Source organism: Hyperoodon ampullatus, assembly GCF_949752795.1.
Source record: "Hyperoodon ampullatus genome assembly, chromosome: 4".
Lineage (NCBI taxonomy): Eukaryota > Metazoa > Chordata > Mammalia > Artiodactyla > Ziphiidae > Hyperoodon > Hyperoodon ampullatus.
The window spans coordinates 41,160,860-41,305,038 of record NC_136917.1 but is presented as its reverse complement, the minus strand read 5'-3'; the positions used below and the strand labels follow the sequence as shown (position 1 = coordinate 41,305,038).

Below are 144,179 nucleotides of genomic sequence, written 5' to 3'. Positions count from 1 at the left end.
CATCCAGCGCCTCCGCCGCCTCATGGTGGCCAAGGAGGAAGGGGACGGGGCCGCCGGGGCGCGGCGGCGGGGTCCGGGTCGGAGCAGGAAGGCGCCGCGCAACGTGCTCACGAGAATGCCCTGTGAGTCCGGCGGGCGGGGCTGGGGCCGGGGCCGGGCCAGCTGTCGAGAAGGCAGCGGCCCTGGAGGCGTTTGCGGGGTGATAGCGGCTTGGCGCGGGTCTACGTGTATGGGGGAGGGTCTTGGTGAAGGTTGAAGAGATAATCAGCGACCGTGGGGAGGATCAGCTTGAGGAGTGAAGAAGGGTTTGCCTGAGCTGCGGGGGAGGAGTGGTACGGCTGTAGAGGTAATAAATAGCCGTGGGGAGTGTCTGCTTGGATAACGTGCGTAAAGGTGATGGGGTCCACGGAACAGCCTACAGAGGTGATGAGGAGCCTGCAGAAAGGATCTGCAGGAGTGATGGGGGGTCTGGAGAGGTGGTGGGCCTGGAAACGGGACATCACAGGGAGGGTTTGCAGAGGTGTTGAGGTCTTGGGACCACGCACGGTGGGGTGGGGAGGGCACAGCCAGTATTAGGGGAGGGAGAGTGCTTGGTCATTGAGATTTGGGGATGTTGGGATGCAGTGTGAGGAGATCTGTTCAGGTAGCATAGGAGACATAATCCCACAACCCCTGCACATTAAGTGACAGCTCGTTCTCAGTGCTGTAAGCAGGAGAAGGGCTGCAGGGTGTTGATATACATATGTTCACATTAGCAAATCACAAGTCCTGGAATGCAGCAGGCACAAAATGCCAGTAAAGCACAGACACTATTTTACAGCCACTCTGCCAGGGTGAGTGCAGTGCAGGACTGTGTCTGTCAGGCTCATACTACCATATGCACAGGTTATTTTATGTTCTGAAGGTGTAAATGGCACAAGGGAATTTCTTGCAGCCTCCTAATAGATCCTTAGAGTAAAGCTGTAAACAGCGGAAGTTGCTAATGTGTGTTAGGTCTTGTATAAATGGAATAAAAACAGCCCAGGGTTATATCTTTGTCATCTGGCAAGCAGTTCTGACATCTGCCCCATGAACACAATGACCTACTTAGCCATTCAGAGCATCTGTATCCTGATAGCTTAATCTTGGCATTATTGAATCACTGCCTTTGGAATGGAGGGTTGTGCTAAGCAAAGGAATATTTTGTTTCATTTCTAGAAATGCGTTTGTTAAGAGAGAAACATCCTGAAAAGCTGAGTGCTGTTAGGGGTGCCTTTGTCGGATGATCTACTGTGCCGGAGCATCCCTGCATAAGCTAGGGTTTACTCCAGTTTGCTTGACCAGCAGTGGCACAAAGATAGATTATGCATGTTCCTAAATTAAGAGCAGTTTGGGGCACCTTATTTTGCCCATACTTTTTTACCACTATCAGATCTTTGAAATGCACTCCAAGTCTCAGATTGTAACATTTATTTCCATTTTGCCAATCATTGCTTTGCTTCCAAGATTTTTCAAGAGAAAAGAAATATTTCTATGTGGTGGGTGGTTTTGCCTTTATCTGTGGAGCACTTTGCTGTATTATTGGTATGCAAGTGTGTGAAAGCCAACTTTATTGACTTCCCATGATAAATATATGCCTGGAATCAAAGTCTCAGAATGTGTCCTCAGCACTGAAAATTTTAATCCCACCACTGGAAACACTTGGGTGTACGTGGTAAAGATGAGTAGATAGCACAAAGAGTTGATGACCTTCATTCAGAAAGCAAAAAGAGCACAGAAGCATGGGTGAGGATTAGATTTTTTTCAAGAAATAGTTCGTGTATGAGGTCAGCTTTAGGTCTTGAAGTTAAGGAAGGGCATGGTTGAAGATAACAGCAATTATTTAAAAATCAGACTATTGAGGTATAATTTACACATAGCAAAATTCACTCTTTTAAAGTGAGTTTTGACAAGTGTATGGTCGTGAAATCACCACCACAATCAAGATACAGAGCAAATCCGCACCAAAAAGTTTCCTCATGCCCCTTTGTAAGTCAGGTGATAACTTTATTGTTGTTAATTATAGCTACTGTTATTGAGCCAGTAGGTGCTATACACAGTGTTAAGCCCTTTAGATTCATTGCATCTCATTTTACCCTTGGATACACTTTTATAGATGAGGAAACTGACACTCATTGAGTTCAACTTCTTGCCCAGCATCACGAAACTAGTCAGTTTGCCACTCATCCTGGGTTGTCCCAGTCCAGGGGCTATATGCTTAACCATTATGCTAGTCTCAGGAGAGGAAGAGTACATTCTAATGTTTCCTTGCTTGCTTTTTTTTTTTTTTTTTTTGGTGGGTGGAAGGTGCTGCATATGTGGTTTGTGTCCAGATCAATGAGAACTGAATTTGTGTCCAGAAAGGGATTGGTAGCCAGAATGTTTTGAAGACCAGTCAAAGAGTTTTTCTTTGACTTTGTTATGAGAGAGAGTGGGAACCATGGTGTATATTCTTAAGCAAAAGGCTTTGTAGGGCAAATGTTTCTAATTGCTGAGTTTCTAGTAGTAAAATGTGTTTGGGGAGGTAGACTAGAGCACAGGCTCAGGGGCTTGACTGCCTAGGTTTGAATACTTGCTCCTCCACTTCCCAACTGTTTTACTTTAAGCAAGTTACTTAAACTCTTTGGGGCCTCAGTTTCCTCATAAGTGAAGTGAGGACCATAATAGAATCCAGTTGTGAAGTTTAAATTAGTTAACACATTTAAAGGTTTACAATTGTAATGTTGCCTAGCATGTAGGGGAATTCTCAGTGAGTATTAAATGTCACTGTTTTTCTTGTTGTAGATTGTTGTGGTGGTTATTATTAGTTTTAGACTGTCATAATTAAAAGCCCCAGGTCAGAATGCATATAGCCTGCCAGTATTGGCTGTTGGCTCAGCTGTTTACTAGGTAAGTAACTTTGAGCAAATTTAAACCTGTTTGAGTTGTGAGGATTAAATAATGTGTATAAAGTTAAACTTACCATAGGGTCTGGCCCATACTGAGGGCTCAGTCATTGGTGGTAATGTTGGTGACAGTGATGATGATGCTGTTGCTGATGTGAAGGAGGGGAGCTAGGAGACTCTTGAAGTGAACCAATCATGTGATGGGCTCTGGACTGTATTGTTGGTTGTGGAAAGAGAAAAGAAAGGGCAGGTCTTAGTTATTGAGAATCTATTGTTTGGACTTAGTATTGGCTACAAGCAGGAAAAAATAAGAGTGGGGTTAAAAATGACCTGGATTTGTAAGGATGTGGCCCAAGAGTAATGGCAATGGAGAGCGGGATTTGGAAGAATAACTTTTTCAAAGATAAGGCATATGTGTATGTGTATATATATGTGTGTGTGTGTCTGTGTGTGTATCTATCTATCTATATATCTAGAAGCCTGGCTCATATCCATTTGGAGTTTGTCACAAACACTGCTGCAAAGAGATTCAGACTGTGCCTTCTGATTCAGAATGTGAAGTTCATTTTTGTCTTGGTGTTTTGCTCTGATAGGTGGTGCTAGTGTTGTATTTTTGATCACATAAGGAGAGAAATACTCCCTGGAATTACACCTTATTAAATCTTTGGGAGAAAAAAAAATCAAAAGAAAAGTACAGATGTGAGGGTGGAAAACCTGAGTTTGCCATTTAATTAGAATAAGAGACAGTTGTTAAGATACATGCCTGTCCTTTCTCTCTGATTTGGGGGTGCATGGGGAGAAGTGATGCCCCTATTTTCTTTCAAGTTAGAAAAAGAGTGGTCTTTCCACCCTTTGTGGAACACATACGTGTATGGTGAGAAAGGGGAGTGACTGTGTATAGGTAAACGGAGTAATCCAGGCATTGTGATCAGTTTCTAAGAAATTGAGCTATAAAGGCTTATTCCTTACATGACTCTAGAAGTTAACTAGTCTAACCTCATTTTATGAATGAGGAAATTTGGGCTTATAGCGGAAAAGTTGTTCGCCAAGTTCACACAACTAGTTATAATGACCTAAAAGTTGTTTACAATGCTTGATTTGACACTGTCTATAACGCATATCCAGATATATGTACATACATCCTTATATGTCAAAGGTTCAAAGAATTTTAAAAGATGGCTAGAGGAGGGATAGGTGATGAAGACCAGACCAATGTTCTCACGTTCCTTTCCAAGGCCACTGTTTCTGTCACTCTGCCTCCAACTGTGCCTTCTTGCTGAACCCTCAATCTGAGGGTGCTAAGTCACTTAATCCAAGCATATCTTCTTGTGTTAACTTATCACTGCCATCATTTATAAGCCAATCCATGAGTGAGGGGTAAGGAGGTTAAGAGTAACCACCTTAGATATCCAAGTTGAAGTGCAAGACTTTTGTTCTCTTTTATGCCACTAGAAACAAAACAGAGATTTTTGGTTTGTTTACTGTCAATGACAATAACTTCCAAAGAATTGTGCCTTGCAAACTTGGGGGGAAGAATGAGACTGTGTATGTGTGAGTGTGAATGTGACTGTGAGAGAGAGAGAGTGTGTGTGTGCACGCGTGTGCTCGCGCAGTTTTCTTTAGGGAGGTTTTATGTAGTATAGCCAGCATATTTTGAAGGCTAAGTTAACATGAAATAATAAAAATAAAATTCAACCTTGCTCCCAAGCTCTGAAAAAAAGAGTCCATCATAGTAAAATCTGCAGTTTATAATCCCAGCATTCCTCCCATGAGTTGTCATACTGCTCTTTTTATATGATGCTTATCAGCAATGTCATAAGAGTCAGATGCTCAGCAGGTGCCTTTACACCAGCAAGGCTTGGAATACAACCAGGCCTCTTCCTCCTAATGTAAAGATGATATACACTGAAACACTAGTGACCCCAGAGAGCTCGTGCACGAAGTAGCTCAGACTGGGGAGGCCAAAAGGCCATTATTTCTTAGACGATTGCATGTGTTTCAGGGCAAATGAGTTACATGGTTCATTTCCTTTAAACCTATGACGAGGGTTTTTGTTCTTTGGAAGGCTCAAGCTGGATATGTGGTTCATGAGATTTATCCTGAAAAAGGTTGTCTTAACAGGGCATAGAACTGAGAAGAATCTAGCTGCTGATGAGCACATTTAATGTAGTATTTCTTTTTTGCCCAAAAAAGTTTTAAAATCATGGTGCCTCTTAGAATCAGTGACATCATAGAAATAGGGTAGAGAGGTAGTGAAACATTTGGATGGTAGCCATACAGCTTGTTTATCCACGTTCCAGGGAATCTTGTTTCGATTCAGTGTGTGTTGCCTACGCTAGCCATTTTGCCCACTGGGCCTTCCTGCTCCTGTGGTGTGGTTGACACTACACCGTGTTGCCTTGTGTTGCCGGAGATGGTTGGGTGGTCTTGGTTGTTAATTCTAGGAATGAGAGCAGGTGTTCATGCTGTGCTGACTTTTCTTCTTGTTTCAGTGCACGAAGGCAGCCCTCTGGGTGAACTCCATCGTTGTATCCGGGAGGGGGTGAAGGTGAATGTTCACATCCGCACTTTCAAGGGACTTCGGGGCGTCTGTACGGGCTTCCTTGTTGCATTTGACAAGTTCTGGAATATGGTAATTAAACCTTTCTCAAGGGGCTGGAGAACCTTCTAGGGATTAAATTTTTCATATATCTCAAGGACCTTATTCAGCAAAACCCCCAGAATAACTTCCCAGAGGAGCTAGAATCTTTGCACTCTCTTGGGCAACAACAAAAACGTTCTTTTTATTGCTTTTCCCAAAGACAGAGGCTTTCACTTGGGGTGATTTTGCCCATTCCTCCTTCCCAGAGACATTTGGCAATGTCATTTGTTTTGATTGTCACGACTGTGGGATGGGGTACTACTGGCATATAGTGGGTAGAGGCCAGGGCTGCTGCTGCTGCACATCCAACAGTACACAAAACACCGCCCCCCCCCAACAACAAAGAATTATCTGATCCAAAATGTTATTAGTGCCAGGGTTGAGAAATCTAGCCTTAAGGAATAATTACTTATTTCATCTTTTAGTAATTTTATGTTGATTTCCTACCAACTATTTTTCATTCATTTAAAAATATTTGCTGTCTTCCCACTTTGGCTGGGCACAGTGCTAGGTACAGAAATTTCAGAGAGGAACTTTTACTTTACAGCTTTCGGAAAGACAGATGTGGATAGAGGGGAAGCAGACATATTAATAAGCCAGACACTTTGCATAGTGTTTCCTTGTGAAGGAGTGTACCACGTGCCCTCAGTCTTCTAGAGGCTTACTCTCTATTTACTAAACATTTGTAGGAGAGAAGGGATATATTATAGCACAACCATAATATGAGGCAGTTAAAATAACTTTGATAATAATAATAGTTGCTAATACTTACTAAGCACTTGCTATGTGCCAGATACTGTACTAAGGGCTTTATATATAGTATCTCAATGAATGAGTTGTAGGTCTATCACTGTTTTATTTCACAAATGAAGAAATTGAGGCTAGTGATTTTAGAAGATTGGTCCCAGATCACACTGTTAGTAAGTGAAAGGACCATGACTTTATCCTTTCTGGCTTCGGAGACCATGTTTTAAGCTGTGTGGAATCAGAACACCTGGATTTGAATCCTAGCTTCACCATTTGGTAGCTGTGTGACTCTAGGCCAAGTAATTTCTCTGAGCCTCAGTTTTCTCATCTCTAAAGTGTAGGGAAAATATTTTATTATAATTTTACCTTTGAAGGAAAAGATTTAAAAGAATATATTTGATAACAGTGGTGGTAATCGTAATACTGTCAGCTTATATTTGTAGGGTGATTCACACTTTTCAAAGTAATTTCTCATACCTGATCTGATTTGATCCTAATAGCTGTCCTGTGAGGTTGATCTCTCCACAGCAAGAATTCACCAGCAATTCTATGTGTTACCCTGGTTAATCTCTATTAATTCCTGTCATAAGACATACAGACTGAAAAGGGAAAAGCAGCAGTAGTGTTTCTTAATGTGTGGTCTGAGGCTGTCCTGCATCAGAATCATGGGGTTTTTGGTTAAAATAGAAAGTTCCTAGGCTCTTCATCCCAGGATGAAGAATCTCTAGGAGGATAGCCTTAGATTTATATTTTAATAAACTTCCTAGATATTCATGCTCCCTGAAATTTATGAACCTCTACGCTGCGTTGGTAAAGGCACCTTACCATAGGGGAAACCCATCTTACATGGTCATAGCCGTTTGGAATTCCTATTCAGAGGGTGCTATGTATTACCATTTGTTTCTGCCCAAGAGCTGAGTCACCTGTTAAGGTTAGTTCTGCTATAATTAGATGTTATTCTGCCTTTTAAATTTTTTCCTGAAAGATATAAAAATAATATTTGAATGCTACCTTATTTTCCCCCCTTTGGTCTGTTTTTCTCTAGGCACTTACTGATGTGGATGAGACCTACCGAAAACCTGTTCTAGGCAAAGCATATGAACGGGATTCTTCATTGACTCTCACTAGGGTAGGCAGTTTCCCCTGACTTTCTGAGTACCCAACATGCTTTCAAGCTTAGGAATTAAGATCACTGAGCCCAGGGACCAGGGTTTCCAAGTGGAAAAGCCCTATTGCTATCAACCAGGTGTGCCTGGACCACGGTCTTCATTAGTCTCTTCCCATGCATCCAGCGAATCAAAAATGAGTCTCTGCTTCTTACTTGCATATTGTTTGAACAACAAGTTACCTCATAAGGTTTAAAAGTCTTTCAGTTTTATACCATAGAAAAAGCGGGTGCCTTTTCTCTTGACATATTTATTGATTTATCTGAATTATGGCTAGAAATAGAAAACTTGTTGCTAACTTTTTTTTTTTTTTTTTTTTTGCGGTACGCGGGCCTCTCACTGTTGTGGCCTCTCCCGTTGCGGAGCACAGGCTCTGGACGTGCAGGCTCAGCGGCCATGGCTCACGGGCCTAGCCGCTCCGCGGCATGTGAGATCCTCCCGGACCGGGGCACGAGCCCGTGTCCCCTGCATTGGCAGGCAGACTGTCAACCACTGCGCCACCAGGGAAGCCCACTAACTTTTTAAAAATTGCAAAGCAAGCAGTCCACAGAGCATGATAAAGGAATCTAGTCTGTCTTCTACATACTGAAAGAGGGATGTTGTAAGCTAAAGGGAAGGCTAATACTTGTCATTGCTTTCCTTATAGCTCTTTGATCGACTAAAACTGCAGGATTCCTCCAAGAAGGAAACAGATTCCAAGTCTGCAGTTGAAGACTCCACTCTGTCCAGATGCTCCCAGACATCCACCTGGAAGATGGCTTCAGTGTGGGGACGAGGAGACACTGACCGGGGTTCACGCAAGCGTTCCCGCTCCGTCCCTTCCTCCCTGCAGGCATCGGCAAGGGAGGAGTCCAGGTCAGAGCTGTCAGGGAGGACTACACAGACAGAAGGGTCGAGTGCGGGAGGTACCTTTTCCAGGGCCACCACCCTTTCCAGGGGCCAGCCCCGTAAGAAAAAGCGAAAGCCCAAAGTGGATTACCAGCAGGTATTCACTCGACACATAAATCAGATTTTCATTCGAGGCGAGAATGTCCTGCTGGTTCATCTTGCACAGTGACCAGCTCGGCCTCACTTGAGCTTTGGTTTTTAGAAATAAAATGCATGAATCGCTGCTATGCTATATCCTAGTATCCCAGTGAAGCTATGAGTTGGAATGATTCCCTCTGGTCTGGCATGTGCAGAGCATAGAGCCAGGCTCGGGCCCTCTGGGAGATGAGGTCCCTGAAGGGGAAACAGGCCTTGAGAGGGTGGGTGGGTGTTTGCATTAATATCAAGGCAAAAGCTGTACAGAGGTACATGCATCTTACTTGATATCGTGGTCTACTTCAGACACTCAAACCAAATACTAGATTTGAATTAGGGAGCATGGTATGAATTGAATTCACTCCACAGACACTGTAGCATGGTGAAGGAAAAAACCACCTCAAAAAGAATTATCTCATTTCTAAAAGCTAGTGCCCTGAGTACTCATAAATTTGTTTCTAAGAGTAGCAGTATAAATCACCCTGAGCCCTGAACCCACATCTTGTAACTGACCTTTGAATTTTGCTCTACACCATTCTCTCTTGATCAAGAAATGTAATTTGTTATCTTTTAATATCTATAAGATGTAAGAAGCCCACCAATTTATGTAAGAGTGAAATTTGGGTAGGTGGTATGCTCAAAGCATCAATCAATGAATGCTGTGTTTTTATCCCTCTCCACTTTATGGAAAGAAATATGGGACCTCGTTGTTGGTCTTCCTCTTGCCAGAGATAGCTTCTGCAGATGGTGTACCAGATGGGACTCTAAGACGCTGTTATCCTTCTCTTTCACTTCTGTGGCATGGTGCTAGTGCATGTACCCTGTGTATTGCCCCTCTGTATATAGTGTGACCTGTCCTGTGAGCTTTATGTCAGGAGACTGTGACCTTCATGTCTGGCTTTAAAGAGTTCTGCGTGGACTCAATAATACACACTCATCATGTGGCTGAGAGTACTCTTTCCAGGCAGGGCTGGCCCCTGTCTAGAGTATCTTTTCAGATGGTTTCCATGAAACAGGGGTGGAGTTTTATTCCCTTGTGTCAGGCCAAAGAGGTTCTCACAAAGTACAGCGGTGGTGTCTGTAAGGGACACTTTACTCAGCCCGGCTTGAGTAACAGGAACACTAGACCACCTGCTACTACTTCTACTTGAACCATATGCTTTTCCAATCACCAGTGCAAAATAGGCTATATCTTGACACAGACTGTTAGGCAATGTTGACCTTTTGTTTTGTTAGTTTATACATTATTTGGTTTTATTTTAGATAACTTAGGTTCAAAGTGAGAATGATAAATAACTAACTAGTTAAAACGTTTGAAAAGAAAAACTTCCTCTGCTGTATTTGTCGTGTTACTTAAATAAGCCTTCTGAGAAGCTGGTGAATCAAGTTCAAGGAGCTGGGACTCTGGCTCATCACGTAGTGAGAGGAGAGCAGACTAACCCCTCTGTGCCTCAGTTTTTTCCCACCAGACACCTACCTCACAGGGGCACTGAGTAAAAGAATTTGGGGAAGGCATTCTAAAGTCTTTTAACATGTGTAAGTGCCATGAGTGATTTTTACTCACCCTATTTCATTAGCTTGGTAAAAGTTCAGTGTTTCATGAGCAAGGTAGGTGCTATATAATATCAGAGAGTAACCTCCATAGGTGTCACAGTTACAATCTTGTTATCATCAAAAAGCAGTGATATCTTCAGGAACTGTTTTCCATGTTCCGTTCCTTCCTCCTAAGGGACAATGGAAGTGCTCAGAGGAGTATCTTCAGTAAAGGAAGAGGGGCATTTCCTTGCTGCCCCCCGCCACATCCCAGCCCCCACCCTCTTCTGGTCACAATGAGAGGGAATTCCACTGCACTTTCTGAGGGGTTTATATGACAGCACCGAAGGAAGGATGCGCACCTAAAAACAACGCATCCCCAAAGGGGCATCTGTGGAAGTTGTTTTGTTTTGTTTATTTGATTTTGTTTCAAAATGCATTTAAAATATACTCTTTAGAGCCAGATTAGGTGCACTAAACACTTAGAGAAGTTCTAGGTTACAAACGCTCGTGAACAATTATCTTTGGAATCTGCCAGTCTAAATCTCTTCTAAACCGTATGTCTAAAATCTCAGTTCCCCAATTAGTAGTTGTCTTGTTTAATCATCAGGCACCCCTGCCTCTACCTCTTTACCAGTCCTCCCTGTTTGGCAGTCGCCATCTGTCTGTCCTCTTGTCCCTCAGCTAGAAGCTGTAATGGTTACTAGATTTTCCCAATAAAGTGGAAATTTGGAATCAAAAGGAGTATAATCAATTTCCATTCATTGTAGTGCCTGATTAAATCTAACCTGATTTATTTTAAACACATGCTCGTTTCCTAGTTTGCATTTAATTTTCATGTATCCATATAAGGATTGATTTACTGCTTTTCTGCCCAACTTACCAATTCTGGATCTGAAAATTATTTTAAAACTATGTGTCATCTGTCTTATGTGCCCATATACCCCCATTTATTTGTTTGGTTTGGACAGTGACTCTGGAGTGAGTATTATCTAGTAAATATGCTGTTGTGTACAAAGCATGATAACCATATTTTTAGAGAAGTAAATGTTTTAAATCATTGCTTTTTCTTTATTATTGGAGAGATTGTTCAAAAGGAATGGAAAATATGTCCTGAAAATGTATATGCTGCTCAAAAATGTGATCATCTAGGACATTTAAATAAGTTGCTATGGAAATAGCTGAAGTCTTCCTCAGAAGGCAAGAAAAGAAAAGGGGAAAGTAACAGCCAGAATGGTAGATTTCTGGAGGCCCCCCATCAACTCGTCGAGGGGGTCCTAAGCAGCCAAAATACAGCAAAACTGGCTTCTGGTATTCTCTAGGGATTTGGGCTTGAGACACTAGTACTTATTTTTGAACATTCAACTTTGATTCTTCAAAGTAATCTCTAGACATGGCAGTGTGTTTTCAGGGCAGTTCACAGGGCAGACCTGTACACTTCGTTGAGGTCTTCTCAGGAGTATCCAGCTTTGTTAGGAAGTAACAAGGGATCGAGAAATGGAAGGTGTGGCTGCACCCCCAGAACGATTTCATGAGCCATTCTTTGTACACAGAGATGGTTCTACTGCTTCACCACTAGGAGAGACTGTACTTTAGGTTGTTTGTGCTAGTATTTGGGAAGTATTTCTGCTTCTTCTCAGAGACCATTTATGACAGGTGGGCCGTTTGTGCGATGGTTAGCTGGAGTTATCAGTGTCTAAGGCAGGTGGCCTTGGACTAGTTGGTTCCTTGCTCTCCGTGCATGGCGCATGTCAAGGCAGAAAGCCTAGAAACCATTAGCATTAAAGTCTAGGTGCATAGGAATCCTTGCTCGAGTCGTTAGCGAATGAAGAAGGGCTTTACCTATCCTCGTGGTGAGACAGTCCAGGAGTGCTTCTAGAGGTTGTCAGGCCATGAGCTATGAGCTGCCCCTCATCCTCAGAAGCCTTACAGAAACCTAGGTGTACTGCTTCTATCCCTTGAGAAAAAATGGAAACCGAACTTGATGTAGAGTGGACATTTGCATTTCTGTTTGTACTGTTTCCATAGCAGCTGACATGGGCAAAACCATGAAATAGAATCTGTTCTGTAAATTACGTCTTTAAATTTCCCTTAATTTTGCCTTTAGGAAAAAATTAAAATTATTCAAAGACAGCTAGCTGTCACTGGTGCTGCCCCAAAGCTTTCTAAGCCGTTGTGTACTTTTTCTGAATGAAATGGTTGCTGAGGGAAGGTAAAGATTCACCTAAGAGTATCATGGTATACATGTAACGGTTTCCAGATGTTTTCATTTTCCTTTTCCTGTGCCAGATATAGAATGCAGTCGACCCCTTTTCAGTAGCTTCTGTTCATCAGCCTGTGTTCTTGCGGGCAGTAACTCCCAGAAGGCTTTTCTTAGTGATTGTAAAGAAAGAAAATCCCATCTAGGCCTGTGTGGCAAAAGTGAGTGGTCTGTCATGACTTTCTGGCAAATTGAGTTGATGGATTTAAGATAAGCCTTTGGGGTTCCTGTCACAGTTTTCTGGGCTTTGAGGAAGGGTTGGGCCTCCTTTACTGTCAGTGTTTCGAGTATTTTTCAAATGTTTGTAAGTTCTCTTGCACTCCTCTAATAAAAATGAAAGGTCTCTGTAAAGAAATGGCTTTGGATGGTTTGGAGATCTGGCGGGGGTTGGGGGTGTGTGTGTGGAAGAGTACACCTGAGACCTTCAGTTGGTCTTATCTATTTAGAATAAAGAGTAGTTTGATAAGCTACCAGAGTTAGTGCTTCTTTAAAAACATTCTCTGAAGAGATAGGAACTGTCCCTCAGGAAAGCCGTAAAAGCTATTCCCAATACACTGCAATTGATTTTGATTTTTAGTCCTTCCAAGCAAATGTCTGATGTTATGTTTTTAGAGCTGTCGGTCGGGGGGCGGGGAAAGTGTTTTAAAAAAATTTAGGGGCGTATTGAAACAATGATTATCTGGCTGAATTATGTGTGAGCTAAGTTCTAGGGCAGCTGTCCAGTTCTTTTTCTGTTGTCCTGACAGCAAAGCAGATAGTAAGCGATGTCTTGAAAAGTGATTTGCTTATTTCATACTGACATCTAAAGGCATTAGCCTTCTGTTTGGCAACCCTGGGGATACCCCTCTGCACCGTGACTTATTAATGTTTTTTAGACAAGGCTAAACCTGGATGACTCTATGTATTTATAGTTTCACTGTTCATATACCAGCTGCTAAAAGAAAAAACATGACTTTTATTCTTGTCTTGAAATTACTCCTCATTGTTAAATTCACCTAAACCCTTCCTCCCAGGAAGGGTTTAGGTGGGTTGCTGCTAGTAACGTCAGCTTGCAGTGTTCTTCTGCTTTAGGTATTTGTCATATGGGAGTCTGGAAACTGTAATAAATATGATTAATACAATATACTGGCTGCTTTGTGTCTGCTGATTGGAGAGGGGTGGGTGCAGAGAAGGAGGCAGGGGAGTCTGTTACCAAGGGAAGACACTGATCTAGAAAGCTGAAACATCTCAGGCTTTCTGCAGTCTCGTTGTAACCTTGTGCCTTCTCTTTACCAGAGCTCACATACCTAGATCACTATCCTTGAGGTTGCTTCGTTGTTCCAAGTTTATTTGAAGTTCACGCTTAGAAAACGAAATTGGCCCACGTTGTGAATTACCTCCTCTAAGCCCCAAGCAGTGGTAATTGCTCTGTGAATTTATTCTACCTAATAGCTCACTGGCATTAATCCACTCTCCTCACAACCTGCTGAGATCACCATTGACTCTGCTCACCTCGGAGGATTTTATCACGTCTGACTCGTTGATCCTCATACGCTTCCAGGAATATCTGAATTTGCCACCAGCTCCTCTGTGCATGTACAGGAAGTTGATCTGCAGAGATTTGCCACATTGATTACTTGATCTCCTCTGTGTGCTTCTAGCGCTGAGTCACCTGAGTAAGGTGGAGAAACAAAAATGACGTTGATTCTTAGAGGGGGAAACCTCAAGTTAATTGTCAAGACCCAATTCCCTACTTTCAAAGAATACATTAAGTTGGGCGCAGCTGACATCAGGAAGTTTCTAACCACCACGGTGGATGAAAGGGAGGCAAGACCCACGTGCTCCAGTTCTGGCCCTTGCTTGTTTGTTTTATATCTCAAAGGCTTGTGATAAATGAAAATGTCCTCATCAGTCAAAATAAAGTCAGAAGAGTCTGCTAGCTTGACATATAAAATGTACAGTGATGGTTAAACATTGGCAGGGAGTGGAGGCCAGTGGAATGAGATTCATCTTCTGTCACTTCTTTCCCTACGCTTTCTGGGTAGGGTGGCAGGGAAAAAACAAGTTCGTTTTTGCCCATCCGCATTCTCTCCTTGGACATAAGTGAAGCGCATTTCAGTCTGCTCAGTTACCACTAGGTGGCAGTGGTTTAAAGAGAACTGTTTAACTACAGAGTCCCAGGGGGGCCTGAGTCTCCAGATCTCCAGGCACTGCTACAATTTATTGTTAAATGCTCACCAGTCTGGACTGAGATAATCAAGGAAAAACAAACTATAGTCAACCCAAGTAGCAATATAAACATCTCTTACCACTACTGAATTTACATAATGTGAAGTTAAGGAAGCCTGACCGATGGCAATCAGCCAGCCAACATGCTTACGGAAGAGTGATGAAGAGAGAGACGGCCACTGTCCACTATGTCAGGGAGTCTGTTGCTGTTCTCACACTGGGCTCCTCATTTCTTCTCAGAATACTGTCCACTCCGCCTGGCCTCTTCCCACTGGGTAGGAGATTACTCCAGGAAAACTGTCTTGATACCCTTATTTCTTAGCTGCTGTCTCGCTTTTGGAAACAATTCAGTTTCCTCCAGTGTTGATGCCTGAGAGCCCATTTATGAGAGAGGTTGCAGTTCTCTCACAATTCTATGACCAGAATTAAGCCTCCACTCCAAAGCTGCAAGCAAGAAAAATTTCTAATAGACACAGGAAAGTATGTTGTTTTAGGCTGGGCACTGGGGGCAGGAGGGGTGGGTGGGCAGTGCTGGTAAGTCTTCTAAGCGCTTCACATCAAGGCCTTCAAAAGACCTTCCCCTCTCTCTGTCAAGGAATAATTTCCCAGCAGCCTATGGTGAAGAGGAATACAGTATGTGAAATAACCTGACGCTGGTCTTCAAATGAACAACTAAAAATAAGATGATAATAAGGAGTTTTATTTCATGCCTTTTTGGACCATGACAACTTGCACCACATTTCACTCAGTTGCGCTCCGTGAGAGGGCAGAGGACAGAGCATGCAATAAGAAGTACTGTCATTCTTGAGCATTAGAGCCCTGTGTGCCAGGTGTATTACACACATTGCCTTCTTCAGATACATCCACTGTGAGGGGAAGATTTTATCCCCAGTATATATGTGAGGGAATTGAAACAGGTTAAATAACTTACCAACATCTCTCCTGCTAATAAATGTCAAATTTGGGACTCTGTCTCTATCTATCTGACTCTTAAGTTGATTGTTAGCCAGTTGCACCTTAAAAATATCAAATTTCTCAGGCATTGAGTAGGAAGCTTTGAGGACAAGCTGAGTCATCCCCTTAGACTAATCAGAAAACAGAGGGCTGAGTTAAACTAGGGCTTTTGTTTTGTGCCAAGTGTCTCTAGTTCCTTTTGCCCTGATCTTCGGCTGGAAGTGGACACTCACACAGGCCTTCATGGCTCCCAGAAAGGACCGTGGCAGTGGGCAGCCCCAGGGCAGTGGGCCAGCTGTGGCTCTGGCAAGAGTGGCTGCCAGGTGAGGGCCACTTGGTATTTCATTTCACCCACCAGTTAGTTTGGCCCTGGAAGGGCTATCGACCCAATAGTCTTGTTAAAAAAGCAGGTGGAGTGGCTAGTGGGCTTTCCCAGGTCTTCAGAATGCATGTAGAAAGCCTGCCATCCCTTTCTTTCCAGTGTTCTCCAACACCTGGGAAGAATGCTTTCCCTAGGCCTTGCTTTCTTAATCTTATTATTCATCTTATTAAAAAAAGCCTCTTCTCAAGGCTACACTACGGATGTGCTAAAGCAACAGGAAAATAAAGATTATCTGAAGGCCTACAGTTTTTCCCCTGAGACCTAAAAGGGGGCACAAGCAGAAAGGTTTGGCAAGCTGTCTGTCTGGTAATATTTCCCTTCTACTTGGTGATGTATTAATTTCCAGAATATGGCAATCCTAGGAGGAGCCCCTATCTTAGATGCTTACTAGTGACTTCTGAGCCTCAGTTTCCTGATCTCTAAAATAGGGATAATACCACCTGCCTTATAGGGTTGGTGACAGGAAGTGCTCAGCCCAGACAGCAAGCACTTACTGTCATTTATGCTATGATAAGCTTGCTGTGTGATGCTCAGCTGCTTTCTTCACTTCCCTGTGCTTACATTTCATGTCCTGAAGCCAGGCCTGACAAACAAATGGACACAGCAGAATCTTGTTGTCGTCGTTTTTTTCTAACACACAGATGTTTGAAAGATTGTTCCCAGGCTTCCTGAGTTCTCTGTGCCTCCTCAGTTGGTTCTCCCTAGGTTAAAACTTCAGCATGTCATCAACTTCTTCACTGCTGGGAGAGCTATGTGCTCCCCCAGGAACGACATTAGGCTCCACGGGACATTCATTAGTTGGGGTTACGAGAGGACCACAGGGCACTGGAATGGTAATTTCCTACATGGGACCCCAGTGACCCAGAGCGAGCTAGCTCAGCTGGTCTGAGCATGTGGCTAATGAGGGAAGGGTCATGGTTTCACTCCTGTGTGGGCCAATTAGTGTCACGTGGAAAAGCACGCTCCTGGGGCATCAGGCAGCAGCTTTACAAGTGTATGGCACTGGTCTCCAGGATGAATGTGTGGCCATCATTGCTATCAGAAACCCAACCCAAAGCCTACGTCTTCCTTCTTATTATTACCTAGCCCATGGTTTCCAAGACTTGGGTCATTTGCAGAGCATCTCCATGATTTTTGCCTTATCCCAAATAGACCACTGCATTTTTATTTATTTGATATGTTTTATACATTGACTCACTTTTTAGCTAACACTTAAAAAGAAGCTATGCATCACTACCATCAGTGCAAAATAGGGAAATTTGCCTTAAATTGAAAGTACACATGAAAATAAATAGGCAACTATTGAAATTAAAATGTTTATCTTCAGACTATAGGCAAAGACCTCCTGGGCCACAAGTGATCAGTGTCCTCCTGTGTATTATGAAATGCATGGATATAAGCTGCATGTGTTATGTAATACACACTATGTTCTGTAATAAAATGGTCACATCAGCAAAAACAATATTCTAAAGCAGTTGCTTCCATGGGAGAAGTTGGAATCAGTGACTAGGGAGTTTCACACTTGAAGTGATGAAATTATTCTTACAGGAATTTCAACACCAAAGGTCTTTCTAATAGCCATAAATGTGTAGCTATAAAACCTATAGTCTGAACAAATCTGGGGTTTAATTTACATCCAACTCTTTCTCAGAAGTCATGGCTTTTGTTCACACTCTCCATCGGCACTGTCATTAACACTGTGCTTCTTACACATCCTTATCATTATCGCCCATTTTATGATAAACAAAGCACAAACGTTCAAAGCAGATGTGTTGACCGCACATCTTTGTTCCCATCCAGTCATGAGCCAATGCACGCTAATCTCCCCAGTTGGCCAGTTCCTTATGGAGATCAAGATACAACCGTTAGTGGTGTTGGTAATAAAAATGTATTCCTTAATTAATTGAACATGTTACATCCAATCCACTTATGAAAATGTGCACTGGAGGACAAATACACATAAAAAGACACACACGGGCCTCTTCAGGGTAGAGAGGGAGCCTGGCCACTTCCATTATTTGAGGCTTGCAATACATGAAAATAGTGAAGAAATGTCAAAGAGTCATAAATGTGGTGTATTTGTAAAATTCAGGCTGAATCACGCACAGCTTCCAGTCCTCACTGTGCACCTGTGAGCGGGTGCATAGCCTCATTTGGAGGTAGAGCCACAGTCTGTATGTGAGGTCTTTGTGAATGTGAAGTCCAAAGAGTCCTCTCTCCCTGCTTCCAGGTCCAGAGATGAGCCCCGCCAGGAAAATTGTCTTAGGTAGGGATCTGGATTCAAATATACCATAAGGCAGAGTGTAACATTTTAGCAGTGTGGAAACACGAAGTTGTCAGGGCCGTAGAAGTGTCAGCAGGTGAATAACTTCTCCTTTTCTTTTCATGTCTCCCTTACCTTGTGGGTTCTTGCTGCACAAGAACAACCCACAAGAATAACTCCTGTTATTTCAGTGCTGCTTGGGTTATCCCACTTTCGTAGCTTTCTCATCCTTGGAAAGCCATGAATTAGTAACAAAAGGGCCAGACCACTTTATAAGTGCCAGAAGACTTACTCAGATTAGAAAATCAAAATGTTAAGAACTGGGAATGCAGTTGTATCAGCTTTCTTCCCTTGTGTGTGGACCTGATGACTACTTTAACTACAAGAACTACTTTGAACGACTGTGTGCGCGTGCACACACACACTTTAAATATGACTCAAAAGTTGTAAAAAATTTGGAAGGGTGTCAGAAATTTTTTTACTTTTATTTATATCACTTGTGTGAACAAAATTTATTGTTAGTGATGACTATCAAGAATTTGAAGAGACCATGATTAGTAAGTCTTGATTGGATTAAAAGTCTTCATCAGGAATTGCTATTTCAAGCATAAAATATGATATTAAAAAACTATATTCAGGGCTTCCCTGGTGGCGCAGTGGTTGAGAGTCTGCCTGCCGATGCAGGGGACACGGGTTCGTGCCCCGGTCCAGGAAGATCCCACAGGCCGCGGAGTGACTGGGCCCGTGAGCCATGGCCGCTGAGCCTGTGCATCCGGAGGCTGTGCTCTGCAACGGGAGAGGCCACAACAGTGAGAGGCCCGTGTACCACAAAAAAAAAAAAACAAAAAAAAAACTATATTCAGAGATTATTTTTTAGAAATTTTACACAAATTCAGTATTTAATATTCCCTAAATTTTGAATCTTATTTTCCTATAATTATATAATAAAGAGTAGTGAAGGCTTTTGCCAAGCCCCATATAGATGCCCGAGTCTCCTCGCATTTACCCCAGTGTGTGCTTTAATATTATCATTTTCTATGTGTGCTATGAAATGAAAAATGTTAGGAGCAGCAGTCTAGCCAGCAGCTTTCCCAAGGAGTCTGAAGCAAGTCATCTGCTTTTCCCCACTTGTGGCAATAGAGGATATTGGGATTTGACTTGATAAATCAAGGCATGACTGAAACAGGATTCAACCATGGTGACAGCTAATAGTACTTCATACAGTTGTTGAAAGGATTACATGAGATGCTGCATGTAAAGTGCTCAGAATAATGCCTGGAACATAGGAAATACTCAGTGAATGGCAGTTACCATTACCTGGTACCTTGGATAACTAGTAAGTTGACAAATTCTGTTGATTCTGTGTCCACAATGACTCAGCTCTGTTGTTGTTGGGTTTTTTTTTTTGATAAATTTATTTATTTATTTATTTATTTAGTTAGTTAGTTATTGGCTGCGTTGGGTCTTTGTTGCTGTGCGCGGGCTTTCTCTAGTTGCCGTGAGCGAGGGCTACTCTTTGTTGCGGTGCGCGGGCTTCTCATTGTAGTGGCTTCTCTTTGTTGCAGAGCACAGGCTCTAGGCACCCGGGCTGCAGTAGTGGTGGCACGTGGGCTCAGTAGTTGTGGCTCACGGGCTCTAGAGCGCAGGCTCAGTAGTTGTGGTGCATGGACTTAGTTGCTCCGCGGCATGTGGGATCTTCCCAGACCAGGGCTCGAACCCGTGTCCCCTGCATTGGCAGGTGGATTCTTAACCACTGCACCACCAGGGAAGTCCCTCAACTCTATTCTTGCCTTTACTTTCCATTCCTCTTGTTCCACCCTACCATGCTTAGCATTTTATCACTGCTCACCTGACAGTTATATTCGCCTCTTAATTTGTCTTTCAGCTTCCAGTATCTTCATTTTTGACTCCTCTGGTTCAGTTAAGATGCTTTAGGCAGCACGTAACAGAATATTCAACTTAAATTTATTCTTTCATGTTTTAAGACATCCAAAGTTTCTAGAGTTGGTTCAGCAATTCAACAATATTAGGCCTCAGGCTTAGGGAGTATGTTTGTGTATGTGTGTGTGTGGCTTTGTTTGTTCGTTTGTTTTGTCTTCCCCCTCATGGTGTCAATATGGCTGCTATAGCTCCAAGTAGCACCACCACTCTTGCTAACATCCAAAAGCATAGAGGAGAGGAGTGTTCTCCTTGTATATTTCCTTTTCCATTCTTCAGAAAGCCTCTTTGAGTTCCTCAGAACACATCTACCTTAAACCAATCATAGACAAAGGGCAATGGGATTACAACAATGGGTTTGGACTTCTCATCATTTATCCCTGGGCCTTGGCCTACTTTCTCTGAGCATAGTACTAGTTCTATACCCAAACAGAACTGGAATTCTGATAGCCAGGAAAGAGTGATGGCTGTTGGGTTAACAACAAGTATTTCCAGCCAGTCCTTCCTACACACCACTGGCAGGTTCTTCAGGGATTTCCTGCTTGAACAAGAGCTCACAGCCTGCTGGGTGAAGTCCCAGCCCCTTCACCTGGAATTAAGTGTTTGATCCCTAATCTAGCTGATGTGGTCAGATTTCACCAGCAAAATCCTATACTTTTCCTTCATAGCTCCTTATTACCTTTTGTAATTATACATGAATTTAAGGAAGTTTATGACTAGTATCTCTGCCCAACTAACTCCAGAATATAAACGCCATTAGGACCATGTCTGTTTTGCTCACCATTATACCCAACACCTAACAATTCTTGGACAATTCATTCTTGAGTGAATGAATGTCTATACCTGTCAAAAGGGAGCAAGCAGCAATTTCAACAGTTAGATATTTAATCTGGCAAAAACAGGTTTCTATGCAGCTATCAACAGAAGTTGAAAGAATTTGGTACCTCAGCATCACCAACATTTTGTTAAAGGACTAATTGCCAAGCCCCATGTGCACGTGGGACCATTAGTAATTCTGTAGCTATGCAAATTAAAACAGTGATGTATGATTTATAGCTTTAATAACATTCTGAAGGCTCTTAAATTTTAATCACCTGCAACATCCTTTTTAATATTCAATTACTTTATTAACTAATTAGGTCACTTGCTGAAAAAGCACATAAGGCTGGTGCTATTTTAATATCAGCTGAGCCTCACAAAATACCTTTGAAATGGTGCAAATGATTTATTTATTTTAAACAGATCATTCAGATGCTATAATTAATAAACCAATTACTAAAAAAAAGCCAGATAGTGATAGATGCACAAGTACAATAGCAGTGTCCAATGGATTAGTCATTTTTATACACATACATCAAGGGGCAAAACTTAAATGAAAACCCACTGTAAAAAGTGCTTTCCTAAATAATTAATTTGTGCAATGACTGATAACCCTATCACAGCAAACCTGACTTGAGGCTTGTTCATTACGAAAACCTGTACTGTGTACTTTCATTTCATCTAATGACACTCACGATGGAAAACCCACAGCACACTAAGCTTGGTGTTCCTTGATTACTTATGAGGGGCTTAATTTGCAGACCAAGCTGTGCACTTCATGACTTACCAGTGTGTCAGAGTGAGGCGAGCCTCCCGGAGGAGAATCAGAAGGAGACACACGCAGGGTTGGCAGCATCCCTGCTTATTGATTTCTCAGCACCATGTTAAGGTCTTCAAAGCAAACAGTGTGGACAAAGAAAGCTGAGGCCAAGCCTGTGGGGATTTTTCACCCAATATTCTCAAAGGAGACTGTGGATCATAGCACTAAGCCTGCTTTTTGAAGGCACAGAGATGTTGGGACTATGGCTGAGGATGGGTAGGATGCAGCTCTGAGGCTTGGGGACAAATTTTGTTTCTAGGATCAGGGTGAGGCAAGAGGAACCAGATTCTTTTGCTGGCCTGGGAAAGAACATGGTCAAATCCTAGAGGCCGGGTAATTTTTCTGGCTAACAGCAGTATAATAATAAAACCATAATAACCACCATGTATTGAGTCCTTACTACCTACTTCCTAGAAACTGTTGGTTGCCCATGTCATCTGTTGGATATTTCAGGGTATTTGTTGAGTCAACATTTATTAACTGAGCGCCTCCTGGGACCAGGCACTGTTCTGGGCACTGGAGATCTTGGAATGAACCCAACAGGCAAGTCCCCCGCTCTCATGGTGTTTACATTCTATTAAGGAAAAGAAATAAAAATCATACGTCACGAGAAAACAAAATATAAACAACCACTTTAGACAATGCAAAGTGCTAGGGAAAAAAGTCAATCAGGAGAATGGGTGAGTGTGATGACGGGTGACTGAGGCAGCTCTTTGTGACTGAGTCATCAGGGAAGGCCTCTCTGAGGAAAGTAACATGGCAAATGGACAGGGGAGTCTTGAATAACTCAGAGTTCCCCCCCACAACCACCCCATTTCACCAGTTGTTTGGTTCTTTTCTGCTTTGTGTCCTGTTCATGTTAGAGCAGGAGGATGGCGAAGGCAACCAGAGAGACAGACAGGGAGGCAGGGTGGGAGTGAGAGTGGCAGGTGAGAGAGACTGAAAGAAAATGGAGATGGCATCATTACGCTACCATCATTAGCATTACCGTTCTTTTGCAAGTGCGGGCTCTTTTTTTGCAATCAGACCCCAATATGAACTTGTGTGCATTTTGTTGTTAGTGTGTGTAGGTGAGAAACTGCAGAGAGAGCTATTTCTCTTATGTCTTCCTGCCACCGTCATCCTCTGCAAGTGGTTACAGCTATGTTTTATGTATTTCCAATCTGTTTTAGCGCCTTCATGATGTGTTAATGAAACTTTAAAATATTCATAAATTTCCACATTGTCCCATGGATCTAAGTTCTTTGGGAAGAGCGACCTAGCCCAAACAATAAATCTGATGTGTGTGCTCCTCAAATACGTGGAAAAAGTATCATCCTGCCTGGGTCCTTAAGAGAAAGCCTCAGAAAGGACCCCCATAATCTCTGTCAATTGTAAACTAAACAGTGTTCCAGCAAAGTGGAACCTTAGCTCGTGAACCACTGGGCCTTTTTTTTTTTTTTTACACCCATGAAGAGCAATATATACCCAACTCCCAGCACCAGCTGAATTATCTCTGAGAGGTGTGTTGAGAACATAATATTTTAATGAGACAAGAAAAGGTTAAATATAAGCAGACCCCTATATTAATGAATAATTACTTAGGTGGGTGAAGTTCTGTCGGAGTCAAATGAATCTTTGTTCTTTCCCTCTTTACCAACCCAAGATGGATGCTAATCATGAATGTAAGTGAAAGGAGTGTGCTAGTGATACTCTAGTATTAAGGAAGAGAAGCGCTGTGAGTTTTGCAGTGAACTTGGGCAAGAAAAAGCCAGTTCTGTGTATCTTCCATGTCCTCGAAGGAGACTAGAAGCCATTTTCCAAGTCTTCACGAAAGTCTCTATTTTTCATTCTCATGGTTTTCTCTACCTACAGCATGGTTCAAAATAAATTATTCAATTTTTGTTCCATTAATCACTAGTATTATAACAGCATTATAATCTGTAAATTGTCATTGCAAATGTCTATTTCTGCCATATTGAGTATTAAATAGATCTCTCCTAAGAAAATGAATTACTATAAGCCATTTTTATAGAAAAATTAATTCTAAGTTATAGATGAATACTAAGAAGATTTGGTAACCCAGTCCATTTGTGGCTTGGGTCTTCTTTCCTTTTTGAAATTTGGAACTGGAACAAGATGGTTGGGTTTTGAGATCTCCAAAGGACTGTAAAAAACAGCCTATGATCCTTCATATGTGAGGGTGACCTCTTGAACACACATCTTTTATTCAAGGGTGGCTTCTTCAGGGTCTTCTGCCCTCTCTCACTTCACCCTTCCTCAGGGATAGATACGGGTAGAGAGAACAAGCGTGCCTAGAGAAAATAGGTCACAAATACACCAGTAGTGCAAGTCCTAGATCTAATCAACCCCTTTCTCACATCTGGTAGTAATCATACCTTTTTGATTGAATGTCCTATTCATAAAATGGTGTTTAGTGTCCCACTTCCAAATGTGTACACTTATAAAATAGACATCTGCTCTATTGTCAGTCTGTGTATTAATCATTAGTAAATTTATTTTTCTGTATTTTAGATTACAAAAATACAAATAGATATTCCAGCCTTGTCATGCCTTGCAGATCCTCTGGCATTCACCCAGGGCCTGTGTGAACCTACCTTTGAAGATCACTGCACTGAACAATTGATGTAACTTGTGGTAAATAACCAAGGGTTCTTGAAGAAATATGCCTTATGTTGATGGGGAACAGATCTACTGCTAGGAGCACCTTAAGAAAATTCGGGGCATTTCTTGCATAAGAATCTGGATGGAAAGTGCATTAAACAGAACATTCTGGCCTTTGACCTTCCCTGGAGTTTCTTTTGGGATCACTGGTCAAAGCTTTCAGAGATGTGCAGTTATTTCATACGCCAGTGTTTCCCCAAGTTCTGCCCTGCTCATATTACCATCACAATTTTTACCTCGTCAAAGTACCATGGTATTATTATTTTAGAAATACTTGTCTTCAAATTTTCTCATTTTCACTTAATATATTCAAAAAGATTTTTTATATCACTGCCATAAATGGAATGCCAACCTTACTTGCCATAAATAGGACGGATTTTTTAAAAAAAACTAAGTATGTAATTATTAAATTTTTTAAAACCACAATGAGATGTCCCCTCACACCTATCAGAGTGGCTATTATCAAAAAGACATGAGATAACAAGTGTTGTCGAGGGTATGGAGGAAAGGGAACCCTCGTGCACTGTTGGCAGAAATATAAATTTGTGAAGCCACTGTAGAGAACAGTATGGAGGTTCCTCAGAAAATTAAGAATAGAACTACTGTATGATCCAGCAATTCTGCTTCTGGTATATATCCAAAGGAAATGAAAATAAGATATTAAAGAGAGAGCTGCACTCCCATGTTCACTGCAATATTATTCATAATAGCCAAGATATGAAAACAACCTAAGTGTCTATCAATGGATAAAGAAGATGTGGAATATATATACAATGGAATATTATTCAGCCACAAGAAAGAAGGAAATCCTGCCATTTTGAAAGCATGGATGGAGCTTGAGAGCATTATGCTAAGTGAAGTAAGTCAGACAGAGGAAGACAAAACTGCATGTTATCACTTATATGTGGAATAAAAAAAAAAGTCAAACTCATAAAACCAAAGACTAGAAAAGTGACTGACAGGTGCAAGAAACAGGGAGAGATTGGTAAAAGAGTATAAACTTTCGCCTGTATGGAGAATACGGTCTGAGGATCTGATGTAAAACATGGTGTCTGTAGTTGATAACATTGTATTGTAAAATTGAAGTTGCTAAGAGAGTAGAACTTAAATGGTCTCACCAAAAAAAAAAAAAGTTAAATATGTGAGGTGATGGATGTGTTAATGAACTAGATGGGGGAGAATCCTTTCACAATGTATATGTGTATCAAATCACTATAATGAACACTTTATATAACTTAAAATTTTGTCAGTTATACCTCAATAAAGCTGGGGGGGGGGAAAGACTTTAAAAATGCCCCCCCAAAAAATCTTCCGTGTGCTACCCCAAATCACCAAACCAACTCAAACAAGCAAAAAACCCAAAGCACCACATGTTGGGAAAGATTGCCTTAAGCTATTTAAAAACTAACAATGTATCTGCTAGACATTCTTTAAAGAGTTTTGCTGGCTATCTTGACACGTGTAATCAAGCAACAGATTATATCCGCAGCTCCATGACGTGCTTTCCTCTTGCATTTGGAGGCTGTAAAATTTAGTTCTCTGGCTCCTCCTAGCTTTGCCATTGATTGACATGCTGTGTGATGCAGGACCTCGCTTCCCCCAGCCATCCACTGATCTGAATCACTGAGAAGTCAATATTCTCAGCTCTGTCAATGCCGATGGTTCTCCTCCCATATCATAGATTTCTGTTTTTAAAAATGATCTCATTTGGTGTTAGCAGTGCTAACTAAGTATTTGAGAATTCACTTGTATATTCTCTGGAAATATTTAGTCCCAGGTTTTCTCTTAGCTCTATCAAGAACGTTATGGGACCTCAGTTTCTCCTTCTGGAAAAGGAACTTAACGCACTTACTAGTCAGCCTAGGGTAACTGAAGCATGATGGGCAGAAGAGTCCCTTTTTTAAAAAAAAATTATTTTATTTATTTTTGGCTGCATTGGGTCTTCGTTGCTGCGTGCACGCTTTCTCTAGTTGCGGCGAGCGGGGGCTACTCTTCGTTGCGGTGTGCAGGCTTCTTATTGCAGTGGCTTCTCTTGTTACAGAGCATGGGCTGTAGGTGCGCAGGCTTCAGTAGCTGTGGCACACAGGCTCAGAAGTTGTGGCGCACGTGCTTAGTTGCTCCGTGGCATGTGGGATCTTCCCGGACCAGGGCTCGAACCCGTGTACCCTGCATTGGCAGGTGGATTCTTAACCACTGAGCCACCAGGGAAGCCGCCTTTGTTTTTTTTTGAAAAGAAAAAAGTATGCTGCCTGGTGAAGGAAGAACCAATCTATGTAACACCCAAACACCCAGACAGGCATGAATTCTGGCAGCCCAGCCATCACGTTTCCTCAGGGCTGTGTCCCGAGTGCCGTGGCAGGCCGAGTCAACAGGGCCTGTACAGTCCACACATTCAGTATTGTGGAGGAAAGACGATGGATAGCCACAAGTCAAGGCAGCATGTGGGAAACATACTCAAGCGCAGCTAGAAGGGGCCACACTCCACACCTTCAGCAGCCTGGTTAGCAGCGTGAGCTTGGGAGTTAGATCTGGTGCAACTGCGGGGGCTGCCAGGACCATGAGCCATTTTCTCCAGCCCTGCTGAGCCCCAGTTTGCTCCTAATCTGGAAAATAAGGCCTACACTGTGGATTTGCATGTTACTTCAGTAGCACTTGAAAGAGTATAGGCTCTTTCGAGGCCCTTTCTTCTTTGTGCATGTTTGGCCTGGAAGGGATGATGGGAGACCTAAGTCTGCTGTTTTCTCTGCTGGGTTCAATTTCCACCTGACTCTCGTGTGAACTTCGAGTGTGTCCTAATGTTTAAAGACTCAGGGCTGGGAATTCCCTGATGGTCCAGTGGTTAGAACTCCACACTTTCGCTGCCAGGGCCTGGGTTCAATCCATGGTCAGGGAACTAAGATCCTGCAAGCTGCATGGTGCGGCCAAAAAAAGACTCAGGGCAATAGAATTATACTCCACTTACATATATTTATTATATGCTGTATATAACTCTATATGTTTATGCATATATAGTTATGTAGGTTTATGTACACAAAACCGTGTACAATTTAAGGGATTTTCAAGGGCAATTCTGACGCTACCCAACATTTACCATATTCCTGCTTCTACAGTAAGACCCCCACAGGAGCTGTAACTTCATTGTAAGACCAGCTGACAGGACATCATGAGAATTCAATAGGAGAATGTATATAAACTTTTTAGCATAGTGCCTGACACATAGCTAATACTAAAGGTTAATAGAACCATGGTTATAATGTTATTATTGTTTTCCATCCAGAGAGGGAACTATCAGCTGTAAGTGCCTACTGGTTATTATTAATAAAATTATCTAAGGAAAGAGAGACAGAAATCACTTCCCCTGGGGTTACTCAGTCTTCTCAGAGAAGTATGGGTATTTCAACTGATAGACACTGAGTCCAGGTGAAGGCCTCCAGGGTCCTGGTTCAGGAGTGGCCTGGAGCAGCAATGGGGAGGAGAACAGGCACTGAGTGTGCCAGGACTGGGGAGTAGTTTCCTTTGGTTGGCACATGTGAGCAGAGCCAGTGGATAAAATCTGGAAAAGTAACCTGGGGTTAGATGGCCTTGAATATCTAGACTTGATTCAGTTGGGAGTGGGGAGCCACTGATGATTTATGAGCAGGGAGAGATGCACAAGATATCTGAAGTGAAGGCAAGGTTAGAAACATGGAAACCAGTTAGGAAGCTGTTACAAGGTGTTTGTGAGAAGTCTTTCTGAGCTCAAACGAGAATGATGGCAGAAGGAATGGAAAAGATATTAGTTGATTCAGAGCGATTATAATCCTGTGTATTTCCTGAGCAGATCTTGGATTTTTTATTGTTCTTTTTTGCTACAAATAGTTATATATTCTCATATTTTCAACCAATAACAAATTTTTAAAAATCCTTTTAAAGTATAAATATGTAATTTTGAAAGCCACAACAGGACTTTAAATAATGACTTAACATTACTGAAGAATTTTACCAACTCCAGCACTGATGGCTGAATCCTGAGAATGCAAGTGGGAAGCCCATGGAAAAATCCCCAATGTGGGGACCATACTTGCCATATAACATTAAGAATATAACATATAACCTTGGCAGAGAAAAATACCATCATCTCAGATTACACTCCTAACTGAAACCAAATGAACTTTGGTTCTGCTCCCAAATAATTTTGTAACGTGGTGAGGTAAAGGAGGAATAAAAGAATAATAAAAGGAAATTGCCTTGCAAATATGTTACAAGGGGTGAATGAATATTATTATTTACATTGTCTAAGTCATTTATTTGTTAGTGTTTAAGATATGCAGGTGTACGTACAAGATGCAGCACAATTTTTTAAGAAATTTTTTTCTTTAAAAACAAAAATTTAATTTTTGTCATACTTGTATTGAAAATGCTACAGGTATGATTGCATCTGCCTAATAGTGTCAACCTGAGTATGGCCTTGGAATTCCTTCAAATAAATGTCTCCCCTCCCATTCAGAGTTAGAGAATATTATTGCATATCCAAATATATGATTTCCTACTAGTTTATGGTATAGAATATTGTCATAGTGACATGAACAGTACAACCTGTCCTTCTTTACAAAACTACTTCCATCTATCACTGAACCAGTCCATCATTTGAAATTTTTGGTGTTTGGCTTTCCAATTGTAATGTGAGCATATTAAATGGGGTGGTAGTTGTGGTGTCAATTTTTATAGAGTTTTGGGGCGGAAATAGATCTCACATTCCTACAAAAAATGTAATAATTTCTGTGTAGGAATTCAAGGTGATGTTTTATTTAACAAAGGAGTCACTCATACAACTGAGAGATTACAGACTTTTACCTTTGTATTTGATGTTATGGGTTCTTTCAAAGACCACAAAATTCTCAGCTTATAACAGAATACCACATTTGTAATAAATCATTTTCCTGTTGCGGGCAGTGTGTGGGGGGGTCTTAATTCCCATTTTTAAATTTATTCCCATGGTGTGCATTTTCATTTATTTTCCAGCCATGAAATGAGAAAAAAAAAATCAAAAAGAATAAAGCCTAAGGTTGTATTGGGCTTTTTCCTTGAAAAGACCAAGGAGAGAAAATGGAACCTGATTAAGGGCCCCATATCAAGGTAAGATGAACAGAAATCCAAAATAAGCCAAATGACACTTCATAAAAATTAAACATAGAATTATTACATGATCCAGCAATTTCATTTCTGAGTGTATACCTAAAAGAATTGAAAGCAGAGATTCAAACAGGTATTTGTGCACCCATGTTCATGTTCACAATAACCAGTAAGTGGAAACAGTGTACATTTAATTAACAGACTAATGGATAAACCAAATGTGGTATGTACACACTATAGAATATTATTCAGCCTTAAAAGAAATGGAATTCTGACATACTCTAAACCTTGGATGAGCTTTGAGACATGCTAAGTGAAATAAGCCAGACGCAAAAAGACAAATGGGATACGAATCCATTTATATCAGGTCTTTAGAGTGGTCAAATTCAGGCAGAAAGTAGAGTGGTGGTTTCCAGAGGCTGAGGGAGGGGCGAGTGGGGAGTTAGTGTTTAATGGGTACAGAGTTTTGGCTGGGGGAGATGAAAACGTTCTAGAGATGGGTGGTGGTAATGGTTGCATAACAATGTGAATGTACCTACCAGAACTGGACACTTTAAAACAGGGGTCTCCAACCCCCGGGCCGCAAACGGGTACCAATCCGCAGCCTGTTAGGAACTGGGCCGCACAGCAGGAGGTGAGCAGCGGGCGAGTGAGTGAAGCTTCATCTGCCGCTCCCCATCGCTCGCATTACCACCTGAACCATCCCCCCACCCCCATCCATGAAAAAATTGTCTTCCATGAAACCGGTCCCTGGTGAAAAAAAGGTTGGGGACCAATGCTTTAAAATGATGAAAATAGTAATTTTTATGTTATTTTACCACATTTATACACATAAATTCACCACATTATACACATAAAATATGTATCTTTTACCATAATTTAAAAAGAGAAGCCAAGTGAAATAGAGAAGGTAGTTGAATTGAATTTATGAGAATTAATGTCCAGTTTTCCTCATTGCCCTTAATGTTCTCCCAAAATATGTATGTAAGCAAGTACTTCAGTGAGAACAGGGAGATCGGTACACATTTAGTTGTGAAAGTGCAAGCTCTTTTAGGTATAATCTCCCCTCATCTAGGATATAATCTCAAACAAGTCTTCCATGAATATGTCCCTCAAGAAATCTCATCAATAAACTGAGGAAGTGTGGTCCTGATCACACAACTATTAATATTAGGTGGGTGTACCACTTACTTGAGGGTCTCATTTAGACAGGTTATCAATACCCGACTCACTGCCTGCACGGGGAGTGAAGGGTTCCCTTAGAGGGACCCAGCAGTACCCAGGTTACCTGCAGACACACAGAATTTTCATTCTAAATAGTTTCTAATTCACTGCAAGTCCATCTTGCACCAACTTGACCCTGATATTACCTGCCTTTCCCATCTGGAAAAGTCTCCTTTGTTTTAAAAGAGTCTTGGCAAACGTTGTTTAGTGGAATAAAACGGAAGACATTTTTGAAACACAGACATTTTAAGCCTCAAATCAGGTGCGCAGGAGAAAGAAGTGGTACATTGGAAACGTGGCCACCAGTTTGGAGAGAGTGTTAGCACGAGTGTAGAGCTACAAAGACCTGAGTAGCTAACGGTGGATTATTAACCTCCCAAACTCGATTCAATGTGACAGTGACACTTCACAGCACATTGCATCCAATCTCATTTGAAGCTGACAAAGATTGTTTCTGCTTTACATCTATTGGTTTATTAATGGTCTACAGCCTCTTAAGCAGATGCATATTCATTAGGTAGCCAGCTGTTAGGAGGTTCCCAGGTGTCGAATGTAACTCTGTCTTGGAACATTTTTTTTTCCTTATCATGAAACAAAGTAATTGAGGCCTTATTAAAGAGCCAGTTAATTACTAAAGCGATACCTTATGGCACCTTTTTATCATTCAAATTTGAGAGCTCTTGGGACATCTAAAAAATTTGGTAAAGAGACAATATTTAAGAGCCAACATTTATTATATAATTATAAATATATAGAGACTGATATTGTACATGTGGAGATATACATACACACCCTTCCATGTTGGGGAAATTAAAAGTAAGTGAAACGTTCCTAACAACTGAAAAATTTCAGCTACAATATCCTTTCCTTGGTTCATTATAGGAATTAGGTCCAAAGGACAACACTGATGAACCTAGTAAATTAATTAAATCTACTTTAATATTTCTTTAATCTTAATCACTTTCCTATAAAAGATGACTTTAAAAATGGGTTTTTGTGTAACTTATGCTTCAAACTTACTTTTTAAAATTTAATTAATTTATTTTTATACAGCAGGTTATTAGTTATCTATTTTATACATATTAGTTTATATGCATCAATCCCAATCTCTAATTCATCCTACCACCACCACCATCCCCCCACCCCCCCGCTTCCCCCCCTTTGCATCCATACGTTTGTTCTCTACATCTGTGTCTCTATTTCTGCCTTGCAAACTGGTTCATCTGTACCATTTTTCTAGATTCCACATATATGCATTAATGTACATTGTTTATTTTTCTCTTTCTGACTTACTTCACTCTGTATGACAGTTTCTATGTCCATCCACATTTCTACAAATAACCCAATTTCATTCCTTTTTTATGGCTGAGTAATATTCCATTGTATATATGTACCACATCTTCTTTATCCATTCATCTGTTGATGGGCATTTAGGTTGCTTCCATGACCTGGCTATTGTAAATAGTGCTGCAGTGAACGTTGGGGTACATGTGTCTTTTTGAATTATGGTTTTCTCTGGGTATATGCCCAGTAGTGGGATTGTTGGATCATATGGTAATTCTATTTTTAGTTTTTTAAGAAACCTCCATATTGTTCTCCATAATGACTGTATCAATTTACATTCCCACCAACAGTGCAAGAGGGTTCCCTTTCCTCCACACCCTCTCCAGCATTTGTTGTTTGTAGATTTTCTGATGATGACCATTCTGACCAGTGTGAGGTGATACCTCATTGTAGTTTTGATTTGCATTTCTCTAATAATTAGTGATGTTGAGCAGTTTTCATGTGCCTCTTGGCCATCTGTATGTCTTCTTTGGAGAAATGTCTATTTAGGTCTTCTCATTTTTGATTGGGTTGTTTGTTTTTTTTTAATATTGAGCTGCATGAGATGTTTATATATTTTGGAGATTAATCCTTTGTCTGTTGATTCATCTGCAAATATTTTCTCCCATTCTGAGGGTTGTCTTTTCATCTTGTTTATAGTTTCCTTTGCTGTGCAAAAGCTTTTAAGTTTCATTAGGTCCCATTTGTTTATTTTTGTTTTTATTGACATTTCTCTAAGAGGTGGGTCAAAAAGGATCTTGCTGTGATTTTTGTCAAAGAGTGTTCTCCCTATGTTTTCCTCTAAGAGTTTTATAGTGTCCAGTCTTGCATTTAGGTCTTTAATCCATTTTGAGTTTATTTTTGTGTATGGTGTTAAGAAGTCTTCTAATTTCATTGTTTTACATGTAGCTGTCTAATTTTCCCAGCACCACTTATTGAAGAGACTGTCTTTTCTCCATTGTATATCCTTGCCTCCTTTGTCATAGATTAGTTGACCATAGGTGCATAGGTTTATCTCTGGGCTTTCTATCCTGTTCCACTGATCTATATTTCTGTTTTTGTGCCAGTACCATATTGGCTTGATTACTGTAGCTTTGTAGTATAGTCTGAAGTCAGGGAGTCTGATTCCTCCAGCTCCGTTTTTTTCCTTCAAGATTGCTTTGGCTATTCAGGGTCTTTTGTGTTTCCATACAAATTTTAAGATTTTTTGTTCTAGTTCTGTAAAAAATGCTACTGGTAATTTGATAGGGATTGCATTGAATCTGTGGATTGCTTTGGGTAGTAGAGTCATTTCACAATGTTGATTCTTCCAATCCAAGAACATGGTATATCTCTCCATCTGTTTGTGTCATCTTTGATTTCTTTCACCAGTGTCTTATAGTTTTCTGAGTACAGGTCTTTTACCTCCTTAGGTAGGTTTATTCCTAGGTATTTTATTCTTTTTGTTGCAGTGGTGAATGAGATTGTTTCCTTAATATCTTTTTCTGATCTTTCATTGTTAGTGTATAGGAATGCAAGAGATTTCTGTGCCTTAATTTTGTATCCTGCTACTTTACCAAATTCATTGATTAGCTCTAGTAGTTTTCTGGTGGCATCTTTAGGATTCTCTATGTACAGTATCATGTCATCTGAAAATAGTGACAGTTTTCCTTCTTCTTTTCCAATTTGTATTCCTTTTATTTCTTTTTCTTCTCTGATTGCTGTGGCTAAGACTTCCAAAACTATGTTGAATAATAGTAGCGAGAGTGGACATCCTTGTCTTGTTCCTGATCTTAGAGGAAATGCTTTCAGTTTTTCACCACTGAGAATGATGTTTGCTGTGGGTTTGTCATATATGGCCTTTATTATGTTGAGGTAGGTTCCCTCTATGCCTACTTTCTGGAGAGCTTTTATCATAAATGGGTGTTGAATTTTGTCAAAAGCTTTTACTGCATCTATTGAGCTGATCATATGGTTTTTATTCTTCAATTTGTTAATATGGTGTATCACATTGATTGATTTGCATATATTGAAGAAACCTTGCATCCCTGGGATAAACCTCACTTGATCATGGTGTATGATCCTTTTAATGTGTTGTTAGATTCTGTTTGCTAGTATATTGTTGAGGATTTTTGCATCTATATTCATCAGTGATATTGATCTGTAATTTTCTTTTTTTGCTGTGACTCTGGTTTTGGTATCAAGGTGATGGTGGCCTCGTAGAATGAGTTTGGGAATGTTCCTTCCTCTGCAATTTTTGGAAGAGTTTGAGAAGGATGGGTGTTAGCTCTTCTCTAAATGTTTGATAGAATTCACCTGTGAAGCCATCTGGTCCTGGGCTTTTGTTTGTTGGAAGATTTTTAATCACAGTTTCAACTTCATTACTTGTGACTGGTCTGTTCATATTTTCTATTTCTTCCTGATTCAGTCTTCGAAGGTTATACCTTTCTAAGAATTTGTCCATTTCTTCCAGGTTGTCCATTTTATTGTCATAGTGTTCCTTGTAGTAGTCTCTTATGATGCTTTGTATTTCTGCAGTGTCCGTTGCAACTTCTCCTTTTTCATTTCTAATTTTACGATTTGAGTCCTCTCCCTCTTTTACTTGATGAGTCTGGCTAAAGGTTTATCAATTTTTTTTATCTTCTCAAAGAACCAGCTTTTAGTTTTATTGATCTTTGCTATTGTTTTCTTTGTTTCTCTTTCATCTATTTCTGCTCGATCTCTATAATTTCTTTCCTTCTACTAACTTTGGGTTTTGTTTGTTCTTCTTTCTCTAGTTCCTTTAGGTGTAAGGTTAGATTGTTTATTTGAGATTTTTCTTGTTTCTTGAGGTAGGATTGTATTGCTATAAACTTCCCTCTTAGAACTGCTTTTGCTGAATCCCATACATTGTGGATCGTCCTGTTTTCCTTATCATTTGTCTCTAGGTATTTTTTGATTTCCTCCTTGATCTCTTGGTTATTTAGTAGCATATTGTTTAGCCTCCATGTGTTTGTGTTTTTTACATTTTTTTCCCTGTAATTTATTTGTAATCTCATAATGTTGTGGTCAGAAAAGATGCTTGATATGATTTCAATTTTCTTAAATTTACTGAGGCTTGATTTGTGACCCAATATGTGATCTATCCTGGAGAATGTTCTGTGTGCATTTGAGAAGAAAGTGTAATCTGCTGTTTTTGGATGGAATATCCTATAAATATGAATTAAATCTATCTGGTCTATTGTGTCATTTAAAGCTAGTGTATCATTATTAATTTTCTCCCTGGATGATCTGTCCATTGGTGTAAGTCAGGTTTTAAAGTCCCCCACTATTATTGTGTTACTATTGATTTCCTCTTTTATAGCTGTTAGCGTCTGCCTTATGTATTGAGGTGCTCCTATGTTGGGTGCATAGATATTTATAATTGTTGTATCTTCTTCTTGGATTGATCCCTTGATCATTATGTAGTGTGCTTCCTTGTCTCTTGTAACATTCTTTATTTTAAAGTCTATTTTGTCTGATATGAGTATTGCTACTCCAGCTTTCTTTTGATTCCCATTTGCATGGAATATCTTTTTCCATCCCCTCACTTTCACTCTCTATGTGTCTCTACGTCTGAAGTGGGTCTCTTGTAGACAGCATATATATGGGTCTTGTTTTTGTATCCATTCAGCGAGCCTGTGTCTTTTGGTTGGAGCATTTAATCCATTCACATTTAAGGTAGTTATCAATATGTATGTTCCTATTACCATTTTCTTAATTGTTTTGGGTTTGTTTTTGTGGACCTTTTTCTTTTGTGTTTCATGCCTAGAGAAGTCTCTTTAGCATTTGTTGTAGAGCTGGTTTGGTTGTGTTGAATTCTCTTAGCTTTTGCTTGTCTGAAAAGCTTTTGATTCCAGTGTCTTCCTGTCAATGATTGTTCAGCAGTTAGTTGTGATTCCATTGCTCTTGCAAGAGGGAGCCCAAACTTACTTTTATATTTTCATTAAAACTAGTACTTTTTCCCTGTCAAAAATAAGATAGTTCAATTACTGGCAATCAAACTAGTGTTTTCAAATTGCCAAGTATTTCTAAATGCCCTTTATAGTAGTGTATATATATATATATATATAGTTTTAAGTTGATGATCTGTTGATTTCACATGCAGTTTACAAAATATTTTTATTTTATTTGTTTATTTTTGGCTGCATTGTGTCTTCATTGCTGCACACGGGCTTTCTCTAGTTTCTGCGAGTGAGGGCTACTCTTGCAGTGCACGGGCTTCTCATTGCGGTGGCTTCTCTTGTTGCAGAGCACAGGCTCTAGAGCACAGGCTCAGTAGTTGTGGTGCATGGGCTTAGTTGCTCTGCGGCATGTGGGATCTTCCCAGATCTGGGATCGAACCCATGTCCCCTGCATTGGCAGGTGGATTCTTAACCACTGCACCACCAGGGAAGTCCCTCAAATGCAATTTAAAAACCCTACATTTGTACTCTCCTCCCTTCATGTTTACTGTTTTTGATATCATATTTTACATCTAATTGTTTTGTGTATCCCTTAACTGCTTATCGTGGATACAGTAACTCTCCTACATACAAACATTCTGTTCTGAGAGTGCGTTCATAAGTTCAATTTGTTCATAAGTCCAACAAAGTTAGCCTAGGTCCCTAACTAACACAATCGGCTATATAGTACTGTACTGTAGTAGGTTTATAATACTTTTCACACAAATAATACATAAAAAACAAACACAGAAAATAAAGAAAACATTTTTAATCTTATGGTACAGTACCTTGAAAAGTACCGTAGTACAGTACAACAGCTGGCATACTGGGGCTGACATTGAGTGAACAGGCAAGAAGAGTTACTGACTGGAGGAGGGAGAGGAGGTGGGAGATGGTAGAGCTGAAGGATCGTCAGCAATAGGAGACGGAGGGCAAGCCGCAGTTTCACTCACACCTGACGTTGATGGCAGAGTTCTGGTTCCTTGCTGGATTCAATTCTATCTAACTTGAAAAAAAGTGATCCAGTGATGTCTGGGTAGCAGCTCTTTTATTCTCATCATAGATGACACAGTAACACTGGTTTGCATTCTGAACGGCTGCTGCAACCTTTGTGTACTGTTCTACGTTCAGGTCCTGTGCCTCAAAAACTAGCAGTGCCTCCTCAAATAAAGAAAATCCCCTTGCCATTTCCTGTGTCGTGAATCTCTTTGGTTCTTCAGTTACTTCTTCCTCTTGTCTCTCTTCGTCCTTTCTCTGGGCCTCCAGTTCCATCAGCTCTTCATTAGTAAGCTCCTCATGTTGCACAGCAAGTTCCATCATTATTGCTTGGCACTTCTCAGCAGTACCAGCTATATCACCGCTGCTTTTACGCTTGCTTCCGGACATCCTGGGCTTGAAATAAAGATACTGTATAGAGTACAGTACAGTAAAGTCCACAAAAGCACAACCACTTATAGTGGATGCATGCACGTGACAACGTACACCAAACAAGGGAAGTAACTTATGTGATTGGACATGCGAACACAGGTTCGCATCTTTGAAAGTTTGCAGCTTGAAGGTTTGTATGTAGGGGACTTGCTAGATAGATAGATAGATAATTTTACTATTTTTGGCTTTTAACCTCCCTACTAGCTTTATGTGTGGATGATTTCCTACCTTTCCTGTATGTTTGCCTTTACTGGTGAGCTTTTTAATTTTATAATTTTCTTGTTTCTAGTTTTGGCCTTTTTTTTTTTTGCCTAGAGAAGTTTCTTCAACATTTGTTGTAAAGCTGGTTTGGTGGTGTTGAACTCTTTTAGCTTTTGCTTGTCTGTAAATCTTTTGATCTCTCCATCAAATCTAAAAGAGAGCCTTGCTGGGTAGAGTATTCTTGGTTGTTGGCTTTTCCCCTTTCATCACCTTAAATATATCATACCACTCCCTTCTGGACTGCAGAGTTTCTGCTGAAAAATCAGCTGATAGCCTTATGGGAGTTCCCTTGTATGTTATTTGCTGCTTTTCCCTTGCTGCTTTTAATATTCTCTCTTTATCTAATTGTTGTCATTTTGTTTACAATGTATCTTGGTGTGTTCCTCTTTGGGTTAATCCGGTATGGGACTCTCTTTACTTCCTGGACTTCAGTGACTGTTTCCTGTCCCAGGTTAGGGACGTTTTCAGCTATTATGTCTTCAAATATTTTCTCAGGCCCTTTATCTCTCTCTTCTCCTTCTGGGACCTCTATAATGCAAATATTACTGTACTTGATGTTGTCCCAGAAGTCTCTTAAACTGTTCTCATTTCTTTTCATTCTTTTTACTTCTTTCTGTTCAGCAGCAGTGATTTCCACTACTCTGTCTTCCAGCTTGCTGATCCATTCCTTTGTATGATTTAGTCTACTGTTAAGTCTTTCTAGTATATTTTTCATTCAGTTATTGTATTCTTTATCTCTGTTTGATTGTTTTTTATATTTTCTAACTCTTTGTTAAAAACTTCTAACGTCTCTGTGTGTCCATTCTTCTTCCGAGTTATTTGATCATCTTTAGATCATTACTATGAACTCTTTTTCAAGTAGATTGCCTATCTCCACTTCACTTAGTTCTTCTTCTGGGGTTTTATCTTGTTCCTTCCTCTGGAACATGTTCCTCTGCTGCCTCATTTTGCCTAAGGTGCTATTTGTTTTTTTTATGTCTGTGGTTAGTTACATTTCTTGACCTTGGAGAAGTGGCCCTCTGTAGGAGATGTCCTATACATCCCAGCAGTACACTCCCCTCTGGACACCCAAGCAATATGCTCTATGGGGTCCCCCTAAGAGGGCTGTGTGTGTCCTTCTGTTGTGGCAAGCTAACTATGTGGGTGGTCTGGTAGGCTTTGTTGGCCCCTAGCCTGGTTGGTTGCCAGACCCTGCTTTGTGTGGATGCTGCTGGCTAGCAGGGCCTGGTCACTAGGCAGCTGACTGTTGAAACCTAGGAGGTCCTGGGGCTAGTGGTGGCTCACTGATCAGCAAAGTCAGGGTCCAGAAGACTCTGGGGCTGTTGCCCACCCACAGATGGGTGAAGCCAGGTCCTGGGGTTAGTGCTGGACTACTGGCAGGGCTACTGGCTGGACTACTGGCAGAGTTGGGTCCTTGAGTCTGGCTGGCTGCAAGGCTCAGGGATATCAGAGCCAGTGTCAGATCACTGCAGTAGGGTCTGGGGGAGAGGTCTGGTTCCTGGCACACAGTTGGGTATGGGGTCTGGGGTGTCCTGAAGCTTGCGTTGGCCTGCTAGTGGGCAGGGCCAGAACACAGCTGGTCTCACGGCAGGGTCTGGCCTGCTATGGGTGAGCTGGTTACACAGCCTGTGGGATTGTGGTTTTCTTCTGCCTGGTGCCTGCCCACTGCTGGGTGGAGCTGGGTCTTGGCCCTCTAGTGGGCAGGGGCATGTCTAGGGGTGGCTGCGTGCTCAGGAAGACTTTAGGCAGCCTCTCTGCTGATGGATGGGGCTGTGTCCCCACATTTTGTTGTTTTGCTTGAAACATCCCAGTACTAGTACCTACAGGCTGTTGGGTTGGGCCAGGTCTTGGTGCTAACGAGCTAGAGGTAGGATTCCAAGATAGTGGCCACCAGCAGGAGTGTCCATGCAGTAGATAGTTCCCAAATATGGCTGCCATCAGTGTCTATGTCCCCAGGGTGAGTTGCAACCAGCACCCTCCCCAACCTTGCCTCTCTGGGAGACTGTTCAAGACCAGCAGGTAGGTCTGGCCCAGGCTCCTATCAAATTACAGCATTTACCCTGGGTCCCAGTGCATGTGAGATTTTGAATGTGCCCTTTAAGAGTGAAGTCTCTATTTCCACCAGTCCTGTTGGACTCCCCAAATTAAGCCCCTCTGGCCTTCAAAGCCAAATGCTCTGGGCTCATCTTCTTGGTGCAGGACCTCCAGTCTGGGGAGCCCGACTTGGGGCTCAGAACTCTCACTCCTGTGGGAGAACCTCTGCAATTATAATTATTCTCCAGTTTGTGGGTTGCTTACATAGAGGAATGGGACTTGATTATATTGTGAGTCTGCCACTCCTACCCATCTCATTGTGGTTCCTTCTTTATGTCTTTAGTTGTAGAAGATCTTTTCTGGGAGGTTCCAGTCTTTTCTTATCGATGGTTGTTCTGCAGATAGTTGTGATATTGGTGTGCTCGTGAGAGGAGGTGAGCACACCAAGACTCAGGGTCTTTCTACTCTGCCATCTTAACCCCTGAATGTCTCTAAATGCCCTTTAAAAATCCTATTCTAAAGATGTCAATTCAAATATTCCCTTAAGAGCACCTTAAATCTAGAATTTCCACTTCTACTTTTATTTGGTGACTGGGCATCTCAATTCTATTTCTCTATTGCTCTATCACAGGAGCAAATTAAAAATAGCCTAGAGCACATAATATTTAGAAAACATTGCAGTACTCTTTTTGAAATGGATTTCCTAAACAAGTAATCCAAGACCATCCGTCTGTACTGTGGCTTGCTCTTAATACGTCTTCCCATCCCTTGAGGAGCCTTTGTGTTACACTACTCCAAATCTGCTGGAATTTTCTGCCTTTGAGATTTTTAAAAAATTATTTAATTAATTTATTTATTTTTGACTGTGTTTGGTCTTCATTGCTGCACACGGCTTTCTCTAGTTGTGGCAAGCGGGGGCTACTCTTTGTTGTGGTGCGCGGGCTTCTCATTGTGGTGGCTTCTCTTGTTGTAGAGCACGGGCTCTAGGTGCACAGGCTTCAGTAGTTGTGGCACGTGGACTCAGTAGTTGTGACTCACAGGCTCTAGAGCGCAGGCTCAGTAGTTGTGGTGCATGGGCTTAGCTGCTCCGCAACATGTGGAATCGTCCCAGACCAGGGATCAAACCCATGTCCCCTACATTGGCAGACAGATTCTTAACCACTGCACCTCCAGGGAAGTCCCTGACTTTGAGATTTGGTTAATGTCCTGTGCAAGTTATATCACCATTCCTGCAAAAGAAATCAAAGGGTTACTCTTCAGAATAGATCAGTTTTTATTTGCTCTGTGGCTCATCTCCAGCTGGTAACCTTTAGAAAATGTAAAAAGACTTCATAAACATTCAGTGCTTACTTAAAAACATAATAGTTAACCATTTACTAGCGGTCTACTATGTGTGGCATCTGGGACAATGTGGTCAGAGATCAGGGATGTGTAACAAAAAGCTGACAGTACATCTGTATGGCATGTACAGTCTTTAAATTGAAAGGTCTGAAATATTAATAGAGGAGTAATGAGGGATAGTGGAATAAAACTGGATTTGGATTCTAAAAACCTATCCTAGGAGACATGGCTTCACTGACAGCTTTTGCTCTCTTGGAGCCTGTTTCCTCATCTTTAAAAAGGGGATAATAACTGTTTTACCTTCTTAGCTTAGGGCTATTGTGAATATCAGGGAGCAAATGAGTGTGAATCCATTCTGTAAACTAATATGCAAAGACAAGTTATGACTATTTGAAATACTCAACTTGTCTTTATAAATGCCCCTTAGATACTAAAAATTCATATCTTTCACATATAAATTCACTATTAATGTATTTCAGGTTCAACAATAAATATCAAACTCTTGCCATACAATTTCCACTCAAGTTTTTAAAGTCCAAGTCAAGTTTTTAAACGGAGCCCTGTGATACTCTGTAATGACCTATATGGGAAAAGAATCTAAAAAAGAATAGATATATGTATATGTATAACTGATTCATTTTGCTGTACAGCAGAAACTAACACAACATTGTAATCAAATATACTCCAATAAAAATTTAAATATAAATAAATAAAGTGAGCCGTATGACAACCATGGCAATGAAAGCAAGCCATGCCTTTAGAATAAACCACCTCTGGTGGTCATAGTTTCCTCTGAGGAACTTTTGAGGACAGTGAAGTAATCACTTACCTCAGCCCCCAAAGCGATGATTATTTCTTTTAAGCTTTTAAACTCTAGTACAAATTATTGAGAGTATAGGAGACTTTCAAGATGGCAGAGGAGTAAGATGTGGAGATCACCTTCGTCCCCACGAATACATCAAAAATACATCTACACGTGGAACAACTCCTACAGAACACCTACTGAAGGCTGGCAGAAGACCTCAGACCTCCCAAAAGGCAAGAAACTCCCCACGTGCCTGGGTAGGGCAAAAGAAAAAAAAAATCAGAGACAAAAGAATAGGGATGGGACCTGCACCTCTGGGAGGGAGCTGTGAAGGAGGAAAAGTTTCCACACACTAGGAAGCCCCTTCACTGGCGGAGACTGCGGATGGCGGGGGGTGGAAGGTTTGGAGCCACGGAGGAGAGTGCAGCAACAGTGGTGCAGAGGGCAAAGTAGAGAGATTCCCGCACAGAGGATGGGTGCCGACCAGCACTCACCAGCCCAAGAGGCTAGTCTGCTCACCCGCCAGGGCAGGTGGGGGCTGGGAGCTGAGGCTCGGGCTTCGGTCCGATCCAAGGGAGAGGACTGGGGTTGGCTGCGTGAACACAGCCTGAAGGGGGCTAGTGCACTGCAGCTAGCCAGGAGGGTGTTCAGGAAAAAGTCTGGAGCTGCCTAAGAGGTAAGAGACCATTGTTTTGGGGTGCATGAGGAGAGGGGATTCAGAGCACCGCCTAAACGAGCTCCAGAGACCAGTATGAGCTGTGACTATCAGCGTGGACACCAGAGGCAGGCACGAGATGCTAAGGCTGCTGCTGCAGCCACCAAGAAGCCTGTGTGCAAGCACAGTTCACTATCCACACCTCCCCTCCCGGGAGCCTGTGCAGCCCGCCACTGCCAGGGTCCCGTTATCCAGGGACAACTTCCCAAGGAGAACACACGGTGCGCCTCAGGCTGTTGCAACATCACTCGGGCCTCTGCCGCTGCAGGCTCGCCCCACATTCCATACCCCTCCCTACCCGAGGCCTGAGTGAGCCAGAGCCCCTTAATCAGCTGCTACTTTAACCCCACCCTGTCTGAGCAAAGAACAGACACCCTCAGGCAACCTACATGCTGAGGCGGGGCCAAATCCAAAACTGAACCGCAGGAGCTGTGTGAACAAAGAAGAGAAAGGGAAATCTCTCCCAGCAGCATCAGGAGCAGTGGATTAAAGCTCCACAATCAACTTGATGTACCCTGCATCTCTGGAATACCTGAATAGACAACGAATCATCCCAAAATTGAGGCGGTGGACTTTGGGAGCAACTGTAGACTTGGGGTTTGCTTTCTGCATCTAATTTGTTTCTGTTTTTATGTTTATCATAGTTTAGTTTTTACAGTTTATTATCATTGGTAGATTTGTTTATTGGTTTGGTTGCTCTCTTCTTTCTTCTTTTTTTCTGTTTTTTATTACTTTTTAATTTTTATTTAATAAATTTATGTTGTTTTTTTCTTTCTTTTTTTCTCCCTTTTCTTCTGAGCCATGTGGCTGACAGGGTCTTGGTGCTCCAGCCAGTGTCAGGCCTGTGCCTCTGAGGCAAGCGAGCCAAGTTTAGGACATTGGTCCACCAGAGACCTCCCGGCTCCACGTAATATCAGGTGGCGAGAGCTCTCCCAGATATCTCCATCTAAACGCTAAGACCCAGCTCCACTCAACGACCAGCAAGCTACAGTGCTGGACACTCTGTGCCAAACAACTAGCGAGACAGGAACACAACCCCACCCATTAGCAGAGAGGCTGCCTAAAATCATAATAAGGTCACAGACACACCAAAACACACCACCGGACGTGGTCCTGTCCACCAGAAAGACAATATCCAGCCTCATCCACCAGAACACAGGCACTAGTCCCCTCCACCAGGAAGCCTATACAACCCACTGAACCAACCTTAGCTACTGGGGGCAGACACCAAAAACAACGGGAACTACGAATCTGCAGCCTGTGAAAAGGAGACCCCAAACACAGTAAGTTAAGCAAAATGAGAAGACAGAGAAACACACAGCAGATGAAGGAGCAAGGTAAAAACCCACCAGACTAAACAAATGAAGAGGAAATAGGCAGTCTACCTGAAAAAGAATTCAGAATAATGATAGCAAACATGATCCAAAATCTTGGAAATAGAATGGAGAAAATACAAGAAACGTTTAACAAGGACCTAGAAGAACTAAACAGCAAACAAACAATGATGAACACCACAATAAATGAAATTAAAAATTCTCTAGAAGGAATCAATAGAATAACTGAGGCAGAAGAACAGATAAGTGACCTGGAAGATAAAATAGTTGAAATAACTACTGCAGAGCAGAATAAAGAAAAAAGAATGAAAAGAATTGAAGACAGTCTCAGAGACCTCTGGGACAACATTAAATGCACCAACATTTGAATTATAGGGGTCCCAGAAGAAGAAGAGAAAAAGCAACTGAGGAAATATTTGAAGAGATTATAGTTGAAAACTTCCGTAATATGGGAAAGGAAATAGTCAATAAAGTCCAGGAAGGGCAGAGAGTCCCATACAGCATAAATCCAAGGAGAAACATGCCAAGGCACATATTAATCAAACTATCAAAAATTAAATACAAAGAAAAAATATTAAAAGCAGCAAGGGAAAAGCAACAAATAACATACAAAGGAATCCCCATAAGGTTAACAGCAGATCTTTCAGCAGAAACTCTGCAAGCCAGAAGGGACTGGCAGGACATATTTAAAGGGATGAAAGGGAAAAACCTACAACCACGATTACTCTACCCAGCAAGGATCTCATTCAGATTTGATGGAGAAATTAAAAGCTTTACAGACAAGCAAAAGCTAAGAGAATTCAGCACCAGCAAACCAGCTTTACAACAAATGCTAAAGGAACTTCTCTAGGCAGGAAACACAAGAGAAGGGAAAGACCTACAATAACAAACCCCAAACAATTAAGAAAATGGTAATAGAAACATACATATTGATAATCACCTTAAATGTAAATAGATTAAATCCCCCAAACAAAAGACATAGACTGGCTGAATGTATACAAAAACAAGACCCTGGGCTTCCCTGGTAGCACAGTGGTTGAGAGTCTGCCTGCCGATGCAGGGGACGCGGGTTCGTGCCCTGGTCCGGGAAGATCCCACATGCCATGGAGCAGCTGGGCCTGTGAGCCATGGACACTGAGCCTGCACGTCCAGAGCCTGTGCTCTGCAACGGGAGAGGCCACAAGAGTGAGAGGCCAGCATACAACAACAACAACAACAACACAAGACCCATATATAAGCTGTCTACAAGAGACCCACTTCAGACCTAGGGACACATAGAGACTGAAAGTGGGGATGGAAAAAGATATTCCATGCAAATGGAAATCAAAAGAAACCTGGACTAGCAATTCTCATATGAGACAAAATAGACTTTAAAATGAAGATTATTACATGAGACAGAGGACACTACATAATGATAAAGGGATCAATCCAAGAAGAAGATATAAAAATTGTAACTATTTATGCACCCAACATAGGAGCACCTCAATATATAAGGCAAATGCTAACAGCCATAAAAGGGGAAATCGACAGTAACACAATCATAGTAGGGGACTTTAACACCCCACTTTCACTAATTGACAGATCATCCAAAATGAAAATAAATAAGGAAACACACGCTTTAAATGATACATTAAACAAGATGGACTTAATTGGTATTTATAGGACATTCCATTCAAAAACAACAGAATAAACTTTCTTCTCAAGTGGTCGTGGAACATTCTCCAAGTTAGATCATATCTTGGGTCACAAATCAAGCCTTGGTAAATTTAAGAAAATTGAAATCGTATCAGTTATCTTTTCTGACCACAACGCTATGAGACTAGATATCAATTACAGGAAAAAATCTGTAAAAAATACAAACATATGGAGGCTAAACAATACACTATTTAATAACCAAGAGATCACTGAAGAAATCAAAGAGGAAATCAAAAAATACCTAGAAACAAATGACAATGAAAACATGACAACCCCAAACCTATGGGATGCAGCAAAAGCAGTTCTAAAAGGGAAGTTTTTAGCAATACAATCCTACCTCAAGAAACAAGAAGCATCTCAAATAAACAACCTAACCTTACACCTAAAGCACTTAGAGAAAGAAGAACAAAAAATATCGCCAAAGTTAGCAGAAGGAAAGAAATCATAAAGATCAGATCAGAAATAAATGAAAAACAAATGAAGGAAACAATAGCAAAGATCAATAAAACTAAAAGCTGCTTCTTTGAGAAAATAAACAAAATTGATAAACCATTAGCCAGACTCATCAAGAAAAAAGGGGAGAAGAATTCTATTCAAATCAATAGAATTAGAAATGGAAAAGGAGAAGTAAAAACTGACAGTGCAGAAATACCAAGGATCATGAGGGATTACTACAAGGAACGATATGCCAATAAAATATACAACCTGGAAGAAATGGACAAATTCTTAGAAAAGCACAACCTTCCAAGACTGAACCAGGAAGACATAGAAAATATAAACAGACCAATCACAATCACTGAAATTGAGACTGTGATTAAAAATCTTCCAACAAACAAAAGCCCAGGACCAGATGGCTTCACAGGCGAATTCTATAAAACGTTTAGAGAAGAGCTAACACCTATCCTTCTCAAACTCTTCCAAAATATAGCAGAGGGAGGAACACTCCCAAACTCATTCTACGAGGCCACCATCACCCTGATACCAAAACCAAAGATGTCACAAAAAAAGAAAACTATAGGCCAATATCACTGATGAACATAGATGCAAAAATCCTCAACAAAATACTAAGAGAATCCAGCAGCACATTAAAAGGATCATACACCATGATCAAGTGGCGTTTATCCCAGGAATGCAAGGATTCTTCAATATACGTAAATCAATCAATGTGATAAACCATAATAACAAATTGAAGGAGAAAAACCATATATGATCATCTCAATAGATGCAGAAAAAGCTTTTGACAAAATTCAACACCCATTTATGATAAAAACCCTGCAGAAAGTAGGCATAGAGGGAACTTACCTCAACATAATAAAGGCCAAATATGACAAACCCACAGCCACCATCGTTCTCAATGGTGAAAAACTGAAACCATTTCCACTAAAATCAGGAGCAAGGGCTCTCCTGGTGGCGCATTGGTTTAGAGTCCGCCTGCCGATGCAGGGGACATGGGTTCATGCCCCAGTCTGGGAGGATCCCACATGCTGCGGAGTGGCTGGGCCCATGAGCCATGGCCCTGAGCCTGTGTGTCCGGAGCCTGTGCTCCGCAATGGGAGAGGCCACAACAGTGAGAGGCCCGTGTACCGCAAAAAGAAAAAAAAAAAAGATCAGGAGCAAGACAAGGTTGTCCACTTTCACCACTCTTATTCAACATAGTTTTGGAAGTTTTAGCCACAGCAATCAGAGAAGAAAAAGAAATAAAAGGAATCCAAATTGGAAAAGAAGAAGTAATGCTGTCACTGTTTGCAGCTGACATGATACTATACATAGAGAATCCTAAAGATGCTACCAGAAAACTACTAGAGCTCATCAATTAATTTGGTAAAGTAGCAGGATACAAAATTAATGCACAGAAATCTCTTGCATTCCCATACACTGATGATGAAAAATCTGAAAGGGAAATTAAGGAAACACTGCCATTTACCATTGCAAACAAAAGAGTAAAATACCCAGGAATAAACCTATCTAAGGAGACAAAAGACCTGTATGCAGAAAACTGTAAGACACTGATGAAAGAAGTTAAAGATCATACAAACAGATGGAGAAATATACCATGTTCTTGGATTGGATGAATCAACATTGTGAAAATGACTATACTATCCAAAGCAATCTACTGATTCCATGCAATCCCTATCAAACTACCAATGGCATTTTTCAGAAAACTAGAACAAAAAATTTAACAATTTGTATGGAAACATAAAAACCCTGAATAGCCAAAGCAATCTTGAGAAAGAAAAACAGAGCTGGAGGAATCAGACTCCCTGTCTTAAGACTATACTACAAAGCTACAGTAATCAAGACAGTATGGTACTGGCACCAAAACAGAAATATAGATCAGTGGAACAGGATAGAAAGCCTAGAGATAAACCCACGCACCTATGGTCAGCTTATTTTTGATAAAGGAGGCAAGAATATACAGTGGAGAAAAGACAGCCTCTTCAATAAGTGGTGCTAGGAAAACTAGACAGCTACATGTAAAAGAATGAAATTAGAACACTCCCTAACACCATACAGAAAAATAAACTCAAAATGGACTAAAGATCTAAATGTAAGTCCAGACACTATAAAACTCCTTAGAGGCAAACATAGGCAGAACACTATGACATAAATCACAGCAAGATCCTTTTTGACCCACCTCCTAGAGAAATGGAAATAAAAACAAAAATAAACAAATGCCACCTAATGATACTTAAAAGCTTTTGCACAGCAAAGGTAACTATAAACAAGACGAAAAGACAACCCTCAGAGTGGAAGAAAATATTTGCAAATGAAGCAACTGACAAAGGATTAATCTCCAAAATTTACAAGGAGCTCATGCAGCTCAGTATCAAAAAAACAAACAACCCAATCCAAAAACGGGCAGAAGACCTAAATAGACATTTCTCCAAAGCAGATATACAGATTGCCAACAAACACATGAAAGGATGCTCAACATCACTAATCATTAGAGAAATGCAAATCAAAATTACAATGAGGTATCACCGCACACCAGTCAGAAGGGCCATCATCAAAAAATCTAGAAACAATAAATGCTGGAGAGGGTGTGGAGAAAAGGGAACCCTCTTGCACTGTTGGTGGGAATGTAAATTGATACAGCCACTATGGAAAACAGTATGGAGATTCCGTAAAAAACTAAAAATTAGAACTACCATATGACCCAGCAAACCCACTACTGGGCATATACCCTGAGAAAACCATAATTTAAAAAGAGTCCTGTACCACAATGTTCATTGCACCTCTGTTTACAATAGCCAGGACATGGAAGCAACCTAAGTGTCCATCGACAAATGAATGGATAAAGAAGATGTGGCACATATATACAATGGAATATTACTCAGCCATAAAACGAAAAGAAATTGAGTTATTTGTAGTGAGGTGGATCGACCTAACATCTGTCATACAGAGTGAAGTAAGTCAGAAAGAGAAAAACAAATACCATATGCTAACACATATATATGGAACCTACAAAAAAAAAAAATGTTTTGAAGAACCTAGGGACAGGACAGGAATAAAGACACAGATGTAGGGAATGGACTTGAGGATACGGGGAGGGGGAAGGGTAAGCTGAGACGAAATGAGAAAGTGACATTGACATATATGCACTACCAAATGTAAAATAGATAGCCAGTGAGAAGCAGCCGCATAGCATAGGGATATCAGCTCGGCGCTTTGTGACTGCCTAGAGGGGTGGGATAGGGAGGGTGCGAGGGAGATGCAAAAGGGAGGAGATATGGTGATATATGTATATGTACAGCTGATTCACTTTGTTATAAGGCAGTAACTAACACACCATTGTAAAACAATTATAATCCAATAAAGATGTTAAAAAAAAGTATAAAGTGTTTATGCATTTTTAAAGGGAGGGACTGTGACTCATTTTTTTAAAATTGAAGTATAGTTGATTTACAATGTTGTATTAATTACTGCTGTATAGCTAAGTGATTCTGTTATACACATATATACATTCCTTTTTTAAAATATGTATTTTTTTCATTATGTTTTATCGTGGGATATTGAATATAGTTCTCTGTGCTATACAGCAGGACCTTGTTGTTTATCCATTCTATATATAAAAGCTTACATCTGCTAACCCCAATCTCCTACTCCATCACTCCCCCGACCGCCTCCCCCTTGGCAACCACCAGTCTCTTCTCTATGTTAATGATTCTGTTTCTGTTTCATAGATAAGTTCATTTGTGTCATATTTTAGATTCCACATATAAGTGGTATTATATGGTATTTGCCTTTATCTTTCTGACTTACTTCACTTAGTATGATAATCTCTAGTTGCATCCATGTTGCTACAAATGACATTATTTTGTTCTTTTTTATGGGTGAATAGTATTCCATTGTATATAGGTACCACATCTTCTTTATCCATTCATCTGTTGATGGACATTTAGGTTATTTTCATGTCTTGGCTATTGTGAATAGTGCTGTTATGAACATAGGAGTGCATGTATCTTTTTGAATTATATATTTATCCAGATATATGCCCAGGAGTGGGATTGCTGGATTATATGGTAATTCTAATTTTAGGTTTCTGAGGAACGTCCATACTGTTTTCTACAGTGACTGCACCAACTTACATTCTCACCAATGGTGTAGGAAGTTTCCCTTTTCTCCACACCCTCTCCAGCATTTGTTATTTGTAGACTTTTTAATAATGGCCGTTATGACTGGTGTGAGGTGGTACCTCACTGTAGTTTTGATTTGCATTTCTCTAATAATTAGTGATGTTGAACATCTTTTCTTGTGCCTGCTGGCCATCTGTATATCTTCTTTGGAGAAATGTCTATTTACATCACCTGTCCATTTTTGGATTGGGTTGTTTGTTTTTTTGTTGTTGAGTTGTATGAGCTGTTTATATATTTTGGAAATTAAGCCCCTGTTGGTCGCATTGTTTGCAGATATTTTATCCCATTCTGTAGGTTGTCTTTTGGTTTTGTTTATGGTTTCCTTTGCTGTGCAAAAGCATGTAAATTTGATTAGGTCCCATTTGTTTATTTTTGTTTTATTTCTATTGCCTTGGGAGGCTGACCTAAGAAAACATTGGTACCATTTATGTCAGAGAATGTTTTGCCTATGTTCTCTTCTAGGAGTTTTATGATGTCATGTAATATGTTTAAGTCTTTAAACCATTTTGAGTTTATTTTTGTGTATGGTGAGAGAGTGTGCTCTCACTTCACTGATTTACAGGCAGCTGTCCAGGTTTCCCAACACCACTTGCTGAAGAGACTTTTTTCCCATTGACTCCTTTGTCGAAGATTAATTGACCATAGGTGTGTGGGTTTATCTCTGGGCTCTCTATTCTGTTCCATTGATCCATATGTCTGTTTTCATGCCAGTACCACACTGTTTTGATTACTGTAGCTTTGTAGTATTGTCCGAAGTCTGGGAGGGTTATGCTTCCTGCTTTGTTCTTTTTCTTCAGGAATGCTTTGGCATTTGTGGGTCTTTTATGGTTCCATATGAATTTTAGGACTATTTGTTCTAGTTCTGTGAAAAATGCCATGGGTAATTTGATAAGGATTGCATTAAATCTGTAGATTGCCCAAAGCACCTATTATTACCATGTCCTTGCTTATCTCCCCAGTCCCACTCCTTCTACATCAAGCTCTGGACACACCCTACTAAACTTCTGACGTTTCTTGTCTTGGGGTGTTCACATGTGTAGTTCACAGGGCTGGCTCCTTCTCATCATTCTTCAGATCTCTGCATGCACAAACACATGGAAGAACATGTGTGTGGTGGTCCTCTGGTTTAGTGGCTCATTACCACATTGTAGTCTTGTTCCCTAGCTGGGAGTGTTTGGACTTTCTACACTTTTATCATGACTGTTTTGTGATTGTTTTCCTAGATTTAAATTTTTGATGACTGAGAAGTGAAATATCATGAAAAAAAAATCTAGGAATACTGGAACTCAGTCTACTACCTAATATTTTAGCTACATTTTAGAAAATACAGTCCACTAAAACTGGTTTATAAATTACCAGACACAAAAGATCAAATCTTCAACACTTCACTCATTAACAAAAGCTGATTCTGTTACTACTATATGCATGTTACTAAAACAGAGCTCTTCTGATATGGGAGGGAATTCTGCCTAGGATTTCCTTCCTATTTCCATGATTAAAACTCTGCCAGGAATACTTACTGAAGGCTGACCATGGTGATCAGTTACTGGAAATCTGTTTTGGGGACCCTGCACAACAATCTTTGCAAAGCTACTTTTGGTTAATTTGTTTCTGACACGCCTGTTCTGTATTTATCAGAGGGAGGTCATTGTTCCATAGGTTATGACAATGAAGGGAGCTGATGTATATAATAAGGACAGAGCTAGCTACCGCCATTTCATGAAGAGGATGGAAATCTTGCTGGATTCCTCCTCTGTTAGGGATAAAATTTATCTAGGATTCATAAGGAACACTATGAATATGGATGCACTATTTCTATAGCCATATCCTTCTGTGAAGTATTTGACAGAGAACAGTGTACAAAATTGCCAGGCCCCCTTGCAAACAACTCAGACGCCTTCAGGTTTGACCCGTTTTACTCTCTCTTCTCAAAGGATAGAAAAGGGGGTTCAAAAGGTTTAAAATTCACCAAGCACTCAACACCCAGTCTCTCAATCTAAGCTTTCCTAAAAAAACCTAAAGTGGGTAAGAAACTTACTTCTTCATAATTATAAAAAGCTAGTAAATATGCACTATGTATCTGAAGAAATAATGTTGAAAACTGAGCAAGAGCTCTGGTGTCACCAATTTTTAATAATCAGGGTCCAGAGAACAAGTTCATGACAGGCATTTTGCTTGTGACTGAAGTGAAAGGCAAAACTAAATTTTTTGTACCTCAAGCAGCTCACCTTATAAACAGAATAAATCAAGTAAATGGATACATAGTTACTAAGAAATACTTATCTGTTAATTCTCAACAGACAGGAGCAGTTACCTGTGGCCTCAGGACAACTGGGGAGCCCTGAGACCCATTCAGGGGACCTGCGAGGTTCCACCTTTTCCAACCATATATTTCTGAGGCCGGACTTTTTTCATGTATTTCTACCAAAACAACATGGCACAGCAGATCGAATGCAGAAGCAGGTAAGAGAATCTTGCTGTATTCTATTAAGCCAGGTAATAAAGAGATTTTCAGAAATGTAAAACAATGCCACTCTTCTCACAGATTTTTATTTTGAAAAAGTTTTTAATAAAATTGTAATTTGGCAGGTGATGGGCTTGTTACTATAAAACCAATTAATATTTTTAAAGTTTCTCAGCTTTTATTTCAAATTTTCAAGTTTCTCACCTTTTATTTCAGTTAGTATTAACAGATAGGACCCACATAAACAAAAGCTCCTTGGGGTCCTCATTAGTTGTTAATGGCATTAAGGGCGTCCTGAGGTCAAACTGTTCCATATACCAACTCTAAGCACTCTTATCTCAAATGGAAGAAAGTGCTTGGAGCATTTAAAAAACACAGATGGACAGTTAAGAAAAATCAAATGGAAATGTAGGGTTCCATAGTCCAGGACTCAGTTATTTAAAGTAATGACATTTATGATTTTTATTTTTTTGGCTGCACCACGCAGCTTGCAGGATCTTAGTTCCCTGACCAGGGATTGAACCCCAGGCCATCGCAGTGAAAGTGCCGAGTCCTAACCACTGGACCTCCAAGGAATTCCTGACACTTGTTTTTTTTGTTGTTGTTGTTTTTTGCGGTACGCGGGCCTCTCACTGTTGTGGCCTCTCCCGTTTGCGGAGCATAGGCTCCGGACGCGCAGGCTCAGCGGCCATGGCCCACGGGCCCAGCCGCTCCGCGGCATGTGGGATCCTCCCGGACCGGGGCACGAACCCGTATCCCCTGCATCGGCAGGCGGACTCTCAACGACTGCGCCACCAGGGAAGCCCCCTGACACTTGTTTTAAAGGGTAACAAATGAAAATTATGTTTGCCCATCAGGACTTTCAAATCCATTCAAAATCCCTGGGAAACTAAGCATCTGAATTGGCTGCATGCTGATTCTTCCCCCACTGGGGTAATCCAGTGCAGTGTGAAGGGGTGCTAGGAGCTACTTATTATGTCTGTGAGAGCAGTGCATTAGCAAGGCTGCCATTTTCATAGAAGGAATACACATAAGAATTAAGGTCATAATGAGTTAAAAGTAAACATAAAATCTTCTTTTAGGGACTTCCCTGGTGGTCCAGTGGTTGGGACTCTGTGCTTCCACTGCAGGGGGTGTGGGGTTTGATCCCTGGTTGGGGAACTAAGATCCTGCAAGCAGCCAAAAAGAAAAAAAAGAAAGAAAGAAAAGAAAAGAAAAGGAGAGCAAATAATCCTCTTTTATGTTTTTGTTTTTTTAGTTTTTATATCAGATTGCTTCTCTGGATATTAGAATAACAAGATCTTAGTCAAGAAAATTGCAAGAAGTCAAGAGAAAAATTGAGATCTCTACTGCTTCTAAAAGCTGAGAACATTCTGAGGGTTATTTGTGTGGCAAGTCAAGAGCTCACTTTCATAGTTCTCTCCCTCACATCTGCACTAATGTGGTAAGTGTAAGTGAGTCAATACATTCACAAAGCAGCTCGTTTACAATTTGCTTGTTGGTTAAAAAAAGTAGAATTAAATACAGGCAGATAGGAAAATGCTCAATTAGAAATCAGCTTAGTAACAGTCTCTCAGGCTTTCTTTTATTTTTTAAACTTTTTTTTAAAATTTATTTTTGGCTGCATTGGGTCTTTGTTGCTGTGCACAGGCTTTCTCTAGTTGCGGCGAGCAGGGTCTACTCTTCATTGCAGTGTGGCGGCTTCTCGTTGCGGAGCATGGGCTCTAGGCGTGCAGACTTCAGTAGTTGTGGCATGCGGGCTCAGTATTTGTGGCTCGTGGGCTCTAGAGCACAGGCTCAGTAGTTGTGGCTCACGGGCTCTAGAGCGTAGGCTCAGTAGTTGTGGTTCACAGGCTTAGTTGCTGTACAGCACGTGGGATCTTCCTGGACCAGGGCTCGAACCTGTGTCCCCTGCATTGGCAGGTGGATTCTTAACCACTGTGCCACCAGGGATGTCCCGCAGGCTTTCTTTTTTTTTCTTCTTTTTCTGCGGTACGCGGGCCTCTCACTGTGGCGGCCTCTCCCGTTGCGGAGCACAGGCTCCGGACGCGCAGGCTCAGCGGCCATAGCTCACGGGCCTAGCCGCTCCGCGGCATGTGGGATCTTCCCGGACCGGGGCACGAACCCATGTCCCATGCATCGGCAGGCGGACTCTCAACCACTGCGCCACCAGGGAAGCCCCCTCTCAGGCTTTCTTAACTACACACTCCTTTTAGGAGTATGAGGTTTTGGGATTTGCTATGTGATTAAATGACGTGCATGTAAAACGGTTAGCACAGTGACTGGCACGTAGGAAGTTCCTGATATGTAAGCACATTTGCATAAATAATAAAAATGTGAGGCAGAGAAACATTTACAGCATATATATGTCAGTGCTGCTGATCTCACTTATTTTAATTATCCAACACTTCCAGATTTTAAGTTAATTTTAGAAAAAATGTATTAGGGCCCAGAAAAGTCAGATCAATTGATCAAGGTGTCACACAGACAATGAGGGCTTGAAATGGGATTAGATCTGTCTGCTTCCAAGTCCATGCTCTTTCCACAATGCAGTGCTGTCTCCCAGGAGAGCTGATACACAAAGCCAGTTTATTTCAGAAATCTATTTACCGTAAGGTGTGTTCTGTGCTTAGGACAGTTAGCTTTATTTTAGTGTTTCAAAAATATTTGAGAAGAAAAAGGTATTAACCCTTCCCTCCAAATATAAGTAACTATAGGCCTCAACTTATTAGTGACTAGCAACAACGGCATTATGGGTATCATTCAGGCAATTTATTTTAAACAAAGAAGTAGACATCCCAAGTACTGTATAAGAACACTATCTATTTATGGTTCCTGAAGATCATATCAGAGAAGTAAAAAACATCTTAAGAGGGAAAAAAATGAATCTGGAATGGCAGGGGAGATTCACACATTATATGTAAATTGCAGGAACAGTAACTAATTCCTTCTCTCCCCAAAATAATAGGCAAAATGAAAAACAGATACAACAGAGAAGCTATTGAAAAAGCAAAGAGGTACAGCATGGGCAAAAGGGAGCCCAACAGATTATTAAAGAAGAGTATTTTCTTGCCAGCTCCAAACTATTTTGGGGTATTCAGACCTTTCTTTAGGTATCACTTAATAACCCCTTCAGAGACAAGTCATTAAATTGAATGGAACCCCAATGAGGCAATTCTTGTTTTCTTCTTTCGTGGGCTCTGAAACAAAAAATACTGGTAAGACAGCAGACTGTACGTTGAGGTACAGTAATAACTAAGGTAGGGGTTCCCTTCTGTCTTCAGAACACAACATTGGAAGAAGGCATAGTAGTAAAGAAAATGCTTTAGAAATAAATCAGTTTTAATGGAAAGAAATTTTAAACACGAAAGTTTAGAAACAAAATATTTATTTCCTTTAAGAACCATACATATTTGAAAAGGTGATGCCATACCTCTCAATTTAAAGAAAAAATTCATTTAAGATTGCGGGTTTTAAATATCAGTGAAGATATTCTCCAAGCTGCCACCAGAGCCTGGCTTGATTGCTCTGAAGTAACAACACTTGAAAGCTCCTATTCTTTGAAACTAATTTAAACACATTGAATTGTTGAAAGATTAAAAACCACAGTCAGCTAATTACACTCTCTCTCATCTCTTATTCAGCAAATGAATCACTTTTCATTACCACTTAGCTGAAGTACATGAATTTCTGCCTAATTAGAAATGTTGTAGATGGAACATTAGCAAGAATGGAGCAGGTCAGGATATCTTTGCTGCTTCATTTTTAATTCCTAACAGCAGAGTCCGATAGGAAGGAATAGAGAAGTCATTAAATAATTTTAAATTATTTATAAAAATTACTTTGCCCAAATTATAATTATTTTTTCCCCAAACGGTCTCTAATGTCTAACATAATGAAAGAAAAAGCAGTTCAACATTGACTTTAATGAACATTTTAATGTTATGTATAACAGAACTATATTATGAATACAATGGAAACGAAGTTTTATCAATTTAATAAAAAAAATTTCAACACAAAGTAGGGAGGTAATAATTTGATGCCTATATTATAGTATTTATTTTAAAAAATATTCCCAGCTTGAGGGTGAAGCAATTTTGCATTCCAAACTCTAGAATAATGATTTTCATGTGACCTTAATGCAGAATTACAGCAGGAAAACAAAAACATTTTAATTTCCTTTATTTGCCATTAAATCAATAAAATCTTTGACTGCTACAGGTCTCCTTTAATAATATATATATTTAACTCCTCTCTATTGGAACCATATTGCTAATGCCATATTATATACACTCGAAACCAAAACAATACTGTATAAAATCTAAAAGCCAACATTGTTGAGTTCTAACATTTATATTTAAGGTCTTAATGGATTTTTACCCTTTTCAAAAATTTTTTGAAGACACCAAAAAAAAAATATAAATATTTTTCTTTTTGACTGTTCCTGACTATTACATGGTGGCTACAGGGATAAACACAGAAGGAAGCCTTGCCAAGTTATCACTGCAAAGTGTAAATAATGACTGCTAAGAACAAATAAAAATACTGGAGGTTTTTTTTTTCTTTTCTTTTAAAGGAAACCATAGAGCAGTCCTGAAAAAAATATTTTTCCGAGTTCTGCACAGGATAATTATAGCAGAAGAAATGGGAAAAGTTCCATAGCTATCACCAATTGCTTAAAGAGGTTTTGTTACAATAAAAATTTGGATAGTATAATAGCAGTATTGCTGGAACATTAGCAAAAGTATATACATTTCAGTTACCTTTGATTTAGCCATAATCACATATGTATACCTTTTTTGGACAAAAATATATATTTTTATAAAAAACTGATCATCCAACTTTAATGATTTCGTATATGGACTCAAGAGTGGTAGTAAAAGGAACAGACCCAATTGTGACAAGGCGATTCAGGGACAGAAAAATCAAGTTCTTCAGGAAAAGAAAAGTATAAAATTAGAGATTCAAACACATTTATTCAGCCCTATTCTAGTACTCCCACATATTATGATATTAAAATGGGCTCCTCAATTTATAAAGGCTTTCAGTGGTCTCACTACCCCATTTGTGGTCTAGTCTCATTGGGAAAAATGATTCTGACTGCCTCATCTGAAGCGCCCTTGCCTGGCCATCTGAAATACTAGATATTTCGCTTTTATAAAACAACCTTTTTGGTTCTTAATGTAGGTTTATTTTAATTAATTGATGAAAGAAAGGGGAGTTGACTTAGCATTTTCCATCCCAACATCACCTATCTGCACCACTAAAAATCCTTCATTCAATCTGCTCCTTTACAATCTCTTATTTGCTAAAGTTGGCGAAATTTGCAAAGGCATCTTGCTTGGGTTGCACAGTTCCAGAAGTCATGGCTAAGTTGGGCATGCCCATTCCCATTGTGCCTGTCAGGCCCATCCCAGCAGTTGACATCCCTATGTTCATGTTCATGCCCATCATGCTCTGGTTCATCATTGGACTATTTCCAAGAGGGGCCATTCCCATGGTGCCAGTCATCACACTGGGCATGCTCATAGGCATGGGTCCCCCCATCAGAGGGTTAGTTTGGGGCCGGACAGGAAGCATGTTCGATGGAGAACTGAGGTTTACAGCTCCGAAACTTTGGGTCATCACATTCATAGGCTGTTGCATATCTAACAGAAGAAAAGAGACAAAAGAACTTTATCACACTGAATTCTTAGATTCACAGAGCAGAAAAATAATACAACCTTCCTGACCATGAATACTTGTAAACTCCAATAAAATTACTTTATAGTGATTTTTTTAATAAAAGAAGTCAATTAACTTGTATTGTTTACTCTTGAGAAATACTCAGTGGCTGTTAGCTCTGATTTCCCCAAGATGTAGAAACAGTAAGAGTGGGCTGGCAGAAAACATCAGGCACTTTAAAACCATTCCTATAAAATCTATTACTGAATCTGACCTAACAAGTTGTCAAGAGCTACTGTGTATCAAAAACCTTAAAAAGTTTATATCCTTTGACTCGCTCTATTTTTAGAACATTATATTAAGGGAAAAAATCACAAGTAAAAAGATTTATACAAAATCATGGAGTTATTTATAATAGGAAAAAAGCTGGAAACAACTGAAATAACCAACAATAGAGGAAATGCACACTAATATGATGGATAACTATAAAGATCCAAAAATCACGCTTTCTTTCTTTCTTTTTTTTTTTTTTTGCGGTACGCGGGCCTCTCACTGTTGTGGCCTCTCCCGTTGCGGAGCACAGGCTCCGGACGCGCAGGCTCAGCGGCCATGGCTCACGGGCCTAGCTGCTCCATGGCATGTTGGATCTTCCCAGACCGGGGCACGAAGCCGTGTCCCCTGCATCGGCAGGCGGACGCTCAACCACTGTGCAACAAGGGAAGCCCCTTGCTTTCTTTCTTTAAGAATATTCAACACAGAAAAAACAATAATGTTGAATATGAACTGCAAGAAACAAAATATAGACAGAATGATCTCAAGTATTAAAAATGTGGTTAGAAAAGATGGATTATGAAGAAATATGAATTAATGGTGAGTATCCCTGGATTATGGAGTTCAGATGATTTTTGTTTACTGACATATCTGCCTATATTAAATATTCTTTCTCAACAAATACTTTTATTTTAGTGATCAGGCTCCCAAAACTCACCACCATACAATAAATGTTAACATGTCAAGAGCAGAATACAAAGCAATTCAATGTGCCAGGAGTGATACCAGGTATTGTGTGAAAAAAATCTTAAGTGAATACACAGTTGCTTTCAGTACAGTTTTATTTCATGGCTTGAAGTAGTCCTGGCATAAGGGCAAAGGATTACAAGTACACAAAGAAATGGGATGTCTTGCAGTAACTTACTCTGTTGTTGAATCATTGTATTGAGTGATGGCTGCTGGGGTTTGGAAGGCTGCATACCAGGTAGTAAGTTGTCTAGGCTGATGTTTACACTGGGGTCAGACCAAGTAGAGGGCAGGGTTTTGCTGACTGACTTCTGGACCATATCTGTATTCTGATTATAGAGAGGATTAGGCTTCTGCAGCACTGTGCTAACATTTTGCAAAGGCTGGAAAATAGGAAAATGCTCTAAAAATTAAGCATCTGCTCTATAAAAATTACCAGACGGCAATTTAATCATAGTAACTCCAAATATATACAAAAGTTTGTAATAAACTCTTGAAACCAATAAGAACAACAAATGTTCTACATTAAGGTCTTCAATATTCGGAATTACCAGCTTCCCATAATATTCCTCTGAAGTCCAAATCATGTTTGGGGTGGGGAAAATACTAACATATTTACACTAACAGTTATCCTCCCATCACCCCAAGTCTAGAAGCCACAAGCCTGGGGCAACTATTAACTTCGGGTTAGTGCAACTATAAAGAAATATACAAGTGGAAATTTATTCTTACAAAATGGAATTCGGGATATGATTTCTCATGTTAAAAAAACAAAACCATCAAAACAGCAAATTATATTCCACATAACCTGACTGACATATCCCTGCTCCAAGTATACTTCTATTGCCTAAAGCAAGCAACACTAGTGGAATTTGATACAGTATGGACCAATACAGAAGAAAGGAGAAATTCAGGAAGAAGCAGCAGAGGTGCCTGGTAGTTACTACCAGAATAATTGTAACAAGGACAGAAAAAGGGAAATAAATACAAATAGGAAGAATCATTAAAAATGGATTAATGCAGACTCACAACACAGTTGCAATTAAGATTGAAAATTAGCAGATTGGCTTTATGCTTAGACCATATGAAAGAAACAGAGTGAACTGGCTTGAGTTTGTTCAGTTCAATTTAATGGTACTGATATGGCTTTCATGTCCTTTTTCTTAATGTTAGGTCTAATATCTGTTATACAGATCAGTCACCTTTCTGCTTCTTTCTTCTCTTCCTTCATCCTAACACCCAAAACAGGAGATTCTACATATTAAAATGAATAATTAGCCTCATAAACAAATATTCCGAATAGCCTGAGTCAAAAATAGCAAGTTCCTGATACAACTCAGACACATATATTCTGCACTTGTTTGAATTCTAAGCTAGTATTAGGTAATTTAGATTTAATTTTAAAAAGTGAATTTAAAAGTTCCTGTTTAGTTATTTTCCTTTATGAAAATAAGAGTTGAAAGAAGAGCCTATATAAACATTATATAATGTAGAGCAGGTCCAGAAAAGGGAAGAACATTTAGAGAATAATTTTCTATATTAGCAATATATCTCTATTCCTTCTTCTTCTCTTTTTTTTAATGTCTTTAATTTTTTATTTTTAGGCCGTGCTGCACAGCACAAGGGATCTTGGTTCCCCAACCAGGGATCGAACCCACATGCCCTGCAGTGGAAACACAGAGTCTTAACCACTGGGCCACCAGGGAACTCCTTTATTCCTTCCTCTTAAAAACAATTTTTTAAACTATTAAATTCCAATTTGCTTATTAGTTCAATAAATTTTCAACAAATGCCTCCTCTGTGCAAGCCATCACACTTGGCTTTGCATGGACAGCAAGATGAGTGAGAAGGCCTTGCCCTGGAGAACCCAAATGACTATTCCAGGGGAAAGGACACAAGGTAAACGCAATGTACAAAAGTAATCTATGTGTCACCTGCTTATTTTTCTGTTTTATGCTAATCTGCCATTAGATTAGTTAGAGCATCTCAAAGATTATGAATCACAATTTCCAAGGGAGGCAGACAACTTACCTGTGATCTTGACATGGGCAAACCCAGACCTACAGTATTAGTGCTCATCATAGAGAAATTCATACTCTGGGAAGATGTCATTGTTGCCTGCGATGAGCCCATAAGATCAAATAAGTCTGAAGAATTTGAGGCAGCTGGAGGTGGGCCTGAAGCTGGTTGTGAGCTACTGACAAGCTCTACAGCTGGCTGTGAGGCACTGCTGAAGAGCTCACCACTGCCAGCAACAGGGCCTGACGGGGCTTGGTTGAAGGCACTCCAGTCACCAAAGTCTCCATTCCCACTTGCTGCTGTTACTGAGAAAGAAGGAAGGGTAAGAAAGTTTCTGAAATGCACAGAACACATATGACAATCTTCCAACTGAAACAAATTAGAGCTGATCTGTGTCCATCCAGATTAACATCTGCAGGTACCATCTCCATCTGGACATTATTCTTTCTCATGAATATTCCACCAGTGTTAACAAGGTGGCAAAGAAAAAAAACCTCCACATTTAAAGTAAAATCCATCTCTTGGCATTGGCAGGTCTGAGGTGACACAAAGAAATTACAGAAACTAAAACTTTCCTTCAACCTAAGTTTGCATATCAAATGTTTCTAGCTAAACAAATATGAACTAGCCTGAGATCCCCAAAAAACAAGAAAAAAACTCTAAACTGGTTAAACTCTTTGCTGGGAGATCCAGAATCCTCATGCAAGGAGTAACTCAGTAAAATCAGACAGTTCAACTCATTTTGTTCATTCATTATTTGGAAAGGTTCAAAGAGAAATCAGACTATGATTTATACCATCTCATGTAAATAAAACCCCAAATTCATTAAAAAGAAAAACCCAAAAACTCAATAAAATTAAGACTAGGATTACTAAATTTGTGTAAGAAGTTCTCACTCATTTGGCCATGCTTCCACTGACAACACAAAGGCTACAGAGAGCCATGATATATAACCTTAGTACATTGTTTACTTCAAATGGGACTGTTCAATCTATTTAAGTAAAAAGCGGGGTATAGTGTTAAGAGGGGAACTCATGCTAATATTTAAAAAAAGAAACAAAACTATCACTATGCTTCAAAGTATAATTATAACAAGTTTAAGATTTAATGCATAAAAAAGATTTAATGCATTTAATAATATAAAAATTAATAGGTTAGGGCTTCCCTGGTGGCGCAGTGGTTGGGAGTCCGCCTGCAGATGCGGACGAGGGTTCGTGCCCCGGTCCGGGAAGATCCCACATGCTGAGGAGCGGCTGGGCCCATGAGCCATGGCCGCTGAGCCTGCGCGTCCGGAGGCTGTGCTCCGCAAGGGGAGAGGCCACGACAGTGAGAGGCCCGTGTACCCCCCCCCCCAAAAATTAATAGGTTAATTAATAGACTGAAATATTTAAGAGACCGGATTTTGTATTTTACTGGCTGTGTGACCTTACTTAACCTTCTCTGTGCCTTTGTATTTTTATTTTATTTAAAGGAGAGCTTTTATTTATTTATGTGGCCACACCGTGAGGCATGCGGGATCTTAGTTCCCCAACCAGGGATCAAACCCATGCCCCTGCAGTGGAAGCACGGAATCTTACCCACTGGACTGCCAGAGAAGTCCCCCGTGCCATACTTTTTAAAAAATCTAAGTTGTGAAGATTGAATAACTTAATATATAGTAAGTGCCATTTGAGGTTTATTGTTACTTTGGATTAATTGTGAAAAGACAGAGGAGAGGGAAAGCATCACACTTTCTTTCCTTTAGGTATGCCATATAAAAGTATAAGTCAAGCTTCTATAAATTCTGCATACATAATACTATTTGGAACACAATAAATATAAAGGCAAGTGATACTTGAAAAAAAATTTTTTTAAACTAGGCTATACTAAGTAAACAAACTTTGCTTTAAGAAAGGGACAAACAGATAAATATGAATTAATGGAAGTTGAAAAAAGCAAAGGTGAAGAAAGAGCTACATATAAACTGTCATCTGAAAGCGAACAGTATGTAGTTCAAGTTAATTAACACCATTTCTTTGCACTACATGTTCACTTACAACTAGGAAATACATTTTGTCTAGCCTAAAAGGTAACCAACCACTGTGATACTGTGTCTCATTATGCTAAATATCAAGAGAACAATAACATTAAGTTTTAAAATTATATCTTCTATTACCATTTTGTAATGTAAGCACCCTCAAAAGAGAAAATAATTCACTTAGAAACCCCAAGTTCTACCAACAATTTAATATAAGAACTGGGCTGATATTCATTACTTCTGGATTTTGCTAAAACATGTCTTTGATCTTCTTCACAAAAAAGACTGAATTAAGAGTTTTACAATTAGTTCTATGTATTAAACAATTTAAGGAAGACTGCTGGATAAAGGTAAACTTTATGCTGATTTTCTATCTGCTTGATCTAGAAAACAGAATAAGAATGAAAACTGGGGCAAAATGTGTTGCCCCATCTGAAAACTTTATCTGAGATGATTAATCATGGGAGGAAGACATTTCTAGTGAGGCATATATTGTTCAGCAATCATTAATCATTGTTGCAACAGTTTCAGCCCCTTGCATAATGGTGATCAGGTTATGTTAATCACATAAGATGAAGAGATGTTATCACTTAGCAACATTAACATATTTGAATTATTTGCATAGTAGGCAACTTTATATACATAAAAACTTTGAGAATTACACAGGCAGTCTGTAAAATTAGGGCAATGTTTATTTTCCACTTTGATTTGCCTAAAGCAAGGTATTAACCCTTACAAGGTATAACCACACTTCTAAAATGAAGCAGTTCATTACTCATTAAAACCTATGCATCTTTCTTCCTAAATCCTCACTAACCTAAACTAGACAGTACTAAATATAAATTTTAATCCAATTAATGGGGATAGATAACTCTACTTGAAATGAATAATAAAACTAATTCAGTTAAATATTTCCTCCTTGCCTCACCTCATGTTTATGATATTTATAGCTAAATTTTTTATATTATCTCTCAAACTTCAGACTGACCAGATTTTATGGAAAAAAACATTAGAACCAACCCCTTTACAACCTAAAAGACACTTAATAATGAACTCAGACCTATTCTACACGTCTCTACAGACGTTACTCCATCCTTATAAAGAACCATGACAAGTAGCATTATTCCCAATTTTATAAAGGTGGAGGCTCAGAGGCTTTCATAAAGTTAAATAGCTACCAAAGTATATGGCAGAGGTAGTAAGATAAAAATATTAATAATAAGGAGGAAAAATACAAGCCCTTCACCTCAATCCATTATGTTAAGCCTATATTCTGCTTGGATGTTAGCTTTTTTTTTTTTTTTGCCATTTTAAAAAAATTGAGGGTGTAACTGACACATAACATTATCAGTTTCAGGTGGACAACATAATGATTTGATCTTTACAAATATTGTGAAATGATCACAACAAATCTAGTGTATTTTAAAATTTCTAATTTAACATGGAATGAGGAATTTTTTTTTCCCTGAGGTTCAACTGCTCACATTTAAGGATATGCCAAAATGAAGTTCAGTTATTTTTCATAGAAATTCTTTTAAGATATCTAAATTATAAAGAAATGAATTTTGGTAAGATGGTCTGCCCAACTCCAATGTCCCCAAATTTCATTCAAGAAAATCATATAAGCTAAACATAAACCATAATATTCTTGCTGCTAAAATGAGATTTATACTTATTCACACTCCCTATGCACCTACTCCCCACACCCCCGCCCCCAAAAATAAAACAAGAGTCACTTATGAGTGAGGGCAATTTTATTTAGGTGTACCTGAGTAGTCTGCAACCAGATTAATTCGTCTGGCACATTTAGGATACTGGCCCAATAAAGTACCTTTGTGAATAAATTCTTTGGGAACTGGGAATTATAAACACTACTACAAGTAGAAAATGGCCAAAAGAAGCAGATAGGGGTGGGGTGGTGAAGAGTTGTTTTGTTTTGGTAACATTTCCACTGCCCCTAGATTTCTGGCCAATCAAATCATATCGTACCTTGGGAAGGGAAATTGCTTGATGCAGCAGCTGAGCCAAAGTCAGCAAAGCCTCCAAATAAATCAGCTGATCCTCCTAGAAATTAAGTATGAGGAAAAAATACCTGTCAGAACCACAGCACAACTGATAGCACTTTTAGGAAGCCATTTTAGCACTGCACTCAAAAAATACCCAATACTAGAGCCCCAAGACCCATCGTAACAGCTAGTTAGTTGATCCAGCTTTTCATGTCACCATGTTCCCTTTAAGCTACCACAGGACAGACTCTCTTACAGTATCCCTCAGTTCTATAACTAGTAATATAATAGATACTACAACTGTGGTTACAATTACCCCTTACTTACATTTCACGAACATAATGTAGGCATGCAGTTTATCTGGCCAATTATGCTCTTTTTAAGAATCTTCAATGGATGCTAAAACCTGGGTAAAATGTTGCTGAGTAATCAAATCATCACTCCACAGATTACTTACAAATAAAAAGAGATTAAGCTACTTTTACAGTGCAGAAATCAGATAAGTACCACCTTAAACAAGTGCTCAAACTTAATGTCACTAATAATCGGACAAAATAGCACTCATGGGTCTTCTAATATAAAGGGACTAAAAAAGAGATCATCACCCAAATTCTTCCCAAAAATATTTAACTTGACTCCAATCATGAAGAATGAATCAGACAAATACAAATTGAGGGACATTCTGCAAAACAGCTCTCAAGACTCTTCAGAAAATGTCATCATAAAAGAAAAAGACTAGGACCACTCCAGATTAAAGAAGCCTAAAGAAACATGACAAGTAAATGAAATGGGTGATCCTTGACTGGACTCCGGATATTTAAGTAAGTGCTATACTGAAATGACGTAATTGAGACACCAGGGAAACGTGAATATGGTCTATTATACAACAGTACTGTTTTAATGTTAAATTCTCCAAGTATGATAATTATATTATGATTGTGAAGGAGAATGTCCTTGTTGTAAGGAGATATACGCTGAAGTATTTTAGGGGCAAAATGTCATGATGTTTGCAATTCTCTCAAACGGTGCACAATAAATAAACAAAACCAAAAAAGAACTAGAGAGAGACAAAGAAAATGTGACAAATTTTCTGCAGTTTGACTTTTTTTTAAATAAAAGGGAAAAAAAAAAAAACACCCCAAAACCCTTGAAGTTGACCTGCATAGTAATCAGTTTTAATAGCTATAGGAAGAAAAATGAATGCAATGATTTAGGTGGACTATTTTTTCCTATTGTTTACTTGCAAATATTTGCAAAATACTTTCATTTTTAATCCTTGGGAAAAAAAACCAGTAGCTTTTTGTTACTTCCAGACTGGTGTTTTTAAAGGGGTGAGATTCAAATCATAAGGCTGCAGATCAATCTGCATGCATAGCATCACATTCTCATACAAATTTTCATTTGTAAACACTAAATAGGTAAGAATATTTACTTTTATCTATAATTTGAACAGTAACATTGTTAAATTTTATATTCCACTTCTCCTCAATTCAGTTATCAATGAAACATCAATAGTCAAAGGATCTAAAACCTTAAATAGTTGTCCTTATTTTTGTCCTTAAAGATTTCACCTCTTAAGAGTCACAACCTTAGAAATTTAGAGTGGCACTTCAATTATAGTGCTTTTAGTGTTATGTGAACATTATATAGGTTACATCACAGCTGCTTAGCCTGCAGTGCTTAGAAACTAGCCAGGTGGGACTGGAACATCTGGGCTGCACTCAAATACCACCAGGGACAGCTTCCAACATCTGGTGCCATTTCTGAATTGTCTTATCGCTGCAGGACATTCTGTCCCATCTGCTACACTCAACTGGGTTAATTAAACTAGAACCATCTCCCCTTCTTAATAAATAGCCAGCAGTAATAAAAGGAACAAATCAGTTTCTGACATAGGTGAACTTGGTATTTCTTTTTAATGTACATTTACTGTAGTCAACTATCAGCAGGCCTAACAAATTCCTTATTCCTTCACCTCATTACAGATGCACATATTCACATATATACTCACTCACCGTGAACTAACTTCCACCAAGGCCAAGGTTCTCTACTCCTAGCAACAACTACAGCTCATATGTCTGCTTTTGCTTTATCCAAAGGAAAATATCACAGTGATTTTTCTCTTCTTTAAAGGTACATATGTCATAATAAACGTGACAATAGGTACAAAAGATCAATGAGCTATATTTTTAAACTATATAAACAAGCACATATATTAATAAAATCTAGCAGGGAAATCAATGGTGTGAACAGTTGCTGCTTAATATTCATAAGTATGTCTTCTGTAATATTCCTTCATGTTAAAAATATTGATCAAAGTATACTGTTAGGTAACAGTTCATCTTTTATTATAACATTAGGGATTTGAAAATAGGGGATTATTTTCATTTTCTTCATCCAAGCAGTGAATAAACATCAATATGTAATTATTATGCCAAATGAGTTCGGAATTTTCAAATCTTATCCAGTCTGGGCTACAAAGAAAATTCATGCTGTGGAGTATAGCACTGAATACTGTGAATCACATCTTCAAACTGGGTGACATATTTTATTTTTGTCATATCCTGAATTTAATATTTCAAATAATTATCTATTTAGTTATTCTATTGCTCTACCTTCTAACACCTAAGCTAAAATTATACTATGTTCATAACTTGTCTATAGCAAATATTATTCTTTCCATCCACACTACAGGGAGTTTAATTTCAAACATGACTAATTTAAGAACACTGGAGGTAAAAGAGTGGAAACACACACATAAGAATTTAACAAATAGAAGCCACCTTTCCTTGCAAAGGATTTAACTTTTCTCCATCTTCGGAAGTGCCACAGATTTATACTTCTACTGTGTTTTATACAATGTGATCCTCAACCTTGGAAACTATCTCAGAAATTAAAAATCTCTTATTTCATTTAGCAAAAGTTTCTCCCTCCTAGGAGGGACTATCCAAACCTATATGCATGATGTTATTCGTACCAATGCCTTAAATTTAACAGACATTTTCTATACTTAAGCATTTTTCCCAGATAACTTCTATCTAAGGGAATTTAAATAAGAGTCTACCAAAAAGTGCTGCATGTGGAAGACTGCTAAATTTCACAATAAGAGCTATCCTTCAAGATTCCCACATGAGAGGTGTCATTATAAATGAACCATTTCCATCTGCCTTTTCAGGGAAGCAAGGAGGTTATTTACAATCACCAGCTGGGAACATGTATTTTCCAAAGCAACACTGTGAACAGGAAAAATATAGCTGAACTAGACAGTGCTTTAACTATAAATGGAAATTTTCTTTAATGAAGAATTTAATCTAGATTACATTATGAAAACTTTTGCATGAGGTGTTCTAATAAATACAAAATTAAAAGAAATGACAAAAAATTGTAAATATATGATGAAGAACTAATATAAATAAGTTTTAAAAAAATCGACAAGAATAAACAACCCCAATTCAAAAAAAAGGACAAAGGACCTGAATAGACAAGTTACAACTAGCAATATAAAACCATGAAAAGTTTCAAAGTCAGTCATCAAACACATGCAAAATAGTATGAAATATTATTTTCTCCTTACCAAAATGGAAGATTTTGAAAGGTGCTACTTCACTACTTTATAACAGAGAGAAGTTTGGAAACAAATCAAAACCTAATGTCCAAAAAATAAGAGGCTGACTGGTCAAGTAAATTACAGCATATTTACACAATGTTAAGATTATAAAGCAATTAAAAGTTCCGTAAAATACCAACTATAATAAGGAAATGGTCATGAGATTTTAGATGAAAAAGTTTACAAAAAAATATAATAACAATAAAATCTTTATCTAGAAGCCTGAAAAAGATTTGCAACATAATAAATGCTTAATTTACAATGCTTGGTGTCAGTTTATTTATCTCTTGTAAAAATAAAATACACTGTGTGCGTGAGTTGTGAATAAATAAATAAATAAATGCTTAAATAAATATATTGACTGATTATATAGAAAATGTTTAAAGAAAGACTATTCACCAAAATTATTAATAGTTAACTTTATGTACCTAAGTTACAGTGAATTACTTTTCCATAAAATTTCTAAAATGAGCACACACTGCTTTTAATTAGTGAAAACAGAATATGGTAAAACATTTTATTCTTAGTAAACTTAGGTTAAACTAGAGACAACGCCCATGAAAATTCTAATATGTAAGTTGGGTTGTAATAACCAGTAACTTGGCTATAACAAGGTGGTTCACATCCATGTAAATATCCTCAACTAATTTTAGTGATAACAGAGGACAGGGCAACAGGTTCAAATGTAAATGTAATGAACATTTTGGATTTTATACACGTTAATCTTAAAAAATATTTTTTAACAACCAAAAAATCAAAAGATATTGCAAGCCCTGTAAAGTCTTTATATTTTCTCTTCAACCTCATTCATTGTACTAGAAACAACTTACCTAGTAGTATGTTAATCAAGACCTAAATTCCTTAATTACAAAAGGGACAAAGGAGACAATGAAAACTCTGAAGGCGAGATATACTAAAACTGAAATGGAATGGTTCCTGGCATTATATTTGTAACTGGCTTATTTTCTAAATACATTATTATTCATTTAAAAAATGTTTACTTAGAAACATACTATATATAAATGTCACCAAAATATCATTTGAGTACAGATTTTAAAAGAACATCACCAGAGTGGGACATTTATCATCACAGTCTCAAGAAAATCTTGATGAATGGGTTTCACATGTGTATTTTTAAACTTGGTTGATATTCCACAATGATTTTACCACATATACTTCTGAAGATGCTAACAAAAAGGATTAAATAACACATAAAAAAAGAAAATCTGAGCATTTTCTCCAAGGAGACATTTATCTGGTGAATGGTACAGAAGCCATATCTGCTTAGGTTTACAGTTCATGTCCATATTACTTGCATGACAGCAGTATTATAAATATAGGCACATATGGTAAATGACACCCAAATGGCATACCAAATAGCAATGCTAATATGGTAGATTCTTAGACTTTCTTACATGTAGGTGCTAAAGATTTAACATCCAATTTTTTTTCCACTGCTGAATTCAATTTAAAATATATTATTACTAAAATATTTAAATAGAAATTCATAGTAATGAAATTCATCTTACTGATTGGAGGGGGTTCTACACAAACTGGTTAAACAAACTGTTTCAAATAGGAGAGAACTTTAAAAAATAATTATGGGGACTTCCCTGGTGGCACAGTGGTTAAGAATTCTCCTGCCGATGCAGGGGACACGGGTTCGAGCCCTGGTCTGGAAGGATCCCACATGCTGCGGAGCAACTAAGCCCATGTGCCACAACTACTGAGCCTGCGCTCTAGAGCCCACGAGCCACAACTACTGAGCCCACGTGCCACAACTACTGAAGCCCGCACGTCCAGAGCCCGTGTGCTCTGCAACAAGAGAAGCCACCGTAATGAGAACGCAACGAGAAGCCCGCACACCTCAACAAAGAGCAGTCCCCGCTCGTGGCAACAAGAGAAAGCCCGCGCGCAGCAACGAAGACCCAACGGGGCCAAAAAAAAAAAAAAAAAATTTATTTAAAAAAAAAGAGTGACCGTAATAATAAACAGTGAACAATTAAAAAAAAATTATGATGTCAATCCACTTTCGGTTGGTTTTTAGAAATTATTAAGATAAACATTAAGGCAAGAAATATTCCAGATTTCATTCAGACTTTGTCTCAATTACTGTATTAATATTAATTGCTAGTTCTATTTAATTAGCCAATCTACTGCTTGCACTGGAGAAGAAAAACCACTCAAAGGTTTCTTGCCAAGCAAAGGAAGCATGCTGGTATTTAATAATTCTCTCTGTTCAAAGCAATCTGGCTAACACCAAGGAAAAAAGTTAGATTCACTCATCTGACCTTCCTAGTTAATTCTTCTCTGATTGCTCCATTAAAAATTTTCACAGATGCATGAAACGGACTCTTTAATATTTCATACCAGGAAATCCAAAATAGTTGATATTCTGTGAACACCAAGTCTATATTATATGACTACATGCTAACTACCAGTTAATACTACTATTAAAATCTTCAAGTACAAAAAGACAGCACATAAATTGTTAAACAACTAATGTAGTTGTTTGCAAACTTGGGTATGACAGTTCAATAGAGTTTAAGGAATAATTTTACGAACAGTTACATTTACAGAAAAAAGGGAGTGGGAATTGAAGAATCTCAGAAATTGGATTGAACCAGACACCCTAGTAAGTTCACACCTAGTCTAAGAATTAATTTTATGATAGTAGGCAAGGGCAGGGAGAAAATAATAGGAGACTTTAAATTAATCATATGTACTAAACTATCAGTGAGAAGTAATTTTCATCATAAACACTAATGTAAATTTTAAAACAATTCAGTTTTGAAAAATTATTACACACAACTAGAAACAACAGATTTACTTTGACGTTATTTCTATGTCAATCTCGCCAGTTACATTTTAATGTGAAATGAACTTTAAACATAAGTTTTATTTCTTAAGCTCTTTTGACTTGCCGTACAGTTTATTACGACTCCATAATCATCAAATGCAACCTAAAATAATCAATTTTCTTGAAAACAATTTATAGGGAATTACTAAAAAAAAAAATCTAGCACATATTGGACATGAAACTGAAGAAATCATTAATCTTCTCTGTGAGAAAATCTTGGTAAATGGACTATTCTTTTGCTGCAGCCCTTTTTAAAATATGTCACACTTTCACAGAATGCGCCTTTCCTCCAAAGCACTCTGTATGTTTGTAACTAGGTAACTATTTGTGACTCTTTGATTAATGATTACTTCCTCCACTTGACCTTACCATTAGGGCAAGAACTGTTTTACTAAGCATTATACCACAAGCACCCAGGCCAGTGTCTGGTTCGATAAATGTTTAGTGCATAAATGAATGAAAAGTTTAAATGAACTCTAGGCATGGGTAGTTTGACAGCCAGAATTAAGATTTATGGAACAACAGTGAAATGGGCAGAGCAGTCCATTTCGCTTATAGAAAAAGCAAAGGGACCCCAAATACTCAGTGCTAAAGAAATTGAGATTACTGAATTATCAGTCAAATATTTAAGTGCTCACCTTCCTTATTTTAGGCAATTAAACACTTCCTCCCAAATAATGCTCAAAGTGAATTAATTTCACATTAAAAATAAATCTAATGCAAAAAAAAATTTTTTTTTTAATTTTCATTCCATCTTTTATTTGCCATTAAAAAAAATTACTCTGAAACCAAGAACACTATTGATAGAAAAAGCCAATGTGGAAGCTTACCTGTTGATTGGCTGGTGCCATCAAACAGATCAACAAGGTCACCAGATGACTTGCTGCTAGGCACTGAAGTCTGAAAACACACACAGAACTAAATAAGCTTAGAAAACATATTTCTACTTTTTTTTTTTTTAAAAAATCTTCTCTACTCATCTCTAATTCCCAACTGAGACACAAATACCTGTAATTATCTTAATAAAGGTAGATTTCCTTTTCTGAAAAAAGAGAAGTGACCTTGAATCCTTATGGAGAGAGAGTATTTTTAAAGTAATTCTATGCCTAGCATTGTAAAAGTCCCTAACATCCACACTCCTCTTTTCCCTAACTCACTTCTTTTCGGAGATCAGACAAGATTAGGCATGTCCACTACTCCTGGGTTACTTTCTCATTTCTTACTGCATTTCACTCTGAAAAAATATACCTTCCAGATCCCACTCAAATCTTAACACAGAATCACTTGAGAAGCATTAAAGAAATATATATGCCCAGCTCCATCACAACATACTGAATCATAATTGCCCAGGTTGGGATCTTGGTCTGTACAGTCTTAGAAAGCTCCTTTAGTAATTCCAGTGCATAAGAAGGTCTGAGATCTACTGGATTGGAGGCCAACATCCTATCTAGCTCTAAAATTTTATGATTCTGTGAACTTTAGCAACACTGTTTGTATACCATACAGGTCAGTATAATTCTATGTTGGTCTGATATACCTTGACATCTGTTTTATATTTAGTTCCCAAACTAAACTGTGGGCCTGGAGTTGTAATATGATTTTTCTCCTATACATAGTTCTAAGCACCCTAATGCATAGGTCCTGTATGTTCAATACATACATGTTAAATTAGAACAGAAGTGCTAGGCAATAGGAAAACACTGTAAATTCCTAGGCATGTTAATTTGAGCTTTGAAGATTAAAACACTATATACTGTGGTTCAAAAAGGCCTTGAGGTTGAAAGAGATTTGAAGCAGCTGAGTAACTTGCCGAGAACTTCAGAGTTCTATGCATTTTTTTGGTAATAAAAACAAAGTCAAAAAGCTTACACTATAAATTTAAAATATTTATGGCAGTGACATACATTCAGGCTGTACTACAAATAGATATTTAAAATCCTTTTAAGATATAAAAGTCTCAGTTTACTGTTAAAAAAAATTATACAGGTTGGATGATTTTCCCCATGCAACCATAAATGAACTCTCCATATAACAGCCATCATGTATTACTTGCGTTTTAATTATGACTATCTACCAGATCTTAGACAGTCATCAGTAAGCTAACTGTATCCACAGCAGGGGAAAACTAAGACCACAAGGAAATAACACATCCACTTCCCCCTTTTAACTACAACTAAAGTTGAGTTGTAATTTTGAGGTTTTTGTCAAAACTAAAAAGAGCACAATATGGGTGAAATTATACACCAGAAGATATGTGGGAAAACTTGACACAGTTTTTGACACTAAGTAGGACTAGCTCTAGTTTTAGAGTCACCTGCAATTTGCAAGATACATTAGAAAAATATTTTCCCTAGCTTTCAGCTACATTTGATGCAAAGATACAAGCTGGGTGAATACTAGTGGGGGGAGAGTAACAAAACAACTATTGAGGCTTTCAGGGCAAACCTCCCTCTTAGGCAGATTTCTGTCCAAAAGACAAGCTTGCAGCCAGGTATCTAGCAGGTAGATTTCATTTCTGTGGTGAATAAAAAGTGAAGACAGTTACAAGAATTAGTGCTGCTACTGATCAATAATGACCACAGAGCAAATAAACCTCCTTTTCAGAGGAACGATCTCTGTATTAAACAAGACCAGTTCCGCTATATAACTACTTGTCATATATACTAGTGGTCATTTCTTACAACTTCCAAACACTACCATGTTTTCCTTAGTGAATCTCACACTTGGTACCAGTGGTGGTGTCTAGAAGGAAACAGATGCACTACATTCTGATTCACAAGCTTTCCCAAATGAACCAAGAGTGTTATTACTATTTTCATAGAAAGTACATAGATAATCATTCAGCAGTTGGACCGGTTTCTTCCTCCAAAGAGATTTCTTATTATTAATGACTAATACATGCCAGCTGATCTATAATTAATATGATTACCTAGAAATGCCTGAGCCTACTAATGCAGTCATTCTAAAAGTAATTTATAAGAATAAAACTGTGTATAATGTGTAAACTCGTGCCGTTCCCACCTTAACTGCAGACTGAGGTGTATGAGCTGAAGCATTCTGATCTGGACTTGCTTTGTCCCCCGTGTAATGTGCTGCTGCTCCAAGATCAATGGTTTTGGAAGGATTTGCTGTGCGCTTGTGTCTTGTGGTGGTGGTCTCTGTGGCCTGTGTGATATGGATATGTTTTGTCGTCACAGTCTCCTCTTCATCTTTGAATTCACCTTTGGGAGATCTGCCTCTTCTTGCTTTCTTTTCCTCATCACTGTCACTAAAAGATATTAAAAATGAAGGAAAATAATAAGACTAAGGATTACTTTAAAATGGAGCCCTCAGTGATTTGAGCTAAAGAATTTCAAATGCAGTAACTCCAAAATTCCATACTTTGACTATTTGACAGGGATCAAGAGAATGTTATCTAAGCTATCTGAATAATCATATGTATGCACTGGGGAGTGGAAGTGGGAACCCATCCAATTCCCCAGGTAAGTCTAAAATACTGCTACAAAAAAGTATTTACATAAATGTGTACAAATAAAAAAGCCTGAAATAATTCAAGTGCTTATTTATTATAGATTTAAAGCTTAATTAAAAAATAAAATAGCAGGGTTATTATCATATCAGAATCAATTGATTAGAGTCTAGGAGCTCAAATAGCTGCATTTGATAACCATTTTCTTGAAATGGACTGTGTGCAACAACTACAGTTCCATCTATATAACATGATTCTGTCACTGACTCTCATATACTAATGCAAATATATAATAAAATACTGTAATTTCAATGGATATCTTTTAAATATTATCCTATCTGCATTCAAATGATTAAACTCTCATCTGTAAATGCAGAAAAATGAGGTAATGCACTTTACAAGCACTGTGCTCTATTTTACTATATAGAATCACGAGATCAAACTTTTCCAAAACTAAGAAAACTGCTTTACAGAAAATTTAAATATATTTAAAGTATTTTAAAAGAATTCCTTTTCAGGCACATTCAAAGATTTTTTCTTCTTCTTAACATGCAAAAGGAAAAAAATACAGACTGAGTAAAGAACTGTGTTTTTCATATATGCCCCAAATTAAATGTGTCAGTACTACTCCAGTAATGACGCATTGGGTTTTTTTTTTCTGGTGCAAGTAGGACAGAGAGAGAAATTGCCTGAAATACGTTCCATTACCTATTATTTCTTAATTTCAGAGTAGGTGGTTTAAATTATAAATATTCTGAAGTAAAATACTTAAAATTCTCCTTAAAACTATGACTATTATTACTGATGCAATTTAACTCGGACTAATCTAAAGCAATCTCTACTTAAATATAAATCAAGTTGGAACCTGTATAAATCAAGAATCAAGAAGAATGGCTTCCCACACTGAGCAAAGGGGTTAAATGTATTTTTATCTATAAACATTTTAGGAAATCTACAAGTTCTGATCAAGTGTTCAAAACCCCTTGTCACTTACTAATTTCTCAGCAACAAATGACCTAAAAATTCCCACCATCAGTCCTCTATCTAAGACTGAAACTTCTTACCTTTCTGATGTCCAATTTGATTACAGTGCAAGATAATTTCTTTACAAGGTGAGAATATAAACCTGACTAGCACACAATGAAATGAAAGCTTCATATATGATCAGTGTTCAAGAATTCCTGAATCTAATAATGAGCTAATAAGTCTAAAATTCTGATAACATGCCAGATAGGTCCCATGCAACTTTGTCTAAAAATCTATTCTTCTCTCACAAATACTCCAAGATGTAAGTCCCTGGTTTGCTCTTTAGTTACTAAAACAAATAACATACACTATATTTTCACTCTTTTAAACCTGAATGTATAAAAGATTTAGGAACTCTAGCAGATCCTGTCTTACAGGCAAATGTAGAAAAGAAAAAATCAAGGGAGAAACAGAAAAAAAAAAAGAATAGGAAGACAAAGCAAGGAAAGAAAAATTGAGGGTGGAGGGCAAAGAAGAGAAAGTAACAAAACAAGAAGGTACACAGTTAGATTTCTAAGCAGCCTACCTACCTGATTCCCATCCTTCTTCAGGAAATAGCAACAGAATATGTGGCTACTATGTTTTCTAAGTCAAACCAGAAGTGTGAACACAAAGGCCACAAGAACATTAAAGAGGGAAAAACAGCACAGAGTATTTGAGATAGGCATCGTTTTCCAAAGTTTAGTTATTTATTACCATATGCATACACTTTCAGTATAAAAGAGCTAGAAATATAGTTGTAAAATATATTCAAAGTATTAAAAATAAATTCTGGTTCTTCAAAGATCATACTCCAGAAACAGACAGAAATTCCACAGATTTAATAAATATGGAAACATACTGAGAAGACACTAAAATATTTTAGAATTTGAATAGTTTCAAAATTATTATTTTTATTTCTTTTTAATGACCCCTAAATCTGAACTGTTAAGATTTTTTTATAAGAGAAAAAGAGATGGTACTTAGTTACAAGAACTCACTTGAAGTTTTGGTTGCATCTCTGTGTTACTTTAGGCAAGTTCCACACAGCCTGATTGGGCTTCAGTTCTTACTCCAAAAAAATAATGGTAAAATCCTTGCTCTAGACTATCTAATAGAGATACAGTGATGCACAAATAACAAAGAACTTATAAAACTTGCTTTGCAAATTAAGTGCTACATATATTGTCCTTACAACTGGCAGAAAAACTAGTTAATAGCTATACTGGTAGGTAAGAAAACGTGAACGCTAAAAGGTTCCTAGTGCTGTTCTATGTAAAACTAAATACAAATACCCCATCATTAAAAAATGTAATCTATGAAAATATAGGTCATACTCGAAAACATTTAGTCCAAATATCCATCTGGATTTTTTTTTTTCTGGTATAAACTGGCACAGAATCTTAATGCAATGTCACAGAAGAATTTTCAAACCCCTAACTTTTGTTTAAATCTAATAAAATAATAAACTTCATTATCCCTCAGCAATACCTTAGATCCCTGGATCATCAGATGCCCAATTGCAAAATAAGCTGTCAAAGTTCTTACTGGGAAAAAAAATTCCAATAAACGGCCTGAATAAAAACATACAGGAGGGCTTCCCTGGTGGCGCAGTGGTTGAGAGTCCGCCTGCCGATGCAGGGGACACGGGTTCGTGCCCCAGTTCGGGAAGATCCCACATGCCGCGGAGCGGCTGGGCCCGTGAGCCATGGCCGCTGAGCCTGCGCATCTGGAGCCTGTGCTCCGCAACGGGAGAGGCCACAACAGTGAGAGGTCCACATACCGCAAAACAAAAACAAAAACAAAAAAAAAACATACAGGAAATGTGATCAGTTTTAGAAATAGACACAGACAAGGAAAGTGTGTCAATACTAAATGCAAATAATGTCTGACATAGCATTTTATAAACAGCTGCACTGTATATATGATGTGTTGTGTGTGTAAATACACACACACAATATATATATATGTATAAATCAGCAGCAAATATACTAAAACTGGAACAATACAGTGAAAATTCGCATGACCTGGGAATTCCCTGGCGGTCCAGTGGTTAGAACTTGGCACTTTCACTGCCATGGTCTCGGTTCAATCCCTCGTCAGGGAACTAGATTAGCCTGCCCCCGTGCAAGGCTGACATGCAAATTCATGAATTTTTCCATATTTTTGCACAAGGCATTTTTAGGGGAGTGAAACTACTCTGTATGGTTCTGTAATGGTGGATACTATGCATTTGTCAACTATACAACACAGTAAACTCTAATGCAAACTGAAGAGCTTAGTTAATAATACTGGTTATCAATTGTTAATAAATGTACCACACTAATGCAAGATGTTAGTAACAGGAGAAACTGTGTGTGTGTGCATGCATTCTTGCACTCAGAGAGGTGGGGTTATGTAGCAACCCCCTGTACTTTATGCACAATTTTTCTGTGAAGCTAAAATTGCTCTAAAAAATAAAATCTATTAAAGAAACAAATAAAGCTGAATTTCAGACAATGCCAACACCCAAAACAAATAAACAAAAAAACCCAAGACCCAGCTGTGTCAATTTAGTACCCTTTCCAAGAGACCCAGGAGACAAAGTGTTAATACCTGCATCTTTCTGGAGAGTCTTCTCTATCTTTCCTCCGGAACTTGCTGATGGTGTCGTCAATTGTGCTTCCAATTTTATCACTCAGTTCACCTAATTTATCACTGAATGGAAAAGCACTCTTGTTTTTATCCCAGTCCTCATCCCATTTTGATTTAGGCTCAGGATCATATCTTTCACCTATATAAAGCATTAAAAAAAGAAGCAACTCTAAGGACATTAAATTCAAAAGGTGTCTATAGTCCTTATTTCTGAAGCTTTTCCTCATAATAAAATAGTTTTCAAAGGAAAACAGAAAGCTCCCACAGTGCTGAATCAACACAATTGCAGCAAGGCACAGCATGTAGTGCCAGTCATTAAGTGGCAGGAATGCAGATTCAAAAGCTTTTGTTTATGAAAACTAACACAACCTCAATGCACAGCACAGCATATCAGGAAGTCCTTAAGGGCTGCTGAAAGGAGGAGAGGAAAACACAAAAACCAACACGAGCTACATAAGCAAATGAGAAATGGAAATCTTGTGTTTTCACAAAAGTCACTTAATGCATTACATTTCATTCCCATTTCTTAATGGTTTTTCGATTATTAGAAAAGCACTGGACAGCAACCATCTCTTACAAAACACAAACTACAGGAAACACTACTCTGAATGCTACATATCCCAATATGCTGTAAAGACTCATAACTGTCATTCTTTACCATCAAACTAGAAAAATAAATGTACTTCATGGCATGGGAAAGCACCCTTCAATTATTTTAAAAAGAAAAGAATATTCTAAATACCAAAAACTATACAGACTAGAATCATGAGATATGCTCAAGCAGTTCAGAACAGTGATGCTATTCAAACACCAAGCCCAAACATTATCCTGGGACTGGCAAAACCTAGGGAGCCTCTGTGTGAATTTGATAAAGGAGATAGTAGATCACTGGCAGTGAAAAAAAGCCCCAAAATGTCAAGATTTGTTTTAGTCCTTGACTTTGAGGGCCTAAAGAAGAGATAGGAATTACAGGCACTAAATGGAACCTTCTCCATTTCCATCTTCATGTCCAAACTCAACTTAAGAGGCAAGAGTACAAGGTGCAGAAAAATCATGTGTGGTTAAAAAGAGGACCGAAAATTAAGGCAGGGTGCAGAGAAAAAGGAAAGACCAATGAGAAACAGCAAAATAATCAAAAGGTGGATAACTGAGCTTTTGTTTAAACTTTGGTTAACAAGTTCTGATGGCATACATGCCCTTTGGAGATCGAACAAAACCATTTTGCTGAATTACTCAGTAAAACTGCAAAGCCAAAATTTTCTGTGAGAGTTTGAGGACTTAAAAATACGTCTACTAAATCTGAAAGTGACCACCAACTTAAAGAGAACATGACAAAATGTTTTCTAGACAAAATTTAAGCCAGAATGGTATTATAAAAATGAATGGCTCTCCAACAATGTATATGTACACTTCAATAACAATGTGATGAACCAGACTTTGAAAAGAAACAAATTTACAGGATAAATGAAAGCAGATGAAAACTAAATTAGCACAGTGGACATCATACTAAATGAGTGCCAGAGATACTGGATATTGGCAAAACATTATCTAATGTCAAAATAAAAAGCATGTAAAATAGTTAAAGTTGATTAAGTCTCTGAATAATATATATAACATTAAAAATAATTTATAAAAGAAGGCAATGCACATACACAGGACATTCAACTCTATCTCTAATGCAGATGATGTAATTAGTTCACTCTAAGTCTAAAAACTTACTCAATTGTCTAAATTTATCTAATTATATATTGTGCTGATTTAAAAAAGGACTACTAGCAAGTAGAATGAGGAAAGGAGTGGTGAACAGCTCTTTCTACTCAAAAACACATTAAACTGCTAAAGCTACTTTGAAAAATCTAAAGAATAAAATATTTACTTGGGTAAATAATTAAAAGACTTCTTACTCCCCTAAACAAATAAAAACGCCAAAACATATTTATGTGATTTATTTAAGAGAAACATTTTTGCCCAATTCAAGAACTGACTTAAATGTGATATGGGACGTTAAAAAAATGAATTTTTCTGCTGTTAGAAACATTAACCAATTAAGTGCAGTATTTTTAATTTGAGGGCAAGAAAGCAGAGGAGCAAAGGAGCGAAGACGTTTTATAGATACTTGCAAGGTAAGAAATAGAAGACGTTTACACCGTTACAATGAAGGAGTTATAAGATCTCAGTATAATTCAAACATAAACAAACTTAGATATGGTTGGGGGGCAGTTAGAGAACCCCAATATGCAGCTGCTAAGTATACGTGGCCCTGGCCTGTCTGTGTATATACAAAATGACAAGGGACTGTCAGTGTTCACAGAAGACAGAACGAGTCCAAAGGAACATCCTGTGAAAGAGAGTTCTTATTTTCTGTATGTTTCAAGCACCTACCTAGTGATCTATTTTCGGAAAACCATATTATTACATTAAAAATAAACATGGCCGGGCTTCCCTGGTGGCGCAGTGGTTGAGAGTCCACCTGCTGATGCAGGGGACACGGGTTCGTGCCCCGGTCCGGGAAGATCCCACATGCCGTGGAGCGGCTGGGCCCGTGAGCCATGGCCACTGAGCCTGCGCGTCCGGAGCCTGTGCTCCGCAACGGGAGAGGCCACAACAGTGAGAGGCCCACGTACCGCAAAAAATAAATAAATAAATAAATAAAATAAACATGAGAGATGAATGTTCTAGCTGTTCTTAAATATGTTAGGAACAATACAGTGATAGGCCTAGATGAAAAACTGATGGTATTGTCAGTTACCTTTTTCTACGTCAAATTAACGCAGTGCTTAGTTAAGGGAAGAGACTCAGGATGGACTAACCTGTAGCTCTATTTTTGGCCAAAAATAGAACTAAACTGGTTTTGAATTAGGAGGATGAATCTCTTCATCAAACTTTTTTTTTTAATACTCTACATGGTAAGTTACAGAAATCCTTTTTTCTTCTTAGAATGGGAACCCCAAGAGGAAAGGGCATATATCTATTTTATTCTCTGTATGTCAACTCAAAGTTTGGTCATTCAATAATGCTTAATGGTTAAAATCATATTCTTGAAACACAAAAGTAAAAAATAGAAAGATTCCTAAGATCTACAGGAGCCAAAATGAGTATTACATATATCTCAATATTGTATGTATTCAAAATAGCATTTTTGTCTTCGGTATTTCAATGATTCTTAAAATACACCCAAGAAGCTAAACTGATGCTTAGGTGCCAGTCTGTCTTTGATACTCACTGTATCTGAATCCTCCAACACTGTCTGAGGAAACCCCAACATATTTGTCTTTGTTCTTCTTTGCTTTCTTTCGCTCTTCACGAAGCCTGTCATCATCCTGGGCAAATTCAACCAATTCTTTCACCTTCTGGCGAATATTTATACCTTGATCCTTGCCATGCTCATCTGTGAGGATGGTAAGGGAGAAACAAAACCTTAAGAATTCAGTTAATATGTATCAAACTCTTTAACACACACAAAAAAGACATGAAAATTTCAACACAAGAAACCAACTTCAATATTTCACAGTGAATAAAAAGAGGCAAATTGCGTTACTGAATTTTGTCATTTCCTCATCAAATCCTAAGTCTTGAGATGCAATTCTGGCGTATAAGAGAGTGCAAAAATGAACTAAAAAGGACCACAGATAACGGTTCTATGCAAAATCAATTAAAGATCCACTAAAAAGGATTACTAACAATAACCATACAAAATGGGCTAATATCCAAAAATGTTATTTTCTTTTTCTATGGTATTTTAACAAAACAAAACAAAACGTACATTTTAATGACTGAAAAGCACCCAAACGCCTTCATCTCCCCAATACAAGTTTGGAAACACTAATTACCAGGATTTAGTGTAGCTGAAAAACTGAATTTTTAAAGTGCTTTCAACTGGGGTATGCTACAAAATGAAACGTGGTTCATTCTGTATCCTCTTTCACATTCAAAACACACTCTGGCCTTGCTGCCTTTGCACAGTAAATATTATTTGGTGGGAGGAAAAAAAAACCCAGCTTCAAACAGATGTGTGTGTTTTGGAGCTCTAACCTTTTCTTCCCATATGATTAAAGCTATTCCTTTATGGACACCACAGGGGACCAGTCTCCAGTGCATATTTTAATATAAACCCGAACACTCATGTTGTGTTGGTTCTGTTGTTATTAGCCAGTATTTTCTGCAAGTTCTTGTCTTCACTAATTAATACTCTAGGGCCCCACGTCTTGGATTCTGCACTCGTCACACAACCAGCAACAGTCACATTCTAATTAGAGCAGAGAAGCTTCTAAGCTGGTTCAGGTGACTGACAACTCCAACCACTGTTTTAATTTGCTTATAAGGTTTTTCCATTGCTCACCTACAAAGTGGTAATTTTCCAGGGATCGCAAATCATAAATGTGTTCTCTGGCACTTGTAACAACACGCTCTGATCCATTCCTTATGAGGTAAGCTAGGAGCAGCAATGACTGTAAAAAATACAAAGCACCAAATGAGATTTAATGAAATAAATTCTGGTAGAGCTCTGGTAAATGGCTAAAAAAAAAAAAATTCTAACATTAGCAAATAAATAATCTTTGTGTGTGTATGTGTGTGTGGGTTCTTTACCTTACATTAGACTTTAAAAGTACCTTTAAAAACTCATATTATCAATTTAAAGTTCCTCTTATACCAAGCGTACTAAATAATTATAAACTGTCCACTGGATACACGGGGCTTCCCTGGTGGCGCAGTGGTTGAGAGTCCGCCTGCCGATGCAGGGGACGCGGGTTCGTGCCCGGTCCGGGAGGATCCCACATGCTGCATGGAGCGGCTGGGCCCATGAGCCATGGCCGCTAAGCCTGCGCATCCGGAGCCTGTGCTCCGCAACGGGAGAGGCCACAGCAGTGAGAGGCCCGCGTACCACAAAAAAAAAAAAAAAAAAAAAAAAAGATTAAAAAAAAACTTTGATGTTAAATATCTGAATGTATGATATAAATGAACACTAAGCTTTTAGAAAGCTGGTTCAGTTTTAGTGTTAGAAACATCAGTTTAAAGAGAACAATTATTTGGTAATTATGACCTCACAGCATTTTTCCCAGATAAAATTTAATTTGGGAGGTTTATGATGTAGCTTGTGTTTAAAAAACTTGCTGCTTGTTTTGGAAAATATCGATATTTTCTGCTAAAAACGTGATTTATGCTGACACGTAAAAAAAAAAAAAAAGAAAGGGAAAAAAAAACTTGCTGCCAGCAAATATGAGAAAAGAATGTTTACGGGATTTCTTTTTGAGGTGATGAAAATGTTCTGGTTTAGATATTAGTAACTACTACACAACTTTGTGAATGCACTAAAAACCAATGAATTATGAATTATGAACTAAACTTTGTTTGGAACAAACCTCACATAAAGATGATTAGATCTATGAAAATCTAGTTAGGTTGAAGAAATTGAGGGGGAAAAAACCCTCATTCTACCAGGAATTTATTCGTTAAAAAAGTAGTTTACCCAAGAATTATTAAAACAAACAAAAAGCTCTAATTTAAAAAAATTAATTTATAGGAATTTAAACTATTTCATCACTACTACTGTATAAGCTAAAGGAATGACAGTGAATGTTTTCAGAGACAAACAACATCAAAAACATGGAACTAAATAAAGCATTGATTTTCAATACTGAAAGCCAGAAACGTTGCTTTCAAAGTTTCAAATATAAATATAATAACACCATTTTGGAAAGCACAGAAAAACTTTCTGAGCAGCAAGAAAATATCGTGGGGGTGGAAGAACAGATTACTATCTTGTTTTAGAATTCTACATTATATGATGAGATCAGTATTAAATGAAAGGAATCTAACAAAAGAGTACATACTTGCAAATTTTAAAATGTTAGAATTTTAATGCTTTAAAATCTCCTGTTATACTTAAATTTAACATATTTTTGGTGCACAATACTGTAATAATACTGGCAAATTTTTATGTAGAGATGACAAAGCATATTAGAGGGTGGTTTTCATCTTAATTGCTCATACACTAAACATGCATACTACTATAGATTCATTACTTTCGATATGCACAAATATATGAAGAGCTGTTTATGGTGACTAGAAAACAGAACACAAACAGCAAATCTACTACTTTTACCTGTTTTAGAATATTCTATTCTAGGATTCAACATCCTTCATAATCACTTATATACACCTTAAAACTTCAAGCATTTGTCTTCAACGTGTCAAATAATAAATACAGACTAAAACCCATACCTTATAAACTCTTCTCCAATTTTTTTTGTTGTCTTTTAACATTCGTGACCAAAGCATGTTCATAAGTTCTGGAAATTGTTCGTACATAAATGTAGCCCTGAAAAAAGAATAATTTTCCTTAAGAGTTTGCAGTGTGTTAATTCTGACAGTAGATGGCAGGCTTGTTCTGTGTTTTCCTAAAGAGCTTTAAAAAATTAATAAGCTTAATTCAAAAAAATTTAGATATGCTTCCTTAAAAATGTCTTTCTTATATTTTATACAATATCAAGCACATTCATAAGTCCCACTAATTAATATCATATTTTACAAGCCCTTCATTCACTGGCATAATCGTCCAGATGTTCAACAGGGAAATATTCTCCTAGCTTTAAGTCATTTTATATGCATTTGTCAAAATTTTAACAAAGTTTGTCTAAACTTCATTGAAAAAGAAGAATTTTGTTTTACTTTTCTGAGCTAATATCTAAGGGGAATGGATCCTCTGTAAAATTTCCCCCACTAATATCTGAATGATTATATGCAAAATTTATATCTGGCAGCTAAACAGTTTAAAACTGAAAGCAAATTTCACATTTCTAGGTGAAGATAGTTGCATTCTTTCTGCACTGCTGAGTCAAATTATCACTTACTTGGCAATCTCTCCCATGAGTTGCCCAGAAGGTCCCCAAGGATCGTCATTCGTTGCTTCTCGAACCTTAGACTCTATCTCTGAATAATTCATAACCACATTGGTGCTGCAGAGAAAAAAAATGCATGCACATACGCACAAAGATTAGCATCAAAACTGAGAAACACATGAAAACTTAATAATGACACTACTGGGTGTCCTAATGAGATACCTCTACAAGGTGGGAAAGAAAACATCTTTTGTGCACAAGCCACCCTGAGGACACTATATAACACATTTAAGTTATCTTTAAGAAGATTTTACTATTCCATTAGGCTTCAAGAATACAGATGAGAGATTACATTAGAGCTGGCATAAGTCCAGTAAAAAATGGCTTTAGGTCAAATTAAAAAGGAAATTGAACATGCTACAGTCTATTATAAAGCTAAGTTGTCATTTTGCTGACCAGACCTGGTTTACATGCAGTCTTAGGTTTCCTGTTCACAGAAATTCTTTAAATTAATGAGCAAAACTATATAAAAGCTAAATGTTATTTATACAGTATAAAAAAAAGCAATGAAAAATCAAAGATAACAGTCTAAAGATGTTTAGAACCAGTATGAACATTTAACTGTAGTCCTTGTCTTTTTTCACGTACTGTACCACATGTGTTTTCTGTCACTGTGTAGTCACTGTAACCCTCAGTGTTTTTTTTTTAATTAATTAATTTATATTTTGGCTGCACTGCACAGCATGTGGGGTCTTAGTTCCCCAACCAGGGACCGAACCCGTGCCCCTGCGGTGGTAGAAGCGTGCGTGGAGTCTTAACCACTGGACCGCCAGGGAAGTCCCAGCCCTCATTTCTAATGGCTACATAATATTCCATCTGGAGACTGTATGATAATGTATTTAACTTTCACTTAAGACTTCACCAGTGGTCAAGAACATGGATTCTAGGAGTCAGAAAGATCTGACTCCAATTAACTTTGTGATCTTTGGCAAAATTATTTTTTGGGTTGGCCAAAAAGTTCGTTTGTATTTTTTCCCATAAGATCTTACAGAAAAACCTGAACGAACTTTTTGGCCAACCCAATACTTCTCTTAATGTTTCCTCAAATGTAAAATGAGAACAAGGAAGAATACTACTACTATCTCAAAGGGTAACATATCAAATGATACACAATGGTACAGTGTCTGACATATATAGGAAGTGCTCAATAAAAGTTAGCTATTATTATTAGAGATAATATCACCTATTAGAATTTTAAAATATCAATATGAAGTAATATTTTTATAAGAAAGAACTAACTGAAAAAAATACCTTACAATTAAGATATGAGATGGCAAAATGTGTGGTTGTTAAAAAAGAATTTCTCATGCTTATATGGATTGAAGAATTCAAAGACATTCTGAGGAATACATACTGCGGAAATGTGACATATTATAGTAGTACTCATTGGACATGTAACACTCCAATTATTACTGAACAATTGTTATAACAGATGCCTGTAAATATGGTAATTCAAATCTTCCACTTAAAATTGAGTTTTAGAAATAGCAAAAAAATAAGAATTTGGTAATAACTCTTATTAGTTATATCTACCCCACTTTTGCTGTATGGTTTTTCAGTCATCAAAAAGTTGTTTTAGGGCTTCCCTGGTGGCACAGTGGTTGAGAGTCCGCCTGCCGATGCAGGGGACATGGGTTCGTGCCTCGGTCCAGGAAGATCCCACATGCCGCGGAGCGGCTGGGCCCGTAAGCCATGGCCGCTGAGCCTGCGCGTCTGGAGCCTGCGCTCCGCAATGGGAGAGGCCACAACAGTGAGAGGCCCACGTACCGCAAAAAAAAAAAAAAAAAAAAAAAAAAGAGTTGTTTTAAATAAGGAAGATTTGATTATAATTGGCAATCGAATCTCTCAAATATAAATTTCAAATTTATTACAAATACTTCAATTAATAAACAGTTCAAATTTTAAAGGAACCATTATGCATATAAATGACTTGACAAATCACAGAATAAATATGGCTTCTAGATTTACATTCAGAATACTGTTCTATTAAGGTAGAAAAGCGAAATCCGATTACTTTCTTTCTCCTAAAATACCAACTGTTTGATAACAAATATAAATTATTGCCATGGCACTAAAATAAATCCCTGGTCTCCACTGCCTCCTTCAAATTTTAAGACTACTAATGAATGGATTTTTATAAAAACCCATAATCATTCTATTAACAAAAATTTTATATATAAATATAAAGAAATAGTAACTTTTTAAAATAATTTTGCTAACAACTGAACCAAAATAAAATTAAGGTGGCCAATGACACATTTGCAATTTAAGATGCCACAAAATAATGGATTTCAAAATGCTGTTGTTTATCTTACTGGCTGAAGAATGCACGGCTTAGGCAGTTAAAAGTGCAGCTGTGGGAATGAACAATAGCAATTAGGATTATAATTCATCCAAGCATTTCATGACCAAGAATGCACTTGAAATTGTTTGCACTGTTTAATTTGTTGGAGAACAAGATGAAGAGTTAATCCCTAGGCCATGTACATGAAATATTTTTACTAGAGCCTTCATAAATGCTGTAGCTTTCCAAACACTACTTTCCTTGTTCAAGCTACAAAAACCCATGGGTCGAATGAGAAAGGTCCTGTTTTCCCTAACCCTTCACAAGATTCTTAGCTGAAGGCCTATATGTGTTTGAGTGCTGTGTGTTTAAGAGGAAGAGGTGGCAGAGAGCCAATAGCTTAAGAATCTCCTTATTTCCTTGGTTGAGAAACAATGGGAACTATGTAAAAGGACAACTTGCCATTAGAACACACAATATAAAATATAAAATGGCAACAACATGGAAAAATATGGCAACAATAGTAACAAAAAGTAACAAAGTTAGAACACCTCCACAAAGAGTATCAGGCTGTATTTTAAAACCATTTTCTAACAATACCGCTGCTTTCCAGAAACTGGAACGCTCAAGATGAGATCCGATGGCATAAAGAATTCCAAAACAAAGTATTTTTAAGCTGCACTTAATTCAGAAACAAATATAAACTAAAACAAAACAACACTGTATAGTTTGGCCTTATTCCAGGTCATTTAAAAATAACTGTTTCTAAAAAGGTAGAAATGGCATTTTGATCCTTCCTTTCCCATGTTTTCTCTTGCCCTCAATCCACACCCTACCCATAATTCCAGTGCCCTTTTTAAGAAAGGAAAATAACTCCTCCCCTCTCCCCCAAAAAAGAAAAGTTAAAAAAAAAAGTTATGTCCAGATGTGAAAGGAAAAAACATCCAGCTTATTAATTCCTAAAACTTCTTATGATTGACACAAATGTTTTAAGAATGGATAATTCAGACACTAGAGGGGGATCTCTCATCAGTTTTTTAAAACACACAAAATTCAGACAAAGGTCAAGGATCTGTTCTGCAAACAAAATTAAAGGAAATTACCAGGGAGTGAACAGAGTGAGGAACATAAGAAGCTGCTCATGTTCTGAAGATTTTTACCTTAAAGTAATATTGAACCACTGCTTTTTTATAAGGATAAAATCCACAATTAAAATCAAACCACAGTGTTTTCACACACTTCACATGTGCTCCTCATAGCACCCCAGCAACAGGCAGGTAGGACAGGACTAAGAGTCCCCAAAGAGAGTACTTAACTCTGCACTACCCAGCACTACTCACTCAGTTGGATTTTTAATGCTAACTACTAAAAGTTACCATCCTCAAGTCCTGTACACATGCTTCTATGGCTATATGAACACAGCCAATATTCAACTAAGTCAAGGGTTGATTATTCAATTTGTTAATGATTAGTGTTCATTTGGGCCCTCCTCTTTATTCCCCATTTTCTGCTTATTTCACTGGTCACTACTGATAAATATCAAGTTATTTTTACTCGGTAACAGTTTGGGTCCAGGTTTTAGAGGCAAAATTGGTTGAAAGTAAAAGCTAAAATGGAGCTTTACCTATAGATGGTCAGTCATTCTTCTAATCTGCATTAAGAATAATCAGTATAATGACTGACAAGAAAAAACTTGAATAGTCTTATGGTATTTTTTCCTGCCAAAAGTTCAAGAATATGCTTTGCTAAAACAAAACGACAGACCAGGAGAAAAGGTAAAGTACAGGTATAATCCAGTCTTAACTGCTAACAAAGGAATACGAAAATTGAAACAGATTTAGTAAGAAGCCTTTTTCCTAGCCTGCCTTTTAAATTTTACTTCTTTCTAAACAAAATGGAATCAAATGGGTCTGTATTTTTAATATGGTTTCTTCTTTTTGTTTTAAAGTTATTATAAAGACTTTAATCATTCCGAGCTCAGGAAAAAATATTCAGCAGTATTTTCTATTAGACGGTTAAACTTGTGTTTTTTCGTACGAACATCCACACTTACAAACACAAGAGAGTCAGAAAAACAGAGGCAGCAAGAGACAGAGACAAATACAGCATTCAAAGTAATGGCTTTAAATAATGTATTTTTTTTTCTTCAAACTGTGTTTTCTTTTTTCCTATATTTTCCAAAATCTCCCCTAAGAACATTATATTGTAACCAAGGGAAAAGTATTAAAATGCCATTAAGAATACAAATGGAGTACTATATCATCATTAGCAACATTTTAACTATTTATAGGCAAATAAACATCATGGTAGACCAAATTAGTATTATTTGTACTTCCAATGTCTTGTTATCAGGCTAGTAAGTGTAGCAAACTAGTAACTAAAATATATGTATACAAACTAAAATATGTATACCAAATGCTATGTGTGTAAAACCACAGGGACAACTTAGGTACCTAATATTGAAATTAATGCGATTAAAAAAAAAACTGTATTAGGGAAGAATAATTCCCAACATTAAAATCTATATTTAAAAGTGACCTCTTGATCTTAATGCCACAGACTTCAGAAGATACTTTTACGGGCTTCCCTGGTGGCGCAGTGGTTGAGGATCTGCCTGCCAATGCAGGGGACGCGGGTTCGAGCCCTGGTCTGGGAGGATCCCACGTGCCGCGGAGCGGCTGGGCCCGTGAGCCACAACTGCTGAGCCTGCGCGGCTGGAGCCTGTGCTCCGCAACAAGAGAGGCCGCGCTCGACAGTGAGGGGCCCGCGCAGCGTGATGAAGAGTGGCCCCCACTCGCCACAATTAGAGAAAGCCCTCGCACAGAAACGAAGACCCTACCCAGCCAAAAATAAATAAATAAATAAATAAATTGAAAGAAAGAAAGAAAAAGAAAAAAAAAGTCTATTCATTTAGAAGCATTCAATGCCGTAGATTATAAAAAAAAAAAAAAGAAGAAGATACTTTTACGATATAGGTAAAACTCCCTCTAAAAATATCACTCTTTAAGAAACTTTTTAAAAACAATAAAACACCCTTAAAATGAACACTGAAAAAGACAGTTTTCTCAGGTAACAAATTACTTATGCCAGGAAAATCTGTTCCTTTTTTAAAATATTTCTAACCAAAAGAGCAGAGAAACAGTTTTAAGAATACTTGCTCTAAAAGCTAGATATTGGACCATGTAACATTCATTTTTCATCAGGGAATGATGGTCTTCACCACATTACCCTTATTTGCAAGCTGAACATTTACAGGTTCAATACTCATATTGCTACCCATCCCAAAAAAAAAGCTTTTTCTTGATCTGAAAATGAAACACAAAGCAATGAATTATGTCTTAACACAAGCAATGGTTCAGTAGAAGAATTAATGTTGCTAGATTATACAGTAACATAGTTATATAGCTACAGTGCTAAAACAAGGAAAAAACTATAGTACTCCATTTGTATCATAAGAAGAAAATAATGAAATATTGATAAGTACAGAAGAAACAAATAACAAACCTGATGCTTGCCACTTTCTCTCTAGTGCTACCACACTACCATTACTAGCAAAAGCCCCCCTACCAAAAAATAAATAATATAAAAATTTGAGTGAGGAGAGAGGGAAAAATATTTAATAGCATCTCCTTAGTAGAGAACTTTAAATAAACTTACACTCAGGATCACATGACTAGTAAATAGCAATAGATGTCCAAATTTTGTTAGGTTTTCTAATTCTAATTAAATGTAGCCCATTTTCTATTATGCCATAATGCTCTAAAATCAGAGAATTAGTAGTATCATCTGAGGTAAAAGTCTACTAATCAATATATAAGATGACATCACAAATTGTGCTACTAAAAGAACTAAATGCTGAATTAATGTTTAAAAAGATATATTCTCGGTCATGGAAATTACATTTTCTTTGGTTTTAGTAAAATTAAAAACAAACTATCCAGTTGAAAAGAAGGAAACCAATGTACCCCTCTTAAACATACATATTCTTAAAAGCAAGGTAAAGAAAACAGTTTAAATAGGAAAGAACTGAAATTGAAGACATCTAAAATCTGAGGCTCTCAACCATTCTTCTGCAGTAACAAGATTTCAGAAAAGAATAACCTGCTTACTTAAAAAAAAATACCCTATTTCAATCTACTTACAGCTATGTAGTATGCTCATGTGCATATTATTTATGACTTCACCTATTTACACGGAGGACTGTGCTGGATTATGTACCTTCTGTTTTCCTCTTCACTTTTCAAGAGGGAACATTAAAATGCTAAATGCTACAATATTTAATTGCTACTTTTAAAAATAATCAACAAGAATATGCACTGAAATATTATACCTCTTCCTTTAGCTATCACAGTAAAAAAAAAAAAAATTAAACCCAAATAAATATTAAAGAGCAATCTGCTGCCAGGTTTTATTGAGGGAGGAAGGGGGTCCCACAGTCCTTTTTAAAGCTTCTAAGTTTTAAAATAATTCTAGATACTTAAAGATCCAGTTATAAAGATCATACTATAACTAGATACCTAATACATTTAAAAAACATGGCACAGACAGAAAAACTAAGTCCAAACTCAAGCAGCCTGCCTATATGACATTAAAACCACAGAAAATGTATTAATGTTCAAAACATCATTTTAATTGTTCCCTCCCCACATATTATTATGAAAAGTACTCCTAACTGACATAACTATTTTTGAAATTCTAATTGTTATAAGTTGTAAGAAAATTAAGGACTATATACTCTTTTCTTAATCAAAAGCTATTCTCACATCAATTCTACTACCAAATTCTTTGATCCATTCTCAGTGATGCTGGCCTTCAATTTCAATAAATAGTTCAGACCAGTATTATCATGGGGTGGAGAAATGAACTATAGAATTTTAATCACCTGTGATGTTTTACTATTACTGAACACTGTTGATAGATATGGCTCAATATTCTCGTAATCTTAACTCAAAATTTTACACTGCATTTGTACTACTTACAGATAAAGTGGAAAGATAAATTCTACAAAACTGTTTTCTATAAAAGTATTTTTCATTCTGCGGGGGACAAAGCAAACAGAGAGCAAAATAAACACTAAACACTACTCTGCAGGTAGAAGAAACTATAATAAACCCCTAACATTCTTGAAAGATGAGCTGAAGACCTTTGTGTATCTTTAAAACTGTGAAAATAAAAATGTTAATGTAGACTCCTGACAGTCTCCCAGATTCAATCAAAAATTAAAGTATCCTGTGCATATTATACTTCCTTAACACAGGGTAACCAATATTTAGATTCACTAAATTTTATTTCTTAGGTGAGAAACTTTTGCATGGCAGAACATTTTCCATAAATTTCTTTTACTGATTCCATATGGATTTGATTGTGTCATCAGTCCAAGGTACGACCAAACCCTTAACTGTGTTCCTCTTTAAATACACGTAAAACTTCTATTTTCTGCCTGTGAATCATCATTTCTTAGGCTCTGCCACATTCAATACCAGTACCAGAGGTTGGCTTTCTTTTGAGTCGTTTTTCACACACAAAAAGTTAAGGTGTTACCACAGCCCCAGAACTGGAGCACAACAGGGCTGAGCTGCAAGGTGGATGCCAGTGACTGGCTTATTAGCTAAGTGACTAGTTCCCATACTGCAAGTCAGATTTGGATCATAACAAAATTATACATTATTTCCTGTTAACAAATCTTCTAAGATCTGTTCTAAAAAGTCAAAACTCTGAACAGAAAAATCTATCAAGACTCTACCGTAATTTAGAAAGGAGACCGGTTACACAGTAGGAAATGTAATGTAAAAAAATTTTATCTAAGAACTTTTATCAGTAACTGACACCGATTTATAACGTACTTTCTCTGCCAATCTCTAAAAACAGCCATTACAGATTATCAGTATTCTAAACGATATCTTTATCTAAAGATTTCAAGCTTAAAAACCAGCATTCCAAATCTACACAATTTCACAATGTGCATTAAAAAAATACTTGGGCCCTTGCTTATGTAACAGTTTACCGAACATTCCATGAAAATTTCCAGTATTGATTCAGTATCAGTTTGCACAAGCCAAAATTAACCAGACCCACATCTAAAATTTCTGAGATTCCTAACTGACTTGTTCATCATTTAAGTATAAAGTAGTCCTAACATGTAACTAGCAGAAATAATAAATCTTATGAATTTCCCCCCCCAAAAAAAACCCCAGAAAAATCATTATTTTATGGTGTATGTAGAATTCAAGGTAAGGGTACATAAGATGAATAATCATTAAAGAAATCAATACTCCAAATTTAATTTCAAACGGCAAACTTTGTACCAGACTAGAATGTATACATAAATTGATCACTGGAAAGATAATTTACAGAAGCAGTAACTAAAATACCTCATTTTATATGAAAGATCATTAAATATTTATAGTCCAACATAAGGTCTTTTGGGAAACACTAGAAACCACATATAATTATTTCAATTTTCAAAAAACACAGGAATTGATCCAAAACAAAAAAATACTTAAATTGGGATGGTAGTTGGATTTCTGCCCCTCAAAATCTGTCATTTAATTCTTTTTTCCAAAAGGTACCGACCCCTTTATAACTATTAAGTGTGACTTAAACTGGCACCTTTTCAAGAAAATAGTTTAGTAATTTATGTAACAGATGTGCAAAGGAAAACTACATGGATGAGATAAGCCAAGAAAAACATCCTGATGTCCACAACTAAATTATGACCTGTGGGAGAAAGAAACTATAAAACTATTTCCCTTTCCTTACAACTTCAGTGGTTAGCAATAGCAAATTACATAATCCATTTTATAGCAGCCCTTATTCAGACATTAAAATGAGCCTTGACTCCAGGAACTGTTCCAAAACACAAGGCCACACTAGAGGAAAACAGTGCACATCTAATGTATTTTCATGATCTGATTCATCTTTTATGGTTATTTGTAGAAAAGCAAAGTAATATGTATATTAATTGATCAATAATTTATTAGAAATGAATAGGGCCCATATCTTGTCTCTGATCCCTGGACAAATCAACCACTGATGTGTCCCAGTTTCCTCATCTGAAAGGTAGTTCCTATGTATTACAGAGATTAAATGAAATGACATGTAAAGCATTTAGCACACATGGTTACTTTTCTGCCAGTATTTATCATTTTTAGTTTGAAGATATTCTTTATATGGCCCCTTAGAGTACACTGGCATTAATACTTATTACTTACCCATCTCATTCACTGCTGTGGGACTTTACACTCATGGTAACTGGCAGCCTATCTGACCCCGGTGTGCACAGTGAAATGAAGATTTCGAGCACATAACTATACAACAAGGCAGGATGGCTATTATCTAAAAATGGCCAAAGATCTGGAAATGAGTTTCACTAAGAGACAGTACAAGTATCAATACGAGTCCTAGCACAGAACTGCCATTTTACGCTTAACAGTTTGTATTTTGAAGTTCACTCTCTTTAATCTTGGTACACCACCAACCATGAGCTAGGGTTTTATTTTTACATTAAGCAGCAATTTCTCCTGTAGTGGTAATCTGACATCATCTGATAATGTCTCTAACATTTTTTTGGATTCACTAAACCAACTCATAAAGATCAGCTACTGAAGCCACACATCCCAAAGCAAATTACACGAAAAACAAAGACTTTTAAGCTATTATAAGAAGAAACATATTTAGCATGAAGTTTATATCTACAATTTGGGGATATTGAAAAAGTTGCAGAATTCTGAGCTTCAAAGTACCAAAAATAAGGCCCATGTAACTCACTCCATGAGGTGTCTAGCTGAACAAAGGATGTTAGAAAAGCCATGACACCCAGTTTCTCTATCCTGTTTCCTCTGTAACAGCAAAATCATTATACTAGGAAATGTCTGGATATTCACGGGTCTTGATGGTTTATATGGAAGCCCTTCTAATGTCTCTCTAGCATAAGCACTGCTAACATGACCTGGGCAGCAGACGATAGGCTTAGAAAAAAGCTGTCCCAACATAGGCTAGTCCCACAATGCTAAGGAGTTATTATTTTCCAGAGAGGCACTCTGGCAGCAGTAAGATTTGGGGAGGCTGGGAAAAGGGAAGACCTTTTGAGTGGTTCAGGGAAGCAGAATGAAAAACTGCTCCCAAGATGTTGCAGAAATGGTGCTTGGAACAATGTAGCAACAGAACAGGCAGAGGCAGCCACCACTAGGAATTTCTTCCTTTCATGGCCATAGGAAAAAAGCTCTCACAACACAAAATTGTATGAATATTAACCACTACCAACTATATAAAAACACATGTGCATGTGGACAAAGCCTAAAGGAAAAAAGCCCATAAGAAGTGTTGGGGTGAAAAAAAAAACAAAAAGAAGTGTTGGGGTGGAGGCACATTTGTTTAAAATTTCACTTACACAATGAAAAAACATGATCTTTTTTTAAAGAAAAGAAAAACAGTACTTGTATATAAAACTTCTTTTCACTTGCTAGGTAAGCGTCCATTGGCTGGAGGAGGATCAGCTTGCACTCCCCTGCTTCAGCAGCCTGTGTGTTATATCAATGCTCTGTCTGCACAGATAAAAAGCTTTCTAAGAAGACAGCTATGGATGGAGGGCCAGAACGTAAAGGTATCAGGTTGCTCTCTGCCCCTTGGCTCCTGCAGAACACTGCTGCCTCAACAGGAGACATACCCAAGGAATGAATGCCAGTCCCAACCCAAATCCATTTTCTTATTTCCAGCTGACTTTTTCCTTTTTATCACGTATCTGTGTAACTGTTAAGATTTTCATTTTTTATTTTCTTCTGCAACAGTACTCTAGTGTTTTGTGAAAAATGCTCTGGGAGACATTAATAGGTGTTGTGTGAGAAATGTGTTACATGGTAAGGTTTAGGAAATGTTACATAAAACAAAGGCAACTTTATTACTGCAACACTTGTTGGAGGCTTTACTATTCTCAAGTGCGTTATGAGTCTCCAACAGGGACTATATTAAACATTGCTAAAACTTTGGGGACAAGACACCTTTTCCCTTGTGACATTTTGAAAGTGTCCCAAGAAACCCACTTTGATGTATTTTTTTAAAAAGGCCCTTTTTTCCAAACTTCCAAAAATATTGTCAGTTGATACCTTTTACCTTACCATTATTTTTAGTATCTGTTATTTCTCATTTTTAACCTAATGAAAGCCTTTTATGTTTTTAAACTCTTATCTGTTGACTGGCTTTCAGCCTTTTACCTTGCTTTACTTCTTATTTATTTTTATCACACTTAAAAAAAACCTCTTGATTGAACTTTATTGTTGATCTAAGTTATACATATACTTTTTCTTTTTATAAATTTGGCTGTGCCATGCAACTTGCAGGATCTTAGTTACCTGACCAGGGATCGAACCCAGGCCCTGGCAATGAAAGCACTGAGTCCTAATCACTGCACCGCCAGGGAATTCCCTCAATATTATTTTAAGACTCATCTGTTTTACTCTTTTTGTAAAGTCCTTTCTGCATTGGGTTTTAAAAAACTTTAAAACTTTATTCTAACCCCTTCAAAGTTCTCACTTTATTTCAGCTTCAAGTTTTAATTTCTTAATCCTCATTTAATAACCATTATGTTAAACATCTTTATCTCCTATATATTTTACTTATTTTATGATATTTTATAATGCACAGCTGAACAAGAACCACAGCAAAGAGCTCAGGAAAAGAGATGGATGGCCTCTCCCCATGGCCCCTTACTCTCACACTGGTAGCTGCTTTTCTAGGCTCCCTCATGCAGAGCTAACATTTTTCAAAAGGATCAATTATATACATATATGAGATACCCCAAAAGAAAGTCCCAAGAGCGGGAAAAAAATGATTATTCTTACAAATTAGAGTTGCTTTTTTTTTTTTGCGGTACGTGGGCCTCTCACTGTTGTGGCCTCTCCCGTTGCGGAGCACAGGCTCCAGACGCGCAGGCTCAGCGGCCAGGGCTCACGGGCCCAGCCGCTCCGCGGCATGTGGGATCTTCCCGGACCGGGGCACGAACCCATGTCCCCTACATCGGCAGGCGGACTCTCAACCACTGCGCCGCCAGGGAAACCCTAGAGCTGCTTTTTAACAATAAAATGTTCGTTCCTATGTATTTGAGAGGTAGCAACATGAAGGTAGCGTCACTGTTTTTCATCCTGATATATGATCTCAGGGCACATCATAAAGCTGGACAGGCTGGGTGCAGTTGTTGGGATGTCTGGAGTCATCTTCAGGAGTCTTTTCCCTCAATGCCTACTTCCCATTAATTTCCAAAACCTGTTCAATCTGCATTAAAAATACAGGCACTACCTCTAGCCTAGACTCCTACAAAAGCATTTAACAATCTCTTCATTTCAGGTGTATTCTCCTTTTATTCATCCTCCAAAGCACAATCAGATTCATCTTCCTAATATTTAGTGTTGGTCATGTTAGTCTACCACAAACTCATTACCACCTTCCCCTTAAAACTATCTTCCTCCTCCTGTACAGTGAACAAACAGTACCATCCTGGGTTATGGCTTGAACATCACTATTGATTACTTCCTCTCCCGTCTGCTAGCTAGCATCCAATCCATTCCCAGGTCTTTTCAACCCCATTTTCTAAGTATCTCTCAAATATGTCCATCCACTTCTAGCTACACACACTGCCACTACCTTGGTCCAGGTTGACCACCATTTCTCACAGGGATTCCTGCCAACAACCTTGTAACCAGTCTCTCTGCTTCCCCTGTATCTTCCAACAGGCTAGATAACAAAGTGAACTCTTGCTGAAATACAAATCCTATCTATCTCAGCTCCCATTTTAAATCCAGCAAAGTCCTCCTTATTACCTTCGAGATGAAGTCTACATTCCTTCATATGAGATACCAATTTATTTCTTCAGTCCCATCACTGTTATTTTCTCCAGGTCTCTGCACATGCTATTCCCTCTGTTTCTAAATCCTCTGCCCAAACATCCCATCCCCCCCACCTAATCCCACCTTATCATCAGATTTTAGCTTAAATGCTACTTCTTCCAAGAAATCTTCCTTCAACTCTGGGGATCTGCCTATGTGCTCTATACAGCAAAGCACATTATGTGCTTTCTATTACCTTGAACTAAAACTAAAACCAGTGCACTATATAACGGACGTGTTTGTTTACTTGCCTGTCTCCCCTTCTAGACTGAAAACATCCAGAGGACACAAATTGTCTAACTCACTTAAAATCCCCAGTACCAGGAACAGGCTTGGTGACAGCAGATGTTTAATAAATATTTACTGACTAATTAAACAAAAGGATTAAAATCCTTAAATAGCTTCTTTCCTCTGACTAAAAAAGTCCTCATTGATCATGCAGGTGATCAGGACCTACATAATCTGGACTCAACCTATCTGTCTAGCCTTTTCTCCCACTACTTCTGTTTCATTTACTTTACAGGATAATCATACTGTATTACTAGTTGGAATTTAAACATGCCCTTTACTTTCTTACCTGAGTAACTGTTCACTCCTGGAATCCCCACCTCTTCTTTCAGTTAAAATCAAGCCTAGTTTTAAACAAAGATGCAAAAATGAAGCCTTCCTGACTCTTTCCAGCCCATAGTCTCCCTTTCCTATGAAGAAATAAACATTAATTTATAACTCTTATGAATTATATTCTGCCCATACAATGGCTATATATGAATTTATCTTAATTCCCTTAATACAATATAAGTTTTTAAAATGCAAGTAGAGTTGATTATTTGAGGACTCTGTATTTGTTAGTTTATACTTGCTCACTGAAATGTATTTTTAACACCAAAATCAATATTCACAGTGCTTTTGTGGTCATTTGTGAAGAGTGCAGCAAAATATTTGAGTCATCTGTCATGCATTCTCAGATGAGGTCAAAAAGGTGATGCTCTGTCTTCTTGTTTCAGTTCTTGTACTGTAAACAAACGTCCTTTCTCTGGTCTAATCAGTGTTGCTTTTTCACATCTTTATGATTTTTCTTGATTTCATTGTTTAGTATGGCCCCCAAGCTGACTGCTGAAGTACTGTCTAGTGTTTCTAAAAGTAAGAAGGTTATGATGTGCCTTACAGAGAATATACCTATGTTAGATAAGACATGAATTATAGTGTACTTGGCCCTGAGTTCAATGTTAATGAATCAACAATATACGTATTAAAGAAGGCGTCTTTAAACAGAAACACACATAAAAGGTTACTAATTGGTTGATGAAAATGTGACCAGAGGCCTACAGGAAACTAACCCTGTATTTCCCCTATGAACAAAGGTTCAGTGTTTGCAGTGACTTTTTAAAACATAACTACCTCAAATAATCAGAATTGACTGTACTTATATGTTATGCATTTTTGTTTCCCTCTCAGTGCCTAACAATGAATGCCTCACATAAAATGGGTATTTAATAACTGACCAGTGAATACATAAATGAAATCTATGATCTCCTGGTAATGGGGATGGGGGGGGATGGAAGATAAGGAAGCTGAGATTAAGATATGAATAGAGAGGACTAAAATAAACACCCACTGACCAACAAATACACAAAAGAGAATGACATAAGAAATACTACCCTCACAAAATTTCTTTTTTAAAAAGCTGACATAGAATGTTTCAATCTCAGGCTTTTTGGAATCACAGCAAGAAAGACTTGTTAATTTACTATATCCCTTAAAATTAGCTTACTGACCCCTAGCAAAGACTTAAAAAGTTAAGATACCTTGGCATAGGACTTCTGTGTCCCACAGAAACATGTAAAGAGCTAAATATGAAATTTAAGGCCAAAAAAAAACCAAAAAAAACTTCAAAGACTTTAAACTTCCTACTCATGCTCAGTATCAACTATGAATTTGAGAGCATCATAAATTTCACTTCTCTAGATGCTGGAATTCTAATATACAAGCAGCCCTCCCTTTGCATGGCACCTTGTTAACTGAAACTCATACATATTGGACCAGGCCCTCACTTGGCACAATCTATTACCACAGAAGAACTAAGCAAAGCATAGCAGTAATTCTTGTGTGCTCCTTCCAAAGTAACACAAATGGCAGAGGTAAATAAGCACACTTTATCGCCTGCTTCACATTCTATTCCATAAGATGGCCATATATATTTGCTTATTGGTTCTTAAACACTTCTGTAACTCTACAGGCCAGGCAACGTCTAAGCCCTTTAAAAACAATTCATCTAATTCTCCTAACAACTCTATGAGACAGTATTATTATCCCCATTTTACAGATGAGGAAACTGAGGTACAAAGAGGTTATCTCACTCTAGGCCACACAACCATTAGTGACCTCAGTATTTGAACCTAGATGATCTGACTCCAGAGATAAAGGTCCAGAGCTTACACTCCTAACTGCTATGCTATAATCATGACTTTAACCAGTGCCCCGCTTCTACTCTTGTCCCCACCCTCAATCTATTATTCAACTCAGTACCAAGAGTAAGGTACATAAGTGAGATCATTTCACTCCTTTGCTTATCAGAATTCCTCACTGGCTTTATACACTTAAAATAAATCCAAACTCCATGCAATGGTCTACAAGTCCCTGAGCCTACCACTTCTCTTCCACATGCTCTTGCCATATTGTTCTCTTTCTCACCAGCTCTTTCCCCACTCTGTGTCTTTGCTCACTCCATAATGCCCTCTCTCTGGAACACTCCTCCTTTACTCTGTGTGCTCTAAATTCTTCAAGTCTTAATGTAGATACCATATTCTCAGGTCTCCTCTCACCACCCTAATTAAAACAGCCCCATTCATCATTCTCTGCTTCAGCCCCTTTTCCTCATAACACTCAAAAAATACGTAATTATTTTGCTTACTTGTTCTTTTTATCTCTCCCCACCAAAACTTGCTTACAACTATACTTCAAGTATCTGAAAGAGTTCCAGATGCTCAGTAAATATTCATTAAACGAGTAAGCCAGGTTATCCTGTGGCTTCCTGCAATCCTTAGTACAACACCTCATTCTCTTTGTTGTATGGGTATCTGGCATGAGAAGCATACCTATAATTTGAGTTTTCTCTATCAGAGATTATGTAAGCATTAAGAATATAACTCATTCATTAAAAGATGATCATCACCATTTATTCTAAAAAACTCATCTGAAAAATGTTATCAGTCTAAAGAGAATGTTAATTATGTAGCTATTATTTTCAAATTATTCTTTATAAATCTCAACATGACCAAAGGGATATTACCTATGTTAAATTCAAACACCAGTGTTGTATCTCCAGCAAATTTCTCAAGCTCTTCTAACTCTTAATGTTCAAATTACTTTAATTATTTAAAACTGTGTAATTTTGCTGTGTTTTAACATTTATGCATATATAGTTATTTTTTTAATTGTTCAGAAAATGAGACTCAACATATGGCCAGTTTTTTCCAATTTAAGTCAAAAGTGTTTCATATTCCAAATGAGTTATCTATTTGGTTTGGGGGTAAAGTAGGCATAAGTCTACATTTAAGCTATACATCCTAAGATTATCTACAGGAAATTAATCTTCAATACTTATTTCTACAAATGTCACAAACATAGGTATTTTACATTTGCTAGCTAAATAAAGCACCAACATCCAGCATTCTAATTAGAACAGTACTGCCATAATTAAGTGAGACTTAAATTGCTCAGTAATCAGCTGCTAGTATAAACAATTCAAAAGCCAAACAGGACATATAATAAAAAGTATGTGAACTACAGGTAGATGGTTGTAACATGAAATACCATTAGGAAAAGTGTACTCTGTGACAGCATTTTATTGACATAATCAGATTATCTACAATGTATATACTTGTATAGCAAGGGCTTTGATTTTTGTCTTTTCATACTTAATTGATTCACTGAAAGCAAATTACATTGCTGGATGTGGGAATAGCAGGAGAGAATAGCAACGCAGCATCCTTCACAAATCTTATTCTCTTAAGGTTTAAAAATACGAAAACAAAATGTTAAACGTTAATTATCCAAAAGAAAAATACCACCACCACATTTCCAAAGACGTCTTTATCCCATGTGCCACCTCTCTGTACTGTAGGTGTTCCTAAATCTAAGAAGCTCTAGCAACATCTTAATTATGACAAAAATCTCTCTAATCTACCATATAATCTCTTTTTAAAATCTGTCCCACTGCTAAAAAGAACCAAAGCCAGGGGTCCTTGCAGAAATGGCTGACTCCAGGGCTGAAGCAGTGAAAATACAGGACAAGCTTGAAACACCTTGTGCCAGAAAGGGCGAAAAAAAAATAAAACGGCATGACGAAAGGATACAGGCCAGCTTCACAGGGCTCTCACTGGCTACATCAGTGACAATTTGAGTACTGAAATAAGTGGCAGACAGTAATAGATTACAATCCACTGAATAAAATGAAAATCCATGAGAGAGGGATGGAGGAAAGAAAAAAAATAACAGCTCTTGCTTAAAGTAAACTGATAACTCTGAAGAGAAGGGGAGGGATGAGCATCACTATTTTTAACCATTATAGTAAAGACTGGCTCAAGCAATCATCTGTAGATGCTAAATCCAGGGGGGAGTCTGATGAGGAGGGGGTCTCAGAGTATCTCCCCACAGATTGCTTATTAGTTGCAATTAGATAAATAGTGACTATATGGTAGAGGAGTCAGACAACACCTTGAATGAGTGACCAAAATTAACATCACTATTGAGCAACATACAGAAATTGCTTTCCCCCTGAAAAGGACACAGCATCACTTAATGTAATTTTCCAGCTCAGAATACATAACCTGAGGAAGTACCAGCTAAACTTAAATTGAGGAATATTTTATAAAATAATTGGTCTATAACCTTCAAAAGTGCCAATGCCATTTTTGTTAGGAAGAAAGGTTAAGGAACTTTTCATTAAAGGAGAGTAAAGAGTCATGACAATTAAATACATGATCCCGGATAGAATCCTGTACTGGAGTGGGATAACTGGCAATATTGGAATATGGGCTACAGGGAGATAAAATTATTGTTTCAATGTTAAATCTTCTGAATCTGATAACTATATCATAGCCATATGGAGAATAAACCTTGTTCTCAGAAAATACACACTTAAGTCTTGAGGCAAAGGGGTCATGTAACCTACTTTCAAATGGATCAGATGAGAGAGAGAGAGAGTGTGTGTGTGTGTGTGTGTGTGTGTGTGCGTACGTGTGCGCGCAGACAGAGAAATAGAGAGTAGAAGAGGAGGGAAATGACAAGTAATTATGGCAAAATCTTAAAAATTGGTGAATATGGATAAAGGGTATACAGGTATTCTCTTTGCTATTCTTAAAACTTTGATTTCAAAATAAAAAGTTAGTTAAAAATCTGCCTCACTGCACAACACTGTGAATGTGCTAAACACTACTGGATTCAATACTTTAAAATGGTTAATTTCATGCTATGTGAATCTTAACGGCAATAAAAAACTTTTTTTTTCTAAAACTATCCCTCTAAGTAACACAAATAACTTGGAACCAAGTCAAACTTCATGAAAGGATTGATTGGTTTATTTCTTTTTCATTTCAAGCTGTCATTTTCTTGATTCTATAATTTGGAGAACATTTATTTCAGTGTCAAATTAGGCAGTAACTAGCTTTCTCAAGTGCAATCATTCCTCCATTAAAGCATCGAAGAGTTTTGATAGAGTGAACACTATACATTATGCTTTTAGATATAGAATGCATCAGTTTTAATGCAAAGGAAGTTTATCACAGTTAAAATGCATTATGAAATTTAGGCTCACCTGACTTTTTATAATTAGTATCATTCTATTTTATAATTAAATTATAGTAAAAAAGAACAATTAGTAACATAGCATATGCAAATCATTCTTTTGGTACACCAACTACCACACACACACCCCAAACCATTTTAACATGTCAAGCAATGTTAAGTACTTATATGAGTAAAAAATCCTAAAGGTTAAACATTTCACACAACTTATAAATAGGCCAATCATACCCTCAAGGACTCTCTTAGGATTATTCTAGTTACAAAGTTCCCATGAAAAACAGTAATCTATTACCATTTTTTTAAATGACAAAAGTTAATAAAAGCTAGCTAAATGTTATATTTAGATACAACAGTAATGTTCTATTTATGACTCTAAATAACTAGGACACCCATTCCCACTTGCTAGAAAAACTTTTAGTTAAATATTTAGCATAAAGTATTTATTTGAAAATTGTTCTGGAAATACCAGTCATTACAAATTCAACTGTATATCTTATGACACACATTAACAATTCAAGCACAAGTTCCTCAAATGCAACTTCTAATAAATTTTGAAAGCGTAAGCTCCTGAGGTCCATATTTTTTTTAAGTATGGGAATATTACTCCTATTCAACAACCAGAAACAGTCCTTCTCTACTTTAAGCAGCTTCAGACTTGCATTGTTTTGTGTGTAAGTTTAATTGTGAAACAATCTTTCCTATTGCTGACAGTTGCTTAAGGTCACTTGCTCAGGTTACTTAGTAAATCAATTTTTTTTTTCCAAAAAAGAAAAGACAGTGTGATGTTTTTCTTATCAAGAGATGTCATATGTTAAACTGGTTTCAGAAGCAAATCAAATAACCCAGTGTATTAAAAAAAGAGTGTAGCATAAGAATTGTTAGCATCATAAATCCCAATTCTAGTTTTTACAGGTATGATAAAAGAGTAGCTACTAAAATAATAGTAAAAATTTTTACTGTTAGAGGGGTTTAAAGTTTATTAACATTTTTTTGCCAACTTTTAAGTTCCTACTCTTTAGAACTAATCTAAGGAATGACAGTTTTTGTTCACCTATATCTTTTAATTTTAGGTTACACCTTTTTAAAGCTATCTCATAATGACCAAACAAAACAAAAGAACAAGAATTTACTGAGAACACAATGGTAAACCTTTTCACAATATATTAACTCATTTAATTCTCTCATCATTCCTGGAAGGTAGACCTTATGCCCATTTCATTCAGAAATGCACAAAAAGTCTCTTGACTTATGATGTCTTCCCTCAAATTACTCCTCCCACCCCTCATTTAAAAATAAAACTGAAACCCAAAGAAGTTTACTCAGCTTGGGCATACTCATAACAAATTATCTTTTAAAATATGTGGCACCCTATTTAAAATACCCTATTAAGGTAATTTTATTAACTATATTATGAGACTCCTTCAGGAAAAAAATCTAAAAGAAAGTACTAAAATTACTTAAGCTTAAAAAAAAAGCATAAAACCCTTCTAAGAGAATGAGAAAATTATGAAACATCCTGCACTGGGACAATATGTGAAAACTGCAGTGGTTGAGAGTCCGCCTGCCGATGCAGGGGACACGGGTTCGTGCCCCGGTCCGGGAAGATCCCACATGCCGTGGGGCAGCTGGGCCTGTGAGCCATGGCTGCTGAGCCGGTGCGTCCGGAGCCTGTGCTCCGCAACGGGAGAGGCCACAGCAGTGAGAGGCCCGCGTACCGCAAAAACAAAAAACAAACAAAAAGTGAAATCCACATCTTTGTAGACACAAATGCTTGACGTTGTACAGTTTGATCACATCACTTATAGATGTTTTCACTTCTATGTGATTAGGTTCAGATGCACTGCCAAATATCAAACACTAACTGAAAGTATATAACTAAGAAATCCTATCAATAGAATAATAAAATGAGAAATCCTGCACCTCAGCAGTGATAAGTTTGTAAAACTACCGGTAAGTGAACTCAAATAATTTAAAATTTTTAAATAAAACTTAAAACTTAAAAATATTAAGTAAGTCAGCAATAGTTTTTTCCCCCATTTTCATCCATGATCGATTAAACTTAGATTTACTCAAATGCATTTCCAAATCCCAAAAACTAGGCTCAATTTTTCTGACATGAAGGAAATTGTTTCCAGAACCTCACTACTAAAATTTTGAAGCCTAAATAATTTATTTCCCCTCAAACTCAAACAAACACAAACCACCAAACATCTACACTTTAAATTATTTAATCTGGACTATGAGATTGGGGTGGAAGGGGGACCTCCCTTTGCAACAGAACAGCTTCTTAGACAGTATTCAGTAATGTCATCCTCTGCTTGGAACCATTTGGGAGTAGGTTCTTCTCAATGAGCCCACATCGTTTGACCTGTGTTTAAGATTTTTCACTCCATGTTTGATTCCTTATTTGGCCTTATCCTCCTTTCAGCAAACACATATTTTGAAATACCAGGATCTATCTTTTTCATTAAGCCTTTGCTCTGTCTTAATTGTTCTTTCCATTCTCTGAATTTCTACAGTATATATACCTATACCCCAAATTCAGATATCATATCATCTTATATTATTCTGTCTTTTTCATGTGCTTGTCATGTGCATCCACTTCACAGAATCATAAGCTGCTACTGGAACTATAAGGTCTGTCAGTCAGTTTACAGTACTGTACAGTGCTTGTTGTAGATATTTAATAAGCACTCACTGAAAGATCCTTATAAGATATGGCGAAGATTAGTAAGGATATCAGTAATATATTTTCAGTTATTATATACCATTTAAACATTTACAACCTATGCCAAAAACATACTCCTTGGATAGGTACATAATGAACTAGGGAAAATTATTCCCAAATTATTCAATCTGAGCATAAGAAAAATTGGGGAAAGTTGTACATAAATCAGAGAGTAATAAGACATAGCACTACAGGCACAGCTAACTGACCACAATATAAAGATCAAAAAATTGTGTGAAACGTATTAAAGTTGTGGAAGCTGGCTACAGGGGACTAATTCTGAAACACATACTACAGCTCATGACTGTCATGACATTTTTTTTAGGATTAATTACAGTGAGCAAGTTCATTACAAGAAAAAAAAGACTTCCTTTTTCACCTACAACTGTTTGCTTCTCGATCATTGAGGGGCATCCTACTTACATTATTCAGAGTATTACAAGAGGCCAGGAAAATTTTCTTTTATGACTGGTACATATATGGAAAAAAGGAATAAATACTCACTGAATTTGGTTCAGAAGCTTATTATAAACTTTTTACAAGTAATTTTTAACTTGTTTAAGGCATGCACTAGTAATTCACCTCTATTACAGTGAATAATGTCTTGTACAAGTTAGCAAAAACTGTTAAATATATGTTCTGAAAGCAGACACTAGATTTAAATCTAGACTCTATTTTCTAGATGTGTTACTTCGGGCAAGTTTCTGGACTTCTCTGTGGTCATTTTCCTCAACCACAAATTGAGAGTAATAATAATGTTGTCACTGTTGTTCTTGGCACATGACAAATGCTCAATAACGATTTGGTTTTTTTTAGAAATATCTGTAATTAAAAGATTTCCTCAGTAATATAAAACAACTTACCAAATTTAACATACTCATTCAAAAAAATATTTATTGAACACCTACTGTATGTCACACACTGTACTTGGAGTAAGTAATATAGCAGTAAACAAAACGAAGTCCCCGCCCTCAAGGAGTTTATATCCCAGAGGCAGCGGACGGAACAGATTATAGGATTAAAATTTTTATATGCCTTCATGAGAAATGAGCCACACTTCAGAAACCCATTCAGTACCAAACTTATAACTATAAACCAAACATATCAAACTAAGGATATTATTTTTAACCATTATGGTTTAACCTCAAGTAAAAAGTGTTTATCATACAATCTTAAGTCACTTTTAAAAATTACAAGTGATGAATATGCACTGTTCTTTAATGATTTGCTAAAACTGCTAAAACTGCATAGAAACAAATAGCAGGAAAAACAAGAAATTGAATTTTAAATATATGTCTTCTTTCTACTATAAAAATAAAAGCTACCTAAGGGAATTCCCTGGCAGGCTAGTGATTAGGACTCCATGCTTTCACTGAGTGGGTTCCATTCAAGCCCTGGCCGGGGAACTAAGATTGCATAAGTCACGTGGCATGGCCAAAGAAAAAAAACCCTATCTGGACGAGAATTTTTTTGAGTGAAACATTTTTTAATGCATACATACACGTTTATCTCATAATGGTGAGTTTGTGTGGAAGTTATAAAAAAATTTTATATTAGAATTAGGTAGAACTTACTCTCCTAAGAATTTCTAAAGTAAATACAATTTGTATGTCAAGAGAAGACACTCCAAAATAATTGGCTAACTAGACTTCTCTTAAGTACAAAACATCTTGGATATTGTTACACATTAACAAAATCACTCATATTTACTATAGTCCATAGTCATGAGGAGCTATCAATACATGGGAATGCATTATGTTATTTTACCTGTATGAAATTTTCTGGCTAAAGGGCTCTGGTAAGCCAAAAGAATTTCTTGCCAGTTTGGGAGAGTGTACTGAAAAACTGGAAAGCACACTGCAATGTGCTTTCCTTATATATACTGCTCATCCATCATCAGATTATGAATTGGATATCACATTTTAGAGGATTCTTTCTCTTGATTTTGTTCAGTTTCTTTAAGGATAGACTGTCAACTTCAAATTGCCCTCATAAAATAAATCTTTTTATATTTTAGAAGAAATATTTTAGATTAGCAGCATCTTTAAAATCTTGAGAAAATACAAAACAAGCTGAATAAAAATTAGCAGATGGAAATGCAATATGTCCTTCCAAAGACTTTATTCCTTACTTATGTCTTTTGAAAGAGTTATTTCTGTAATATGCTTTACAATATTAAAGGCATTTGTGATTTGGTGAACACAACATAAGGCACACATTACAGATATTTTTATAAGTTCTCCTATACATTGCTTAACATGTCTTTTGAGGTGAATATACATTGAAAATGATTTATATATTGAGACACAGCTCTTACATACTTGTAAATAATCTACTCTGACATTTTCTTTATTCCTTCAAACACTATATTCCTTTCACTTTTTTCTACACGTTATAAATTAATTTTTAAACTATACAATAATGACAGTGTTTCAAGACTTTATTTTATGTCAAGTGCTATGCTAAGTGTTTCACATAAATATAATCCTCACAAGAACCCTGTAAAATAAATACCATCCTATTTTATAGATGGGAAAGTTTGGAGATACTGTCCCAATCCCCAAGATCACTATTTCTTAGTGGTGGACCTAAGATTTCAATCCAGTTCCGATCTCTGAACCACAAACTTCTTCCCAGATCCAGTAAACATCACGTGGAGATGTCTAAATATAAGAGTGTGTATAGGACTTCCCTGGTGGCACAGTGGTTAAGAATTCGCCAGACAATGCAGGAGACACTGGTTCGAGCCATGGTCTGGGAAGATGCCACATGCCGCAGAGCAACTAAGCCCGTGTGCCACAACTACTGAGCCTGCAAGCCACAACTACTGAGCCCGCCTGCCACAACTACTGAAGCCCACGGGACTAGAGCCTGTGCTCTGCAACAAGAGAAGCCACCACAATGAGAAGGCTGCGCACCACAACGAAGAGTAGCCCCTGCTCACCACAACTAGAGAAAGGCTGCACGCAGGAACGAAGACCCAAAGCAGCCAAAAAAAATTTAATAAAAAAAGTGTGGATAGCTAGCAAATTACTATAAAAATATATAGATGGGACTTTCCTGGTGGTGCAGTGGTTAAGAATCCACCTGGCCCGTTGCAACATCACGCCAGCCTCGGCCGCCACAGGCTCGCCCTGCATTCCATACCCTTACCTCCCCCCAGCTTGAGTGAGCCACAGCCCCCTAATTAGCTGATCCTTAAACCCCATCCTGTCTGAGTAAAGAACAGACACCCTCAGGCGACCTACAGGGAGAGGCGGGGCCAAATCCAAAGCTGAACCGCAGGAGCTGTGCAAACTAAGAAGAGAAACGGAAATTTCTCCCAGCAGCCTCAGGAGCAGCGGATTAAATCTCCACAATCAACTTGATGTACCCTGCATCTGTGGAATACCTGAATAGACAACAAATCATCCCAAATTGAGAAGGTGGACTTTGGGAGCAAAGATATATATATTTTTTTCCTTATTCTCTTTCTGTGAGTGTGTATGTGTATGCTTCTTTGTGTGATTTTTGTCTGTATAGCTTTGCTTTTACCATTTGTCCTAGGGTTCTGTCCATTTTTTTAAATTACTTTTTAATTCTTTTATTTTTAATAATTATTTTTTATTTTAATAACTTTATTTTATTTATTTTATTTCTTTTTTCTCCCTTTCCTTCTGAGCCATGTGGCTGACAGGGTCTTAGTGCTCCAGCTGCGTGTCAGGCCTGTGCCTCTGAGGTGGGAGGCCAAGTTCAGGACATTGGTCCACCAGAGACCTCCCGGCTCCACGTAATATCAAACGGCGAAAGCTCTCCCAGAGATCTCCATCTCAATGCTAAGACCCAGCTCCACTCAACGACCTGCAGCAAGCTACAGTGCTGGACACCCTATGCCAAACAAATAGCAAGACAGGAACACAACCCCATCCATTAGCACAGAGGCTGCCTAAAATCATAATAAGGCCACAGACACCCCAAAACACACCACCAGACGTAGACCTGCCCACCAGAAAGACAAGATCCAGCCTCATCCACCAGAACACAGGCACCAGTTCCCTCAACCAGGAAGCCTACACAACCCACTGAACCAACCTTCGCCACTGGGGACAGACACCAAAATCAATGGGAACTACGAACCTGTAGCCTGCAAAAAGGAGACCCCAAACACAATAAGTTAAGCAAAATGAGAAGACAGAAAATCACACAGCAGATGAAGGAGCAAGGCAAAAACCCACCAGACCTGACAAATGGAGAGGAAATAGGCAGTCTACCTGAAAAAGAATTCAGAATAATGATAGTAAAGATGATCCAAAATGTTGGAGATAGAATAGAGAAAATACAAGAAACGTTTAACAAGGACCTCGAAGAACTAAAGAGCAAACAAACAGTGATGAACAACACAATAAATGAAATTAAAAATTCTCTAGAAGGAATCAATAGCAGAATAACTGAGGCAGAAGAATGGATAAGTGACCTGGAAGATAAAATAGTAGAAATAACTACTGCAGAGCAGAATAAAGAAAAAAGAATGAAAAGAATTGAGGACAGTCTCAGAGACCTCTGGGACATTAAACGCACCAACATTTGAATTATAGGGATCCCAGAAGAAGAAGAGAAAAAGAAAGGGACTGAGAAAATATTTGAAGAGATTATAGTTGAAAACTTCCCTAGTATGGGAAAGAAAATAGTCAATAAAGTCTAGGAAGCGCAGGGAGTCCCATACACCATAAATCCAAGGAGGAGCACGCCAAGGCACATATTAATCAAACTACCAAAAATTAAATACTAAGAAAAAAATATTAAAAGCCGCAAGGGAAAAGCAACAAATAACATACAAGGGAATCTCCATAAGGTTAACAGCTGATCTTTCAGCAGAAACTCTGCAAGCCAGAAGGGAGTGGCAGGACATATTTAAAGGGATGAAAGGTAGAAAACTACAACCAAGATTACTCTACCCAGCAAGGATCTCATTCAGATTTGATGGAGAAATTAAAACGTTTACAGACAAGCAAAACCTAAGAGAATTCAGCACCACCAAACCAGCTTTACAACAAATGCTAAAGGAACTTCTCTAGGCAGGAAACACAAGAGAAGGAAAAGACCTACAATAACGAACCCAAAACAATTAAGAAAATGGTAATAGAAACACACATACCAATAACTACCTTAAATGTAAATGGATTAAATGCTCCAACCAAAAGACACAGATTGGCTGAATGGATACAAAAACAAGACTCGTATATATGCCATCTACAAGAGACCCACTTCAGACCTAGGGATACATACAGACTGAAAGTGAGGGGATGGAAAAAGATATTCCATGAAAATGGAAATCAAAAGAAAGCTGCAGTAGCAATTCTCATATCAGACAAAATAAACTTTAAAATAAAGACTATTACAAGAGACAAAGAATGACACTACATAATGATCAAGGGATCGATCCAAGAAGAAGATATAACAATTGTAAATATTTATGCACCCAACATAGGAGCACCTCAATATGTACGGCAAATGCTAACAGCCATAAAAGGGGAAATCAACAGTAACACAATCATAGTAAGGGACTTTAACACCCCACTTTCACCAATGGACAGATCACCCAAAATGAAAATAAATAAGGAAACACAAGCTTTAAATGATACATTAAACAAAATGGACTTATTTGATGTTTATAGGACATTCCATCCAAAAACAAGAGAATACACTTTCTTCTCAAGTCTTCATGGAACATTCTCCAGGACAGACCATATCTTGGGTCACAAATCAAGCCTTGGTAAATTTCAGAAAACTAAAATGGTATCAAGTATCTTTTCTGACCACAATGCTATGAGACTAGATATCAATTACAGGAAAATATCTGTAAAAAATACAAACATATGGAGGCTAAACAATACACTACTTAATAACCAAGAGATCACTGAAGAAATCAGAGGAAATCAAAAAATACCTAAAAATAAATGATAACGAGAACACAACGACCCAAAATCTATAGGATGCAGCAAAAGCAGTTCTAAGACGGAAGTTTACAGCAATAAAATCCTACCTCAAGAAACAAGAAACATCTCAAATAAACAACCTAACCTTACCCCTAAAGCAATTAGAGAAAGAAAAAGAAAAAAAACCCAAAGTTAGCAGAAGGAAAGAAATCATAAAGATCAGATCAGAAATAAAAATGAAAAAGAAATGAAAGAAACAATAGCAAAGATCAATAGAACTAAAAGCTGGTTCTTTGAGAAGATAAATAAAATTGATAAACCATTAGCCAGACCCATCAAGAAAAAAAGGAAGAAGACTCAAATCAATAGAATTAGAAATGTAAAAGGAGAAGTAACAACTGACACTGCAGAAATACAAAGGATCATGAGAGATTACTACAAGCAACTATATGCCAACAAAGTGGACAACCTAGAAGAAGTGGATAAATTCTTAGAAAAGCACAACCTTCCAAGACTGAACCAGGAAGAAACAGAAAATATAAAAAGACCAATCACAAGCACTGAAATTGAGACTATGATTAAAAATCTTGCAACAAACAAAAGCCCAGGACCAGATGGCTTCACAGGCAAATTATGTCAAACATTCAGAGAAGAGCTAACACGTATCCTTCTCAAACTCTTCCAAAATATAGCAGAGGGAGGAACACTCCAAAATCATTCTATGAGGTCACCATCACCCTGATACCAAAGCCAGACAAAGATGTCACAAACAAAGAAAACTACAGACAAATATCACTGATGAACATAGATGCAAAAATCATCAACAAAATACTAGCAAACAGAATCCAACAGCACATTAAAAGGATCATACACCATGATCAAGTGGGGTTTATCCCAGGAATGCAGGGATTCTTCAATATACGCAAATCAATCAATGTGATACACCATATTAACAAATTGAAGGATAAAAACCATATGATCATCTCAATAGCTGCAGAAAAAGCTTCTGACAAAATTCAACACCCATTTATGATAAAAACCCTGCAGAAAGTAGGCACAGAGGGAACTTTCCTCAACATATTAAAGGCCATATATGACAAACTCACAGCCAACATCATTCTCAAAGGTGAAAAACTGAAACCTTATTTCCACTAAGATCAGGAACAAGACAAGGTTATCCACTCTCACCACTATTATACAAAATAGTTTTGGAAGTTTTAGCCACAGCAATCAGAGAAGAAAAAGAAATAAAAGGAATCCGAATCAGAAAAGAAAAAGTAAAGCTGTCACTGTTTGCAGACGACATGATACTATACATAGAGAATCCTAAAGATGCTACCAGAAAACTACTAGAGCTAATCAATGAATTTGGGAAAGTAGCAGGATACAAAATTAATGTACAGAAACCTCTTGATTCCTATACTCTAATGATGAAAAATCTGAAAGAGATATCAAGGAAACACTCCCATTTACCACTGCAACAAAAAGAATAAGATACCTAGGAATAAACCTACCTAAGGAGACAAAAGACCTGTATGCAGAAAACTGTAAGACACTGATGAAAGAAATTAAAGATGATACAAACAGATGGAGAGATATACCATGTTCTTGGATTGGAAGAATCAACATTGTGAAAATGACTATACTACCCAAAGCAATCTACAGATTCAATGCAATCCCTATCAAACTACCACTGGCATTTTTCACAAACCAGAACAAAAAATTTCATAATTTGTATGGAAATGCAATAGACTCTGAATAGCCAAAGCAATCTGGAGAAAGAAAAACAGAGCTGGAGGAATCAGACTCCCTGACTTCAGACTATACTACAAAGCTACAGTAATCAAGACAGTATGGTACTGGCACAAAAACAGAAATATAGGTCAATGGTACAGGATAGAAAGCCCAGAGATAAACTCACACACATATGGTCACCTTATTTTTGATAAAGGAGGCAAGAATATACAATGCAGAAAAAGCCTCTTCAATAAGTGGTGCTGGGAAAACTGGACAGCTACATGTAAAAGAATGAAATTAGAACACTCCCTAGTACCATACACAACAATAAACTCAAAATGGATTAAAGATTGAAATGTAAGGCCAGACACTATAAAACTCATAGAGGAAAACATAGGCAGAACACTCTATGACATAAATCACAGCAAGATCCTTTCTGACCCACCTCCTAGAGAAATGGAAATAAAACCAAAAATAAACAAATGGGACCTAATGAAACTTAAAAGCTTTTGCACACCAAAGGAAAAGATAAACGAGACGAAAAGACAACGCTCAGAATGGGAGAAAATATTTGGAAATGAAGCAACTGACAAAGGATTAATCTCCAAAATTTACAAGCAACTCATGCAGTTCAATATCAAAAAAAAACAACCCAATCCAAAAATGGGCAGAAGACCCAAACAGACATTTCTCCAAAGCAGATATACACATTGCCAACAAACATATGAAAGAATGCTCAACGTCACTAATCGTTACAGAAATGCAAATCAAAACTACAATGAGGTATCACCTCACACCAGTCAGAATGGCCATGATCAAAAAATCTACAAACAATAAATGCTGGAGAGGGTGTGGAGAAAAGGGAACCATATTGCACTGTTGATGGGAGTGTAAATTGATACAGCCACTATGGAGAACAGTATTGAGGTTCCTTAAAAAACTAAAAATAGAACTACCGTACAACCCAGCAATCCCAGTAGTGGGCATATACCCTGAGAAAACCATAATTCAAAAAGAGTCATGTAGGGGGCTTTCCTGGTGGCGCAGTGGTTGAGAGTCCGCCTGCCGATGCAGGGGACACAGGTTTGTGCCCCAGTCTGGGAAGATCCCACATGCCGTGGAGCAGCTGGGCCCGTGAGCCATGGCCGCTGAGCCTGCGCGTCCAGAGCCTGAGCTCCGCAATGGGAGAGGCCACAGCAGTGAGAGGCCCGCGTACAGCAAAAAAAAAAAAAAAAAAAAAAAAAAGAGTCATGTACCACAATGTTCATTGCAGCCTTGTTTATAATAGCCAGGACATGGAAGTAACCTAAGTGTCCATCGACAGATGAATAGATAAAGAAGATATGGCACATATATACAATGGAATATTACTCAGCCATAAAAAGAAACGAAATTGAGTTTTTTGTAGTGAGGTGGATGGACCTAGAGTCTGTCATACAGAGTGAAGTCAGTCAGAAAGAGAAAAACAAATATCGTATGCTAACACGTATATATGGAATCTAAGAAAAAAAAGGTTATGAAGAACCCAGGGGCAGGACAGGAATAAAGACGCAGACGTTGAGAATGGACTTGAGGACACAGGGAGAGGGAAGGGTAAGCTGGGACAAAGTGAGAGAGTGGCATGGACTTACGAATACTACCAAATGTAAAATAGATAGCTAGTGGGAAGCAGCTGCATAGCACAGGGAGGTAAACTCGACACTTTGTAACCACCTAGAGGGGTGGAATAGGGAGGGTGGGAGGGAGACCCAAGAGGGAGGAGATATGGGGATATATGTATATGTATAGCTGATTCACTTTGTTATAAAGCAGAAACTAACACACCATTGTAAAGCAATTATACTCCAATAAAGATGTTAAAAAATAATTAGTAGAGGGCTTCCCTGGTGGCGCAGTGGTAGAGAGTCCGCCTGCCGATGCAGGGGACATGGGTTCGTGCCCGGTCCGGGAGGATCCCACATGCCGCGGAGCGGCTGGGCCCGTGAGCCATGGCCGCTGAGCCTTCATGTCCAGAGCCTGTGGTCTGCAATGGGAGAGCCCACAACAGTGAGAGGCCCACGTACCGCAAAAAAAAAAAAAAAAAAAAAACAAATCAGTAGAAAAGAAGGAAGAGAATAAAGAACATTGTCACCAGTCAGAAAAAAAAAAAAAGAATTCACCTGCCAATACAGGCAACACGGGTTCAAGCCCTGGTCCGGGAGGATTCCACATGCTGCGGAACAACTAAGCCCGAGCACCGCAACTACTGAGCCTGCGCTCTAGAGCCCATGAGCCACAACTACTGAGCCTGTGTGCCACAACTACTGAAGCTCACGTGTCTAGAGCCCGTGCTCCGCGATAAGAGAATCCGCCGCAATGAGAAGCCCGCGCACAGCAACAAAGACCCAATTCAGCCAAAAAAATAATAAATAAATAAATCAAAAATATATATACGTAGATGGACACACTCACATAATTAGACTAAACAATGAAAGCTCATATGCAGTGACACGTTAGGGGAAAAAAAAGAATAAACAGTTAAATACATTGTCCCAGAATGTTAAGTAATGTCAGCTGAGACTAAAGAGAGCTAAATCTTTATACATAAGACCCATTACAAGTACTAAAAATGTACTTTGAATCTATGAAGTAGTCTTGCTGCCCCCCAAATTGGAACTTGAATTTATCAAGTGAGTAGATAAAATTACCAAATTGCAGGAAATACAGAGGTTAGAAAAACACTTAAACAACCCTATGGGATCCAATTAGCAAAAACCAAACTGAGGAAAGTACAAAAAACTGAGTTTCTTTAATACGTGAACCTTAAGAGGGGAAAAAAAGAAGACAGAGATTGAGCCTACACATTAAAAGAATCAAGAGATATACCCACCAACTCAGAAACATCAAAGAGGAATCATGAGGCAAATGAGAAACAAATGCTGATTGGGCATTTGATATTAAGTAATAATCCTTTTTAAAAGGTGTGATGATTATGATAAAAAAATTGACTCTTTACTTTTTGGAGATTGATATACTTATAGATGAAATGATACAGTGTCTGGAATTTGCTTCAAAATAATACGGAGTTGGGGTGGTAGGCAGAGGCACAGATAAAGCAAGACTAGTCAGACTGTTGAAGTTAGGTCTGTGTACACAGAGGTTCATTACAACAGTCCCTCCAGTTTTGGATATATTTGAAATCTTTCATAATAAAAGCCAAAGAGTAAATTCCAACCAGACAGATCTAAATATTAAAGATAAAACAATAAAATTTCTTCAAGACTAAAAAAAGTTATTTAAGCTGCCTATACTCTTCCTTTTTTTCTTAAAGGAAATATTAAATAAACATTGGAAATAAGTAAGAAAATAATACAAGGGCATAGAAAAAGCTTCAACTGTGGAGTCATACTGTAAAACCTAGGAGTGAGTACTATTAAGTGGTACTTAAAATAAAAAAGGCCAAATACTTTGAGTGGATGCATAGTAAACAAATGAAAAACTACTTGAAAACAGGAAGGGCACAGGAAAATGTAAGAGGCAGCTAAGAGCTTTTTAAAAGCACCTTGGCAATGGTACTAAACAGACTAATTTGAACTACAGAAAATCACTCCTAAGAAATGCTGGCAAAGATAAAATCATCTTTCTTTGCAATTAAATTCTTAATATCTACTTGTGTCCAGTTACTAGAAGAGAGGAAGGAAGGATAATGAATTTACTGTTTCAGCAATAACAACTGGTTTAAAGGAAAGTTGATAGGGGAAGACTAGAAAGCTGAAAATCACCTTTGTTTTCAAGTTCTAAGAAGCAAACTGAACAGAGATTTACTGGTAAGATAGGGAAATAGGGGGAACACATCCGAGGACTGAAGTGGAAAACCAGTGATAAGTTCAAGTGCACCAATTTGCAGTGGCAAATTTCTTGAAGGCAGGTATTGTATTCTTCAAGTTCAGAAAATACAGTACTATTCCAATAAATAATAAATGTATTATCTGTTGAAATAACTGAATGAAATATTTTCTATAAAAGCAAAGGGTTCTCCCTCTGGGGTCAGCTAGACTAGATCAGTAGTTTCCACAGTTCTATTACATTATGTGACCATTTAGAAACTAAAATCATGCAAATAACACCAACAAAAATCAACTTATGGGGGAAAAAATGCAAGCTATGCTTAAGAGAATAACTTAAAATGGAGTATCTATAGCAGTTGCCTTAGGACCTTGGCCAGCCCTGTTTGAATCACTATCATAAAAAGAATAGGGGCCACTGATGAAATAGATTTACTGTTAATACTACTCCCTGCATGAAAGAGAAGGATTGGCTGGGCTTGAACAGTAAGTAGCAGTTTGATTGACCACTACCAGGTTACCTTCACTGCATTTCCAAAATTTGAAGAAAAAAGACAACAGAACTGTAGCAACTTTCAATTTATACCATAAACAGGATAACAAAATATAATTTTATGTTCAATTTTAATAATGTTCAATTTTATTACAGCCTCAAATAAAGGGAGGCAGGTCAAAGGATGACGATGGTCGAGCTTTTCCCAGTTGGTGGGAGTGGTGCCACTTATCCTTTCCTGCCACAGCTCTCTTTAATGCAACTCGAGTACAAGTGGGAGGAAACTGGCACTCCAAGCTCTGGCTGGCCTATGGTTTTATCAGCTTTTCCTCAGTTCCACAATGTTCTGCAAAACAGAGCCATTTACTACCACCAGCAGGTGCAACAATTGTGGAAAATACCTCCCCAACCTTCCATAAAATCTCAAAAGCCAGTATTTGAAATATATCATTATACTTAAGAACTGCCACCATGCTGGATCTAACAGTAGCTCCAGAGGACACATTTTCAAAGACCACATTTTTCTTTCTGAAGTAAACCTCAATGGGTAGGGATATATGCTAAATAAAAGTCCTAATTTTCCAGAGTCATGGGTTGCACTTATTTACTGCATAAAGCATTTAAATATAATATTTACTGATTGCCACATTTAAACAGCTGCAACTGTCTCTGGAGGATAATGACTTTCTAAAATTTATCTGCTCTTATGAAATATTTGCTCTGTTTCTTTGCCCTCTGATAGAAATTCATGCCTCCAATATGCCAGCGAAGTTGGAAAAAGTCTTACTCTAGCCCAATCCCATCAATTTAAAGATGAGGAATCCAAGGTCTGGAGAGTCATATGATTCTGCCTCAGATCAGACATACGGCTAATTTAAAAGGCAGTATCAGAATCTGAACCCAGGTCTCCTAAACCTCTAGCCAGTGCTCTATCATATAAAGCCTCATTTCTATTCAACAAAGCTCTCAGAGCAGTCCTTAGTCACTTCATTGTTTCCTCATTTGCAAGTTTCCTCATCACCTTATCCCCTTGATAATCAGAACAGCGGTTCTATGGATCTGCTTCACCTTCATTATGGCAATTTAAGGTGAACAGTCTAAATGCGCACAGTGCCACAGTTACTGGTTCTGTAAAATGCTTTCATTTGGGGGGAAGAATTTCTTCTCTCCTGCCAGTGAAAGATGAAAATTAAATTCTGAGTATTCATCAGTAAAATAACCTCATGTTGTAATCCTAATATCATGTGTCAGACACCCACGAAAGCTTTAAAAAGTCCTTGGTGGCAACGTTCTTACATGTTCTTGAATAACTTGGTTCAAGTCTCCATTCTAAATTGGGTAGTAAAAAGGAAGAGAGAAGTTATTTTTCAACAGCAGCTCTTCCATTAGATTGACTTGATAACTATTTATGTGACAAATTTAACCTGAAGCACTTGAAAATTAGTAACAAAGGTGATAAAAACAATATGAAACTAACAATTAAAGCAGAAATATTGCCTTGACGTGTCTCCTGAAAAATGTAGTCTCTTCAAATTTTTGAGTACTACAGATTTAGTCCCCTAAGAAAAGAAAGCGTTTTTTTAGTGGTTTTTCATCCACTGTTCCTCTGGCTAAGAAATAAAGAGATAGTTTTGTAGAGGCTTTTGGATTTTTAAAGACTATTTAAGCTGGTATCCTAGTCTTACACCAAATATTACAAAACAACCAACGAACCTGGATCTGAAAAAAAACACCATGATTTTATTTTATCTTTGGAAAGCAAAGGTTATATAAATAGCAAAACAAACCTAAAATAAAGGACTGAGAACTTAACGGTCAAACAAATAGCTGATAAAGCAAAATCGCCAAATCACTTTTCAAACATGGAGCTTCTCTCTTAATGAAGTTTAATCTTACTCTTGATGCAGAACATCTGCTATAGTTATCAAAAGCATACTGAGCTAAACCTACTGTATTAAGGGCTTTATATGCTATCTAAGTCCTTAGCCCTTCATTCTCACAACAACACTCTAAGTATCTATCAGTATTTTCATATTGCACCTGAGAAAACTGGGGCACTTCAAGGTGAAGTAATCTGCCAAGGTTACAGAGCTTGAATCCAGCTCTGCAGGTTCACAAACCTGTGCTCCTTAGGCACTCTACTGCCTTCTTGGTAGCACAGAAAACTTGAAAATATGGTCAGACTCTAAATTCTATCTGAGGTATTACCCAAGCCACTGTGAATTTTTTTCTTATTGAAGTGTAGCGGATTTATAATATTAGCTTCGGGTGTACAATAGCGATTCGATATTTTCATATATTATACTCTGTTTAAAGTTATTATAAAATATTGGCTATATTCCAAGTGCTGTACATTACATCCTTGGATCTAATTTATTTTATACCTAGTAGTTTGTATCTCTTAATGAATTATTTTTTCTGGGGTCAAGAAAGCCTGAAGAATTTGCCATCTACACTTCCTGATTTTAGGTTGGGTGAGTGGCACAAATGAAATGTTTTTGTCACCACACATTGTATCATCACTAAAACCCGAAAGGAAGGGGAAAATTCTTAAACTTTACTTCCTGCTGGCCTCGCAGACCTTACTTAACCACTGTTACATCTATCTGATACACTCAATTTAAGTGTAAGATACTAAAGTTACGACTTAAATCTTAAAGAAAATCAACTATAAAATCAACATTTTACCTGTCAGGGAAGTTAAAAGTAGATCAACAGGATATAAACCTGGGTTGTTTCCTTCTTCAGGGGAAATTTCTTGTTAATTCAATGACTTGTTAATTAAACCAAATGGAACAAGTGGCCCTCCAAAAATGAAGTGTAGTGGAAAGGAAACAGAGGGAAAGAATCACAGTAAGCTATGTGGTGATCTACTCTCACTGATGTTAGAAAAGCGAAGGATGAGTCTCCTCTTGAGTAACTTCAGTCTGGCCACTTGTTACACCTACCACCCACTCCAACACTTCAGGTTAATTAGGAATTAAAAGAAACCCAGCAAGGTGAAGGACACCTCCCGAGCAGGCCTAAGGTCTCTGCACCACACTCTGAGGTGCACAGAGAACCAGTGAAGTGAGTCCTCCACCCGCAAGCTTTCGCTGCTGCCCAGGAGGCAAAGCCCAAAGCCTGGGGCCAAGACAGCTCTCCGGCCAGGGCACTGACCCATCTCTAGACAACCCCGCCCCCTCCCCGACCAAAGTGTCTGTGCCTAGAAGGGTGGGGGTAGGGGCAGGGTGAGGACGGCCTGCATAGGAGAGAAGGGGGCTAAGAGGATGTTTCGAACGAAGAAGGGTCCCTTCCCAGACTGGCGGTTCGGGACGCGGCCCGGGGCCGAGGAGACAGCCGGACGCCGCCATGATGGGGCCGGCCGAGACGGGGGGCGTGACGCGGGAGGCCCCGCGCGCAGACCCGGCTCCCCTTTCCCCCCGCCCCTCCCCCGCGTGGGCCTCGGCCACAACTGACCCCAGATACTCACGCTTTGTCCACCAGCTCCCGCACCTTCCACATGTTCAACATCGTGCCCCGAGCGGGCTGAGCCGCCACCTCCCTTTCCTGTTCCCCACGGACCCCAGAACCCTTCCGCGCCGGGACAGATCCAGGCCGGGGTCGCCGCCGCCGCCTCAAACTCCCCCAGTCAGCGCCTTATCGTGCCACAGCCGCGGCGGCGCCGCCAGTGACACGTCGAGACGCGGGGACAGAGGCTCTGCGTGGACCGGAAGTGCCCGACTTTCCTCCCGTCGCGCGCGGGGCACGCTGGGACTTGTAGTTCTTTCAGCGCGCCAAGCGGGCCAGTTAAGCTGAGAGAGTTGCTGAGGTAAGATTAGTAGGGTTCCTCTTAAACTCTCGGGGTTCTCCCCCCCTCCCCAGCCCCCGACCCACAGAACCGGAAACTCTTAGGGGTGGGGTCGGCAGTCTGTGCTTTAACAAATCCTCCATTCTCACGTTTCAGAACCACCGGTATAGAATCTCGTCACACAAACTTGTTTTTCAAATATAAAGCATTGTTATGTTATTAATAATGATTACATATAAGGAAGTGTGATTGGTATATGTATTCCTCATTGACAGAAGCAACGCTGAATTTGGTTCCAAATGTCCAAATATACTTCCTTCCCAGAGCTTTAGTTTACATCCTTGTAAATTGAAGAGATTGTATTTTAAAACCTATCCCACTCTAATTCTGTGATACGGGGTTCTTATATTTAGACAGCGACTTGATATCCTTGTTAAATGTTGTATTATAAAGCTCAGAAATTCAGTTCACACTCCCTGGGAAACTGTATAAAAACAGCAGTACAGGGCTTCCCTGGTGGCGCAGTGGTTGGGAGTCCGTCTGCCAATGCGGGGGACACGGGTTCGTGCCCCGGTCTGGGAAGATCCCACATGCCGCGGAGAGGCTGGGCCCGTGAGCCATGGCCGCTGAGCCTGCGCGTCCGGAGCCTGTGCTCCGCGGCGGGAGAGGCCACAACAGTGAGAGGCCCACGTACCACACACACAAAAAAACAAAAAAAACCCCAGCAGTACAACACTATGACAGGCCCAAGAACTTGGCAGGTGTATATTCTTAAAGCGTAAGTATACATCCACACTGCATTCATTGTTTTATTTAAATGGTTGTTGTCATTTTATTTTTCACTTACTCATTTTTGACAGTGTTCATGTTAAAGCCACAAGCAACCTTAAAGTTCATTTGGTCCAACTGCTTAAATTTTATAGTTTTTTTCATTCTACAAATTTTTACTGAGCATTTTCTATGTGCCAGGAGTGGGGAATGCGGCTGGGAAGAAGACAGACAAGGCCTCAGCTCTCTTGGATCTTAAAGGTCCTTTGGAGGAACACATAGTAATCAAGGGAACATTTAAGATAATTGCAGATAGAAAATGCTTGAAGAAAACAGAAGATAATGTTATGAAGAATGATGTTAGAGGCAAATAACATTAGGGAGTATTTAGGGCCTCTTTGAGGACTTTTTTTTTTTTTGGCATGAAGGATCTTAGTTCCCCAACCTGGGATTGAACCTGTGCCCTCTGCAGTGGAAGCCTGGAGTCATAACCACTGGACCACCACGGAAGTCCCCTGATGACATTTTATTTAAGCTGAAATTTGAATGATAAAAAGGAGCTGGCAAAAAAAAAAAAAAAAAAAAAAAAAAAACTGCAAGAAAAGAATTCCTGGTGAAGGGAACAGATGACGACTCTGATTCGCAAAGGAGACCTGAAATTGATTGCTGCTAGTCATGAAGCTAGGTAACAATGATCCCAAATCAAGAATCTACAACATGTGACCCCTTAGTTAGTTCTTCAGGTCAAATCACCCCTTCATACTGCATCCACTTAATAACTGGAAGCAGCTCTGAAAAAGAGTTTCAATAAGACTTCGGGATTTCAACAAGACAAGCAAGTTGAAAGAATTGCCAGGCAGAAAAGTACAAAAAGCAGAAATCAGGACAAAGCTATCTGAGAGTTTTGTCAAGATAGGATTGCTCAGGCAGACAGAAGTAAAGTGAGTTGGAGAGTGGGCGGGGAGGGGCAGGTAAAGAGATAGGCAGAGAAATGGGGCTTTCGAATGAGAAGTTTGTGTTTCGTGTTGAAAGGACTGTGCAGCTCAAGATTCAAAGGGTGGAATGTGGCCTGGGGAGATAAGAAAGGGAAACTGCTTTCCATAAATAAGAGCTCAGCAAGTTAACTTTCAAACAAGCGGGTTCAGGGTACACCAGCAGAATGAGCCTGGCATAAAAATAACCACCTTCCCTGCCCTCGGCCTGTTTGCACATTCATAGTAATTCATAGTCAGGTTCACCAGAGTTACCCAGAGAGTACAATGCTGTTATCTACTTTGCCTGATCCAACAAGTTTGAAAGTGTCTAGATTTATTCCAGAGTCGTCACCTGTGGTGTTTCCACAGTTGACTAATGCCATCTAGAATATAACACAAAAAACCTGCCTGTCTACCTTTGATTTAAGAGAGCCCTTAATGGACTCAGAAGAAGCAGACAAGGAGAGTTTGTTAAAAAGTGCTCTGGTCTCTAAAGACTAATCATTTGCATTTTAACAAAGTGTTCCATTTTTACCCTTTATCTTGCAAGTTTAGGAGCAGTTTCCATAGTAACTTCTTTGTGGCAATTTAAATGTGTCCACAGTAGAAAAATAAACAAGAAAAAGTCCCACCTACCCCTCTTCAGGAAAACATATTTTTCACTAAATGGGCTTTTAGTAAGGCCAAACCAACACAAGGTTTGAAAGCAAATGTACTCAGTAGTGTTATTTATGTGCCAGGAGCAATTGTAAACACTGCTTCTCTCCTATGGCTGGCTCCTTGGTATTTCCTCCGGAGGAGTTTGATTCCTAGTACAGGGCTGTGGCAGCCATGGGAAGGCTCCGGCCAGATCTTTCTTTAAGAGAACCAGTTGAGAGGACTGTGGATGACCAGCAGCTCCGACAGCCACTTCTTGGGGATCAGCCACAGCATTTATGCCAAGGCTGTGCTGTCATTGGGCTGCTCCCAGGCAATGACTGAGCAAGGTGTTCTGGAGTGAGGCTATTTCTGCCCAAAGCAGGACTCCTCTGCTGGGCCAGCATTGCCTTGGGCTCCCCACTGACCTGGCCCACATTTCCTCAGAGCTTTGCTGCAACTGGACAGATTCTCTTCCAACCCAATCTTCCTTCTCCTTTCTCTCTTGACAGAACTTCCTTGTAGTCTGAAACTCTTCCCACATACTCCTGTTCCTTCTTCCATTTATCCTTCAATAAATCTCTTATACTTCTAATTCCATCTTGGCTTTTGCTTCTTGCAGTATCCAAACTGACACAAGAGGCAAACAGTTGTAACTTGGTTTCAGTATTTGGCCCAGTGAGTGTTGTTTTTGATCACACCTAACTATTCCTCTCTAGAAGTCAGGATACTTGGTTTCAAATCATATTATGAGGGTTGCCACAAGAGCTATGCAGATTATATATTGCACGACCCCAGGACCATTTATGTGGACTACCATGAACTGTCAGACAATTAACCACAGACAGGAAGTATAAAGTAGTGGTTAAAAAGTGCAGATTTTGGACTCAAACAAACCTAGGCCTAAATTCTGTATCTGCTATTCAGTAGCTTGGTCATTCTGAATAAGTTAATTAAACCGGTATAGCATAGTGGTTGTGAACTGGGACTCTGGAGCCAGATTGCCTGGGTTTGAGTCTTAGTGTTGCTGCTTACTAGCTATGTGACCTTGGGGAAATTACTTGATATCTCCGTGACTCAGTTTTCTTATCATAATGGTAATAACAGAAACCTACCTTAAAAGCTTTTTCAGACAATTAAGCTAATGTTTAAAAAGAACTTAGAATAGAATCTAATATAAAATAAACACTCAGTAAATGTTAGTAATCTTGATGCTACTACTACTGCTGCTGCTAGTAATTGTATTAATCTGTAAAATTTATTCAATATTGCAAGTATTTAGTAAGCTCCTACTATGTTGCAGGCACTGTGCTAGGTGGTAAGGTGGTAGATGTATAATTGGAGATAAAACAGACATAGTAAACAAGCAAATAAATATAGTAAACATACTAAATTCAAAGTGATGTGCTGAGGATTGAATGAAGTAATACATATAACTCATTTCACATTGAGTCCTGCATGTAGTAAGTGCTCACTAAATTCTACCTCACCATTATTATCAAATCCCTTATGTGGATCTCAGCTTTTATCCTTATAAGCTGAGGGGTTGGTCTATCAGAATATCCTACACCTAGCCATACATCAGAAATCCCTGCACATCTTTCAAAATTTCAGATTCTCTTTCCTAACCTTTGAGTTCTTGACTCAGTAGATGTATTAATCCCTATACTTTCGGTCACAGATGACAGAAACTCTCAAAACTAGCTTAAGCAAAGCAAGAGAATTTGTTGACCCAGGAGACAGAGGAGTTCGGAGATAGAATTTGCCTCAGGAACTTAGCAGATATGGTCAGAACTCTCTCTGATTTTCATTTTCCTTCATTGCAGATAAGTTTCTTCTAGTTGGCAGGAAATAGGGCTACTATTGTGTGGAGAGTGGGTTGCATTTTTTTTTTGATTAGGCAGCCAGTGGAAAGGGACACTTTAATCTTTCATCCAGTGAGTCTAATAGCACTGGGAATGACTGATTAGCCCAATTTGGATCATGTACCTATCTTGGGGCCATGCATTATGGAATTGCTAGTCCTAGGAGAACCATGTAGAGTGGGGAAAGAAAAGTTCTCTGAAGAAACTCTGAAGAAAGCCATGCCTCGACAGACAAAAACAATAGTTATTGGGCTTCCCTGGTGGCGCAGTGGTTGAGAATCTGCCTGCTAATGCAGGGGACACGGGTTCAAGCCCTGGTCTGGGAGGATCCCACATGCCGCGGAGCAACTAGGCCCGTGAGCCACAACTACTGAGCTTGCGCGTCTGAAGCCTGTGCTCCGCAACAAGAGAGGCCGTGATAGTGAGAGGCCCGCGCACCGCGATGAAGAGTGGCCCCACTTGCCACAACTAGAGAAAGCCCTGGCACAGAAACGAAGACCAAACACAGCAAAAATAAATAAATAAGTTAATAAACTCCTACCCCCAACATCTTCTAAAAAAATAAATAAATAAAATAAAATAAAAATAAATAAATAAAAATAAAAATGATCATTAAAAAAAAAAAAAACAATAGTTATTTACTACTGCAGGTCTAAGGTAGGGTCTAGAAATCTGTATTTTAAAAAACCTCTTAAGTGATTTTGCCAGGGCTTGGGATGCCTTGGGTTAGATGACACAAGGTTCTTTCTAGCTCTGACTTTTTTTTTTTTTTTTTTTTGGTCCACATTACACAGAAGTTGGGTTGTGGAGAGCAAAAGAAAAAAGACTGCCAAGGGGATAATTGAAAAGAAAAAGAAGCAATGAAGAAGTAAGGAGTTAAGTGGAGCCACAGCATCGTGCAGCAGGTAAGCTGGTAGGAGGGCATGCCCTTGCTAACTCTCTGTTCTGCTGACAGTTGGGCTCTTCTTGGCCGAAATTCAGTCTCCTTTCAGGGCTGTTAGAGGGCTTGGGTGGACCTATTCAGAGAGCCTGGTAGGTTCTCTAAAGGGCTAACACATTCCAAGTCCTTTTGCAAGAATGCTCAGGTGCTGGCCGTAGGTGAGATGGAGGCAGAAGTGCTCTTGGAATCATTTTCCTGCCTCCTGGAATGCTCTGTCCCCTGACCACAGGCAAGCCCAGAGTAGATGTGCTGCTCCCAGTGGCTGGGCCTCTGAAGCTCTATTCACAGGAATCCAAGTTGCCGTCAGTGAAGCAACTAGGCAGCCTGTGACTGTGGGAACTGACCCTGCTTTGTCAAGTGAGATTCAGGAGTGAATTGGGTGGATGTCAGAAAGGATGGGCTGGCTGGTTTCTGAGGCAGGGTCTTTCTGGATAAGGGCAAGTGTCCTGGGAAAGCCCCCAGGTGTTCAGAGTTCACAGGAGGCTTTGCTGGTCCTTGAACTCTTTATCAGTTCATTAAAAGAATTGTGCTGTAGTGGAAGAGCTCACTGCAGTGGACATCAAAAGAGTCTGAGAGACCACTGTTCTTTAATAAACAGAATGAATGTGGGTAAAGACTGGAGGTGAGGGGAGAGGTCAGTCAGCACAAGACGTACTTTTCTGGTAGGAAAGAGTTGACATTCAGTGTTTATAGAGCATCTGCAATGTGCAGTAGGGTTAAATAGTTGACTAAAACCTGTTGTTACCCAAGGGGCTTATAGTCTAATACGGAAGATAGACTTATAAACAAACAAGCAAAAACCAGAGGGAGATGTTCAATGAGGCAGTATAATGGGGGAGGGGGGGTGGGGGAAGAAGGTCAGAGCACCGGCTGTGGTATCAGTGGGATTTGGTTCACAACCCATAGCTGTGTGACCTTGACTGAATTCCTTGACCTCTCATGCCTTGGCGCCCTTTCTGGGTAAATGGGGCTGAAAAGAGTCCCTGACTCTTAGGACTTTGTTGTGGGCCGTGAATGTGAGGACATACGTTAAATTTCTAGCACACTGATTGACATGTAACAAGGACGGATTAAATAAGATCTGTTATCATTGCTAAATCATTTGTATTCAGAGATCATGGGTGATGTGGAGAGGGTATTATAACAGGTTCATTAAGTCTTTAAATAAATATGTGTTTGGGCATTTACCCCATTGCCAAAATCATCCTGTGAAAACAGACACGAATTCCTGTTCTCATGATGTTTAGTCTGAGGGAGTAGGTGGATGTTAAACAAATAATGCTGTGGTAAAGCTATCATTGCACACGATGAAGAATGCTGTAGAAGAAAAAGAACAGGGTGCTATGAGAGAATGTAATGGTGGTGTTTCCTGAAGATGGGCTAGGGACAAGGGCAGGGAAAGGCCTCTCTGGGAAAGTGACATCTAAAGTGAAGGTGGAAAGATAATTTTGAGCTAATGAGGCAGAGAGAGGAAGAGTATTCCGGATAGAAAGAACAGCCTGTACCCAGGCCCAAGGTAGCGTGCAGCTCGGCATGTTCCTGGATGTGAAAGAAGGCTCAGTGGTGGGGGTGAGGGAAGGGAAACTGGTCAGAGATGAGCTGGGGACGTGAGCAAGGGTGTGCTGGTGATTTGGCTGCTCAGTCAACTTCCCAGGGATTTCTCTGCCTTGCTCTGTGCCCTCCTGACCTCTGTGGAGTACATCATCTGCATTCTCATGGCTTCTGGTTTCCAGTTGGGTTCAATGTTGTGAGGGTGGATCAGAAAACAGGGGGAGAGATATTTCTTTCTCCTTCCTTCCTGCTTTAGCAACAGGGTTCTGGCCCTCTGTGGCCACTGCTGGTGTCAGGTGGCCTCCCTTCCATGGCTCCAGCTAAGTTTCCTTCCCTTTTCTCTTCAGGCTTTGTGTGGCAATGTTTTCACCCTGAAGCTAACACCTGGGTGCTTCCCCAAATGATGTGAGTTTCCTCACCCTGCCTGCACGGCTGTAAATTGTCCCACTGCGGTGTTCTGTTCAGCTAAACTCTGAGTGTGCCAGCGTCTGCTACTGGGAACCTGACTGATAAAAGTAGTTACACTATGGAGGGACTTGTATGGCAAGTTAAGAACATGGCTGGGCTTCCCTGGTGGCGCAGTGGTTGAGAGTCCGCCTGCCGATGCAGAGGACACGGGTTCGTGCCCCGATCCGGGAGGATCCCACGTGCCGTGGAATGGCTGGGCCCGTGAACCATGGCCGCTGAGCCTGCGCGTCCAGAGCCTGTGCTCCGCAATGGGAGAGGCCACAACAGTGAGAGGCCCGCGTTCCGCAAAAAAAAACAAAAACAGAACGTGGCCTTTTAGATTTCTATCTGCAGTGCAAAAGAAGCTACAAATATGCTTTAGTCACTTCCTTGTCACTTTATCTTCTTCCTGCTACCGCCCCGTTTCTCTGCTCCCTTTAATAGAAGGCTGTCTTCTTCACAAACAGGCTCCTCGTCATTACTTCTGAAGCCGCAGTTGATCACTTCTTCCTTCTCAAAAACTCCCTCTCTCTCAGCTTTCATGACCCCACAGTCTTTTAGGTCTACATGTTGACTCCTTCAGAAACCCTTTGTTCCTCTCCCTGGCTTGTAGACGTTGAGGGGCTGCCTAGGGCTTCTTTCCTTCTCCACTGCCATCGTCAACCATAATCATTTCTCATCTGAACTACTGCAAATGCTTGCTAATTTATTCTTCCAAGATCTTTTTGAATCATAAATCAGACCATGTTACTACTTGCACAAAATACTTTATTGGCTTCCCATGGCACTTCGAATCCAAACTTGAACTGTCTGAGGTCCATCCCTGGTCTAAACAGCTGTATCCTGGAGGATATACTGAAACTGTGACCCTCTTATGGGTTAAGACTCAAGGCCGGTTCTGAGAAAAAGCGTGCTAAAATCTGTCATTGACAGTGTGGCAGTACCCCTTTTTTTAACACTTAAAAAATATGTTTATTCCAGCCAATCCTTCCTAGAATAGGTCTTCATGGTATTGACTGGATTTTTATAGCATCTTGGACTTTCAGTTTAAGTTTGGAAAGTTACCAAGGTTTGGTTCCCAATTTGTTTGTAAACCCTCCCTTGCAGTAGGGTTACTTCTGCTACTCTTGTTGATGTGTTGATTTGACTCGTTTCTTCTTTTTCATGCTAAGTATCTATTCTGGTGACAACTTGTTATTATAGAAAAGGAGTGTCATGAGTTTTGTTTGGTTTGCAATAAGTTTCCGACTATAGAAGCCGCTTTTCCTGTGTGTTAGCAGTTCTCTTGAATTATCATTTGAGTCTTAAGGCTTCTGGTGGGCGTTATCTAAACCTAGTTCCTGTTGGGCAGGTATAACATTAGAATTTCCCCATCTTTGATGATTCATCCTGAAAAGTAGTGGGTCACTGATCTGGCCTGGGAAGCCTAAGAACTGACAGATGCAAACACCTATTGGGAGGGGAAGGATGGAGAAAAAGATAGCAAGGATTATTATCTTTTTGAAGTACAGATTCATCCTCTTTCTTCAGAATCTTTTATTGGAAATGTTTTTTTTTTTTTTAATAACCAAAAGTAAAATATGTTCATACATCCTCATATATCTACCCTTTGACCCAACAATTCAAATCCTAGGTATTTATCCAAGAGAAATGGAAATCTATGTCAAAATACTTGTGCAACAGAGAACTATATTCAGTATCCTTTGATAAACCATAATGGAAAAGAATATAAAAAAGGAGGTATGGGGCTTCCCTGGTGGTGCAGTGGTTGAGAGTCCGCCTGCCGATGCAGGGGATGCGGGTTCGTGCCCCGGCCCGGGAGGATCCCACATGCCGTGAAGCGGCTGGGCCCGTGAGCCATGGCCGCTGGGCCTGTGCGTCCGGAGCCTGTGCTCCGCAATGGGAGAGGCCACAACAGTGAGAGGCCCACGTACCGCAAAAAAAAAAAAAAAAAAGGAGGTATGTATATGTATAACTGAATCACTGCTGTACAGCAGACATTAACACACTGTAAATCAACTATACTTCAGTTAAAAAAAAATTCTCATGCAAGAATGTTCACTGCAGCTTTGTTCACAGTAGCCCAAATCTGGAAACAACCCAAATGTCCATCAGCAGGATATGGACAAATTGTGATACACCATTTGAATGGAATACAACTTAGCAATGAAAAAGGAATGAACTACCAATGTATACAACAACCTGGATGAATCTCACAGGCACAACAGTGAACAAAAGAAGCCAGACACAAAAAATTATGAATCCATTTATATAAAATTCTAAAACAGTTAAAATTAATCTAAGGTGAAGTAAATCAGAACTGGTTGCCTGAGGTGGAAAGAAGGGTGGGGACAGCAGAATTAAAAATGAAATACACTCATTTCAATAAATGAAACAGTCCAAAAATATGTAAAGAAAAGTTGATCCTTTTCCATTTATTTTCACCCCTCTATGGTAATCCTGTTAAAAGCATATGTATTTTTCCACACTGTCTTCATGTTCCTATAAATATAAACAAATATATGTGCACATATGTAACTTTTGCTTTAGGATCATACTATACATGATGCTTGCTTTTTAAAATACCTGCTTAATAATATATTATGGATATCCCTCCAGTTCAATAAATATAGCTCTAATTCATTCTTTTTAATACTGGTGTGATTCCTTAATATGAATGTACCATAATTTATTGAACCATTTTCTTATTGATGGATAATCAGGTTGTTCCTACTTTTTATTTTTGCCACTGTGAACAATATTGCAATAAAATAGATCTTTGCACATCTATCTTTACATATGGTGTTTAGAGTAGATTCTCAAAAGTGGGACCAGGGAAAGATATGTTCTATGTTTTTTTATTTAAGGATGTTGCCAAATTGTATACCAAAGAGAGGATAGCAGTTCTTTCTCTCACCAAGCAACATATTGAAAAGCCCATTTTGTCACATCCTCACCAGCACTAGATGCTATTGCTCTTTAGAATTTTTGCCAATTGTATTGATAAAAATATGTTGCCTTAATTTCAAATTACTCCTAACTGTGGGAAAAAAATATGTTTTCATACCTTATGTAAAAGTCCCTTTTAACATCCCTCCCATTTTTTAGTCCTGGTTCTTCTTAGGCAGTATGGCTCACACCCTTCAAACTTGTATTTTCAGGTATATTGGGAGATGGGAGAGAAGCATGGCAGGGAAGGAGCCATTCCCATTCTTTTTGTTTGTCTTTCTTCTACTTCAAATATTCAGCCTAATGGGATGAATGAAATGAGTGATATACCCAGAGATATGAAAGCAGTTGCAAGCCTTAGCTCTGTGGCAGAGCTTAGCCACAGGGCAGAGACACCAGAAAAAGTGAGTTGAACCTGAAGTGTATTCCTCAGCTGAGTTTGTCACCAACCTTGCTTCCACTAGCACTGCATTTCCTTCAGCCTCTTTGCTGCAGATGTTAGCTGGCTTAAGCAGAGTTAGTTAGAAAGGCCTTCTCTGAACCCCCTGCCTGAAGTTGGTTCTGTCATTGCCTATCATGCAGCCTGCTTATTTTCATCCTGGCACCAACAAGAATCTGTGATTGTCTTATTTATTTATTTACTTGTTGTGTTGGGCAGTGTCTCAGAACTCAAAACAGAACATAAAACAGAACTCAAGAGGGTTTAATTGAAGAGAATTAAGCCAGTGGACCCTTCATGGAGCCAAGGTCAGGGTTAAGGGTATTAATAAGGATGTCGAGGCATCTGGGACTAAGCAGCAGTGAGGACCCATCACCATCAGTTTCAGTTCTCTATTGCTATGTACCAAGGTGCCTACAACTTAGTGACTTAAAAAAAGCAACCACCATTTATTTGCTCACGATTATTCAGTTTGAGCAGGGCTTGGTAGAAATGGCTCATCTCCGCTCTGTACTTGGTAGAGTCGGCTGGGGAAATTCAACTGGAGCTGAGTGAGGATCCAAGATGGGTACATTCATACATCTTGTGCCTCTGTGCTGGGGTAGCTGGACTGGTGAGTGGTGGGCTAGGCTTGTCTCTCTTTCCATGTGATCTCTCCCTGTTTAATAATTTAGCCTGAGCGCTTATTAGGTGGCTGGGTCCCGGGAAAGTCAAAGTGGAAGCTGCCGGGCCTCTTAAGGACTTGTCCCAGAACAGACAGAGCATCACATTTGCCATGTTCTTCTGGTCAAAGCAAGTCACAAGGCAAGTCCAGATTCAAGGGGAGGTGAACTAGATACTACTTTTTAAGGGGAGGATCAGCTTGAACATATAGGTTGAAATGAATCATTAATAGCTGTCTTTTCAGATAATCTGCTACACATGCTTCAGTATGAAAAGACAGAGGAAGAAGGTAGAATTTCCAGTGAGATCTGGTGCTACAGAGGAAGTCTATCCTACAGGAGATGTAGTAGTTGAAATTTACTGCCAGAACTGTGAGGCTGAGGCAGGGAGAAGAAATACCCTCATCCCTCTCTTCCTGCTGCCTCATTTCTTGCTAGTAAAAGGGAGCCTGGTCTACACAGTTCTCAGAGGTGAACCCTACCTCTCCAGAAGCAGGTCAGAAAAGGCCATTGAATAGGTTGGGGATGGGAGAGGCATTGAAGAGAAGCAGCATATTTTTTATTATCCATTTTTCATATTAGAATGTTTCATCAAGGGAAGGGAGCATTTATCCTGATCACAGCTGATTCCCTGGGTGTAGCAAGTGCCTGGCACTTTCCAGGTACTCAATAAAATGTGTTGAATGAATTGAGTTCAGTTATCTGAGAGTCATAAACTTGACGGTCCTTGTTTCTGATACTGCAGAGGCAACACCTGAAAGATGGCAAGATAGAGGTTAATGAGAAATGAAACCAGCTTGGTCCTAAGGCCATAGCTTCACTTTGGGGCTAGTCATCGTATAAAGCATGATGCAGATTTCCTAGAGACTGACATGGAGTGCTACAATTTCATGTAGAATACTTTGAGAGTCATAACAACCAATCTGACCTCCCTGGTGATTTTCTGAGCATTATTCTTTCCTCACTGGGTTCCCTGATGATGGGCTTAGGTGCCCTGAATTGATTTATCTGTTTTCCTTAATGTAGCACCTGTAAGAAGCTGGAATTTATTTTTTTAATTGAGATATAATTCACATATCATAATAGTCTTTTAAAGTGTGAATTCAGTGATTTTTAGCATATTCACATAGCACTAATTCCTGAACATTATCATTAAACCCATATTTGTTAGCAGTCACTTGCCATCTCTCTGTCTTCCCAGTCCCTGGCAACCACTAATATACTTTCTGTCTCTGTGGATTTGCCTACTTTGGACATTTTATATAAATGGAATCATGTAATATGTGACATTTTGTGTCTGGCTTCTTACACTAAGCATGATGTTTTCAAGGTTCATTCATTTGTGGCATATATCAGTGCTTCATTTCTCTTTCATGGCTGAATATTACTCTTTTGTATGAATATACCATATTTTGTATATCTGTGCATCAGTTGATGCATATTCATTCTGCTTTTCAGTTACTTTGAATAAATAGTGCTATGAACATTTGTGTACAAACTTTTGTGTGGACATATGTTAATTCTCTTGGGTATAAACCTAGGAGCAGAATTGCTGGGTCATGTGATACTTCTATGTTTCCTTTTTTTTTTTTTTTATGTTTACCTTTTTGAGAAACTGCCAGAGAGTTTTCCAAAGTGGCTGCACCACTGTACATTCCTACCAGCAATGTATGAGGGTTCCAGTTTCTTCACATTCTCTTTAGAGCTTGATAATGGCCATTCTAGTAGGTGTGAAGTGCTACCTCACTGCGGTTTTGATTTGTGTTTCCCTGGTGGCTAATGATGTTGAACATCTTTTTATGTGCTTATTTGCCATTTGTATATCTGTTTTGAAGAATTATGTATTCAAGTCCTTTGCCCATATTTTAATTGAATTTTTTGTCTTTGTTGTTAAGTTGTAAGACTTCTTTATATATTCTAGATACAAGTCCCTTATTAGATATATGATTTGCAAGTACTTTCTCTCATTTTTTTCCCTTAAAAATGGTTAATTTTATGTTAATTTCTTCTCAATAAAATAAATAAATAAATAAAGTTGTAAGGAAAAGATGTGGAGACATATCAACCAAAACAAAAACAAAAACAAAAAAGTCTAAAATTTCAAAAAAGGGGGGGAGGGGAGGTGCGAAGGGAGCAGGCTGATGTTAAGAATCCTTATCACATTCACAGCAAGCTGTTTGAGCCTAGTGAAGCCACACTTCTCTACTCTATGGTTATACCTGCCAACTGGAAAGGTTACTGCAAGGGTTCTAAATATCTCACAAAGACTGGAATTCTAGAATTGCCTGGTATTTCCCCTTCCTGGCCATTTCATCATAAATTGGGGTCACAAATTCAAGGGCCATATTTATGAACCCAAATTTAGGATACATACTCTGGTTAAGTACCAAAAGTACCAAGTATACTCCCAGGGACAATGGATTTTGCTCAAAAATCCAGGACATTTAGCTGTTAAAAACTACAGCTCTCTCAATGATTCTAACACTCAAGGGATTAAAAGAACTCATCCTCAGATATTTTACATATAGAAATAGTAAAAGCATAACTGAATTTCACTGCATTTTAAAAACACAGTTCAGGGGCTTCCCCGGTGGTGCAGTGGTTGAGAGTCTGCCTGCCGATGCAGGGGACACGGGTTCGTGCCCCGGTCCGGGAAGATCCCACATGCCGCGGAGCGGCTGGGCCCATGAGCCATGGCTGAACAGGCTGTGGCTTCAGTGATGCCTGTGGTCATTAGGATTAGAGGACTCCCGGTCCCCGGAGAGCCGGGCCCTTTTACGCCTGTGGGATTTATCTTGACTCCTACTTCTACTTCTGTGACTACGCCCCTCAGAGCGCCCACTGTGCCGGCTGCAATGTGCGTCTGAGCTTCGACCTCTGTCTCCATCTCTGTTCTTGTCTTCTCTCTCTTCCCTCCTGCTTGATGACTTGTGTTCGTGCTTGGGCTTCTCCTTCCTTGGCTCCCTCTCTCGGTCCTCTGTTCCACCACGGCAGGCTGTCCTAATCTCAGGGGAGCTGGGGTGGGGCTTCCACACCTCCCTGGACTCTGACTTCTGACCCCTCTCTGAGTTCTTGCCACTGTGCTTTTTAAAGCCAGGGTCATCCTTTTCCTTTATCATCTTGCTTCTGGGCGATGAAGAGGAGGCTGGCTGCTCTGCCTGTACCTCCTGGTCAGTCTTCTCTTTTTCTTTCTTTCTTTTCTTTTTTAACTTTCTGTCTTTTTTGTGTTTTCTGGTGGGTTTGCCATCTTCAGAGCCCTCAGATGAACTCAGTGAGGGAGTGTGAGCCCCGCAGCCCCTCTCCTGCAGCTCTTTGGTCACATCATCCATTTCTTCTGAGTCCTTAGGAGCCCGATAGTTAGACACATGATCCACTCGGACAGATTTTCCTTTGATCTTGATCCCATTAAAATTGTCAACAGCCAGAATTGTGCTCCTCTGGTCTTCATAGCAGAGGAAACAGAATCCTTTGGATTTCCCAGTCTTCTCGTCCCGTACCAAATTAATGTTAACAATTTCGCCATATTGTGAGAACACACAGATGATGTCCCCTTCAGTCAGCTCATAAGGAAGCCCTCCCAAGAAGATCCAGGCGCTGTCCTTGTACTCCGAGTGCCAAGACACCTTCTCCACTTCCCCCATCTGGACCTCACGCTCATTCAGCTCGTTGATCAGCTTAACTTTAGTTAAAGGGTTCATCTCTGCGGGTTCATGCTCAGAAGCTAGGAACCAACTTCACGCTCAGAACCTAGGAAGCGACTTCCGGGAGAAGCCGTAAGACGCATGCGCAGCCCCGGCGCCACGCGCCCATTCCTTTCTCTCATTTTGTACACTGTCTTTTTCACTTAAAAAAAAATATTTAGGGACTTCCCTGGTGACGCAGTGCTTAAGAATCTAACTGCCAGGGTTCCCTGGTGGCGCAGTGGTTCAGAGTCCGCCTGCCAATGCAGGGGATACGGGTTCGTGCCCCGGTCCGGGAAGATCCCACATGCCGCGGAGCGGCTGGGCGCGTGAGCCATGGCCACTGAGCCTGCGCGTCCGGAGCCTGTGCTCCGCAACGGGAGAGGCCACAGCAGTGAGAGGCCTGCGTACCGCAAAAAAAAAAAAAAAAAAAGAAAAAGAAAAAGAATCTCCCTGCCAATACAGGGGACATGGGTTCGAGCCCTAGTCCGGGAAGATCCCACATGCCACGGAGTAACTAAGCCCATGTGCTACAACTACTGAGCCTGCACTCTAGAGTCTGCGAGCCACAACTATGGACCCCGTGTGCCACAAACACTGAAGCCCGTGCACCTAGAGCTCATGCTCCACAGCAAGAGAAGCCACCGCAATGAGAAGTCTGTGCACCACAAAGAAAGAGTAGCCCCCACATGACACAACTAGAGAAAGTGTGCGTGCAGCAATGAAGACCCAATGCAACCAAAAATAAATAAATTAAAATAAAATAAAAATTAAAAAAACCTATTTATTTATTTATTTATAATAATGATTTAATACCAGTCAATTGAGTCCTTTTTTTTTTTTTTAACTTTATTTATTTTTGGCTGCGTTGGGTCTTCATTGCTGCACACAGGCTATCTCTAGTTGTGGTGAGCAGGGGCTACTCTTGGTTGTGGAGCATGGGCCCTAGGCCCACTGGCTTCAGTAGTTGCAGCATGCGGGCTCAGTAGTTGTGGCTCACGGGCCCTAGAGTACACGGGCTTCAGTAGTTGTGGTGTGTGGGCTCAGTAGTTGCAGCACAGGGGCTCTAGGGTGTGCAGGCTTCCATAGTGTGGCTCATGGGCTCTAGAGCACAGGCTCAGTAGTTGTAGCGCATGGGCTTAGTTGCTCTGTGGCATATGGGATCTTCCCGGACCAGGGATCGAACCCATGTCCCCTGCATTGGCAGGCAGATTCTTAACCACTGCGCCATCAGGGAAGTCCATATTTATTTATTTATTTATTTATTTATTTAGGCTGTACCGAGTCTTAGTTGTGGCACATGGGATCTTCATTGAGGCATGCGGGATCTTCACTGAGGCATGTGGGATCTTTAGTTGTGGCATGCAGCATCTTTTAGTTGTGGCATGAGGACTTCTTAGTTTTGGCATGCAGACTCTTAGCTGCGGCATGCAAACTCTTCATTTGTGGCGTGCATGTGGGATCTAGTTCCCTGACCAGGGATTGAACCCGGGCCCCCTGCATTGGGAGCTCAGAGTCTTACCCACTGGACCACCAGGGAAGTCCCTCACTTTCTTGATAACGTCCTTTGAAGCACAACATTTTAAAATTTTGATCAAGTCCAATTTATTAATTTTTTTTCTTTGGTTACTTGTCCTTTTGGTGCTGTACCTAAATACTGCTTATTCCAAGGTCACAGAGATCTACCTCTATATTTTCTTCTAAGAGTTTTGTAGTTTTAGTTCTTAGATTCAGGTCCTTGATCCATTTTGAGTTAATTTTTGTATATGGTGTGAAATGGGGCCCAATTTCATTCTTTGCGTGTGAATATCCAGTTGTCCCAGCATCATTTGTTGAAAAGACTATTCTTTTCCTAATGACTTATTTTAGTTGATTGATGATAACTCTCAGAAGTTATTCGTAATGTCAATAATAATGACTAGAATTATTGCTGGCTCTTAGTTTCCATGAAGAATTTTTGTCTCCTTCAATTTGGGTACTTTTGTTTCAGAGGTCATTCCAGGATCTCAGACTTGTATTCATTTGTTTTCTTCCCCCCATATCTACCTTTTAATTTTTATTTTGTTTTATTTATTTATTTTTAATTTATTTATTTTTGGCTGCATTGGGTCTTAATTGCTGCACATGGGCTTTCTCTAGTTGTGGCAAGTGGGGGGCTGCTCTTCATTGCGGTTCACTGGCTTCTCATTGCAGTGGCTTCTCTTGTTGCGGAGCACGGGCGCTAGGCACACGGGCTTCAGTAGTTGTGGCATGCGAGCTTCAGTAGTTGTGGCACACAGACTCAGTAGTTGTGGCTCACAGGCTCTAGAGCACAGGCTCAGTAGTTGTGGCGCACGGGCTTAGTTGCTCTGTGGCATGTGGAATCTTCCAGGACCAGGGCTCGAACCTGTATCCCCTGCATTGGCAGGCAGATTCTTAACCACTGCACCACCAGGGAAGTCCCAGACTTGTATTCTTGATTAACACAATGCTGAACCCACTAAGGGAGGTGGCTGAGGGAGGACAATGGTGTAAGTCCCAGTCCAAGTTTGAAAGCCCAAGAACCAGGAGTTATAATGTCAAGAGCAGGAGAAGACAGATGTCCTAGCTCACAGGGAGAGAGTGAATTCACCCTTCCTCTACCTTTTTGTTTTATTCAGGCCCTCAACAGATTGGATAATGTCCACCCACATTGAGGAGGGCCATCTGCTGTACTCGTTTCACCAATTCAAATGCTAACATCTTCTGAAACACCCTCAGAAACATACCCAGAAACACTGTTTTACCAGCTATCTGGGCATTCCTTAGCCAAGTCAAGTTGATGCATAAAATTAACCATCACAAGGATTAAATGAGTTTTAATCCTGTGAAATGCGTTACAGATATAAAGAAGGCAAATGTCAATGCTTTGGCAAAAGTTGGACTAGGTTGTCCGAAAGCAAGCTTTGCACTTTGATTAATTAACTGGGTGACCTTGCCCAATCACTTAAACTCTCAATTTCCTGTTCTATGAATGCAGGTAATAATGACAAGTTTAAGGACCTTTCTGAGTTATCCTGAGACTGAAACACTGTAGTAGGTGTAAAAGTGCTTTGGAAAACTTCTTATTCTGGGCATTGCTTTCATTCTAAAAACTTCCCTTGAATTGTTTATAGTACCGACTTATCCCTGTGCTTGGGGCCAGCCCCAACTAATGTTTACAATAATAAAACATTAACATGAGATTTCTTACAACTTAACTGGGTAAGGGCCAGGCCCTGGTGCTTGCCTCACAGAAAGTAGTTATAGAGCATTTATTAACAACCAAGCTCTCAGGGAACTCTCAATGAATACTTTTGGTGCTGGGGTAAAATGTGACCAAATAATATCAACCATAGTCTTTTATTGATGACTTAGAATATAGAGGAAGTATGTTTTTTAAAAAAAGTCTCAGATGACCTTATTTACATTGTGGTGCAGCTGGAAGACCTAAGTCTTCATACCCTCGCCCACACACCTCCCATCCACCCCAAGTAGTTATGGGGAGGAAGATAGTTTGCTCAAGGGAACCCTATTTGAGGGGAGGGGGACAGTGAACCAAATAAAGGAACCGTAGTAATCCAGAGCACTAACTCCAGGGTTGAGAAAGATACATTTGCAAATTATGAAGCATTTAGGTATGATTCTCTATATCCCTGTGGGTTGGTTTAGATGTAACTGCTTTTGATGATTAATGTTAAGTTTTGGAAGATACAAGTAGGTCCAAATGTTATTGACAGGCCAAGATAGAAGATCTTTGTCACCTACCATGTCAAGAGAGACACCAAAGAGGACTGGATACCTGGAGTATCAACAACCCCCTCCCCTACAGCGCACCTCCTCGACAAATTTCTAAGTGTTATGTCAGACTGAGTAACTCAGAATTTGAGATATTTTCCCTAGGGGAAACACATCCCCCGGTTGGGGAAGAGATATGGCCCTGGGGCAAAAACAGTCCTTGTGAGCAAGGGTGGAATTTTCCAGAGATTAGAGAGGAGGGTGATGCTTTCATATGAGAATATGAGGGTCCAGAAACAAGGTTAGGATCTGGGGGGATTCCAGGAAGGAAATTCCCTTTATGGAGGGTTTAACCTCTTAGGTGCTTTTCCTTTTAACCACGAAAAGTTATACTTAGTATTTAGTTTTATACTATTTCCCTCATATTCTGTAATTGCCTTTGGCTTCTTCCAACCCTTCAGTAAAGTTTGATACACAGCTTCTTATCAGCTGTGCCTCAATTTCCTTATTTGTAAAATGGAGATAATATCTACCTCTTAGGTGAGGATTAAATTAATTAATACATGTTAATTAATGTGATAATTAGGGCTTCCCTGGTGGCGCAGTGGTTAAGAATCCGCCTGCCAATGCAGGGGACACGGGTTTGAGCCCTGGTCCGGGAAGATCCCACATGCTGTGGAGCAACTAAGCCCGTGCGCCACAACTACTGAACCTGCACTCTAGAGCCCGGCAAGCCACAACTACTGAGCCTACATGCCACAGCTACTGAAGCCCGTGCTCCTAGAACCTGTGCGCCACAACAAGAGAAGCCACCACAATGAGAAGCCCACGTGTAGCAACAAAGAGTAGCCCCCGCTCGCCACAACTAAAGAAAGCCCACGTGCAGCAAAGAAGACCCAGCACAGCCAAAAATAAAATAAACAAATAAATGTATTTTTTTAAAAAGTGCTAATTAACGAGTTAAATTAGGATACCCAGCAGCACTTGGCCCATAAAAATGCTCAGTATATGTTCACTGTTGTGCCTATTGTTACCATACCTTCTCCTCTTCCTCTTCTCAAGGCCTTTCTTTTTTTTTTTAATTTGGCCACACCACGTGGCATGTGGGATCTTAGTTGCCTGGCCAGGGATCGGAAGCACAGAGTCTTAACCACTGGAGTACCAGGGAAGTCCCTCTCAAGGCCTTTCAGACAGCGAAAGGAGCCAGAGCTACTTCCATTTTTTGAGGCTACCAGTGTGTTAAAAAATAAGGAAATTACAAAATATGATTGCAAAATATTGGTATGCTTTAAACATTTATATATGACACATTAATGCTTTGCAACACACACATGAAAAATACTAGCAATAAAACTGCGCTCTTTATGGGGTAATTACAATGGTATACAAATTGTGTACTATGGACACTGTAGCTCAGGGATAGTATACAAGCCTAAAGCTGAAAGGCAAGGCAAACATCAGTATCTTCCAGTCCTGTCACCTTATCTTCCTATCTTTATTTATAACCTCATTGAGAAAAATCTTTAAAGGAGAACTTTAGTCCTTTCATGAATGGGAGTCTAGACCAAAAGTCCCCTCTGCACCCCTCTACTCCCAATCCTTGTGCTCAAGGCAGATTCATAAAGGGAAGTAAGGGCCCTCTCTCCCCAGATCCCTCCCACCACCTTTGCAGAGAGAGAAGTGGCCAAAGACCAAGTAGCCTGAAGGAGCAGTCAAGCAGACGATCCTGGAAGGGACAAATCATTAACGTCCACTTCCACCTCAACTCTTCCCCTAACATTCATGAGGAAGATAAAAATCTAAGGGGAGAGAGAAGCTGACATTCTAGTAGCTTGAGTAATGGCTGGTTGTATAGAATCACAGGTGAGCCAGGCTTCAGCTTCATGGGCTGATCCTTTCATTGTTATCTGTCTTGATGGAAATCTTTCTAAAATGGAGTCTACTTCCCCACGTTATTAAAAAGAGTGTACTGAAAATAAAAACCAAAACCAAAACATAGTCTACAAATGAAAAAGATGGATGACATTTTATTTGAGATACCATGTGCTTGTGAATCATGTCTGAAGAGTTTTATTTTGCCAGAGAGGAATACCTAGAAACTCATAGCAGAAGATAAAAAATGCACACATATTTTCCACACTACCTCTGTTTTCTTTATATTTTCAAGTTGGTGTCATAGCTCTACATATATCATCATGGGGATGAAGAAAAGGCTTTGTATTCATTACTGTAAAAGTGAACCTGCAGA

General features: G+C 38.9%; 3 protein-coding genes across 8 annotated transcripts in view; 1 reads left to right on the top strand and 2 right to left on the bottom strand.

The window, feature by feature from the left end:
* LSM11 (LSM11, U7 small nuclear RNA associated) overlaps positions 1-8,514 on the top strand; it is a gene marked incomplete at both ends in the record, with an annotated part of 8,819 nt that extends 305 nt beyond the window's left edge. The window contains 4 exons of the mRNA XM_079702496.1: positions 1-122; positions 5,396-5,535; positions 7,337-7,420; positions 8,104-8,514. The exon at positions 1-122 is cut by the window's left edge and continues 305 nt beyond it. Coding sequence (XP_079558622.1) covers positions 1-122; positions 5,396-5,535; positions 7,337-7,420; positions 8,104-8,514 — 757 coding nt within the window. The remainder of the gene's footprint in view (positions 123-5,395; positions 5,536-7,336; positions 7,421-8,103) is intronic.
* A 47,492-nt stretch (positions 8,515-56,006) lies between these two features.
* On the bottom strand, positions 56,007-123,008 carry CLINT1 (clathrin interactor 1; the record flags this gene model as incomplete). 6 transcript variants are annotated; one of them, XM_079702530.1, is made up of 12 exons in its annotated part: positions 56,007-58,283; positions 59,495-59,699; positions 61,348-61,640; positions 65,342-65,416; positions 72,656-72,725; positions 74,847-75,093; positions 78,895-79,072; positions 82,157-82,321; positions 83,273-83,381; positions 85,156-85,252; positions 85,785-85,889; positions 122,968-123,008. In XM_079702530.1, the coding sequence occupies 12 exons, from the start codon at positions 123,006-123,008 to the stop codon at positions 57,937-57,939; spliced, it is 1,932 nt and encodes a 643-aa protein (XP_079558656.1). In that variant the 3' UTR covers positions 56,007-57,936. The 6 variants fall into 6 exon arrangements, with proteins under 6 accessions (XP_079558656.1, XP_079558658.1, XP_079558657.1 ...); XM_079702532.1 differs by having other exon boundaries at positions 59,495-59,645; XM_079702531.1 differs by having other exon boundaries at positions 61,348-61,634.
* A 14,222-nt stretch (positions 123,009-137,230) lies between these two features.
* On the bottom strand, positions 137,231-138,238 carry LOC307051845 (RNA-binding motif protein, X-linked 2-like; the record flags this gene model as incomplete). The annotated part of the gene is made up of 1 exon (XM_079702423.1): positions 137,231-138,238. The coding sequence occupies exon 1, from the start codon at positions 138,212-138,214 to the stop codon at positions 137,231-137,233; it is 984 nt and encodes a 327-aa protein (XP_079558549.1). The 5' UTR covers positions 138,215-138,238.
* Between the last annotated feature and the right edge of the window lie 5,941 nt (positions 138,239-144,179).